The sequence below is a fragment of the Siphateles boraxobius genome, unplaced genomic scaffold (genome assembly GCF_051911475.1).
Source record: "Siphateles boraxobius isolate OS27281-9 unplaced genomic scaffold, OSU_SipBor_1 65, whole genome shotgun sequence".
NCBI classification, from domain to species: Eukaryota; Metazoa; Chordata; class Actinopteri; order Cypriniformes; family Leuciscidae; genus Siphateles; species Siphateles boraxobius.
In genome coordinates, this window is record NW_027509192.1 from 19,024,167 (window position 1) to 19,168,345 (window position 144,179).

The 144,179-nt window shown below is 42.7% G+C and overlaps 1 protein-coding gene and 1 long non-coding RNA gene across 6 annotated transcripts in view; one reads left to right on the forward strand and one right to left on the reverse strand.

Annotated features, from left to right (window-relative positions):
- Positions 1-2,857: 2,857 nt before the first annotated feature.
- LOC143721140 (mixed lineage kinase domain-like protein) lies at positions 2,858-47,396 on the forward strand. Of its 5 annotated transcripts, none has more exons than XM_077211361.1 (12): positions 2,891-2,977; positions 12,778-12,971; positions 22,490-22,970; positions 23,070-23,186; positions 24,114-24,297; positions 25,165-25,265; positions 25,347-25,482; positions 25,584-25,668; positions 26,534-26,673; positions 26,753-26,802; positions 26,909-27,052; positions 46,797-47,396. In XM_077211361.1, exons 3-12 carry the CDS (start codon positions 22,523-22,525, stop codon positions 46,835-46,837), a joined length of 1,446 nt encoding a protein of 481 aa, XP_077067476.1. In that variant the 5' UTR covers positions 2,891-2,977; positions 12,778-12,971; positions 22,490-22,522; the 3' UTR covers positions 46,838-47,396. The 5 variants fall into 5 exon arrangements, with proteins under 5 accessions (XP_077067477.1, XP_077067476.1, XP_077067478.1 ...); XM_077211363.1 differs by having other exon boundaries at positions 22,518-22,970; XM_077211362.1 differs by lacking the exon at positions 12,778-12,971 and having other exon boundaries at positions 2,858-2,977.
- A 22,754-nt stretch (positions 47,397-70,150) lies between these two features.
- Positions 70,151-144,179, reverse strand: part of LOC143721172 (uncharacterized) — a 158,411-nt gene continuing 84,382 nt past the window's right edge. Inside the window, exon 5 of the long non-coding RNA XR_013196683.1 lies at positions 70,151-70,161. This is a non-coding gene — a long non-coding RNA (uncharacterized LOC143721172). The remainder of the gene's footprint in view (positions 70,162-144,179) is intronic.

The following is a 144,179-nucleotide window of genomic DNA, read 5'->3' on the forward strand; positions in this document are numbered from 1 at the left end:
GCCGCCGGACACAGGTGCACCTGTGTCGACAGACCGCTCCAATGGAGGGACACCTCGCAACCCTTCACCGTTCCTCCATCAAGGGTAATGAGGGGGAAAAGCTATTCAGGCAGTTTCTGGCAGAGAAAGATGCTGTTCACCACCTGATAAGCTCTCCATGCATTTCGGGAAAGAAAGGCACTGGGGCGGCGAGCTGAGAACCAGCGCGGCCCGCCCCAAGATACCAAACTCCAGATTCCAACCGAGACTGAACGGGACACGGTGGAGTTTCCACTCGAGCCCGGCAGCCTCGGCGGCCCGTTTCAGCATAGCTGATAATTCTGGATCCGGCTCGGGCAACATTGAACTCCCGGAGGGAGACAATGCAGCCGAGTCATCATCTCTAGAAGTCAGCTCACCCTCCGATGCTGCAATCTGCGTCCTGTCCTCCAGGGGAGCCCCGAGTGAAACCGCTGGCCCACCCATTACAGATGGACCAGCAGACAACACAGGAGGCTCCAGTGGTTGCAGTGGAAGGGAGGAGTGAGGAGCCCACAGGGAATGGTTACCGGGCGGGACATCCAACATTATCCTCCGGTCACCCATCCCACACAGCACCCGAGGGTGGGGCATGGTAATGGGGACTCGCTCTCCGCGAACGAAGGCGAGTCTCGCCCTCAACACTGCGACAGTCATGTTCCCACAGTGAAAACATGAGCTGTCCACAAAAGCTGTCTCAGCGTGCTGTAAGCCAAACACGTGACACAACAGTTGTGACCATCAGAGAGAGACAGGGAACGACCGCACCCAGAAACGCACGGGCGGAATGACATCTTGAAAAAGACGCAAACGCACCCGTGTTGCTCTTTCAGAAAATAGGACCGTCACCAGTGCCGGAGCACACAGGGGAATGACCGCGGCAACACTGAACAGAGAACTGAAACAGTGAAGCACTCACTTTTCCGCCCTCTAACCAGCCATCAACACACACAAACATTTAGAAATTTGTTGCTGTTAAAACAGCAGTTGAGAGCTCAAAGCTCGCGATCACCGCTGCACTCGCGCTGTAGAACACCAGCACTGGGAGAGTCTTCCTGAAGAACACCGACACACTCGCTCGTTGTAGACAACAGCAGTCTCAGAGACATCAAACGATCGTCTCCGAAGCGAAAGGCAACTAGTGCGTGCATCCACTTCCGTATTTATACCCGCGCCGCGGGGGCGGAGTGTGTGATGCGAATCACGCACGCCAATTACATTGGCTCGTTCAATAGTACTCGAAGAAGACAGGCTCTCTAGCGAGATCCCATTTCAGTCGGTGTCGACTACGTCCGACGTTATCGACTGAAAGGGAACGCTGTTAATTAAAGGGTAACTAAACACTAAAACAGTTTTTTTAGTTAATGATATGTAAGAAGAGAGCTTCATGAATGCTGTTCGTTGATTCGAGCAAAGTTTTTGATTTTTGGGTTTAAAGTGTTTTGATTCTACAATATATGGTGTAAAAACGTCTGAGTGCTGCCCTCTTCAGGTTGAACGGTGGCTACTGCAGTTGAATTTTCCTATTGGAAGTTGTGGTACCCTCTGACATCAGGTGTTGCTTTGCAAGCCTTATGCGTTTCAATTAAAATAATGTCTGCTGTTCTTGTACAATGTATAACGTTGTTTATTTAAAGGTGGGGTATGTGATTTGGGAAACGACCGGTAGATTTTGAAAATACACAAGTCAAATGGTCCTACCTTCTTTCCTCCAATGCTCTGGCTCTGACTACACCCATTCGAAGAACATGGACGCGCAATCATGCACGAGCGAAAACTCGGATGCGCGAGAGATTGTAATGACGATTTACTATTAATCATGGAACCGGCTTTACTGACGAGATGCGCATGCGTCACGAGATTTGAGTATGCGCACGAAGGGGGTCACACGTGCTGGGGGGAGGGGGGTATGGTACAACCGTTTGATTGACGAACTTACTGCCCAATGATTCCAGGTGGTCTTGTAAATGTTTGGCTGGAGTTTTTCGAATCCTGCCCGTTCCACAGATGATTGAATTGCTTAATTTTCATTTCAGTGCTTCTAACTAAGTGGCTGCAAGTGGGTTAGGAATAGGATTTCAAGTTATTTTGAAAAAATGGACAAACAAGAGAATCACATACCCCACCTTTAATGAGTAACTCTGCAGCTCATAATTATTTGATGTTCAACTAAATTTAGTATGTTGTATATTGTTGCAGTTAATATGCAGCAAATTAATCTTCGAACAGGGATATAGATATTACTGCATTTTTTAGTTTGTATTTGCTTAATGATAAGTATTTAGTATATCGCTGTATTTAAGTTATACATAACAAAACTATAATTTAATTTCTTGATTGTGTTTGTGTTATTATATACCTGGTAGGCATGTAATAACTATTTGACATTTATATAGAGAGACTAAATTTACTGATCTATGCCTTTATCTCTGTTTTAAGAACCACACGCATTTAAACCTTTATCTCAAACACCTAACTGGAACATCTTGTCTGCATTCTAATCGATGCCCCTTGGAGGCCACAACTTTTAAAGACTATTCAAATTATACAGTCCTTTCCAATCAACAAAACAACTTTAATTGCACAAATAATTTAAGCAATTTCCACTTTCTTTTATAAGTTACACAAGGTTCAACTTGAAATTATTTGTACATGCAATCAATTATACTTAATTTAAAAAAGCAACAGAACTTAAGCTAAGTTGACATAAGTGGAATTTTTTTTACAGTATAGTTTTTATAGGTGTTTTGCTGTTTTGAAACTTTGAACTTTAAACTGTGCTGTTATTTTCCTGGTTATTTGCCATGCAGTTTTCATACTCTATGCTTCCCTGTTTTATGAAGGCCCAGCCCCTTGAAAATATCTGGCCTCGCCCCTGACTGAGACTAGCTGTTTTCACATTCCTGTGTCAGACTGAATAGGGTTTTTGCCAGTTTTGACAAGATAAAGTAACTTAAAAGTAAGTATAAGTTATGTATTTACATTTATAATATATTTTGTAATTGTTTTTATTTTATTTTACAGTCATTATGCCATAATCATAATATGTTTACTTCTGTTTTTCTTTAAAACTTATGATAATTATGTCAGTGCAATAACTATCTGAGGAATCTGTTTTGATTCAATCTAAAAGTATTTTGGAGCGTTTGTAAGAAGAGTTGGCCTATGCTTTAGAAGTACCTGTTATATAAGCTTTTAAATACAGAGACACAAAGTGGACAAAGGCTGGAAAGGATTACCAGGACAAAGTCGACAAAGAAGTCTAGATTATATATCTAGATTATATAAAATGTTTAGGTATGAAGAGAAACATGATTTTTAGCTGATGGTGTGCTCTAAATGCAGTGGCAAGCTCAAAATGAAAGTAGGTTTCTCAATGAACTTCCTGTTTGTGGTTTTCTGCTTCATTCGATTGTGAAAGTAACTTTGGTTTACTATGGTTTCTTTTCGAGAGACGAGGTAGTCTCATTTTAACATGCAGTATTGATGTAGTTTTCAATGAAACTTGACTTTCTTCAATTATTTTATGGTAGTATACCTTTCATTGGAAACATTTATAATCAGGGCTGGACTGGTAATCTGGCATACCGGGCAAATGGGCCGACGTGCTTTTTGGGCCGATAGGCTACATCTCATATTTTTATTATTTTTTTTTTTATTTTTTTTATTTTTACGGCCCATAAAACTCGTACATCGGCAGCCCATTCGTTTTGTTTTGTTTAATTGATGGCGCTGGGTTAGTGCCGATGTAATGCATTGGTCAAAAAAAAATTTCATATTTTTTTCCAATGACAGACCGGCCCATGTAACACGTAGATCAGCGGCCCATTGGTTGTTTTCTTGATTGACACTGGGCTGGCCCAATCACATCTTGAAACACCTCCCCCTTTGTGCTTTGAGTGAGCGTGAGTCTGAGAGATGGAGAAGAAACGATTCGGTTACTAACTTAACCTCGGTTCCCTGAGAGGAGGGAACGAGTATTGCGTAATGCTTACGCTATGGGAAAACTCCTTTTCTCGAGAAATATTGAAGTCTTTATGTAAAACACATTGCAGCTGCACAGCATACAGCAATGAGCGAGGCAGCTCGGTCATTGGCTGTGCTGCGGCAACTTGCACGAACCAATGACGGGGCGACTCTGAACCCGCTTCCAATGAGCGTGCTTCGCGTCCACGCGCGTCAGAGCCCGCCAAGATGGGCGTGGCCAAGGGCTATATATTGGGCGCCCCGTCGTCTGAGTTCTTTAGGTTCAATCGCGTGAAGCAAATTGACCAAGCACAAGCACGGCAGATTACGCAATACTCGTTCCCTCCTCTCAGGGAACCGAGGTTACGTTAGTAACCGAGTCGTTCCCTTTCGAGAGGTCTCTCCTATTGCGTAATGCTTACGCTATGGGAACGCCATGTAAAACGCCGTGCGTGCTGACTTCGCTTCTATTAAGCCGGAGGCCGGTGCCTGAGCTTTTGAGCGAAGTAATTATCCAACGAGCTAGCCGAAGGCGGGCTTTATAAAGGGACAACGTGGAACGGTCCAAAGGGCGTCCAAAGACACACACAAGCACATTTTTATGTACTGTCAAGTATGAAAAATCCTCCACATCAGATGCAAAGATGTGATTCTATGAGGGAGGAGACAATGCTCAGCATGTACACACCCCAGCCTATGCATAGTTAGACCGACAGTATGTTAGAGTGCAATGAGGGGACCTGTAGGTTATAAACCTGATAAATGTGGACGGTGAGGCCCAGCCTGCAGCCGCACAAATATCTTGAATGGGTATCCCACTCGACCACGCCCACGAGGAGGCCATGCCTCTCGTAGAGTGAGCTCTGATGCCCAAGGGGCACTGAAGGCCCTTGGCTTCATAAGCCAGCGCTATAGCATCAACTATCCAGCGCGATATTCTTTGCTTTGACACCGCCAGACCCTTAGTGCGGCCGCCAAAGCATACGAACAACTGCTCTGTCTGTCTGAACAGGGCAGAACGTTCCAAATATACTCTGAGTGCCCTGACCGGGCAGAGTAAATTAGCGTCACTTTCGTCTGCTGGGGACGATAGCGCGGCCAAAGATATCACCTGTGCTCTGAAAGGAGTTGAGAGCACTTTAGGAATATACCTGTGTCTTGGCCTGAGGACAACCCTGTTGTCGTTAGGTCCAAACTCCAGGCAGGTAGCGCTTAATGACAGCGCGTGCAGGTCGCCCACTCTCTTGACCGAGGCGAGAGCCAGCAAGAGAGCAGTTTTGAGCGAGAGCTGTTTAAGGTGCACCGTTCGGAGGGGTTCGAACGGGGCACGCTTAAGTGCGTCCAGGACCGTGGCCAGGTCCCAAATCGGCACCGAGGGGGGGCGTGGGGGATTTATCCTCCTGGCGCCCCTCAGGAAACGAACAACTAGGTAGTTTTTCCCTAGTGTGCGTCCTTCGACCGGTTCATGTGATGCCGCTATGGCAGCCACATATACTTTGAGCGTGGAGGGGGTGCGGCCTGCCTCCAACAGCTCTTGTAAGAAAACGAGCACACTCGGTACTTCGCATGTCTCAGGATTCAGGTTCCTGGACTTGCACCAGTCACTGAACACCTTCCATTTCTGGGCATATAAGCGCCTCGTAGAGGGCGCTCGCGCCTCAGTGATGGTTCTCAACACTCCACTGGGTAGGTTCCCGGGAATCCGTTGAGGGGCCACGCATGGAGGGCCCACAGATCGGGGCGGGGATGGAGGATCGTCCCGTTGGCCTGCCTGAGGAGATCTAGCCTCAGTGGAATCGGCCATGGGGCAGATTGTATCATCTGCATCAGTTCTGGAAACCACGTCTGGTTTTTCCAGAGTGGGGCTACCAGGAGCACTGCACATTTCTCCTCCCTGATCCGACTGATGACCTGAGGTAGCATCGCAACCGGAGGGAAGGCATACAGCGGGCGGCTCGGCCAGACTTGGGCGAGCGCGTCCGTGCTCTTTGAAAAGAAGAGAGGGCAGTGCGTATTTTCCTTGGAGGCAAAGAGGTCGACCTCTGCTCTGCCAAAGGTTTGCCATAACCACTGAATCGTCAGGGGGTGGAGAGACCATTCTCCTGGGAGAACTTTGTCTCTGGACAGCATGTTCGCTCCCTGGTTCAGAACACCTGGCACATGCGCTGCTCTCAGCGAGCGCAGGTTGCGCTGGGACCATAGGAGGAGCTCCCTGGCCATTGAGTGCAGGGAGCTCGATCTGAGTCCACCCTGACGATTTATATGCGAGACTACCGTCATGTTGTCCGTTCGGACTAGGACGTGCTCGTCCTTCAGGTACGGGAGCAGGGCTCTGAGAGCCAAAGCGACCGCTTTCAATTCCAGACAGTTTATATGTAGGCGCTTCTCCGGGTTTGACCACAAGCCGGAGACAGGCCTGCCCTCGTAAAGGGCCCCCCAACCTATTTTGGAGGCATCTGTCGTGATCATTTTTCTCCTTGTGTTTACACCCAAACTCACGCCGGACTGATACCAGTCGACAGCTTTCCAGGGCGTCAGGGCTTTTATGCAGCCGTGATTTGCTCTGATTAAAAAGTGGCCCGAGCGCCACGCGTGGGTGGGGACACGGCTTTTGAGCCAGCGTTGGAGAGGACGCATGTGCACAATCCTAGCTGGAGTACAGCTGATGCTGAGGCCATGAGACCGAGCATCCTCTGAAACCGCTTGACGGGGGCGCGCGTGCCCGCTCTGAACGATGTTGCAAGGCGCCGGATAGTTAGCGCGCGCTCTGATGAGAGGCGCGCCGTCATCTGCACTGAGTCTAGCACTATTCCCAGAAAAGAAATATTCTGGCTGGGGGATTTCTTTGCAAAATTGATTTTTAGACCTAGGCACTCTAGATGACTGATAGTCCAAGACCTGTGTGTCACTAACTGGCTCTCTGATTGTGCTAGTATTAGCCAATCGTCGAGATAATTTAGTATTCGCACTCCCCGCTGTCTCAGGGGGGAAAGTGCTGCATCCATACATTTCGTAAATGTACGGGGTGCCAGTGACAGGCCGAATGGTAGTACTGTGTACTGGTATGACTGTCCCTCGAAAGCGAATCTCAGAAATGGCCTGTGATGAGGCGCTATTGGAATGTGAAAGTAAGCGTCTTTCAGATCCACTGACCGAAACCAATCCCTCGGGCGAACTTGCGCGAGGATATGCTTGGTATTTATCATTCTGAACGAACGAATCATTAAAGCTTTGTTCAGATGTCTGAGATCTAGAATGGGGCGGAGACCGGCATCCTTTTTCGGGACGAGAAAATAGCGGCTGTAAAAACCTGCCTCGCTCATAGAGGGGGGGACTGTTTCTATAGCGCCTTTCTCTATCAGTTTGAGCATCTCGGTGCGTAGAACATGTGAAACATCTTTTCTCACTTTCGTCTCTACCACCGCTGTGAAGCGGGGTGGTCTGCGAGCGAATTGAAGCGAGTAACCGTATTTTATTATGTTCAAAACCCATTTCGGCATGTCGGGGATATTTTCCCAAGCTTTCGCTCGCACAGATATGGGCTGAATGTTGGCCGGGGGCGTGTCGCAGTGACGTATGGCTCCCGCCAGCGAATCGTTCTGTGTTAACACCGAGCTTACAGCTCTCAGCGGCGCGGACGCGCGCTGAGCAGCTCTGCTGAATGCCGAGTGCAGGGGTGCGTGTGAGATTACAGGCACGCTCGCTGTAATGCTCACAGAGTGAGATGGGGAAATGTTTAACACTGTGTGTATAGTGCTTATGGGTGGGGGTGCATAGACTGTGGTAGGCACACGCGCCACTTTCATAAAACTTCCCGCTCGTGGCGGGAGGTTTTTGGCCATATAAACAGTGTTTGTGAGTTGGGGTGTGTGCATAACAGCGGGCACACGCGCTACTCTTATACAACTTCCCGCTTTTACTGGGGAAGTGTTTATAACTGTGGGAACAGTGCTTGTGTGTAGTGGTGCATACGTAACAGTTGGCACACAATCTACATTTATGGGGCGTCCAGCGTGAGCTGGGAAAACATTTGGCACTGCGTTGACAGTTTTGATATGTGGGAATGCGCACTTTGGTGTGGACACGTGACCCTTTAATGACACAGGCAGAAAATAGCTCTTTATGTGATTTCTGTGTGTCGCCGTAAAAACGGCGTTTGTTTGCAGGTGGGCGAGCTGTGTGGCTTGCACATTGGCTGCTGTATAGACATTTCCAGCCGTCTGTAAGGGGACTGGGTAATGCTTTAGACGTTTTGGAGAGAACGGTCCGGCTCTTGCGAGACACGTGCTCTCCCTTTTCCTCCCTGTAGCTAGGAGGACTTACGAGGCTCTGGGTTCAGCACAATCCTGGGCCGAGGTCCCCGTCGCTCGGGCGGTTGCTTCCTGTTGGCAGAGCGCGAGCGGCGTCGAAAATCCGTTTCAGGTTTGGGCTGAGAAACGGGGGGCGCCGTCTTAGCTCGCTGCTGTTGAGGCGGCCGTTGGCGGCTCTGCGATGAGCTAGATCGCTTGGGCAGGAAGTGACGCATAGCCTGTGAGTCCTTACGGGCTTCGGTGAAGCGCTCGGCGAACTCCTTCACCGCTGGTCCAAACAGGCCGTCTTGGGAGATAGGCGCGTTGAGGAAAGACGCCTTATCTGCATCCTTCATATCTGTTAGCGTCAGTCACAGATGGCGCTCAAGGACAGTCAGGTTAGCCATAGCACGGCCGATGGATTGGGCGGTGGCTTTTGTGGCTCGCAGCGCTATGTCAGTGGCGCTACGTAGGTCCTTAAATGCCTCAGGCTCGGGTCCAGACTCGTCCATACTGCGGAGAATTTTGGCTTGAAACACCTGGAGGACAGCCATAGAGTGAAGCGCTGATGCAGCTTGGCCGGCGGTGGCGTATGCGCGACCGGCGAGAGCTGAAGTGGACCGGCAAGGCTTCGAGGGATGAGAAGCTTTAGCTTTCCATCCAGCGTTGGAGGGTGGACACAGATAATTGGCCACAGCCTCCTCGAGGGGTGGAGTCCCCTCATAGCCTCTTTCTTTCGCGCCGTCCACGGAGGAGAGCGACAAAGAAAAAGAAGGCTTCAGGCGAGCGGAGTGCGGGGCTTTCCACGACTTCGTGAGTTCGTCGTGAACTTCCGGGAAGAAGGGGGAGGGTCTTTGTCGAGGGGCCTGTCGGCGCCCCTGCAGGAACGACTCGTCCAGTCGGCTGCGAGCGGGTTCTTCCGGGGAAGACCAATCGAGCCCGTGGTCTTCCACGGCCTTGGAGAGAATGCGGACGATCTCTGAGTCCATGCTGGAGCCCGCTAATGTCGAATGCGCGGGGTCGAAGGACGAGCCCGGCCAGTCGTCGGATGCAGCATCACAGGAAAAACTGTCATCCTTATCTTCGTCATCCCCTGACGCGCCAAACGAGACGAGCCCCATCGCTCCGCTGGAGGGGTGCTGGTCCGCCTGTGTGAACTGGACTGGCGGCGGGGAGTCTTCGGGTGGCGGCTCCGGCAGCCTCTGTGAGCGGCGTTTTTTCTTTCGCGGCTCGACCAGAGGAGATGGCAGCATGGAAGAGGTGGGCTCTTTCGCGGTGAAAACGGCAAAGCGAGCGCGCAGCTCGGTGAGGCCCAGGGCGTCACACTCGGGACATCCGCCTCGAGTAAGGGCAGCCTCTGCGGGGTCCGGTCCCAGGCAGCGGGCGCAAATGATGTGACGATCCCCGTCTTGAAGAGGGCCTCGACACGAAGCGCAGGAAGGCATTTGACGCCTTGAAAAATTGCTCTTTTAGAAAAAGTGTCGCGGGGGCGAACACTGAAAGCTTTGAAAGGATATAGCGATGATGCGCGCCGGATGGCTTAGCAGAAGGGTGATCGAAGGCGGCTGAAGGCGCCGGCGTCCTCGAAGCAGTCCTGCTGTAGGCTTGTCGACGGCGGCGGCGGCGAAAAGACTCCAACAAATCCGGAGGATCAGCGAAGAGAAGGTTCTTTGCTGAAGGAGATTAAATCTAAAGAACTCAGACGACGGGGCGCCCAATATATAGCCCTTGGCCACGCCCATCTTGGCGGGCTCTGACGCGCGTGGACGCGAAGCACGCTCATTGGAAGCGGGTTCAGAGTCGCCCCGTCATTGGTTCGTGCAAGTTGCCGCAGCACAGCCAATGACCGAGCTGCCTCGCTCATGCTGTATGCTGTGCAGCTGCAATGCGTTTTACATAAAGACTTCAATATTTCTCGAGAAAAGGAGTTTTCCCATAGCGTAAGCATTACGCAATAGGAGAGACCTCTCGAAAGGGAACGCAAGGAATGTGCAGAGAAATAGCGTGAAAAATAGATATAGGCCCTTAAAGCAGACGCTGTAAAATGTGTCAAAGTATGTGTTTTCTGCAGCAGCAGGACCTTCATCAGCTCCAGTGGCTGATGAGGAGGATAGTGAGGAGGATCAGGAGAGAGATGAGAAAGTGTAGAGTCTGTGGTAAGCAGAACTACTTTTTAAAACACTTTGGCTATGAGTGTAGGAACCCATTACCTAGTTACGCATTATTTCCACATCTGCATTGTTAACGATTACACCAATTTAGTAGAAGTTTAATGAGACACGTTTGTATCCATGTTTTACGCCAAAATAAAAGCTTGATGCAGTTTCCGTCAAAATAAAAGATCATGTGCTTATCTCTTTCAAGTTTATAAATTAGTACAAAACTAATTATGAAAGTTTTCTTTATTTTTCAGTGCATTTGTTTTACAATATATGGCTATTAGGCTACTATCTTGAGATTAATTATAACTATTATTATGTAGTAGTGTAATATAGTAAATATAGTTTTATACTAAAAGAGTTTTTTTTTCTGTGTTTAATTCGCACACTAAAAATGGGTTGGAGCTTTTAATTTTTAACTCTCAAAGTGCACCAGATTGATGAATTTAACATTAAAATGCACACAATTTCCTTAGGGGGGGGGCATGCCCCCAAACCCCCCTAGAGGGACAGAGGTCCACCCACCACAGTTTTACCAAAGATCCTGTGGGAAACACTGGTATTGCTTTGCCAGTGCAGCTTATAGCTTGTTTTTTGATGCATCAGTGCGGAGTATAGTTCAATTGTATTAATAAATTACAATTTTGTACTTATTTCATCTGTTAACTCTCACTCGTTCCTACTCACTCATTACATGCCATTAGTGGTTTTAATGAATAGGAGTTGAACATATTCAAGGGCGTGCAAAGATGGGTGGTGTTTATGATCATATGTAGTGGGCCAGTCTGGGCCAAAATGCCAGGGCCGATTATCTGTCCCAGTCCAGCCCTGTTTATAATGACAAAAATAGTGGTTCTAGCAGGAACAAGAAAATGGTGCGCATTGATTTGATTTTGTAAGTTTCACTTCTCCTTACATTATAATGAATATGAGGAATAGATGCCATAAAACGTTCTAAGTTTTTGACATGTATTTTCCTCTGAAGTTTGTTTTTCCATGATTGCATTTCTTTCATTTCTTCATTCAGAAGCAACAATGAAAGCCACTAAACATGTATTTAAAATTTAAACTGCTTTGATGCCTGTATAATAAAACTGTAAAACCATTGCACCCTATTAACCTCTGTTAGCTATATAGACTGAAGTTTTCATGTGAAAATATAGCTGTTGAAAACCAAAGGAGAAATAGGTTTAAAGGTAATCTGATAAACATTTGATATCTGAAAAAAAAAAATCTCTAGTTATTTTCACTTAGAGGGGACTAGGTCTAGTTGTCATGGGGAAATTATCATGATGGATTTATTTCCACATATTCAGTTCCCTATCAGTCAGTCACGTTTGACGTTACGTCAGAACTGAACTGAAGAATTGAGAACTCACCTGAGCGCCTAATTACCTTCGAGTGTGAACTAAATGAGCCATCATACTGGCGTGCGAGATTTGCATTATGCACCCTGTGAAGCGGGTATGTAAGGAAGCACTGACAGTCACGATCGCTGCCTTATGTGTCTGGGCTGAAAGCACGCTGAGGTGGATTTTGTGGATGAGTCATGTACCCACTGCGGGAATATAACCATTGCAATGTTGCGGTCAAGACTCGATTACCTCAGACGAGGTGGAGTCCCCTCTGATATGCACTGATATGTAGAGATTCCTCGTTCGGCTGCTGTAGTAGCTGCCCCGATTCTGAAGGAATGGCCGGTATAGAGAGGGGGGGATAGACTGCAGTTTTAATAAATATAGTTAAATGAGTCCTGAGTGAGGCCTTAGAAAGAGGTGCTCCGTTAGGTAAAAGGAATAGCGGTGCGTGATTTGAAGTTCTAGTCGGATTTTAAGATTTTTAAAAATAGATCTGAAGGGACAAAAAATTATAATTGATTTTTGGAGTGTTAGGGTGACGCCGGAGTCCTGAGCGTCATTCTTAGAGTACTAAGAAGATTAAAGAAAATAGATGAGAAGCATAATAGAAAGGAAAAACCATGGACAGGATCGAAATATTAAATTTCTGAGTTGAAATCCCCAGACATATGAAGCCGTAAAAGCAGATAAAACACTGCTTTTAGCAGAATATGTATAAGGAAAAGAGATCATAGTGTATAGAGATTTTTCACTAAGTGACTGACTTCAGATCTTTACGAATCACTTAAAGGCAAGCAGTCGGCCCGCCATATCAGAAGTTTGCTTCTCAACGGACGCTAGTTCGAAAAATCTGTCTGATGCTTGCAGTTTCCGCCTGACCGTAACAGATTTTTCACTGCTGAATTTAAACCTAGAAACTAGAGTTTCTAGAGAAACACAAAAGTAGTGTGTCGAGTTTGTTAATTATGTTTGCCTGGCTTCAGAAAGGTACTAAAGAACACGTGTGCGAGAAGATCTGCCTCACTGATGGCAACCTTGCTTCAGTAGTACAAGCAACATATGTTTAGCAACCACGTCAAACCCCAAAAGACTGCTATAGGAAAAAAAATTTTTTTGGTGAAGGGCAGATGAAACGAAGCTTGAGTGAGCTTGGTAAATTCATCTGGCCTTTACTGATACAGGTATCCATATCTGAGATCGGACATGCACCCTTCGTCTAGCTGGAGGTTTTTTGTTTTTTTTAAACATATGTCATGGAAATTCTTAATACGAATATAACAGACTAAATCTGACTTCTTAATACGATACTTACCTGAAGTAAGGTGACGGCGTCCCATCAAAAAGCTACTATCAATACCTCAATGATACTTGATGATCTGTTGTCTTGAGCATAGAATCTAGTTCTCAGATGTACAGCATATGCCTGACATGGCTCCCAAGTTGCTCTTTGTAGAAATAGTTTAATTCGTGGCTGGGAGATCACTGGCCAAAACAAGTCTCTTGAATACAAAGATACATGAACATTTAAATCATACGTTTGAGTAAAAACAATGTCACTCGAGTCTTATTCACTGTGATTAGTTTCAGTGATTGGTTTGTTATTATCAAACTAATCATATGACTGTTAGTTCTTCTGTTTTAAGCAAATTTATTTATTTATTTATTTTTGTATATATCAAATGAAATATTTATATCAAACATATCAGTAAATTAAATAGTCACCTGGAAAGATTGTGTGTTACAGCGATTGTACGCATTTCTAAAATTGTGGATCTGAATTTTAAAGTGGCACTATGCAGGATTTCTGTTTTTGTCAAACATCGATCCCTAGAGTCGCTGTAGAGTACTTGTATTTAACGTTACTGTCGTAAACACCACTCACGCAGAGCGTATCTGCACCTTTCTTTTACTGTCTATGATCTGCACTCAGGGCCTCTGCACTTCATAATAATAAAGTAGCCTACCGCGTTAGGCTTACCTGAGCCTACATGCCAGATGACACCAATAAAGTGTATCATGTACGTCGCATTATTTCGCAGGGCTCTCAAGTTTTGAAGTAGTGATGGGCGGATCGATCCTGAAGTATCGATACTTCGATACTGACGTGGTATCGAAAAGGATCGATCCTCACACAAAAATATCGATCCAAATGTGTGTTTTTTTTACCAGTAATTTTTTTATTAATTTAGCATGCAATTCAGTGCGTAAAATCAGCTTCTAAGTGGAAAAATAAGCGAATGTTAGTGGGTAATTGTGTAGGATAGAACCTTTTCTCCTAGTCATCTGTATACAAGACGAAACCAATCAATCACAGAGAGCGTTCGATGCTGGTGCTTCGCTGAGCTCACAGGCCCAGTGCGTTTGGGAAACAAAGCCTTGCTTAGATGACAGAGAAACAATCGGGAGTTATTTCGCAATAAACAAACCAAAACTGTACATAATGGTTTAAAATGTTGACGTCAGAAAGATCTTTTTAATGAAATTAATATTTTTATTCAACAAGGATCGATACATTAAATTGATCAAAAGTGACAGTCAAGGGTTTTACACTGTAAAAAACAAATCTACTTCATATAAATGCTGTTCTTTCAACTTTGTTCATCAAATAATTCTGCATAAAATGTATCATGGTTTCCAACAAAATATGAAACTGTTTTCAACATTGATAATAATAAGAAATGTTTCCTGAGCAGCAAATCAGCATATTAAAATGAATTATCATCATGACTGGAGTAATGATGCCGAAAATTTAGCTTTGATCACATGAATAAATTACAGTTTACTATGGCATAGAAAACAGATAGCCTATGTTAAATTGTTAAATTGTAATATTACAGTTTTTACTAAGAGAAATAAAAATCTTACAGACCCCAAACTTTTGAACAGTAGGCTAGTACTATAATTTGGGTAGTTTTGTAAAAGTCACTGACTAATTAAAGGGGAGTTGAGAGCACAGATCACAAAATATTTAGGCCTAGTAGTCATGAAAACGTGTTCAGATTTAGCATATTAATGATGCATTCACCTCATAAATCATGACACACTGCTGTAAGTGCATACAAGTTCAAATGCATGCTTTTAAAATGAAAAAGTATCGGTATCGGTATCGATATCGGCGATACTGGCCCTGTATTTACTTTGTATCGGATCGATACAGAAATTTGCAGTATCGCCCATCACTATTTTGAAGACAGGCAAGAGTGACATCCAGCCGACAGATACATTTTTGTCATTGGTTGTTGCATTAAATCTTACCCAGATACAATAGTGCTATTTTCTGATTGGCTATTGTGTAGCTCGACGAACAACACCAGCGGAGACGCGCTTGATTCCTGCCGGTTCCACAGTGAGAGCGGGGCGACCAGAGTTTTGGGCGCTGCGGCATATTAAATATATTACAAATAGTTTTTCAGCGTGAGAAATACAATGGCCCTCATTTATCATTCTTGCGTAGAAACGGGCGTATATGTAGGCGTAAGATTATGCTTACACTCCTCTCACCGCCTGATTTATGAAGCTGTGCGTACCTTTGAAATCCAGGTGTACGCAATACCTGCCCTTGATAAATGCCGCGGCTGAAAACGATCGTCATTAGAATAACACGCCCCTATATATTCAAGTATCCGCTTCCCCCACACCCTCATTTTACGCCATGGCCACACGGAAGACGGCAAAGAGGAGACACTTCTCTGGAGATCGAGACCATCACCATCATGAAAAATTATTATTAAATCAAACAACAATTTTGTTGATGATAAATTCAAAGTTAATTGTATTTTTTTTTCAAAACGCTATAAATCCATCCATTTTTTGTCTAAAAAAACAACAACAAAAACAACAAGAGAACATGCAACATATAATCAGGGACTCATACTATAAATTAATATAAATTAAATAAGTGCAACTGCATGAAATAAATAAAAGCCAAACAAAATAAATAGTAAAATAAATTAAATAGTAAAAATAAAATAAATATTTCCAATGTCACGTTCCAATATTGTCCACCACACAAATAATTTAAAAATGAAACACAAATACAGTCCTTAAATACAACGATAATAAAAATACATTCACATCATTTAGTAACACATTTAGGCTAATAGTAAAGTAATAACAATATTCAGGCCTACTATTAGGCTACGTGTTGTAGCCATTAACTAAGTGCATTTAGTTTCATATTTGTTAAAAAAATAATAATGTTATTTTTTACCCATCTATGTTTATTATGAAAAGTGAACATAGGCTAAGATAGGATGCGCAATATATCGGGAGACATGCTCAGACATGATTTTGGCCACTTAATTAAGTTTTGTTTTGTAGAAAGGCTTTCTTTAAAGTGAATTTCGTTTTGTATAAATTGTATCTTAATTTTAATATTTTTTTCATCAACCAATAAAATAATAAATAATAAGCAAATAGCAGACAATATAATCATGAGTTATGACATGGAGGCGCGAGCGCGGTCCCTTGCATTGCACGTGAACTGGAGCGCATCTCATCACAAATCAACCGAAACTCAGTATATGCCTCACAGACATGAGAAATATATCTATAAAGAAAGCTTGAAATGTCTTTAAACGAAACAATTATAAACGAAAAGAAATAGGCTACTCTCTCTATAGGCGCGTTCACTACGGAGATGGTGATCATCAATTTCATCTTTGCAGACACACAATAGTTTATTAATAGAAATAAAATACAAATTTATTTTTAAAAATGGCTTTTATCGCGTTTTGGAAAAGAGCTCCTCATATCTTTTAGTTTGTCAGTGCGTTTTGTGGTTTTAGGAATTGTTTTTCTGCGCATTTCCGCACTAACTCAAAACGTGCGTACATGTACACCACCTCCTGACCTGGCGTAGGATTTTAGCGTGCCGTACGCCAACGTCCATATTGATAAATATCAAAGTCACCGTGGTTTTGGGTGTACGCCAGGTGTACGCTGGAAATTTGGTGTACGCACTTTTGATAAATGAGGGCCAATGTGTGGCGGGAGAGCGTGACAAAAGCCCGAAATGAGTGACACTTGAGAGCCCTGATTTCGTAACAATGTCCGTTATGATGTTGTTAGACATGATTATTAAAATTTATCATAATAGTTTGCAAATTGCGCTCATTTACACTATTTACAACATGTAGGCTTATTTATGTCCTGATAATTATGTGAGATATTGACAACTGTTCTGATGATAATTGCAGGAATCAACTTTAACAGTGAAAGACTGAGCGAGTGGGACTCTTGTCCGGTTCCTCGTTTGCCAGATTCTCGTTACCTTTTTCTAGACTCTTCCGACTGGGGTTTCTTTTTTTTTTTTCAGAATTCTGAAAACGCAGGTCCGATGTTTACTCGTGTCTGACTCCTCCCTCGGTCAGTCTGCCATTTCCTCTTTCTCTGTTCCTCCGACAATGCTTTTCTAGCTTTCTGCTTCTTATATGCCAGCTTTGCCATGGGACGATAGTTGTTCTTATAGCTAGCCGTATCCTGGATGGGGGCGTGTACGCGTGCAGTGCCGTAAAGAAATTCGTTACCTCGCGAGACCTGATATCACACGATACTTCCTAACACTGAGGCCGGCGGCCCGCCTGCCCAAAGTTGCAAGGGTGGTTTTGCGGCTCACAGGCACCGAGGGGGGTGCGAGACGTCCACCATTCAACACGAAATCAGTAATATAAACATTACAATGACTCCAAAGCTGTTCGGTTAAGGTAAAAAAGTTACTTAGTTCTGCTTTAAGTATGAAAGGACTTTTTTTTTTTTTAAACATTACCGAACAGTGGTGAGAGCAGACGTTATGAGGAGTGCCACCGGTGAATATGGCATGCGTTTAAAGCCAGTTTAATATAGACCAATTTCGAGCCGACGTCACAGTTACGTCACGGCGCTATCGGCAGGCAAAACAAAGGGAAAACTGCTGGCGGCCAATACAAACCAGCACAGATTCAGCTACATAATAAGGAGCTTAAATTGTTATTATTATTATTAAATGTCATCTTGCTGTGTTGTTGGGTGCAAGAATCAATGAAAAATGAATGTGCTGTATCTGGAATTTTTATTTCTAGAAAATATTCACATCGTTAAAATTGCACCGTAATGTCACTCTTTACATTGTCGTCTTCTTGGCGCTGGCTAGGCAGAACTGCGGATCGTACCACACAAGTCTTGTACTTGACCATTCATCACATAGTTCTAGGCATCTAAAGATTTATATGCCCTCAGTTTCTCTATCGAATAGGTGTAGAAGTCAGGTCACTCAACCGGAGGTAGCCTAGCGTTAACGTCCTGTAAGATCGTCCATCATTGAGTGAGCGTGTAACGGCTATCTGGTTCCGTCCGTTAAAATTAACTTTTGCAAATAACAATCGCGGTCCTGGACAGTGAGTGACCTTGCACATTAAGATAAAATCAGATTTTCTCCAGTCATTGTTAAAAAACAACCTAACAAAACTTGCATACTAACGTTAGGGAAGCGGCCAGAGGGATCGTTCTGCCAGCACCTAAGCTCCGCCCAGAAAAAACGTCACCATGTTTACCAACTGAAAAGGGGTCTACTGAAAAGGGGTCTATTCTGTTACTCTTAAACTTATTTCATTCCTATTCAGTTGTGCAGTTGTTAGTATTTTGCAAACTGCCCATGTGAGCGTGATCGACGATGCTGGTATTATTAGATTACCACTGCAATGTGGAATATCAGTTATGCGAATCTTTGCTTACACTTCTAACAAACATTAAGGCGAGCTATGGCCCTGCTATTTAAAGCGTTGCAGTATGTTGCGTTGAAGTCTGCATATTAGCAGGTATAAGGAACACGCCACGTCACCGTATTTATACAGTGGATATACAGGTAGAATATATTCTATTATACACCGTAAAATATATTCAACCCCAAGATTGGTTTGGAGCGGTCGACCTGAAGGTACTTTCATTTCTCGATTCTCCTTCGACACAGACTGTTCCTAAGCTTTGCATTTGAGGGTCGGGCATATCAGTTTAAAATCTTCCCCTTTGGGGCTTCACATTCCGGCTGAGCTCTTGCAGTCGACGAGCTCTCACGACAGGCCACACTCCCGGGAGAATGCGACCCAGAGACAGTCCAGCTGATTTGGAGATGCTTCTGGGCCTCACAGGTAGACCTGTTTGCCACTCCGGACACGTCCCATTGCTAGTTATTTTACTCCCTGTCTGGGGGAACCCTCTGCACGGATGCGCTGGCACACAGCTGGCCTAGGGGCCTACGCAAATATGCGTTTCCCCCTGTAAGTCTTCTCGCACGTTCTTCTGTGCACGTTTAGGGAGGACGAGGAGCAGGTCTTGCAACCGGACCTGGTTCCCAGAACTAATGATCCGGTAACACCTTACAATATGGTTCATCAGTTAACAACATTAGTTAACATGAACTAAGAAGGAACAATACTTCTTCAGCATGTATTAATCTTACTTAATATTAATTATAACATTTACTAATACATTATTGAAATCAAAGGTTGCATTTGTTAACATTAGTTAATGCACTGTGAACAAACATGAACAAACAATGAACAGGTGTATTTTTAACTAATATTAACAAAGATTAATAAATACTGTAACAAATGTATTGCTCATTGTTAGTTCATGTTAATGAATACAAAGTAACTAATGTTAACTAATGAACCTTATTGTAGTGTTATCAATTTCTATAATTCAATGTTAGGCTGCAGAAACTAGTTCAGCCGGAACCGGGAACACTTCCCCATAACACCTGATGTACTTGTTACATCATAAGAAGGATCGCGTCTACGCTAATATTAGTTTCTCTGTTTAACCCAAGGTTTACCGTAGTCTGCCGGATCCAGGCCGTATCTAGATCTAATGAAGGACCTGCACCTGGACACGATGACAATGCAGCCCTGAAGTGTCAACTAGTCTTCTCCACTATGACGGCCTCCTTCCCTTCCCTTTCCCTCTGTACAGATAAAACATTATCAAAATGATTCCAGTTCGCATGGATACGCGGAAACGACTAAAAATTCTGTATTAATTACAGACAAGTGATTTGGTGAGGTCAGTTTTTAAAGAAAGACTATGTGCCTGCGCACATACTGTATATATTCAAACCCACATACCTATAGACTAAACACAAAATATGCATGTGGAAGCTTTCACCATTTTCATCGATTCACATTTTTGAAGTTTACACTGAGATTATAAAAAATTTCAAAAATTTTCAAAACTTACACCTTGGAACCTATTTCAAAGTTTGTATTCTCGACCCACCAAACACTGTTTTCTGTATTCAGTTAAAACAGTGTTGTGTAAGCGGCCCCTACATTAATAACTATTGATCTTTGCACCATAAGTGAATCAATCAAAAACTAACTTCAGGTTGATAATAACTTTATTCTAGAGCTGCTGTAAAGCCAAAACAATCTCTGTTACTTTAATTTCCTATTATCACTGTAAAGCTGCTTTGAAACAATCTAAATTGTTAAAAGCGCTATATAAATGAAGTTGACTTGACTATGTTACCAATGATCCTTGTGACAGAGCTGTGCTTTCCTTACTGCAAGAAGGGCTGGAGCGAAGGCGTTCTCCCTCAACCCTGAAAGTGTATGTTGCCGCAATCGCCACACATCACGATGCAGTAGATGGTCAGTCTATGGGAAAGCCCAACCTGATCATCCTTTTCCTGAGGGGCCTGAGAAGGTTGAATCCTCCCCGCCCTCACCTTGAACCTTCTTTGGACCTCTCCTTGGTCTTAGCAGCCTAGCAGAGAGCACCCTTCAAACCACTGCAGTCAGTAGAGCTAAATGTGCTGGGATGTGCCCTCTTACTCATGCCTAAAGAGGACTCATAGAGAGTGTCTTGACATCATCGTGTGGTTTGGAAATGTAACACAGGCAGAGAAGAAGTCTCTTAAGAGTTATAAAGACTACAGAGAGAATCATTGGGACTAACCTCCCACCCATTACCACACTTTACATAGAGTGCTGTAAGAAGAAAGCTCAGACCATACTTAGTGACACTCATCACCCAGCTCACTCACTGTTGAAGCCCAGACACAAACCCTACAGCCTGAGACACACAAGAGCGGACAGTATCATCACACATAAAACACTCTTTAACAACAGTGTAGCAATGTTCAGGGAAGAAGGAGGCGGGAACCGGTGAACATTCAAATAAACTTTATTAAAATAAAACAAACCAAACTAAAATACCGCCAGCAGCCCCTCGCGGACGACTGCTGGCTTACCTAAAATAAACATAACGGCCAGCAGCCCCTCGCGGACGACTGCTGGCTAAAATAAAACACAAATACAAAAAACAAAACTCAACTAAAATACAGGCCTGTTCCTCTCTCGATCATCAACGTCGTCGCTCCTCTTTTATGCTTCCGCTCCTCCATGAGAGATGCGAGACCGGTGTGCTTCACAGGTGTTGCTCATTAGCAATCGCACCACCGGCCTCGCGCCGTTCTCTCACGTCCCTCAGCCGTCCTGTTCGCCACATACCCCCATCGCCCCTCACAGGCCGGGGGGTACCCACGAGCCTGTGCCTACTCCCCCCCGGCGGCGGTGATGCCTGGGGGGTATGGACCGACAAGCCGAGGGAAGCGGAGACGGAAGCATGAGGAGCGACAGATCGAGAGAGGGGAGAGAGAAAAAAAAAATTGGTCCGGTTCCCACAACGCGCTGCCATCTGGTCCCCCACCAGCTGGGCTATCTCCTCCGCAGTGCCTGGCGGTGACGCTGGGTAGCCCTCGGTGGACGGTTCGACGCTCCTCCGCCGCCCGGTGGACGGCGACGGCTCCTTGGGCTCTAGGGCAGACGGTAGGAGTCCCCCGCTCCCTGCTCCTCCCCTTTTCCTGGTGGACGGCAGCAGGCTCCGGCCCACGGCGAGCGGCGGCGACTCCCCCGCTCCCTCCTGGACGGCAGCCGCCCCTCCAACTCCCAGGCGGCCGGCAGCGAGCTCGACCATCCCACCGGCAACTCACTCCAGCGCACCGCCTCGAGCGTCCATGGCCGCTCCTCCCCCGCTCCCTGCTCCTCCCCTCGTTCGGCGAATGGCAGCAGGCTCCGGCCCACGGCGAGCGGCGGCGACTTGCGCACCATGCTTGATGGCACCGCGGATTCCCCACAGCGGCGAGGACTCTCTGACAGCGCGTTCCTCCCTCTTCCCGGGTTTCGGCACCAGTGTAGCAATGTTCAGGGAAGAAGGAGGCGGGTACCGGCGAACATTCAAATAAACTTTATTAAAATAAAACAAACCAAACTAAAATACCGCCAGCAGCCTCTCGCGGACGACTGCTGGCTTACCTAAAATAAACATAACGGCCAGCAGCCCCTCGCGGACGACTGCTGGCTAAAATAAAACACAAATACAAAAAACAAAACTCAACTAAAATACCGGCCTGTTCCTCTCTCGATCATCAACGTCGTCACTCCTCCTTTATGCTTCCGCTCCTCCGTGAGAGATGCGAGACGGGTGTGCTTCACAGGTGTTGCTCATTAGCAATCGCACCACCGGCCTCGCGCCGTTCTCTCACGTCCCTCGGCCGTCCTGTTCGCCACAAACAGCTTCTGTTGTAGATCTTATTTTATATTTCAAAATAAAGCATCTTTCACAAATCAGTCAGTAAACAGTCAGTAGATTTACATTATGACAACTTGACATCATGCTTCTGCCATCCAAGACACTTAACCTTAGAAATATTATTTTTTTCCAGCTTTTTCCCCAATTTCTTTGATTTCCAGCTGCGATGGACATCATAGAACCAATTCTGGCCATTGCAGAAAAACTGTACGCCCTGTGTGGGGAGGTCCAAGCCAACAAGAAGCGCTGCAAGCGTTTAGCCCACCGCGTGTGCACTCTGGCTAAGATGGTAGAAGCTGTGAAGGTTCATGGCTTTGGGACTGAGCCTGAACAGGTTATAAATGGACTTAACCAACTTAAACTCACTCTGGAGTCAGCCGAGATGGTAGTAAAGAAATACACTTCCTTCAGCTATTTTAAACGTATCACAAAAGCATATGAACTCGGCGAGGAGTTCAACGGCCTAAATGAAAGGCTGAATGATGCGGCTCAGTTACTTTCTCTAGCGCTTCAGGTCGAGCACAGAGAGAATATAGAGAAAGTGTTTCAAGAAACAACGAGGCGACGGGAAGATGAAGAAGACAGGCAGAGTGACTCTCTGGAACTTCGGAATTGTAAGTTATAGGATACTTAAAGTTATTATTGTATGCATTTGAATTGGATGAAAATGGATATAACTACATATTACATGGTATAAATTTTCCTTCTAATAGTGCTCCAGTCTTTATCCCAGGAGAGCATCAAAACGAACACGACAGTTGATGCTGTGCATAATACAGTTGACATAATGCAAAGAGATGTGCAGGGCATTAAAGACATCCTGGAGTCATGTAAGTACAAACAAGTTGGTCAATAAAACTGTCCACAAAAAAAGAAAGAAATGTGTGTGTGTGTGTGTATATATATATATATATATATATATATATATATATATATATATATATATATATATATATATATATACAGTGGATAGCATAAGTGAACACACCCATGCAAAAGTGGACTAAAAAGAGGAATAAAAAATTAAAATAGCCCCACATCATCACATTCCCTTCACCATATCTAGAGATTGGCATAGTGTTATTTCAGTTAGGCAAATAGCTGGTTTGATTTGCATTGAGAGATGATCTTATGGAAAGTGCCCCATGCCAATCTCTAAAAAAGGTGAAGGGTATGTGATGATGTGGGGCTATTTTAATTCCAAAGGCCAAAGGGAACTTTATCAGTATGCATAGTATCCTGGATCCATGAAACAACTGGCCTTTAAAAATAAAAATCTGCCTGCCTCTATGAGAATTTAACATGGGGTGTCCTTACTTATGCAACCTGTATTTTAAGGAAGAACATTTATTTATTTACGATACATTATATATTCAAAAAGAAAATTGGTGTCCTTAAAGGTTGGATTTTTCCTAATCCAAAAGATGATTTTGTATTCCTATTTTTAGTCAACCTTAGCATGGGTGTGTTCACTTATGCTAGGCACTGTATATATATATATATATATATATATATATATATATATATATATATACACATTGTATATATTGAATTATTAATTCATAAATATCAATTACATGACTACATGACATTTTACATCCTAAACTAAATTTTCTTGTCATAAAATGTTTCAACAGACTTATTGACTCAGACACACAGAATTTCATATTTTGTTACTTTTGTTTGCATGTTGGTTGCACCCTGTGACTTTGATTTGGTTGCTAAACTGAACAGTTTTATTTATCATTTGTTGGCAGTGAAAAAACCCTGCCTTCATCTGCAGGACATTAGAGAGATTAAACCAGAAGAGCTGACCTACAGTTTCCCTGCTAAACCACTTCTGAAGTGCAGCCATTCCGAACTATACAAAGGAATGTACAACAAGTTCACTGTGGCAATCAAGAGATACTCATGCCCGCTGAACACCAACCCCAGCCCCAGGTAGATGGTAATGGCAGACTCTGGTTGTGGGAAATTTTTGCATAATAGTAATAAATATATTTTGTGCTAAAAAATTATCATCTCATTATATTTTTATTATTAGTGTCCAGTCTACCAGTCTATAGGGGCTTTCGCACCGGAGGAACCTTTTTATAGTTCCTAGAACTATTGGCAGATACATTCCTACTGTGCAACCAGAAAATGTTCCTGGGGGAACCGTTAGTTCTCGAGGAACCACTCCAGTGGTTAGTTCCTAGAACTAAGTTCCTAGAACTATCCGGTGTGAAAGCTCCTTATATGGTTGCAATTGTTGTAAACTTCTTCCTTTTTCAGTGTAGAAAAACTCAGAAGCGAAAACCAGGAGACTTATTTAAGCAGGATTCTTTATTTGCTGTAGTCTGCTTCGTACCCAAGTCAAGTCAAGTCTAATCTAGTCTTTACATTGTAGTTTATATACATTTCAAGGGGGAGGGATTACATTGTGATGAACAAAGCATGTAAATGAGCTGAGACATGAGAACAGGAAAGGCATAGACTTCTCGTACTGAGATGAGACAAATGGTCTCAGCAATAAAATAACAGGTGTTCAAACTTGCTCAGCATGACTCTTCACCCGGTAAACAACGAGAACAGGAAAAGCCTAGCCTTCTCGTACTGAGATGGGACAGTCAGGAATATCCCGCTGGGAACCCCTACTGTTTGCAGAGATTTCCTGGTCTCATCATTTCTAAACTTTCTCAGTATAAAATACTATTGTATTGGAAATCTAAATTAAACATTTAAATAAATTTGTAATCCTACATAATCATCATCATCATCTGATTAAAAAAACAAAATTTCTTAGTTGTATTTGTTCATTTTCTCCAGTGAGTTGAGGAGTGTCTTTAACAAGGAGGTGGAGACCATGAAGCGCTTTGAGTCACCCAATATCTTAAGAATGTTTGGTATCTGTGTTCAGGATGAGAATGGTATGCTAATCTAATTTTAAAAAAAATTCAAAGATTGAACTTTTGAGTTAAACACATCTGATTGTCATTGTTTTCTTACAGGACCAAATCCAAGTTACTTGATAGTCATGGAATACTGTGAGAAGGGTAGTCTTCGACAAGTCCTGGACAGTGATTGCAATCTGCCCTGGGAAAGAAAGACTCAAATGTGCCTGGATGCAGCACAGGGGCTCTACAGGTACAAATCGAGTTAATTTATTCTCATTTATGTCTCTTGACTAAAAACAGTAAAGTGGAGGAACTCAATCACATTATGTGGTAATCCTTTGCACAATACAGATTGCATCAGTCAGAAGAAAAATTTAAAGTGCATGGTTCCATCAGAAGCTGCAGTTTTCTAGTGGCTGCTGGCTACAGAGTGAAGGTAATTTATTTTCTCTTTTACAATGTTGCAAAATTTACCCACAACATGGTCAAACACAACTCACATCCCACTTTAACCCCGAATTTAACCTAAGTCTGCTCAGCGGGCATGAGTATCTCTTGATAGCCAGAGTGAACTCCTTTTACGTCCTTTGTATCGTTTGGAATGGCTGCTCTTCAGACGGGGTTTAACAGGGAAACTTTAACTGCTGGATGTACACAATAGCTAGGTAAACAGGTTTTCTGTTACTGAATTCATTGTGTATATCAGCAGGGCTGGAATGTTGTAATGACCAATCAACACCCAGGGAAATAACATTTTAAAATATAAATTGGGGAAATTGGAGAATTCCTAGTCCAGGAATCAGTGGAAAGTTCTTTTTACAAAATTCATTATTTTTTACCATAGCATTATTTAGCAGTTTTTTAAAGGTTCATACATTTAACTGTACTCTAATGGATAGGAAAAAAATATGTTGTCAACATAATACAAAATAAACAGTTTCCATACATTTTAATAATTTGTTAATAATAATTTTAATGTCAATAGTTAAATTATTTGATTTCAGTAAAAAATGTGTCTGTTATATCTTATTAATATTTTTCTTTTTCTTTATACATACGAAAATATTGCTTATGTTATATTTTATAAGGATTCCTCCTAAAAAGGGGGTCTTGGGCATCAAAAATTACAAAAAACTTCTTAGAGAACTTATAGAATTTTTTGACAGATATTTATTCAATCAAACTCTAAATGTGCTGGACACTTAACATAACCTAACCTTAACCTAAAGTGATTATTACTTGTTGGGGTATCATCCAAATTTTTATGTTATGTGTATATGCTCATTTGTATGTTTCTAAAGTTGGGAGGCTTTGAGTTGGCAAGAACAGAAACTTCTCTTCAGAAGAATAAATCCAAAAAGAATAGTGCTCTCCATTACAGCTCTCCACAACAGCTTCAGAATATCAACCATCCTTATGACAAGGCATGTGAGATCTACAGGTACGGCACACTAACTCAAATATCAAATGCGTATCTTATTAAAGTAAAGGATGACTGTTACTTACCATGCTCTTTTTAGTTTTGGCATTGTCTTGTGGGAAATTACAACACGAGATGTTCCTTTTAAAGGTTTGTATCACCAACATAATCAATTAACTCTTCTCTTACATATTTGTATCTTTTACATGTGTGTTTCCCTAAATATCACTTAAATCTTCTGTGCCTGTGTTTTTAGACTGTTCATCCTACAGTCAGATCTATCAAAAAGTGTGTATAGAGAAGGTCATGGAGCCAATTCCTACAGATTGTCCTAAACAGTTAAAAGAGCTCATTGATGCATGCCGTTTATTTGAGCCCTTCCAAAGACCAACGGCAGGAGGTAAGACCCTATCACACAAATAAAGTTACATAAACCAAGTGGGCTATCACCTTATCCTTTTATTCTGTGATTAGTAATGCATAATGTTATATGTAACTTTACATAAACCGACTTTTTGGAAGTAGTCACTTAAGTCACACAGCATCACTTTCTCTATACCAGCAATGGGCAACTCTGCCCATAGAGATCCACTTTCCTGTGATCTTTTTGTCCTGTGACCTAGTTTTCTGTTTCTAGTTGTCTGCTAAATTAGTCATTTAATTCACCTTTGTCTTGTTAGTCAACTTATTAGTGCCCTTTGTTTGTTCATGCTTGTAAGCCTTCAGTTCTCCCTTAGGGCCCTATCGTTGCCAGGTGGCGCAATGCAGCGCCAGGCACGACCCAAGTGCACAATGTGTGTACACTCAGCTTATTACACACACAGGGCAGACTTTTTACGCACAGCAGCACATACATATGGCAAATACAAAAATAAAAGGATTACAATATAAAAGATTATTATTGAGTACATAAAGCTATGGTGGAGTCTGGCTTGTCGCATAGATGGTCTGCTTGGCCGCTTTAACCTCGTCCACGAGCAGATCCGTTTCCTCTCTGGAGAAGCATTCAGTCATTCCACTTCCAAATTCTGCCATATAAATAGCAAATCCACCATGGCGCGAGCACAACTGGCTTTTAAAGGGAATGGGAGATGAGAATCTGATTGACCTTATTATTATGATTATTATCTTATGATTATTTATTGCACGTTTACGCCCAAAAACATACCCATTACTCATTAAAGGGATAGTTCCCCAAAAATGAAAATTCTGTCAGTAATTACTGACCCTCATGTTCATCTTCGGAAACCAAATTAAGATATTTTTGATTAAATCTGAGAGCTGGATCACTCCTCCATAGGCTTCTAAGGGATTGAAACTTGTTCCATGAAAAGTTATTAAAGACATCGTTAAAATAGTCCAAGTGACTGTGGTGGCTCAATCTTAAGTTTATCAAACGACAAGAATACTTTTTATGCGCAAAAAAAACAAAAATAACAACTTTATTTCAACTATTCATTTCCTTCTCTGTGGGCCTCGAGTCAGTTCACTAGTGTAATAGCACAGTGCTTCTGTGCTGTACGTCACACGCATCACACACATGACCAGCGTCGGCCAATAGTGAGCCTACGTGTGACGTAGCAGTACGCAATCACACTATGTTAACTGACTTCATTTCGCCCACAGAGAAGGAAATGAATAGTTGAAATAAAGTTGTTATTTTTGTTTGTTTTTGCACACAAAAAGTATTCTCGTTGCTTGATAAACTTAAGATTGTGCCACTATACTCACTTGGACTATTTTAACGATGTCTTTAATAAGTTTTCGGGCCTGGCAAGTTTCAATCCCTTAGAAGCCTATGGAGGAGAGATCCAGCTCTCAGATTTAATCAAAAATATCTTAATTCGTGTTCCTAAGATGAACAAAGGTCTTAAGGGGTTGGAACAACATGAGGATGAGTAATTACTGACAGAATTTTCATTTTTGGGTGAACTATCCCTTTAAGAGAATAGGGACAAACCTTTTAGACCATGCGTCAGGCACACTGACCATTTTTCCAGTCATTAAACTAGCAAAACTGGATTCGGACCAAATGCACTTGCACCATGCACTTTTGACCATGCACTTAGATCGTTAAAATAGGGCTCTTAGTGTTTGTCGGTTCTCGTTAATGATAGCGTCAGTGAACGTGTATTTCTCCTGAATTTGTTATCAATGCATGTCTCCTTGAAGTATTCCTCGTCGTGCGAGTTTATATACATCGTTACGTGACACCTGATCTCATTGTTAATATCTAGGTATCAATACGTAATATTTTCAGGTGCAAAACATACATTTTTGTATCTTTCAATAGAAGCTAAAACGTATACATTACGTTTAAATGCATTGACATTTAAACGTAAATATTATTCATTTACAGCTAAAAAACAGATAGATAGATCCCTTAACCCTACCCCCAAAACCAAACATAACAATTTTATAGAGAATAAAAAAAGAATATATAAAACATACTGGACATAAATGTGCAGGAATATTACAATTTTAGGAACAAGATAGCTATAATGAATTTTTGTAATGAGGAATGTTGTTCAGGGAAGGAGAAGGCGGGAACTGGTGAACGTTCAAACACTTTAATCCCAAAAATAATATAACACAAAACGGAGGTAAAGCGGCAGCCCCTCATGGACGACTGCCACACACACACACACATAAACAAAACACGTAAAATAGTCCAGGGGCCTGTTTCAGAAAGGAGGTTAAGTGAAAACTCTGACTATGTTAACCCTGAAATGAAGCAAACTCTGGGTTTTCCGTTTCAGAATGTGAGGTATGTCAAACCCGAGAAAGCAGAGTTAGTCAAGCCCGTTTCTGAAAGAGGGGTAACTTGTACTCAGAGTCACTTACTCTGTGAACCTAACCTGGTCAGGAGGTGGCTTTCTTATGTAAACCTGGAGTTTTTATTTTAGTAAATGCATTTTGATTTAATAATCTTTAGATATTTTGACTGGAAACAACAAGACAAAAATGCTAAGTAAGAAAAGCATTTTTGCAGTGTATTCATTGCACATTTTTCTATATAACATTGGAGAGAGCACATTAGTAAAGCTGCTGTATCAGAGCGGCAAGGAATATGTGCCTCGTTCTCACGCTCTAAGAGTTTTGTGTTTCCTGGACACAAACTCATGAGATCCATCAAAGAGAAGTTTCACAGGATTGCAGGACAGTGGTGGAGAAATCGGTTTAAATTAGGCTAATCCGATAAAGGAAATTCATTTGATAACATCTTGCTGTGACCTCTGAAAGTAACCTAATAATTAGATTTTCCTTTTGCATTGATGACATGCATATTCCCATCATCGCACCTTCAGAAAATGAAATTGATATGAATCACAGAGATGAACCCAAGCGCAGACAGGATACTTAACACACACATACGTTATTGTAGGACAAAACAAGGGAAAACAAAACTCACGAGGGGGCAAAATAGACAGGACCAGGAGACACTAAATGTTGACTAAGACTTGACAGATTACTTGACGATAAACAAACAGTAGATACGGGATCAGAACCTTCTCTTAGACAAAATGTCTGTGAGTATCCTCTCAAGGAATGTCTCATACAATGTATGACAACATCAAACAATGAACCGGCACAGGACAGCAAACACAAGGGGATTATATAGGGAACACTAATGACGAGGACAGGTGAAACTGACTAGACAATAATGACTAGACGAGGATAACAAGGGGGCGGGGTTACGTAACGAGACAACACAAGCACATGGCCCAAACAAAAGGCCATGTGCTTGTACACAAAACATGGGTCTGTCATGATCCAGCCTCAAGACTAGGGGAAATCAAGGACAAGGCCGGTTCATGACAGATCCCCCCCACTTAAGCAGCGGCTTCCAGACGCGAGAAAAGACTGACATTGACACAAACCAACAAAACTTGACAAATAACAGTAGTGGCAAACACGAAAACACAACAACAGGCTTAGGATGACAAATCAAAAATAATAAACACAGAAGGGGTGGCGGAGGAAACACAGAGTTCATTGGGGATAGTCCAGGGTGGATAGGTGGGCTGGGGGTCTTGGATTTTCGGGACAAGGGCTGAGGACGAGGAATCCGGGCAGACTATGACGGGGACACACGAGGAGAGGTCTTGGGGGAAACAGTCCGGGGCATAGTGGTGACAGGGGTGACCGGGGCAACAGGGCACGAGACAGGTGGGGTAGCAGGGCGGCTGTAGGGTGGGAACAACAACTCGACTCTCAGAAGCGGCTTCAGAATCAGTACTGCCCGAGGCAGACTCAGGACCAACGCTCCTCAACTCCGATTCGGTGACCGCCGCTGACTCAGGAACAGCGCTCTCTGCAGTAGACTCAGGAACAGCGCTCTGCAGTAGACACGGGAATAGCGCTAACAGGCACAGTGGGCTCGGGACTAGAAGACATGACAGGTTTGACAGGCACTTCAAGGATCTTGACAAGACTAGTAAGATAGCTAGCTAGAGTCTCGGCAGCAACGATAACAGGCATCCTCTTATGAGCAGATAGCGATTGCAGGACTACTTCTGCAGCTTGATCGGCGGGTGACACGGTAACAGATTTAGAATCAGCCCTCTCAGCCGCAGACTCGGGAACAACGCTTCGAGCTGCAGACTCGGGAACAGCGCTCACTGCTGCAGACTCGGGAACAGCGCTCACTGCTGCAGACTCGGGAACAGCGCTCACTGCTGCAGACTCGGGAACAGTGCTCTCTGCAGCGGCGGATTGAGAAACCATCACAGACTCAGGAGAAGATGGCGATGGGGGACAGGAAACTGCCTTCTTCCTAATTGGCCGCGGGGCAGAGGCTGTAGCCGGACTTGTGACTGGTTGGGGAAGGAGAGCAGGAACCGTGACTGGTGCTGGGAGGACAATCTCAGGCAGGGTTGACTCCGTCGCTGAGGACTCTGAAGCAGACTCCCACGAGATCCGTCTCCCTCGTTTTCCACAAAGGCTGAAGGATACGGATGGTGTCTCAGGAGTCGTGGCGGAACCAGCCTGGTCCTCAAGCGTGGCAACGGCTAACAAACGACCCTCCGGAATCACTGGTAGACTGGCAGAAGATGAAGACAAGGTGGAACCCTGTGGCTCCTTCTGAGACAAACTGTCCACCATACTGCGGAACGGATGGAGGACCAATCTCTCACGTTCAGGGAAAGGAGGGGGAATCTTGAGACCCGAAATGAGGTAGCGATTGACCAGGATCCCCAGCAGGAAAAACCTCTTCTCCTCCACGACCTGGGCGTACCTCTTCAAGGTCAACTCACCCTGGGGAGGAAAAGGAAGCTTGCCATTCCCACTGTCGGTGATCGCTGCCTGCCACCATAGTTCCTGGTCAGTCGGCTGCAGTATAGCGGGAAAAGACACACTGTCTGCTGGGTTCTGTTTTGGCCTGTTCATTCTGTTATGAATCACAGAGATGAACCCAAGCGCAGACAGGATGCTTAACACACACACTTTACTGTAGGACAAAACAAGGGAAAACAAAACTCTCAAGGGGGCAAAACATAGACAGGACAAGGAGACACTAAACTTGACAGATTACTTGACGATAAACAAACAGTAGATACGGGATCAGAACCTTCTCTTAGACAAAATACTTGACAGGATACTCACAAGGAATGTCTATTTCAATGTATGACAACATCAAACAATGAACCGGCACAGGACAGCAAACACAAGGGGATTACATAGGGAACACTAATGATGAGGACAGGTGAAACTGACTAGACAATAATGACAAGACAAGGATAACAAGGGGGCGGGGTTACGTAACGAAACAGCACAAGCACATGGCCCAAACAAAAGGCCATGTGCTTGTACACAAAACATGGGTCTGTCATGATCCAGCCTCAAGACTAGGGGAAATCAAGGACAAGAAGAAGGCCGGATCATGACAGAAACAGATTACTGTAACAAATGGAAGGATAGTCAGATATATGCCGTAACCACCACCACAGCTGTTAAATACACACAAATTATTCACAAATTTATTTGGTCATCTTTATTTCCTACAAATACAAAAGCAACAGTTATTCTTTTTCCTGTTGGATTGTAATTCTTCCAATATTGTGTATCTCCTCTTCATCTATCACTGACAGTGCAGGTCTAGCCTATGCCTTCTTGCTTTTGGCCCAGTAGAAGTCAAATGTTAATTTCATTAGCCTAATAAACAAAATGTAATAGGTTGGATTAGAGAACATTTAATTATGTGAAAAGAGCATTATACTATGTGGAAACAGCTGCTGCAAATTGAAATAGACACTGAATTATATTTATTTAATATGTCAAATGTTTGTAAAGTCATGTAGCCTACAGCCATGAACCTTTTATGCTTAAAGATTTAGCAGATTGAATTATGAATTTATTGTTCATTTCTAGTTGCTGCCACCTTTTTTTTTTCTTTTTTTTTTTTTGCCTGTGGGATACCATGAAAATGAGTATTAGTTCAATAACGTACCTTTCTGTCAGTTTTCACCTGATAATATAACAGTGAATAAGAATATACTTGTGTATTGACTCGGAACATGTGGACGTCTTTTTGTCGGGTGCTGTTGCCATGGTGAATTGTAATTTCGGAGCTCCATTGATCATGGCTTTTCATAGTCGTGGGGCACGTGCTTAACTCAGAGACAACCTACTCAGAGTTGATTGAACTAGCTCAATTCAGCTGTTCTGAAGCCGAAAACTCAGAGTTTCCCATCTCAGGGTAAGTCAACTCAGAGTTCAAGTTCTCGCCCGTTCTCACAGCTCTCGGCCCGCCTTGCTTACCACAATAGCATTCAAAATTTATTTTGAGCAGCTAATCCCACTCCTACCCATAACCATTTCTTAATAATATGTAGAGTTATAAAGAAAAACATAACAGACATAAAAACATAATAACATAACATAAAAGTGGAATAACAATAATTTATTTATTGCAAAAATGTCAAAAGTGTTACCAAAAGCATTACCAAAATGATGATGTGTTGCAGTCACAGTACTCTCCAGTGAAATATACTTGTTTTGTCTGAGGTATAGAACAAAATTTAAGTTATTATTTGCTGAAAATCTTATCCCTGTCCACTCTGTGAAGCCGTGCATTTTTTAAAGGGGTCATCAACTGCATTGTTTTATTGTATCATTATGTTTCCTAGTGTGCAATGATAATGTTAGTATGATTTTTACATCAAAATACAAAATTTTGATGTAAAATTTTGAAATAAAAGGCACTTTTCCTAGCCTGATTTTACCCTTCTGATTTGAACACTCTGTTTGAAGGGGCGTGTCTGCTGAGAGATTGCCTAACATCTTTGCATATGAAATAGCTAAGTATTACATTGGAACTCTCTCAAAAACTTTTAGCACGTTGATTATAGTGTTATATTTAGATATATAGCAATATATCAAGATCGTGGCATGAAAGGTTGCATGCCACGATCATTGCATTGCATGCAGTGATGAGCATTGCAGCCCGCATGAATGCAGTGATCGTCTCTTCATTGGGTTCATATATGGGTTATATACAAACATTAAAATCAACAATAAAAAGGCAAAAAAAATAATGTATGATAATTAACATTAATAAATAAAGTATAATTCATGTATAATATATATAAAAACATTAAAATTAACAATAAAAATGTACAAAAAATAATGATGCATGATAATTAACATTAATATGAACATTAATAATATATATATATTATATATTATATATATAATATATATATATATTAACAATAATAATATATATTAATATATAGGCCTACAAACATTAAAAAAAAAAATATATATATATATATATATATATATATATATATATGTGTGTGTTTTTATAAAAAAAATTGGTTTCTGCGTAGACCTGCGTTTTCCTCTCTCATTATTTTACCTAGCCTACTACAAGCGTGAATCAGTGGGCGGGGCTAAACGGGCAGTGATGTTGAAGGCGGTGTCAATAATTACATAATTCTATATATACATATTATATATTACATATTATAATTACATATTAAATAATTCACCTTTTATAATAAAGTAGAACATTCCACAACCTATTGTTCTGGCAGATTGGCTTCAATATAAGCTGTTTTTATTAGGAAAATTGGCAAAAAGGGAATCCAAGAAACAGGCAAAAATCCAAGAGACAATGAAACAAGAGAGAATGCTCATAAATGCGGTGCAACAACATACAAAACTTCACCACCAGTGAATGAGAAAACGTACTCGGTTACATACGTAACCTCGGTTCTCTCTAGAAGAGGGAACGAGTATTGCGTAAGTTGTTATTTCTTTTCTCGAGATATTGAAGCCAAAAATTATTCTTAATTTTCCATTTATTGTCAACGCAGTGCAGCAGCCAGCAGACCTAGAGCAGGCTATCTTGCGTACTCATTGGCTGCCCTTCGGCAACTGCTGCAGCCTACCACTGAGCCTCGCGCCCTCTACACGTCACAGCCCGCCAAAATGGGCGTGGCTTAGCGTATAAAAGTCAAGCTCGGAGGCTGCGTCACTGGTTTAGCCCTGTCTTATTGTGCTTAGCACCCTCTCTGATATCCCTGGAATCGCTTCCCATGTTTTTACATGTATAGCTAGGGGCAGAATGGCCTCTGAGTTCCGATCGCTGCACTTCGTGGGCTCGGGAAACTGAACCGGAGGTCTGGCCGTGGCGCGCGCGCCCTCGGCGCTCGAATACGGCGGCTCACTGACAGTGGTAGCCGGCTGTTTCATATGTGACGTCCGATTGCTTTGAATGGGGAACGTTTTATGATACGCGAGCGGCGCCCGGGGCAAAAAGTTTGTTAGTAATATGAGGCTGAACCGTATAAATATAAATAATGAACCGATATGAGGCTGCTTTGGCCGTGCAACAGAGCGGGCAGATAGTAGATAGGGCACGTAGTTGTGGGCACGTTTCCTACATCTAACATGTAGCGGCATTCGCCAGCTTTAGGAGAGTGGGCTCTGTGAGAGCGAGAGACACGGGTATAGTGCTTGTGTGTAGGGGTGAACACTGAGATGTGGGCACCTTTTCTACACTTATGACACCATCGGCCTGAGCCGGATAACCAGAAATTATACCCTTCTTTGTGATGCGCGAGCAGCGCCGGGCATTAGAAATTTATTTGAAGGATAGCCCCTTGAGATGTATCATCTCGTTTTCGAGAGGGTCCTGGGAACAAACATGAATACAGACAAAGAGTTACATTGTATAACACATAATACTTCACATTCATACCAACATTTAGCTCTCCATTACTATCTCCTCAAATACAAGCCCTCTAAGTACATTGATACAATAAGTATACAGTTATCACACATAACATGCAGGTTCAGTACCATAGAGAATAATGAAGTTCACGTGATAAGTGGAGATGGGTATACTCAAAAGCATGAGCATATATTCTGCAAATGATCATGTAGTAATGGCCTAAAGAAACTAAACAAGGTACTGGATCTAATTACACTTGGTAAATTGTTCTAATCTGAAGGAGCTTTAAATTTGAATGCCCGACGACCTACTTCTTAATTTTAGGAACGTAAAAAAATGATTGATCGGTGTGCCTTAAATTATGTAAAGAGCGAAATGGAATTAGATCTTGTTTTAGATACAGAGGATAATTTAAGTGATAACATTTAAAAATAAACTGAAACCAGTGATAATGCCTTCTTGACTTTAAAGATAGCCAATTTAATAATTCATACATTTGGCAATGGTACGTTTTCTATGTACACCCCAGTACAAATCTACAAAGATTATTATAAACAACATTAAGAGGACGAAGATTTGTATCGGAGGTGTTTTGGTTAATTATATCGGCATAGTCAAGGATTGGAAGTATTAACTGAGTAATAATTATTTTTCTAACCTGACGGGTCGATATGATATTTTCTTAATAACTAAGTCAATATGTGATCTAAATGACAATTGAGAATCAAGCAGAAGACCTAAATATTTAAACTCATCAACTTTTAACACTGGAGTTCCATCTATAAAACTAATTAAGTCGTCAGTTGGTACTGAGATTTGTTTTGTATTAAACAACATATAATAAGACTTATTTTTATTTAGCAAAAGTTTGTTATAAGTAAACCAATTTTTAATTTACGTCAAAATCAGACTGGATTGATCGCTGAATATAAGAAATATCCGAGCAAGAAAAGTAAATAACAGTATCATCCGCATATAACTGAATTTGACAATTAGAACAAACTTGTGGAAGATTATTTATAAAAATAGAAAACAATAGCGGTCCAAGAGATGAGCCTTGGTGTACTCCTCTATCAATAGTTTTAAAATCCGAACAACTTCCCTGATACAAAACACATTGTTGTCCATGGTGTAAGTATGAATTAAACCAAAGTAAAGAAGATCTTGAAAGGCCAATATCATACAGTGTATCTAAAAGAAGATAATGGTCTACTAAATCAAAAGCTTTGGTTAAATCAATAAATAAGGCACCAGTTAATTTATTAGAATCAAAAGAAGATGTAATATCGTTAGTAATTTTTAGAAGAGCACTTGTTGTAGAGAAATTTGGTCGGAAGCCGGACTGAAAAGGAGATATAATATTGGAATCATTAAAATATTTTGATAATTGAAATAAAATAATTTTTTCAAATATTTTCACCACGCTATTAATTATTGAAATTGGTCTATAATAATTAATGTCATGTTGATCACCGTTTTTATACAATGGAGTGACTCTAGTACGTTTCCAAGATAGTGGGGTAGTACATGTTGCCAATGATACATTAAATAAATCAGACAAATGATAAGCCAGGACATGTGAGGCCATTTTCAGGAACTTGATTTCCAACCCATCTGGGCATGCACTGCTATCTGAGTCTAAACTGTCGATAACTTGCTGAACTTCTATAGGACTGATGAATCCAAAGGAGGAGGAGTTTTCACAAATATGATTAGGAGTATTTGAATTAAAGTTGAGAACAGAAAAATCAGAGAATATAGGACTACCTTTGGTAAAGTATTGATTAAATGCGCCAGCAATTTCAAAGGAATCAGTCCTTAAAATAATTTGCTTTTGCATTTTGCGTTTTTGTTGTACATATATTCCTCAATTTCTTATAAGTATCCCATTCTGTAGAATCCCTTGTTGCCCGATATTTTCTCCAAGCGCTATCTCTATCTTTGAAAAGATTTATTAAATCACCATTTATCCAAGGCAGATGTCTTCCCTTAACTTTAATTATTTTCCAAGGTGCATGTTTATCAATAATTTTGGTAACTTCTAAATAAAAATAGTTCCATGCATCTTCAACAAATGCTTAGCTGAAATCTGTCCCATTTAATGTTAGTCATGTCTTGGATAAAGTGTTCAGAATTAATATTTTTTGATTGTCTAACCCTGATTAATTTTGGAGGTAGTCGAGGTATGTTTATTTTCCAGACATAGTAGATCATAGAATGGTCGCTAAATGAGTCAGACAATACTCCAGATGAAATAATCCTATCTGGATGTGAGACTAGAATCCAGACTAACAAGGATGATGATTTGGAATCCGATCTGGTGGGTTCTGTTATAAGTTGTGTTAAATTTGAACTACTAAATAAATTACGATCGTGCCTACATGAGCCAGATAATCAGTTGTTATTAAAATCACCCAGAGTTATCATTTCAGTGTCATCATCAAGGGAATTAATAGTTGATATAATGCATTTAGTCGATTCAACCGGAGCTTTGGGGGGTCTATAAATATTACCTATTATGTTTATTTTTATGGAAAATATTTTAACAAATAGAGATTCAAAATACAAGGGATTCTCCTTTGGTGTAGCAAGTTCTGAGACTAGAGTTGAGGAAATATGTGTAGCCACTCCTCCCCCTCTAGAATCACAATCAGCTCTATATAAACATAATTGTCAAGTTTTATATCATCATCTAATATCGTACTATTGAGCAGGTCTCAGAAAGTGTGATTACATTAGGTTTATTATAGGTGAGCCAGGCTTTTAAAAGGTCAATCTTGGGTAGTAAACTTCTAATATTCAGATGAATGATATACATACCTTTACTGAAGTTCATAGTACAGTTTTGACATGACAGTAAACAAACATTCCGTCAGACAAAGCATAGCAATAATAAGGACTAGCAGTAAAAAGGTATAAAAGAGAGCTTACACACTCATTAACATATACATACACATTTCTACATAAAAACATAATCTAAACAAAAATAAAATAAAAATTAGCCAAGCTTCGTCTGCTTTTTAGCATTTTGTTAGATGGACTAGAGAATGTAAATAATGAACTAAATTCATACAATGTTCAAAACCTCGAACATCCCGCCCCTCCCTCTGGGAAAAAAGAGAAGAAGAAAAAAAAGACAAAGAAAAATATGCATCATTAGTAAATTACTACCATATACAAGTCTAAAATAATAAGCATTTCACAAAGTTTAAGTCCAGGCAGCTTAAGAAACAAAAAAGGTGATAGTTCATAACGACCTACTATCAGCCACTACTAAGGTGGTGTACTTGTTGTGAAATTACGGCAATTTATACGATTTACGGCAGATAGAGGTCACATTGATTCAGCCTCAAGTGGCCTGCTGCCCACATCAGACCATGAGAAAACAGAAAACAGAAAGAAAAAAAATACTATTACTTTAGTGAATTTATATTTTGGGCATATTTTATGGTTCTATTGTCAGTCCTAGCATACGACTGTACTGAGAAAACGCCTGTTGTGTTCCACAGCAAACAAAATAAATATTCATGATGAACAATGGTTAAACAATTACAGAAATCCTATTAATTTTAAGGTTTTAAAGTGCAGACTTTTTTTTAACATGTAATCTTTCAAAACAAGTTATTTTATATAAAATTAAACTGCATTTAATAAATGTGACTGAAAACAATTTCATTTATATACATTTCATTATAAGTAAAAGTACAAATGGTAGAACCACACTTTATGTAGTAAATATAAATGAGTCGAACGATCAGAGGTATAGAGCTAAACAGGAAAGTGGCTCTCGAGGGCCAGAGTTGCTCAGGATGTGTTTTTCTGCAAACAAATTTAAAACTATTTTGTTACTTTATTGAGATTTTTCTTTATTGCTCATTCTATAAGCAACTTAACACAAAGAATCTCTTGTTATATCCCTTTCTCAGTGCTATGGGCCATATAGCAATTAGTTTGAATTACCAGATACAATTAAAATTGGCCCATTGAAAGTAAAATTATTGTTTATTGCAGAGGGAGAATAAATCTGGTGTGACTACAGAACCAACTGAAACAAAACTGGGCAGTGAGCTGTTGAACATTAAATGTTTGGCGCAAGACAGGGCAAACATAATGGCTATAAATATAAATGATTATACTGTATATACAGAAATGCTTGTTAATAAGTAATGATCCATTAAAAAAAAAAAAGAAGGGGAAATGATGACGAGAGACTATTCATGAACAATATGACTCATTAAAGCAAACCAAAGGTCAACATATCTGTTATACCTAGTGCTGGGCGGTTTGACCAAGAATTTATTTCACGTTTGTTTTTTTTCAAAATTATGCCGGTTTTCCGGTTTATGATGTTTTTTTTTTTTTCATGCATAATCAGGTGTTCAAAGCATTTTCTACTGGTTGAGAGAGGAATTACTGCAGTAAATTGATTTATCCTATTTTACTGTCATTAGTGAATATTGTAGAATAGAATAGCGCCCAGTATAACCTAAAAAGTGTTATTTCTTAACGTTCTAATAACGTTCTTATAACCAGGAAATAACGTTAATACAACGTTTATATAACAGGAGAATTGTACGTTCTAATGACGTTTGAATGATGTTCTTATAACCAAGCAAGAACGTTAACAACGTTTATATAACGGGAGAATTGAACGTTCTTATAACGTTTTGAATAAAGTTCTTATAACCAAGAAATAACGTTAATACATCGTCTAAAAAACTGGACATTTTGAATGTCCCTAGAACATTCAGAAATAACGTTAACGTTTTTGTAACTTAATGAGAACGTTATGAAAACGTTCTTATAACCTAAAATTGTTAGCTGGGGAAGAGGAGAGATTCGCGATTGCACTGATCACGTTTTAAGTGCAGGATTCTCTGAGCGAGCCCAGATAAAATAGACCTATTTTAACAAGAGCAGCGTGTATCTGAGAGCGAGGCACATTATATTCCGCGCGCGAGCAGAGAGATTCGCATTCGCGCATTATATTAATGTACTTTCGCGCTACAATAATGCGCTCAGCATCCATCGTCCATGTAACGTAACAGAGCACTGCTGTTTGTTTGGGATTCATAAATTTTGGGGCATCTCGCCCGGGGGGCGGGGTTACGTCCTGCGTCACATCTCTTCATGCGGGTTCTCGTCGACCAGGGTCAGCGCGCACACAGGCAGGCACAGAACTAGCTAGCGAACCTAGGTCTTAAATCGAATCAGTTATGTTTACAACACGTTTTTTGATGGAAAAGTGATGTTTAATTTCCATAGTCTTTGTTTAGTGAACGAAAGCGAAATTAGGAATTGCGGTCTTTCAGTTTGTTTATCGTTACCTAGCTACCATGGGTTTAAGTTGTACAAGATGTGCTGTAGCCTTAATTAAAATGGCCAAGTCGCGTTTCATATTAACAGATGAATAGGCTTCGCTCGGTTTATTAAATACATCCAACCTTAAATGTCTCTTACAAACTATGAAGGGACAATGAATCAATCAATACACTGACATGGTAATGCTAGACAGATAGCCTACTTTGTTTGCACAGCCCTACCGTGGTTTTGTCACTTTTCTCTCCACTCCTAGACCTACGTCTGGTGACAGCGGGGAAACTTTTACCTCGATAAAGTTAGGCCTACTTATTGTATTGCAGAAAAGTAAACTCCAGTTAACCAGTTCATGTTTCTTCTTTAGGTGATTCAAGCAGTAACGACTAATTAGACTCAATACTGCTATTACAGATGGAATTATGAAATAGAAACAGGCCTTAATGCAAGATTTTAATCATGTAAATACACAATACATTTTTTTTGTAATGTGGGAAATATATACAGCATTTGTCAAATTTTCCCTTAACCCCCCCACCTGCACCCCCTTACCAACAACACATGGATCAGCATTAGTCAGCAGAGTACAAATACATGGGTGAAGTAATCATACAAAATAAACACACACACAAAAAGAAAGAAACAAAAAAGAAGACTACAGGTGAAGAGTAAAAAAAAGTTTTACAAAAGTCTTACAATAACGTTAACTATTTTCACCAAAAGAGGACAGGTTTGCACCACGTGATTTGAAGTTGGTCAAGATCTATCTAGCTAATCTATCAACTCTATCTAACAGTCGAAATCTTAACTAAACAGGAAAACAATCTAACATGATTAAAAACTTATCCTCCATCGTGCAAAAAGATGTAACGTTACACAGGCCGGTCACGTTAAAGGGTTAGTTCGCCCATTTAAGACATGAAGTTGTATGCAATCCTTACCAGCACTATAGTGTATACACACTGACCCACTCTGTTGTCACCCCCCTGGTCCGAGTTCTGACCGCTGGAAGTTTTTGAATGAAGTAATCCCGGCTACTTTCCGGGGCCACAAAACTGTGCGTTTTTACGTGAAAAAAAGATTTGCGTTTCAAAGCTTGATTAATTTAACACAAAAAAAACACGCCGGGCAAAATTCATACCTCAGTTTTAATGCGGCACTATTTTCCTTCCGTTTCTATCAATCCGCGCTGCTGTCAATGTCAACAGTGCGCACGTGACGATTAGCTGTTGATAGCGCGACTCGCCGACAACATGTCCGACTACGAAACTTCAGATGATGAAACTAATTTTAGCACAGTGTCAGACGGATCAGATGAAGACAGTAATTTTAACTCAACGACAAAGGGATATCTTTATGAACCGGAGTATACCGATGCCGAACTTGAGCAGATGGACAAAGAACGGGAAGAGAGAGAGCGAGAGGACAGAGAAGTTGTCCAATCTGATGCTGGGCCCACCACAGCTGTAGCAAGAGGCAGGATGAATGACAAATGGTGGTGCACTTGTTCCAATTGTGAAGTTATGCCAACAGAGGTTGAAAGCTATTGCTGCCACGAATGGGAACTCATCATGCCACAGATGCAAAACCTTTCAATTGACGAGGACGCCAACGCACCGTCTGTCTGCATTACATCCAATGACGTGTTCCCTGCGATGCTAAATGCAGGTGTCCTGGAGACGTTCTTCTACAGCCCTAAAATAAATTGGAAAAATCGACCCAAACCAGCTGGACTTGACGGTCAGATGTCGGCAGAGTAAGTGTGATCGCTCATCTTGCTTTGTAGTTTTTTATTTATTAATTTAACGTTGTCTTGACTAGTGTTGGCTATATAATAGTCTATCTGACTGCATTATTATTATACTGAGTGGACAATAATACAATCATTAATAATTATATGGAGTTGACACCACGAAAATCCTTTATTCGAGATAATTTAGCTCCCGCTGAGTAGCCGATGGCAACCAGCCAAGGCTGTCTCATATTCATATTTGATACAGGAAAACGATGAAATTTGAACTTTGATCCCGGCACATCCTTGTTGTCACAGCCTGGGAATTTACAAGTTCGCACCTGTCACGGTGTTGTGCGGGTAGAAGAAGATGGCTGAGTCAAAAGCTCCAAATCAAACAGTTTTACTGATCAAACTCACAGGTACAGACAGGCAGGCAGAATGACGGGCAGAAACACACACTAAACACATCCATATAACTTTAACAACCGACCAGGACACACTGAACAGAAGCAAACTAAATACAAGCATGAATCAAACATAACAAGGTGAAAACAGGTGACACTGATGATGATAACGAGGGACAGGCTGGTAAGTGAGGGAGTGAGTTCAGGTGTGGAGACAAGAAGGATTCTGGGAAGTGTAGTGAAGATGACTAAGACAGACAGGTGCAGACGAAGACTGTGACAGAACGCCCCCCTTCAACAAGGCGCGACCTCGCGCCGTAGAACATCAATGGGGTGTGGGGGGCGGGCGCCCTGAAGGCTGGCCAGGGCGTGGCCAAACTGAGACGGGAAGCCTCCAGGGCGGATCAGGAAGTGCAGGCGGCCAGGGCGGAGCAGGACGTAAAGGCGGCCAGGGCGGAGCAGGACGTGGCCAGGGCGGAGCAGGACATGGGCGTGGCCAGGGCGGAGCAGGACATGGGCGTGGCCAGGACCGTGGGGACCCTTCGGGCGGCCATGGCGGTACGGACCCTTCGGGCGGTGAGGACCCTTCAGGCGGCCATGGCGGTGAGGACCCTTCGGGCGGCCATGGCGGTGAGGACCCTTCGGGCGGCCATGGTGGTGCGGACCCTTCGGGCGGCCATGGCGGTGCGGACCCCTCGGGCGGCCATGGCGGTGCGGACCCCTCGGGCGACCATGGCGGTGCGGACCCTTCGTGCGGCCATGGCGGTGAGGACCCTTCACGCGGCCATGGCGGTGAGGACCCTTCGGGCGGCCATGGCGGTGAGGACCCTTCGGGCGGCCATGGCGGTAAGGACCCTTCGGGCGGCCATGGCGGTAAGGACCCTTCGGGCGGCCATGGCGGAGCCCTATGGCCCCCCCCCCAAAAAATTAATGGGGAGAGTGACAGAGTCACTACTAGTCTCTGGGCTGGACGGAACCAGCGGTGAAGGGGTCTCTGGGCTGGACGGAACCAGCGGTGAAGGGGTCTCTGGGCTGGACGGAACCAGCGGTGAAGGGGTCCGTGGGCTGGACGGAACCAGCGGTGAAGGGGTCTCTGGGCTGGACGGAACCAGCGGTGAAGGGGTCCCTGGGCTGGACGGAACCAGCGGTGAAGGGGTCCCTGGGCTGGACGGCCCCAGCGGTGAAGGGGTCTCTGGGCTGGACGGAACCAGCGGTGAAGGGGTCTCTGGGCTGGACGGAACCAGCGGTGAAGGGGTCTCTGGGCTGGACGGAACCAGCGGGCTGGACGGAACCAGCGGACTGGACGGGACGTGAACAGGCTCTGGCTGGACGGTCTCTGGCTGGACGGTCTCTGGCTGGACGGTCTCTGGCTGGACGGTCTCTGGCTGGACGGTCTCTGGCTGGACGGTCTCTGGCTGGACGGTCTCTGGCTGGACGGTCTCTGGCTGGACGGTCTCTGGCTGGACGGTCTCTGGCTCTGGCGCAGGATCAGCGGGCTCTGGCGCAGGATCAGCGGGCTCTGGAGCAGGATCAGCGGGCTCTGGAGCAGGATCAGCGGGCTCTGGCGCAGGATCAGCGGGCTCTGGCGCAGGATCAGCGGGATCAGCGGGCTCTGTGCAGAAGGTTGAATTAAAACCTGCCACTGAGGACTGGAGAAGGGAAGCTGATTTCAGTGCAGATCGGACGGATTTAAGTGCAGGATCCGCCATTTTAGCCCCCAGGTCCATGCTGTTTGAAACCTTCTTCCGGGCTCGGGGCGACACGGGAGGCTCTGGCTGGATCGTCTCGGCGGGACGAGACTCTGGACGGGTGGTGACGGAGGCTGGTGACAGTGGTTGAGCGGAGATGTTACAATCAGCCTCACCCACAGTGTAGGCTGAGCCGCTCAACAAAAGCACGTAGTCCAGATACCGTTCAAGGGTCAATCCGGGATTTCCTAGTGGCATCCATGAATGGAAGTGTGGGTCTAATCCAATCCAGAATAAATCCATCAACTGCTGATCGGTAATCGTGGTTAGATGGCTGCACTTTATAAATTCCTCTAAGTAGGATTCAATCTTACGGCCATTTTGAGAGATGGAACACAGAATCTGACTCGCTTCGTCCATCTTCTGTTAGGTCGGCTCTTCAGTTATTTTCTAGGTCGGTTGTTCTGTCACGGTGTTGTGCGGGTAGAAGAAGATGGCTGAGTCAAAAGCTCCAAATCAAACAGTTTTACTGATCAAACTCACAGGTACAGACAGGCAGGCAGAATGACGGGCAGAAACACACACTAAACACATCCATATAACTTTAACAACCGACCAGGACACACTGAACAGAAGCAAACTAAATACAAGCATGAATCAAACATAACAAGGTGAAAACAGGTGACACTGATGATGATAACGAGGGACAGGCTGGTAAGTGAGGGAGTGAGTTCAGGTGTGGAGACAAGAAGGATTCTGGGAAGTGTAGTGAAGATGACTAAGACAGACAGGTGCAGACGAAGACTGTGACAGCACCATTGTTAATTTAATATTTTTTACCTTGTTATCGATCGATTGTGTAAACACTATGGAAGAGCTGATCGTCACGTGCGCACTGTTGACATTGACAGCAGCGCGGATTGATAGAAATGGAAGGAAAATAGTGCCGCATTAAAACTGAGGTATGAATTTTGCCCGGCGTGTTTTTTTTTGTGTTAAATTAATCAAGCTTTGAAACGCAAATCTTTTTTTCACGTAAAAACGCACAGTTTTGTGGCCCCGGAAAGTAGCCGGGATTACTTCATTCAAAAACTTCCAGCGGTCAGAACTCGGACCAGGGGGGTGACAACAGAGTGGGTCAGTGTGTATACACTATAGTGCTGGTAAGGATTGCATACAACTTCATGTCTTAAATGGGCGAACTAACCCTTTAACTTCCCACTCAACAGACGAGTCCAGAGAGACGGTTGGATAAACTATAGAATCTTTGACGGGTGCGCGCTGACCCTGGTCGACGAGAACCCGCATGAGAGATGTGACGCAGGACGTAACCCCGCCCCCCGGGCGAGATGCCCCAAAATTTACGAATCCCCTGTTTGTTTACCCTCACTCGTCGCTGCTTAGAAGTGCAACATTGTAAAGGGTCCGTCTGAAACAGTGTCGAGCAGCGTAACGTTTGTTACGAATGTTGTTTAATTAAATACACCGGTATGGCGGTTTATTCAAAATCAATATCATGACGAAAATATAAACCGGTTTTCGGTTTGAACCGGTTTACCGCCCAGCACTAGTTATACCTACAAAAAACTTTTGGTGAGATATTTCAAGAAAGGACAAACAGGCTACAATGGGCCAAAAAAGGTATAACCTTACAGCTAATCTTTACTTTTACTCAAAAAGCACAAAACTGACATCATTATAAATAAGATGATTTAAATGTGAATATGTGAAAAGTAACATAAAAATTTAAATTTTTTATGGTAACAATAGAAAATCTGAATTTTAAGAAAGCGTTATTTATTGTCTCTTTTTTTAAGTGTTGGTGGACATGCTCCTTAAAATGGTGGAAGAGGATTGAAGGAGCACCTCTGCAACTCTAACCAAGCCTGCTGGCAAATTGTCCACATCAGATTCTAACGATACAATCTGTTACCATCTACCTGGGGGGTATTTCCAGAGAGCAGGATCAACTTTACATCTCACAAACCCTTGACTCTTGGGGAATGCCGGTTGCAGAACACCTATGAGTAATTCCATCAACATAAAGACATTGTCTATGGATTGCAGATTTCAGGAGTCAGCATGGAATCGGAAGTTAAGAAACATGCTATAGCCTACTTTAAAGTCGAAATTAAATGAAAATTCACTATTTCTATTTTATAAATGCATATTATTGATCTTATTGTGAACAATTCATTCTTGCATGTTTAATTTTTTAAACCATGAACCCTTTAATCAAAATGTCATAACGGGCTGCTGGACTTCTCCAATCTCGTAGTCCGCTTAAACTCTGCCTCTTTTTCTCACTACTTCCAATTTAACTTGACTTAAGTGATGCAGAACTTGATGTTGTTAATGACTTTAAACAATGATTATTTTGTTTGTTTAATGCTAAATAAATACAATTAAAAAAGAAAGACTGATCAAAAAGTCTATACTTTACAAATATAATATGGGGATAATATGTAGAAGTTTAGTTCCCGTTCAAGGTTAATGTTCAAGGTTAATGGTCAGTGACTGACGAATTGGGATCTCTGAGAGCCTAATCACCTTCTGATAACAGAGCGAGCCAATGCACGTTGGCTATTGAGATTTGCATTGCAAACCACATCCAGGGTATTTAAGGGCGTGCGTGCAATTCTCACATTAAGCATGATTTCCCTATTTCCCTAATGTTAAAATTGAAAAGTGGAAGAGGAATACTTGGTTTATTGAAGAAATGTAAACTATTAAAAGACCCGGATGTATATATTTTTTCCTATCTTTTTTTTCAATGGTAGCAAAGGAGTAGTTCACTTTTTAAAAAACTTTTGCTTGAATGAACGAAAATACTCGAAAAAAGACTCGTTCATTTTGATGAACGAGTTCGAACAGGAGAGTCACGAACGTGCATCACAGAACAGAGCAAGGCGAGCATTTGTGCTTATAAAACTTAAACTGTTTTATTTATTTTTTAAATGACCGATCGTTTCGCAAGATAAGACCCTTATGCATCGTCTGGTGTCGTTTAAAGTCATTTGAAGCAGCACTGAAACTGTCATTTGGACCTTGGACCGTTTGGTACTAAATGAAGTCCATTATATGGAGAAAAATCCTAGAATTTTTTCATCAAAAACCTTAATTTCTTTTCGAAGAAAGAAAGACATGGACATCTTGGATGACATAGGGGTGAGTAAATTATCAGCAAAAGTTTTTTAAAAAGTGAACTACTCCTTTAAGTAGGCAAAAAAATTAGACAAAAATAGTATGTCCGAATTCACAGTAAAAGATTAGGCAAAAAGCACCCGGTTGACCTACTTCTTCCTACGAGATTCTGAAGTGTACTTACGATGGAGGATACTAGATCCTTTACTAGAGGATTTTGAATGCCTGTGAAGCAAGATAGCTGACGCTGTTAGATCACATGATAATGGCGGATGTAGTACGTCCGGATTACAACCATACTCAGATTTTGGAAGGGTTACTTTTAAAATGTTGAAGGGGGTGGATTGGAATCCACTGCTGCTTTAATGTATATGTAATGATTGATTATAATTAAGGTATTAATCAATATTTTTCCTTCTGAATATCAAATGAGTTGAATGCCTTCTCTGGAGATTATACTTTGTTATAGAAGTTACCAGTGTGATTACTGAATTGTTCTTTTCATGTATTCTTTAATGTCTGTATTTGATATCTGAATGCCGTAACAGTGCTTGCTTATTTAGCCCGGCTTCCAGAAATTAAATATGGACTTGTTTTGTGTTTGAGGTCTTCAACGTGTTAAAACATATAGGGGTCAATGAAGCCAATAGTTTAAGGGACCATTTCTTTGTTAAAGCCTTACTTTCCAGTTAGACTAAAGTTTAGCTATCCGTGAGAGAAAGAATGCATTATCTTGAGGTTTTGAGATGCTTATAGTTAGAGCCTGGCCAAATCCAACCTTGGAAAAGCTGTGTGTCGGTGTGTGTGTTAGTCTTCTTGGTTACAGGTTAAGGAACCACTGAAATTTTTGGAGATTGACTGAGTTGTTGTTCTGGACATGCTGGCGCCCAGCAACCCAAATCTGCGACCTGGAAGGTCACGACGTGCCTAACTTCAGGGTCCGAGTGTCAGCTGCATAATCGATGGAGATATGCTTCAGTCTATGTATATGTGTGGAAAATTACTGTTTTTATCTATTTCTTAGCCAATGAGACTCATTCAACCTGTAAGCAATGACGTAGCTTAGACCTTGAAAATGGTATAACTGCTTGTGATCTTTGTAACTGTAAGTGGGGCGGCCTACGAACTCCTGTGTGAGTCTTGAAGCTGACTTTTGCTGATGAAACTGCAAACTATCTTCAGTAAATCTCTTCTTTAATTTATTATAATTCTGACTCCGGTTCTTAATTCTTCATATCTGGTTCTGGGTCTTTGACTGTCAGTGTTGGGAGTAACGCGTTACAAAAGAAGGCTAATGCATTACAGTAACATATTAGTTTTTGCTGTAACGCAGTAGTGTAAGGCATTACTTATCAATTTTCAGTAATATTTTACTCGGTACATGTTCAGTAAGGCTTGCGTTACAACAGACTTTTAGTTTTAATTGTAAAACAAACAACAACAAAAAACAGCAAGACCGCGAGACATTAACGAATGAAAAATGCAAGTAGGCTAAATTACCTGTTCGTGGTCAGTCAATAGCCGCGTGTGGTGTCCAAGTCTGTAAATAAAGACTAAATGGCAGCGTCTGATATATTTGTATAGCGATATTTTTTTTTTACAGGAGTGCCGTGAGGTATGATTTCGGCCTATGTGCTCGCGCTGGCCAGTGGAAAAGCGGCTAATGGTAAAGATGGCATGAAGAAGACTATACATTCGCGAGATGGACGTATGCGCATTAGGCTATTCGTTCTGTGTTTTCTTCCTAAACAGTTAGGCTATGTTTATTTGGTATTTTTCATGTTTTCATCACGCAATCATGTTTTTGATGCGGTGGTGACGCGTTCATGTAAGGGCGGCGGCGCTGCCGATAAACCTTAAAGCTGTCACAAAGAACGGGCAAAAGCAATGATTATGAATATGTCAAATATAACAAGGAGACATTTTAATTGTCTATTAATAAAGTCAAGATGAAGTTGACGATGCTGACTCGCGATCTTCGCAGTAGTGAATGCACCAGAGAGAAATTTCATTTCATAAGCAGAGAGCATGTTTTCTTTCGTTTTGAATTGTTCTGTTTACAAGTAGACATTTCAATATAGATATATTTTTCAAGTCCGTGAATAGGCTATACTTATACGCTGAGTTTCGGTTCATTTATGAGACGCGCTCCAGTTCACGCGCTTAAATCCAGGCAATTGGTTGACGAAACATTGGTTAAAATTAAGATACAATTAATACAAAACGAAATTCACTTTAAAGAAAGGCTTTGTGTGTGTAAGGTCTCTGTGAAAGTTTTAACCCTCTGGGGTCCTTCGTTTCAGAGTCACACTCAGGACCTTCGGGTCCAAATGGGCCGGAGGGGTGGGATTCATATTTATTAAAAGAAAATCATCATTTTTTTTTTTTACTTGTTTTTTATAATATTTTTTCTTTTCTTTTTTGGTGTTTTGAGATAATTTTATGATTTATAATTAATATTTATGCAATAAATATGACCCATTTTCCCCCAATTTCCCCCCCATTGAATATAATAGAAAATTATAAATAAATAAAATATTTTTTTTAATTTTTTTTAAAGCTGTATTTCATTTTAGAGTCAAGCCTAGACCTCATGAAAGCAATTTTTGAAATGAGATGGATGCCATCTGGTGGACAAACTGAGCATTTTAAAAATGCAAAACATATGAAATCACATATACATTTTTTAGTTTGTTTATGTATAAAAGTGTGTTTGTGTGTGTGTGGATGTGTCTGTTTTGCACTCTTGATGTTTTATAGATTCATCCCTTCACTGTTGTGTGCTTTTTTTCTGGATCGTGGCTGATTTGTAGATTGTACGCACAAAAAAACTCGGTATTTTCACATTTTTGCCAATTTCCCATTCATTTCCTATTCCGGGTCCATTTGGGCTGAAGGTCCTGAGTGTGACTATTTTTTTTTTACAACCACTTAGATTATTCAAATCCTGTCCCCAATTTTTTTGGATGTTCATATACCAAGTACTAAAAAAGTCACCAAATTTCAGACCATTCCGATGAAGCTATGATTTAAAAAAAAAAAATGTTTAAATGCGTCTGGACCATTTGGACCGAAGGACCCTAGAGCAGTCTTTTAGTGCCGCTTCAGAGCGGTCACGTCCATAGCTGAGAACTGTCACGTCTGTAACATTGTTTTTTCCTCATAAATGCGAACACGAAAAATAAAATAAAATGAATATTTTATGTTCTGTGGAGAGCCAACCCTTCTTCATCCGATTTGCGCAGTGTAATTCACAGAATTAAAAAAATAAAATAATAATAATAATCGTTGCCTCCTAAAAGTTAAAGATTTTTTTTGTCACGCATGACTGTCTATTTCCCTAATATTAAATATAAAACGCATGTGTAGACTGATATTTTTCTAATGTCTGGACTCCTTTCAGGGAGGAGCCTATGGATAAACAGACATTTCAATATTTTGGTATTAATGCATTTTCTGAGAATTTATATTTCAAGTTTTGACTGCAAATGTCATGTCCATAAGGCTGGAATTCCCAAATTTTAAATAATTTATCCTCAACTAGTTTTGTGGTGTAGGTCTATGTATTTTATCATGTTAAGTTAACTTCAGATAATACTAATAGTAATTTAAAGTTGTGGTAGCATTGGATCTGGACGGTATGGATAACGCTGGGAGTTGGAAGGGGTGTGTCGCGATTCTGCAGGTTCGTGGATCTGAGTGTCGCGATTTCGGTTTCATATGATATGGCATATCCTTAAAGCCTTAGTCATTTTAGAATGTTAAGTTCTACTCCTGTATAGTTATTTTGGTGAAAGTAACTCAAAAGTAATACAGGAGTAATGTAACGCATTATAATTCTGAGACAGTAATATTGTAAGTTAATGAATTACTTTTAAATAACAGTAACAAGTAATATATAATGTATTACAGTTTGGAAGTAACTTGCACAACATTGTTGACTGTATACCCCTTACAATGTATTCTGTTACAGTTACAAATTAATTCATAAAAGAAAGGTATTCCGTAACGTAATCCAAACCCCACATTATGAAAGTAATGTAATCTGATTACTTTTGGATTCCTTCAAGGTCACACACTCACACATGCAAAAAAAGTTAAGTAAAAGCAATATTTAGTCAATAGCCATGACTGGCAACAGAACCAGCTGTCATTTACAGATATGTGGATAAGTTCTAATGTTAACTGATTTGCTGTTAAAATAAATCATCCACTCGCGACACTCTCGAATCTATGATTTTTCTCTGATTTAGATATCCGCACCCGATCGTCACATTACAATTATTCAAATTCTCAGTGTTAAGCATAATAATATGGTAACATATTACACTGAAGTAGGCTGATTTTAAATTAACATTTAGCTTTTTCAAGTTAACATTCTTCTTTTGTAAAATTGCATTTCCTTTCCTTACAGGTTACAACATTTGTTGTAGACTATAGATATGCATACGCAACATGTGACAATTCAAATGCTTAAAGGGGTCATGAACTGGATTATTTTATTATTTTATGATGTTGCCTGGGGTGCCCTTATAATGTTAGTATGATTTTTACATCAAACATTGTCATAATTAAGAAATAAAAGGCATTTTTCTAGCCTGATTTTAGCCTCTGATTTAAACGCTCTGTTTGAAGGGGCGTGTCTGCTGTGAGACTTCAGTGTAAACGCCAACTGCTGTGATTGGCTGACATGTTTGCATATAAAATAGCTAGTATTACATGTGAAACTCTCGGAAACTACTATGTTTCTATTACAGCGTTCGAGAAGAATAACAAATCTTTAATTGTATTGTTTAAAACCATTATATTTAAATCTATTCCATCACATGAAAGGTTGCAGTGATGAGCTGAGCAGATGACATAGCCTACTGTCTGGTGACCGCGTGAATAAAGATCTCATTATTGCAACGCAGTTTTTGCACACTCACGAATGCTTTTTCACCAAATAACAATGCAAACACGACGTAAATACAGGTAGAGCTTCGTTGTGCAGTGTAACAGCGTCTGTAGCCTCGTTTCCATCCACTTTTTGCGCTGTTATGTTATCGACAAAGTGAATATGCGAAAAAAAAACATTACGAAATTTTCCGTCTCCAGACTGTTTCCATTCAATTGGCCTTTTACCGATAAGATTGTGTGCGTGATGACGTCACGAATGCCGAAAGCACTGAAAAAAAGTGCCCTTGAGCCGTTTCCATAGGCCTACATTTTTTTTTATCGCAAATTCTACCTTTTGAGGTTCCAGTCAGCAGCCCCAACACCAAACAAACAAACCAAAAACACACAAACAAAAAAAATGGAGAGAGTATTCAGGCAGTTAATTGAAATTGCCAGCTTACTGTCATTTCAATTTCACAAATAATTGCAAGTGTCCGAAATATCAGAAGACGATGGCAGAATGAAGCAGTTGCTCATCTGATAGGGCTCGAAGTAACTACCCTTTAAATGCAACGAAGCCCGAGGGTCTGGGAGAGACCACACAATAAGGCGTTTTGGGAGGAAGTTGTGGAGACACTTTACAGAACGTTGTTTTTTTTTTTTTTTTTACTTTTTGCCAGGCTCGATATTACACTACACAAAAAAACTGGTTGAGGATAAATTCTTTAAAATTGGGCCATTCCAGCGCTATGGACGTGACATTTGCAGTCAAAACTTGAAATATAAATTCTCAGAAAATGCATTTAATACTGAAACGTCTGTTTATATATCCATACTCCCTTAATAAAGGAGTCCAGACATTAGAAAAATATTAGTCTACACATGCGTTTTATATTTAATATGAGAGAAATACACATGAGACATGTGTAACCTAGGTTACCAATAAGCGTTGGCAGGGACAGAATAAACTTCGAGTTAAATGAAAGATTTTGACAGCACATATGAGTTGTAAAAGGATTTATTAATGATATAAAAATGAAAAAAAAACATAAATATGAATATTATAAAATTGTTCAATAAGTATTACCTTCTTTTGGAAGGCCTCCAATTAGATCGCGCTTTGAGTGACGTCATGTGAGCTTCCGCTATCGCGGGACTTTGGAAAGTAGTGCGTACTAGATTTTTCTTTTCCTCCGTGAATCTGATGAGAGCAGATGGTTGTTGCTGCTCCGGGAGATTTTAAGCTCTAAATCCAGCGAAAACTGATGTAAGAGTTGTTTAATTTGTCTATAAATCAGTCATATGATGATAATATAGAGTTAAGTGACGGTTAAATGTAGTAAGAGATCTGATTATGCTCATAGTGTGTCCGACCTCATGTTAATGACGCAATAATGGTGCGCTAGCTTAATGCTAATATTCCATGTGCCTATATATATTTCTAACAAAGGATTCAAAGAGAAGCCGTGTGTGTGAGATTGACGTTTTGGAACATTGTCATCTGGAATTTTCTTGTTCTCCAGATGCACACTGTATGAGAGTTCCTTGGTGAGTCAATATAGTGCATTTATTTTTCTATACGGTCTATTCAAGGTCATATTAAGTGTGTTACACTAAAGCATTGGTTATTTAATGCAGTATTAGTAAAAGATAGAGTTGAGTGTAAATTGAAAACTGTATCCGTCTGAGTGCGATCCATCCTGTGGTATTCGAGGGAACTGCGAGTCAATCCTGGATTGTGAACCGTCTCAACTCCTCTTTGGATGTCTTACAGTGGAGTTGGACTGGCGAGCCACCCAAGAACGAAATCTTGTTTCCCGGTGAAAAGAGAAACTGAAAGTGAATTGTTCACCTTTGAATGGTAGGACAGAACTGTGCATTTTCTAATCGTTTCATCAGGAAGATGATTCCAGAACTGAACTGAACAGTTCATGAACTGTTGAACTGAATTAATGAACTGATTGGGTTCATTGCAGAGAAATTTGATTCAGGATACTTTGAAGTGTTTTAAGTGAAGTAAGCGCATTGTGTATTGGTTGTTCTGTTTATTTTATTTCAATTGAATCTGGGTGAAATCCGATGGTGAAGATTTACCGTGAAGAAAAGAAAAGTGAATTAGAGGGTTAACGAGAAATTGATTTCACTAATTGTTCTTAGTGGTTTGTGAAACTAGGAATTTGAACAAAGAATTAATTCTAAAAAAAAAAGGAAGGGATAAAATTAATAATTCTGAATTCATTTAAATTTTCATGCATTAAATCTTTTGTTATATTGGTCTACTTAAAATTACAATTTGTTAACTTACCTGTTGGTCTGAGTGTTCACTGCTGCTGCATCATCTCTCTCCTCGAGCGAATCTAAATCTTCTAAGCCACTGGTCCATTAGTGAATTTGATGTAGTGAACTTATCATCGGGTTCAGATTACATAAACTTGGCAAGAGCCAGCCAGGAGAGAAGATTGTTTGCAGCAACAGTGATTCGGTTTTGAGTCCAAACTGAAAAAACCCCGGAAAGAGACAATATAACTATACGTATATATTTCACACTTACACTCTAATAGAACATTGACGACATGGATATTGTAAAGAGAGAGAACGTAGATGTTTCAAACGCCATGATAGTCAGCGGTTTAACATTTACTGAAACAGATCAGGACTTAGAAAAATGGTTGCTGAGATATGGTAGCATTAGTCGCAACCTTCTTATCGATGACCCAAACTCCGAATTCCACCAGCATGCCATTATAGAGTTTACTTATAGCTCTGCTATGAAAGCACTAATGCCCCTGCTGCCTGTAACAATGGTCAGTACGTCAAACCCAGATACCACTTTCATAGTGCGTGCCTTAAGCTGTGTCTACCCTCAGGTTGCTAGTGACAGTGCCACTAAGCTGTATTTGGAAAAACTACAAACTATTGCTAGTGCTAGTGGAAAATCAATTGAAGAAGTGCTCCAGGAGGAGTTAAAGAGGATTAAAGCTGGCTGTTCAGTTGCTGCGCCCATATCTGCTTCAGATGAAAGAGTGGAGCATCCACATGTTGCAGACTCCCAAACTCGTGACAGTAGCACCACCAGTTCACTGGATGGACAGTCGTCCCCAGCGAAATTACAGAAAGTGACAACCGAACAAGTAGCCCCTCCCTCAAATGAATCTGAAACATCACAAAACCTGTCCAAGGAAAGATCCAGCCATAGAACTAGCTATCCTGCTCCTACAGTTTTACCTCCTGCAGTACTTACCATGGACATGATTGATCCGCCCAGCGTGCAAAAGGTGGTAGTTGAACACATTGTCAGAACTAACGACACTGCTACATTGCAACCTGCCTTTTTCCGTCTCAGGTCGTTCTCTGGGAAAGTTCCAAGGCCAGCAAAGAACCAGATTTCGACACGTGGCGGGCAAGTGTTCAATTCCTTTTAGACGATCCCTCCATTTCGGATTTGTCTCGCACGAGGAGGATACTGGATAGTCTGCTTCCTCCTGCAGCTGATGTCATTAAACATGTGAGTCCTCAGTCTTTACCTTCAGTTTACTTGGAGTTGCTAGAGTCTGTTTACGGATCTGTGGAGGATGGCGATGAGCTGTTAGCAAAATTCATGACCATGCTACAGAATCAAGGGGAAAAGCCTTCCAGTTATTTGCATCGGTTGCAGGTTATGTTGAGCACCACTGTAAGGAGAGGCGGCATTGCGGAGAGTGAGCAAAACCGCTGTCTGATAAAACAATTCTGCCGTGGATGCTGGGATAACAAGTTAATCTCCAGTTTACAGCTAGAGAAGAAAAAGATCAACCCACCTTCTTTCGCAGAAATGGTAGTACAAATTTGCACGGAAGAAGACCGGCAAGCCTCAAAGGAAGACCGAATGAGGAACTATTTCGGATTTAACAAACCTGGTAATGGTCCCAAAATGAGAACTGCCACTCATCAAATGTCAACTTACTCCCGTACTCCTCATGCAGTTGGTGAAACAGTCCAAGGAATGGACACTATGCAGTCTCAGATGTCTGGAGCCAATGCTCAGGCTGCTGCTATGCAAACCTCCAATTACCAGAAGTGCCAGCCGGACCATTCCAACAATCCTGAATTGATCCAGCTGAAGAAAGAACTAATAGAACTGCAAGCAGAAGTAGAGGCTATGAGAACATCCATCTCTGGTAAAGTGACGAAAGAAACCCCAGCAGCTAAGGAAATAGCAGGACTGAGGAAGCAAATGGCAGAGTTAAAGGCTCAGTTGTCAACTCCTGAAACACCACAACATCGGTCGGGGATGACAGCAAGGGTTCAGTATAGGCAAACCGGGAGAGGTGAGAATAACCAATTCAGAGGCGGTTCAGTGACAGTGACAGTTACTCGTCCTCATCCTGGATACTGCTTCAGATGTGGGGAGGATGGACACCTCGCCATCAATTGCGAAAAGGACCCGAACCCTTCTAAGGTAGATGAGAAGAGGCGCCAGTTGAGAGAAAAACGAGCCCAGTGGGACCTAAATAACCAAGCCACTACTACTCAGTTAAACACCAGACAGTCTCTGTAGCAGGGCATATGGAGACTGAGACTTTAATGTTTCCCAAAGAGTTCCTAGGAACAGACGGCGAGGTTACCACGCTAGCTCTGGTGGTTCCGGATTTGGTAAACGTACCACAAGTTCTCGTCGGTACAAACACCTTGGATGCACTTTACTCCAGTTATGTGCAGGAAGAGACTGTCAGCCCCAATGTAACTTCCAACGGTTATGCAGCTGTATGGAAGACACTTGATATGAGGCATCAACAGTCATGTGCCGAAACCCTGGGATGTGTCACGTTTAAAGGGACGGTCCCTGAAACTGTGTCAGCAGGAAGCACTGCCGTTCTTGATGGAGCGGTATACCTGAGTTATCTTCCATCAGAGAAACTGACTGTTCTAAGTCCTCCCACAATATCGTCGCTGCCTGGTGGTTTATTAGTCGCTAGTGTGTTGCACACCTTACCTGGTAAACGATTCTTCTCTTTGCCTGTGGTAGTTAAGAATGAAGCCCAGACTGACATAGTAATCCCTCCCAGGTCAGTAATTGCGGAAATGCATGCTGTCCAGCAAGTGGTGAACAAACCGGTAACCAGTGACAATGGTGAAACGAGAGGAAGGCCTGGAAGTTCTCAGATAACTTTCGATTTTGGAAACTCTCTATTGCCCCCCGAATGGAAAGAACGGATATCCGCCTTGCTGAACTCTATGCCTGAAATGTTTGCTTTGACAGACATGGATTATGGGCACACTGATAAAGTGAAGCAACGAATTCAATTGAGTGACGGAACTCCTTTCAAACATAGAGCTCGTCCCCTTCACCCACAAGACATTGAAGCTGTCAGGAAACATCTACAGGAGTTGTTAGCAGCAGGTATTATACGAGAGTCTGAGTCCCCATTTGCATCCCCCATCGTAGTCGTCAGAAAAAAAGACAACTCAGTGCGGCTATGTATTGATTTTAGGAAGTTAAACGCTCAAACCATACGAGATGCATACGCCCTCCCAAACCTGGAGGAAGTGTTCACCATGCTAACCGGTTCCAAGTGGTTCTCTGTTCTCGATCTTAAGTCTGGGTACTACCAGATTGAAATGGATGAAGCAGACAAGCAGAAGACCGCGTTTGTATGTCCTCTTGGGTTCTGGGAGTTCAACCGTATGCCGCAAGGGATCACGAACGCGCCCAGCACATTTCAGCGGCTTATGGAGCATTGTATGGGTGACTTGAACAGAAGAGAAGTCTTAGTCTTTATCGATGATCTTATCATTTTCTCTGAAACCCTTGAGGAGCATGAACGGTCGACTGACACAAGTCTTGAATCGCCTGAAAGAGTACGGATTGAAGCTCTCACCCGAGAAATGCAAATTCTTCCAGACATCCATGCGTTATTTGGGCCACATTGTTTCTCAGAACGGTGTCGAAACTGATCCATCAAAGATTGAGGCTATTAAAACCTGGCCAAGGCCCCAGAACCTTCGAGAACTAAAATCCTTCTTAGGATTTACGGGATATTACCGGAGGTTTGTTAAAGATTTCTCCAAGATTGCAAAGCCGCTTAACAACCTTACAGCTGGCTATCCTCCGGTGCGAAAGGGGAAAAAGAAAGATAAAGATCATACTTACTTCAATCCAAAAGACTCTCTGGGTGACAGATGGACAACTGAATGTCAACAGGCGTTTGAAGGTCTCGTGGACAGGCTAACATCAGCTCCTGTGTTGGGATATGCAAATCCGCCAGCCGTGGATTAACAAGATGTGAGGCCAAATATCCTGCTCACAAATTGGAATTTCTGGCCCTCAAATGGGCAGTAACCACAAAATTCCACGACTATCTGTATGGAGCAGACTTCACCGTGGTAACTGATAGTAATCCCCTCACGTACGTGCTAACATCAGCTAAACTGGATGCTACCAGTTACAGATGGTTATCCAGTCTCTCAACGTACAGCTTTAAGATCCGATACAGAGCTGGAGCACAAAATCAAGATGCTGATGGATTGTCCCGTCGTCCCCATGGTGAACCATCAAACGATTTGGAATCTAAAAAAGAGCAAGAACGAATCAGACAGTTCACTCTACATCATCTTGAAGATCTTGAAGACAACACTGAGACAATCTTACCTGAAGTAGTGGAGGCTATATGTGGGAAACATCACGTCAATCAGTCCCATCATTTTCAGTCTGTCCCGCTGACATTGTTAGAATCCCTGAGCATGAATGTAAAGGCCTTACCTCCAGAAATCCAGAAAGAAGATGGTCTTGGTCTCCCAGAGATACTTTACCTGTCCGAAGAGGATCTGATCAGGAAGCAGCAAGCTGACCCTGAAATTAAAGAGGTAATTGGTTACTTGGAGTCTAACAACAAGCCTTCAAACCTGAAATTGCACTCACCTGAAGTAACCTTGTGGATGAGACAATGGAACAAGCTTGAGCTGAAGAATGGGTTGTTATATCGGAAGAGGATGGATGAAGACAAAGTGCTGAACCAATTGGCTTTACCTGAGGATCTTCGAGACCTTGTACTTACCAGTCTTCATGATGACATGGGCCACCTTGGTTTTGAGCGAACTCTCGATCTTCTACGCTCCAGGTTTTATTGGCCAAAGATGGCAACCGACGTTGACAAAAAGATCAAAGGGTGCGAGCGCTGTGTTCGTCGGAAAACACCTCCACAGAAAGCGGCTCCCTTGAACATCCAGACTCGAAGGCCACTAGAACTAGTTTGTATGGATTTTCTGTCGCTGGAACCAGACAGCAGTAACACTAAGGATATTTTGGTAATTACGGACCATTTTACCAAGTACGCTGTTGCCATTCCTACGCGTAACCAGAAAGCACAGACAGTTGCTAGATGCCTGTGGGATAATTTCTTTGTTCATTACGGGTTTCCTGAGAAGCTGCTCAGTGATCAGGGGCCAGACTTTGAATCCCGTACTATCCAAGAACTGTGTAAAATTGCTGGCATCCGCAAAGTGAGAACCACCCCCTACCATCCTAGAAGGAACCCGGTGGAGCGTTTTAATCGAACTCTCTTGCAGATGTTAGGCACTCTGGAAAACAAAAGCAAAGCTCATTGGAAAGATCATGTCAGACCATTGGTGCATGCATTCAACTGCACCAGGAGCGATGTAACTGGATACTCGCCTTATGAGTTAATGTTTGGGAGGCAGCCTCGATTGCCAATCGACCTTGCTTTTGGGCTTCAAACCAACTCCCATTTACACTCTCATTCGCAATATGTGAAAGCTCTAAGGAGTCGATTAGAGGAAAGCTACAGAATTGCTTCTGACAATGCATCCAAAGTGGCCGATAAGAACAAAAGGCGCTTTGACAGAAATGTAGTTGCCTCTACACTTGAACCAGGTGATCGAGTCCTTGTGCGAAATGTCAAATTGAGAGGGAAACACAAGCTGTCAGACAGATGGGCATCTGAAATCTACGTGGTAGTCCGGAAAGCAGGAGACATGCCAGTTTATACAGTTTGTCCAGAGGGGAAAGATGGACCAACCCGCACGTTACACCGCGATCTATTATTGCCTTGTGGATTCTTACCTGAGAATGAACTTGAAGAAACCAATTTGAACCCTCGTCGCAAGCCTAGAACCAGATCCCACTCTGTAAATGAAGCGGTTCATCAAGAGCATCAGAGTTGTCAGTCAGGATCAGAAGATGATTCTTATTATGTTGGAAATTCAAGGTGTCGATTGGAGTTCAGTACAACCTCCAGAACATCCTAAGCTTGTAGAGAACTTACCTGGAATGGATTCTCATGAGTCACGTTCTCCCGTGGTGGAGCCTGTGAATGGAACTTACCTGGAAAAAGAGACCTTACCTGACATCAGATTAAAAGGAAACACCATAGATACTCAGCCAAATGATGAAATGGAAGATCACTTACCTGAAATCAATCCTGTTGAGGCTGACGCTGTTCAAGAAGAAGACACGGTTGAAGTGGAGACTTGCAGGAAGGAATGTGCTCAGGAAATTGAAGTCCCAGAGGTGTTACCACCCATTAGTGAGAATGTGTTGGAGTCTTCAGATCTATTGGACACTGTAACTGAAGGAACACAGCCCAACGACATGAGTTCATCTGTTGAAGATGTTGCGAGTGACTACCCTGAGCCAGATGAGCTACTGACCATAGACGTTCGAAAAGGAATTGTGGGCCTCCTAACAAGCTGCAGTATCATAAGTTAGGAAATCCCTTGACCCTAGTTATTCAGTCATTATTGCATGGGTTGAGTTCTGCATTTACCACTTCCTTGGAGGAATCCACGTCCATCAGTGATCAGTCCCTGAATATGTCTGAAGATTTCCCCACTGTGGTGACATGTCAACCTCCAGCAGGCCCGAGGACGTGCCTGAATTTGGAGGGGGAAAGTGTAACCTAGGTTACCAATAAGGGTTGGCAGGGACAGAATAAACTTCGAGTTAAATGAAAGATTTTGACAGCACATATGAGTTGTAAAAGGATTTATTAATGATATAAAAATGAAAAAAAAACATAAATATGAATATTATAAAATTGTTCAATAAGTATTACCTTCTTTTGGAAGGCCTCCAATTAGATCGCGCTTTGAGTGACGTCATGTGAGCTTCCGCTATCGCGGGACTTTGGAAAGTAGTGCGTACTAGATTTTTCTTTTCCTCCGTGAATCTGATGAGAGCAGATGGTTGTTGCTGCTCCGGGCGATTTTAAGCTCTAAATACATCGAAAACTGATGTAAGAGTTGTTTAATTTGTCTATAAATCAGTCATATGATGATAATATAGAGTTAAGTGACGGTTAAATGTAGTAAGAGATCTGATTATGCTCATAGTGTGTCCGACCTCGTGTTAATGACGCAATAATGGTGCGCTAGCTTAATGCTAATATTCCATGTGCCTATATATATTTCTAACAAAGGATTCAAAGAGAAGGCGTGTGTGTGAGATTGACGTTTTGGAACATTGTCATCTGGAATTTTCCTGTTCTCCAGATGCACACTGTATGAGAGTTCCTTGGTGAGTCAATATAGTGCATTTATTTTTCTATACCGTGTGGTTTTATACGGTCTATTCAAGGTCATATTAAGTGTGTTACACTAAAGCATTGGTTATTTAATGCAGTATTAGTAAAAGATACAGTTGAGTGTAAATTGAAAACTGTATCCGTCTGAGTGCGATCCATCCTGTGGTATTCGAGGGAACTGCGAGTCAATCCTGGATTGTGAACCGTCTCAACTCCTCTTTGGATGTTTTACAGTGGAGTTGTAACTTAAGTGAATGAAGAGTGATTTTGTGTTAAATAATATATCACAAGCAAGTATGCAAGAAAATGTATTTATTGCAGTTTCATAAATGAACATTGTTGATGTGTTTACAAGAAGTTGTGTAAAACTGAAAGTGATTTTAATGAAACAAGATGCTAATTGATATTTTGGTCTTGTGTTTCACGGCCAGGTTTTTTGTTTTTCTTTGATGTGTTTCATTTCCATGTGAATGCTGGAACATCCGTCTGAATGCGATCCATCCTGTGGTATTCGAGGGAACTGCGAGTCAATCCTGGATTGTGAACCGTCTCAACTCCTCTTTGGATGTCTTACAGTGGAGTTGGACTGGCGAGCCACCCAAGAACGAAATCGTGTTTCCCGGTGAAAAGAGAAACTGAAAGTGAATTGTTCACCTTTGAATTGTAGGACAGAACTGTGCATTTTCTAATCGTTTCATCAGGAAGATGATTCCAGAACTGAACTGAACAGTTCATGGACTGTTTGAACTGTTGAACTGAATTAATGAACTGATTGGGTTCATTGCAGAGAAATTTGATTCAGGATACTTTGAAGTGTTTTAAGTGAAGTAAGCGCATTGTGTATTGGTTGTTCTGTTTATTTTATTAGGGCCCAAGCCTTGAAAAGGCGAAGGCCCTATGGTTTTCCTAAGGATTATTAGGGCCCAAGCCTTGAAAAGGCGAAGGCCCTATTGTTTTCCTAAGGATTATTAGGGCCCAAGCCTTGAAAAGGCGAAGGCCCTATTGTTTTCCTAAGGATTATTATTATTATTAGGGCCCAAGCCTTGAAAAGGCGAAGGCCCTATTGTTTTCCTAAGGATTATTAGGGCCCAAGCCTTGAAAAGGCGAAGGCCCTATTGTTTTCATAAGGATTATTAGGGCCCAAGCCTTGAAAAGGCGAAGGCCCTATTGTTTTCCTAAGGATTATTATTATTATTATTATTATTATTATAACGACTATTCGGGCACTTTTGGGGCCCTTAACATGCTCGAAAACTCTTGAAACTTTGCAAACGGGTCAGAACCCGCGGCCATCAGGGCCGGGCTGAAGATGGTACCCGGGCGTGGCAGGGGGGCTCGACAGCGCCCCCTGGAACGGGGTCCGAAAACTTGGTCCATAAATCAAACACGCTTGCATGTAATAATATGAAACTCGGTACACATATAGATCTCATCGGTTCATATATACTTCATGCTCTTACTTTTTACCCCAGCCCAACAGGAAGTCGGCTATTTAGATTTGTTTGTAAAACGCATGCAATGGAATTTAAAGTACTTCTCTTAGAGAATTCAAAGAAATGCCACGAAACTCGGTCAGCATGAAGTCAAGACATTGAGGATGAAAAATTGCCAGGGGATTTTTGATATCTCGAACGGTTTGGCCGTGGCGAGGAAACGAATTTATGGCGAGAAACGTGAAACAGGAAGTGTGTTATAACTTCAGCATACATTAGCTGATCTTAATGAAACTTCAGCAGTGTGTTCGTTGTAAGAGGCCGATCACATGGATGTGACTATTGTGAGTCAAAGTTATAGCGCCACCAACTGGCAGCAGGAAGTGTCACTTTCAAAATGCTTTGAAATCACCCTCTTATTTTAACCCGATTTGCTTCAAACTTCATCTGTATAATGTAAATACACGGCAGATGTAGACCTGTGAAAGGATTATTGATATCTTTGATACTGTTGCCGTGGCAACGCATCAAACTTTAAAATTCTTTTTGGATGCTTTTGAGACTCTTAGCATGCCTGAAATTGCTTGAAATTGCATGAAACTCGACAGACAGATCACATTTATTAGCCAGTAGACATGTGCAAAGTTTCAGAAACGGGCGTGGTGCAGGGACTCAGTAGTGCCACCTTTTGACAAAAGTGGGGGGGTTAGTTTTATAGTTTTACCTACAATCATAAAACTCGCTACGCATATTGTTCAAATCAAGCCGGACAACTTTCTAATTAACTGTCATTAGCTCAGACCAAGAGGAAGTCAGATATTTTGGTTTGAATATGGTCATTTTCTCTCTCTCTCTCTCTGAGCCAATATGGCAAGCCGTTTTAACATTTAATCATTTTAACCTACTAGTCTCTATTTTCATGCTTCTAGTACTTATTTTTTAGATACTAGTATCTATTCCATTAAGTACTAGTACTTATTCATTAGCGACTAGTGCTTATTCTTTAGTACTAGTGCCTATTCTTTAGATACTAGTGCTTATCCTTTAGATATTCTTTTGAATACGTATTAGTAGCTAATGAATAAGTACTGGTATCTATTTAATAGGTAGTAGTATCTAATGACTTAGTACTAGTATTTATTGAATAAATACTAGTATCTATTAATAGGTACTAGTATCTAAAAGGTCATTTTCTCTCTCTCTCTCTCTGAGCCAATATGGCAAGCCGTTTTAACATTTTATCATTTTAACCTACTAGTCTCTATTTTCATGCTACTAGTACTTATTTTTTAGATACTAGTATCTATTCCATTAAGTACTAGTACTTATTCATTAGCGACTAGTGCTTATTCTGTTTAGAATATTAAAAGTGCTTATTCAATTTTTATGCTTATTTATATTTTCAGAGCAGAAAATCCGAATTTTCTGCTTATTCAATATTGCATCTAAAATGGAAGTGACTTGACGTGTGTGTGTGTGTGTGTGTGTGTGTGTGTGTGTGTGTGTGTGTGTGTGTGTGTGTGTGTGTGTGTGTGTGTGTGAGAGATTGTGTCTGTTACAGTGACAAGAGTTTAACCCTTTAAGGCCTTGATTTTTGGATATATATATTTTTTTATTAAAAAAAAGTGCATACAACCCATATCTTTTAAATGTATTGTTTGCTTTAAATTAAATTAAGATTGTATGTTTGGTAATTGAACCTAAATAAATTTAAAATTAATGTGCTATATTTCAGATCAATATATTTGTTTTCCTTCATTTTAGTCAACACTAACTTTATTCTCATCTGAATTATAATAACTTATTTCTGTATAAAATAAAAAATCCCGAATAATCCAGACCAACCAGAGCGCACTATTTCTACAACATCATCAGTGCTGAAGCGGAACTACCAGAGCCGTTCGGCAGATAGCCAGCAGATATTTTGTCACGTCGTGCACAATAACCCTAAAGGCACCAGGGTGGCGGTGCCACCGGCTTTTTATATATATATATATATATATATATATATATAAATATAGCTGCGAGCAGCGATGAAGGGCCAAAGCCGGCGGTACCGCCACCCCGGTGCCTTTAGGTAACTAAAGGCACCGGGGTTGCGGTGCCACCGGCTTGGGCCCGTAATCGCTGCTCGCAGCTATATTTATTATTATTATTATTATTCTAACGACTATTCGGGCACTTTTGGGGCTCTTAACGTGCACGAAAACTCTTGAAACTTTGCACACAGGTCAGAACCCGCGGCCATCAGGGCCGGGCTGAAGATGGTACCCGGGCGTGGCAGGGGGGCTCGACAGCGCCCCCTGGAACGGGGTCCGAAAACTTGGTCCAAAAATCAAACACGCTTGCATGTAATAATATGAAACTCGGTACACATATAGATCTCATCGGTTTATATATCCTTTGTACTTTTACTTTTTACCCCAGCCCAACAGGAAGTCGGCTATTATGGTTTGTTTGGAAACGCATGCAATGGAATTCGAAACACTTCTCCTAGGAAATTCGTCCAATCACCACCAAACTCGGTGTGCATGAAGTCAAGCAATTGAGGATGAAAAATTGCCAGCGGATTTTTGATATCTCGAACGGTTTGGCCGTGGCGAGGAAACGAAATTATGGCGAATAATGGAAACAGGAAGTGTGTTATAACTTCTTCATACATAAACTGATCTTGATGAAACTTCAGTTGTGTGTTCGTTGTAAGAGGTCGATCACATGGATGTGACTCTTGTGAGTCAAAGTTATAGCGCCACCAACTGGCAGAAGGAAGTGTGTCACTTTCAAAATGCTTTGAAATCACCCTCTTATTTTAACCCGATTTGCTTCAAACTTCACTACTATAATGTAAACACACGGCAGATGTAGACCTGTGAATGGATTCTTGATATCTTAGATACTGTTGTCGTGGCAACGCATCAAACTTTAATATTCTTTTTTTATGCTTTTGAGACTCTTAGCATACTTGAAATTGCATGAAACTCGACAGACACATCACATTTATTAGCCAGTAGACATGTGCAAAGTTTCAGAAACGGGCGTGGTGAGGGGCTCAGTAGCGCCACCTTTTGTCAAAAGTGGGGGGATTAATTTTATCTACAGTAATAAAAATCGGTATGTGTATTGTTCTCCTCCAGCCAGACAACTTTCTAATTTACACTCAATAGCTCCAACCAACAGGAAGTCAGATATTTTGGTTTGAAAATTGTCATTTTATGTCTCTCTCTCTCTGAGCCTACGTCTCTGTGTGTGTGTGTGTCTGTGAGTGTGGGGAGGGGGAGGGGGGCTAGATTAACCATTTCACTGCTGTTTGGTCTGGCCTGCATTAAAAAAGAAAATAAATGTCTTACGCCTTGTATTTTTTAAATAAGTTGTATTAATAAGTAAAGGCATATAACCAGTTGAATTGTAGTGCATTGAAAATAGTTTTATATAATTAGTTTATTAATTAAATTAACTTGGTCCATAAACTTGGTCAGAAAATTTGGTCCATAAATTAAACACACTTGCATGTAATATTATGAAACTCGGTTCACATATAGATCTCATCGGGCCAAACAACTTTAAGCCAGCCCAACAGGAAGTGGGCTATTTTGGTCTTAATGTGGATTTTTGGCAAAATCAGCCTCTGATTTTTTACCCACTCCTCTTAAGTGGTTTATTCAATTCCCACCAAACTTTTTCAACATGATAAAAATACATTAAAGAAGCTAAATTGTGAATGGCTATTGAATATCTCAAATTGTTTTGCTATGGCGAGGGATTAAAGTCATGTCAAAAAAGTAAACACTAAAAGCCTCATATCTTCTAAAAAAATTATTATACACCATTTATTTCTAGATAAAATTACACAAATATCAGAACTAAACCCATTTTATTCTTGTTTTCAATTTAAGAATAATGTACAAGTTTAAAAACAGCCAGAATGAGCTATTCAGTTAAAAAATAAATACATCAAGTAATACAAAGGGCTATACTGCCCTCTTGTGTCCAAAATGATATCAACTCAGTACATAAAACTTTTTTATCAGGTATGGCTATTGTAATTAAATATAAATATATTAGGTATGTGGCTGTGAGGATCGTTTCCCACCGGTTAATCGACGTTAGACACCAGCGAGGCCTTTTAAATCGCTAATATAAAAGTGAAAGTAAAGTATAAGGACGTCCGCACGGACATTTATAGTGGTGGCGCTCGCAGTGCGCTCGAATGAATTTCTATGGAAGTAGAAATGAAAAAACGTTCGCTCTGTTCTGCTCGCTCGTCGCCATGGACGCGCACCGTTATGAATGCCAGTGCAGCCGCATACTTTTTGGTGTCACTTTAAAATTAGCACCATATCGGGGGCCGATTGTTTCCGGTTTTCAGGTAAAAAACAACAACAAATGAGTAAATGACAGATTCGCTTAAATAGGCGCTTTTACACAAAATATTCCGTCATCATTTTTTTCAGTCAGCTCTTCACTCTCGTGATTAATGAATTTTGACTCCTGTTGCTGATCTTTGCTGCAACTTTCGTTCAGCTCACAATTTAGTAAGCAAACACGCTTCAAATGTGTTTTTATTTTATTTTTGTGTATACATGTGTGTGTATATATATATATATATATATATATATATATATATATATATATATATATATATATATATATATATATATATATATAGCTTATGTTTCAAATATGAGTTAATTAACAATCGTTGGAAAGAATGATACTTTTAAACATATCACTAAACCGTCATTAGGTGTCGCCAGGCGACCGTCTTAATGAGCGAGTCATTGATTCATTCGTTCAAACGATTCGTTCGAACGGCTGAGTCATTCATGAATGAGACAGATTATGGATTGGTCGTTGAATCTTTGAGTCAACCGATTCGTACAAAATGCTGAATCATTCAGTAATGAGAACGCGTTGCTGTGAGATCCTCGATGGTTCTGCTGTGATCTTTGTTTAACTATTTTCGCTGCTGAAACAGAAAAAAAGTCAATATTGCATCTAAAATGTAAGTGATTTGACGTGTGTGTGTGTGTGTGTGTGTGTGTGTGTGTGTGTGTGTGTGTGTGTGTGTGTGTGTGTGTGTGTGTGTGTGTGTGTGTGTGTGTGTGTGTGTGTGTGATTGTGTCTGTTACAGTGATTGTTTAACCCTTGTTAAAGTTTAGGCCTTGTCTTTTTGGATATATATCTTTTTATATAAAAAAAATAGCATACAACCCATATATTTTAAATGTATTGTTTGCTTTAAATTACATTGAGATTTGTATGTTTGGTAATTGAACCTGAATGAATTTTAAATGAATGTGCTATATTTCAGATCATATATTTGTTTTCCTTAAAATTTGAACTAACACTAACTTTATTCTCATCTGAATGATAGATTATTTATTTATGTATAAAATAAAAACACATTTGATTTTTCTTTTTTAATCAATGTAGAATGTGTAACTGAAAAAATAAACAGATTAGGGCTCTGTTCGAGGACAAGAAATGAAAACCAAAGCAATATGATGAATGTCCAAAAGATTTTTTTGCTTTTAAACTGTGTGTGTGTGTGTGTGTGTGTGTGTGTGTGTGTGTGTGTGTGTGTGTGTGTGTGTGTGTGTGTGTGTAAGAGATTTTGGTTGGGTGACAGTTGTAGTTTAGCAGTACAGTTTGACAAAAGCACAATGTTGTGTTTTATTGCGATTGTACACAAATATAAGTAAACACTTTGCAGTTTGAATAATGTCCTGTATGAACAAAAGGACAGAGTATGTTTTTATGTCTACATTGTTCAATCACGCCTCACACACACACACACAAACTATTTTTCTAATCAGATCAGGCAAATATTCTGTCTTGGCACACTTCATATAACTTTCAAACTTGTGTACTTATTTCATGTGTCCATTAAGTCCATGAGACCGTAGGGTGTCTCATTTTTCATTTTAGGTTTCAGAAGGTTGCTCACGCATACTTTGTGGTTGATATGTGCCCTCAATGCACACTTTTGCAGAGCCCACACCAATGCAAGCTCTACAGCACACATCTTCTCAAAGGTCAAAGCGGGGTTACGTTATTGCCCGTCATGCACAGTAACCCCAAAGGCACCGGGGTGGCGGTGCCACCGGCTTGTTTATATATATATATTTTTATATATATATATATATATATATAGTTTAGGTAACTAAAGGCACCGGGGTTGCGGTGCCACCGGCTTGGGCCCTTAATCGCTGCTCGCAGCTATATTTTCAATTGAATCTGGGTGAAATCCGATGGTGAAGATTTACCGTGAAGAAAAGAAAAGTGAATTAGAGGGTTAACGAGAAATTGATTTCACTAATTGTTCTTAGTGGTTTGTGAAACTAGGAATTTGAACAAAGAATTAATTCTAAAAAAAAAAGGAAGGGATAAAATTAATAATTCTGAATTCATTTAAATTTTCATGCATTAAATCTTTTGTTATATTGGTCTACTTAAAATTACAATTTGTTAACTTACCTGTTGGTCTGAGTGTTCACTGCTGCTGCATCTATCTCCTCGAGCGAATCTAAATCTTCTGAGCCACTGGTCCATTAGTGAATTTGATGTAGTGAACTTATCATCGGGTTCAGGTTACACATGACACAAAAAATCTTTAACTTTTAGGTGGCAAAATATTTTTTTGTAATTCTATGAATTATACTGCGCAAAACAAAAGTAGCCTAATACTAACCCGATGAAGAATGGTCAGCCTCCATAGAACATAAAATATTATTTTTATGTAATTTTTCGTGTTCGCATTTATGAGGAAAAAAACAATGTTACGGACGTGACAGTTCTCTGTTACGGACATGACCCCTCTGAAAGCGACTTTAAAACTTTCAAAGAGACCTCAAACAGAAAGCACAAAGCCTTTCTTTAAAGTGAATTTCGTTTTTTATTAATTGTATCTTAATTTTAATCAATGTTTCATCAACCAATTGCAATAAATAAGTAAATATAGTAGAAAAGAGATCATCAAGGCCCGTACGGAAATGGGAAAGAAGGCATTTCTGTATTCTTCACCTTCAGCATGAAATAGGCTACTTTGCAAAAGGACTTGAAACTCATTGAGTTAATCTCGCTAAATGCTTTTAAATCCAAAATGAAAGACTTAGAGGCAGATGCCTTAATGTAGGATCAATGCTCTTAGACTGTAAACATTATTTTAAATGCTTATATGAAATGTTAGCTTTAGTCTTCTGTGTTATTTGTATGTACCTATGTGTTTGTACTACTGCTGACTCTACTGGTTAAATAAAGGTTAAATAAAATATCACGGAGGCGCTGGCGCGTGAACTGGACTCTCGTCCCATAAATGAACCGAAACTCAGCGTATAATGTAGGCCTACTTGCACAGACCTGAGAAATATATAGAAAGCTTGAAATTTCTACTTGTAAACAGAACAATTCAAAACGAAAGAGTCCCCAAGTAAAGTCGATTATTAAATAAACAAATAGCAAAACGAGTTGTGCGGTGTCCACCACTTTTCAAAGCAAAGTTACGCCACTGCCACCGACCAACGGTTTCGACACTAAAGCGGATTGCCATTGCCCTGTACAAGCTGGCAACCTGCGCCGAGTATAGAGTGATGGGCGAAACTTTCGGGGTTAGTAAAACAACCGGCCATGGTTTTTGTTGTGACGACTGCATCTTGCACGTGATGAAAATATCATGTGACACCACATTTATTTGCGTTAAAGCCCCTTTTCTCGACAAAAAGTGTTTCCAAACTAGTTTTTCGCGACAATTAAAGTATCGACATAGAATTTATGCGCTAAAGTTAAACGGAAAAGGATTGTGTCGACATTTGCAAAAAAATATCGATAATTGGCATTTCCATCAGCTATATCGGTAAACATTTTGATGCGCTAAACCTTTATTCGCAAAAAACCCTTGGATGGAAACCTGGCTATTGATTTCATAACTAGATTTGCGCGCTGTGTAATTGATTGACTGACAGTTTGGCGATTGGAAAGGGAGCGTTCTTTGGTCGCTTTCTTTCTATAACTCAATCACAGTTTTAATATTATTTCATCTTAAGAGAAACGATGTGAAGTTGATCTTTTAGTCACTGATGCATAAACAGTATTGAATGATTTTGAGAGAAAGATAATACTGAACTTGAATAATTATACATCTGAAATCACTGCTCACAGATCAGGCATTAAATTAAACAGGTACATGTTTGTGGCGTTGCTGGCAGGTCCGTAAAAGTCTGTTTGCAGAGCCTGTGTTCGAAATTGTGATTTTCTGTTGATTTAATAAATTTTAACCACGCATTCCTAATATTGGAATCCGAAGGAAGCTTATGCAGCAACTGTCTTCTTCCACAACCAGGTACTGCACAATATTTTGTAAATGTTTATTGCTTGGTAGCTCGATCCAGTTTAGCAAAATTACCTTGTCGTAGGCCAATAGCATGTAATGCGCAAGTCGGTGGGCGGGGCTAAACAGGCCGTGTTGAAGTAGGCGTTGATCTTCTTTTGCAGAGGAGGGGTTTTATCCTCTTTGACGTCATAGATCCCCACTTTGAAAAACCTGTCGTTCGCTGAGCCTGGTGTCAATAAAAACTTTTATTGGACTAACAAGGAAGTTTTCAGTTCTGAAACTTACAGGATATTTAGTATGAAGACCTCTTGTATGTCAAAAGGAAAATTTGATTTCTCAGTTCATCACCCCTTTAAAAATATAACACATATTCCAAAGATGCTGCTCTTAGATAGCCTACTGATTTACACGTCTTAGGCTAAATCATCATTTGGAATTATAAAAATAATAATAATAACTTTATTTTATATAGCGCTTTTAAAAGTTAATTCTCAGAGCGCTTTACACAAGCAGAATTAAGAAAACACATAAAAGAGGCAATAATACAAACAGAGTATTTGGCAATTAAAATTAAAACCAGAGAATACCATAAGATACTTCTCATTAACAACCACCAATATCACCTTTCTCCAAATGCTTCCGTAAAATAATGAGTTTTAAGGGATGATTTAAACCTTTTCAAAGATGGAGCAAATCTTATTTCAGAAGGCAAGGAGTTCCATAACTTTGGGGCAACTGAAGAGAACGCCCTATCACCCATTGTTTTTTTGTTCGTTACCGGGACAACTTAGAGACCGGCACCAGCCGAGCGAAGATTACGTGTTGGAATGTAGGGCATTAAAAGCTCGGCGAGATATTGAGGAGCGAGTCCATTCAATGCCTTATACGTCAACATAAGAATTTTAAAGTCAACACGGAATTTAACAGGTAACCAATGCAAGGTATCTAAAATAGGTGTTATATGATCCCTTTGTCTTGTCCTGGTCAGAATACGTGTGGCAGAGTTTTGTACCCACTGAAGTTTGTTCAGAATAGATTTTGATGCTCCTGCTAACAAGGCATTGCAATAGTCAATTCTAGAGAAAACCAGAGTGTTAATTAATTTTTCTGCTACAGGAAAAGACAGCATGGGCCGTAATCTGGATATATTTCTAAGATGAAAAAAAGGAAACTTTGACAGTATTACGTACGTGGAGATCGAATGTAAGATTAGGATCGAAAATTACTCCCAAATTTTTTAATTTAGATTGGAACTGAATTACCGAGCCATCCACATGTATCGCTACAGGTTGCACTCTGCGTAAATGGTGAGGCGAACCAATAAGCATCACCTCAGTCCAGTCACTATTTAAACATAAAAAGTTTGCAGACATCCCTTTTTTAATAACTGTAATACAGTTAGAAAGATGTGATACTGCCACATTTACATCAGATTTTGAGTGAACATATGCGGAGTGTCATAAAAATGAAAATCAAGATCGAGACCTCAAAAGCTGGCCAAGAGGAAAAATATAAAGAGTGAAAAGTAAGGGACCCAAAATTGAGCCGTGGGGAACACCAAATTTTACCATGCCAACCTCAGATCTGCAGTCACCTAACACAACGAATTGTTTGCGATCAGAGAAATAAGACTTAAACCAACTCAAAGCAGTGTCAGATACACCAAAGACAGACTCTAACCGCGAGAGTAAGATGCTATGATCAATAGTATCAAAAGCAGCGCTGAGATCAAGCAGAATCAGTATTGATAAGCATCCAACATCGGAAGCCATCAATAAGTCATTTGTGACTTTGACTAAAGCTGTCTCAGTGCTATGCATTTTACGAAAGCCGGATTGAAGAGACTCGAAGAGGTTATTTACAGACAAATGAGAAAGCAATTGTGAAGAAACTATACGTTCTAAGATTTTAGCAATAAAAGGGAGACTAGAGATGGGACGAAAATTTCCCAGATTCTCAAAGTCACAGCTATTTGTTTTTGGAACAGGGGTTACAGCAGCAATTTTAAGTGTAGATGGCATAACACCGTAAAACAGAGAGTCATTAATAATACTCAATACAGCTGGACACAAAAGAGAAAAGCATGACTGAAACAACCCAGCTGGTATGGGATCAACGCTTGTAGTGGTAGCCTTCATTTTTAAAACCACATTACACAGGGATTGAGAATCTAACATGGAGAATTCTGAAAGACAAATACCAGAAAATTCCATGATGCTTAATTTTGGGGTAACAGTTGTATTAGTAATGGTAATCTGATCTCTTATCCCCTCGATCTTATTGCCAAAAAACACAAGAAACTTGTTGCATAATTGAACAGAAGGAGGGACGTTAGAGATGTTATTTCTGTTTAAAAGATTGTTGATAGAATTATTCAGGATTATATCAAACAAAATGTGCTTCATAGCAACAATCTTTATGTCTATGCCCCCATAGCTGCCGTTTTAGCTGGGTGGGAGCTCTGGGCATTCGCGGTCGCAGCTCCGAGTAGCAAACACCAATCTGGTTCGTTTTTTTTTCTATAGTCAGTACTCCCAAAGGTCTAACGATCAAGATTAACTTAAAAATTGCCCGGAGTTCTCCTTTAATATGACGTTCCAACAAATTATTATCTTGTGGCTATGACTAAACTATAAGTAAACCGAACATGAATCATGAACCGGTGAATGAACTATTGCTTAAGCTTACTCATTAAGACAGTGACTTGACGCCATCTACTGGCTATTTTAGTTTCATATTTAAAAGTATTATTTCATCGTTTCCATCATTTCATAGTTCTATATTCAAAATGTTATATTTAAAACATTAATCTCATAACATTATTTATGCAATTGTAATTGCATTGTAAATGCATCCATGGTTCCTCTGTATTAATAGTCTCTGTATGTGCTGGACTTTAAACTTCTGTTTAAACAAGGATTTTTATTTTGATACTTATTTTTGAGCCCTTTGAAATGCAATATCTTTTTACACTTTTCATGATTAAACTTCATAAATTACATCTTCGTGGATTTTACTGTGGAAGTGTTTAGCGGCTGGATAGCTGGATCAATGAAAACAGTGAGCCCAGTGACACTGTAAATAATATCTAATGCCTTCAGAGTCTGCTTCTGCACGTCCCACATCTGCAGTGCGAAGATGGATTTTGTTGAAACGGATTTTATTTTACTGGTAACAGCACTATAGTAGTGCCTTATTATTCTAACTGAATTGATCGATTAAAATTAAGAATTTGACATACATGTTGATTCATCTATTTGATAAGGTTTAAAAAAATGCCCCGTGGAATTCAATTTCTAGCAGAAAATCACCTCTTTATGGAAAAGTTTCTGTTGCTGTCATCCATGTTTTTGGAAGATACATTAAAAATGCAGTTAGCTTCGGTCTGCGTATCTACAATGCATGGCAGGAGATGTGTAATATTATAAATATAATTTCATAATATATATTAATTATATTATATCTTTATAATAGTATTCAAATAATATGCACTTACTGCTTGTACATGATGCACCTTTTGTTTGATATAATCATGAATAATTTCAATTGATGATTTAGCCTAAGACGTGTTAATCAGTAGCCTATCTAAGAGCAGCATCTTTGGAATATGCATTATATTTTGAAGCATTTGAATTGTCATATTTTATGCATGCAAAATTAGGAAACATGAATGTGAACTGAATTTGCAGTCGTATTTCAAACATTGATCAATATGCTTGCATAGACTTCAGTGAAATGTACGCTGGTTTCTCTCCTCGTTCTGAGATGGTGTGCGTCTGAGATGGTTAAGGTAGCATCTGATCCTGTGTTTGGAGATATCCAGGACAAACAGGGCACCGGTAAATTCAAAATCCTAGTGCACAAGACATTTAGAGGGAATAGTTTTGCCACTAATGTTGCTGTTTCAGTTCCATCTAAGAAGACTGACATGCTGTGTCATCACAGCAAGGATACTGCTCGGTATCTAAGTCTACTGGAAACTGTTTGTTCTGTGCAAATCAACATCCATGAGACAAGATTGAATTCCTGAAAGCCAAGGGTATTTGTTTTGGTTGTCTAAAGACAGGACATTTGATTAAGAAATGTGACAATCGTTTGATTTGTGATGTTTGTGAAGAAGCACATCCAACTATCCTGCAAATATATATCGCAAAGAGGTAACTGTGAAAGGGAAAGAGAAAAGGTGTAAAGTAGTGTCTGCTCAAACTTGTGGTCAGGGGCCGGTAAAGAGGGGAGTTTAATGCCAATCATAGCAGTTCAAGTGAAAGCAATTAAAGGTAACAAGGTTTTCTGGACCCTGGAAGCTCGGCGACTTTTTGTTCTGAACATCTAATGAAAGAGCTGAATCTGAGCGGAAAGAGGGTCAACATTCTTCTTCGTACCATGGGTCAGGAAAAATCTGTGTCCTGTAACGTTATTTATGGACTGGAAATCATTGAAATAGATACCAACCGTTCCCTTTCGTAGTCACTCCGAGTTACGTCGGATGACGACGAATGGGGGTTTCGCTTAGAACACCTATCGACTTCGAGTATTACAAAACGAGCCAATGGCGATGAAATGCCATGGGTCTGCGGAATTTGCATAGCGTATCTCCGCCCCACCGCGTGGGTATAAAGGAGGACGCCGGCAACATGCAGGTATGTTTTCGCTTCGGAGCCAAGAATATTTCTTCACTCCACAATCATCTCTGACTTCGCTCTATGAGACGAGCTTCTCTCTCCGGTGTTGGTGTGACGGCGATCTGCAGCGAGCTCACAGTGCCTGCTGATCTGTGCAGTGATCTGCCAGTGTGTGTGTGTCTCCCTGTGCGCTTCAACATCGCGGAGTTTTTTTCTCCTCTCATAAAAGAGCTCGCACGCGGCACGTCTTTTTAAAGACGGCTCGCCCGTGCATTTCTGGTTGCAGCGGACTGGTATCGGACTCTGATGGGCACGAGCGCTGTCTAGTGTGTTTGGGCTTTGATCATGCTTGAACAGCGCTCGTGGATGACTCATGTTCTCTCTGGGAACGTGATCATCGCGTCATATATAGGTCGAGACTCGGTGAACTCGCAAGAGTGAGAGTCCCCTCATCCACTACCCGATCTTCGGCTGGTGGACAGGGTGACCTGAGGGTGTTGGTCTGGAACAAGGCGCCGACTCTGTGTCCACGCCCCAGCCCCCCCTCTTTAATGACGGTGCCCGCTAGCGAACTGATGATTCCACGAGTCTACCCTCGGGTGGCCCGTGTGTTTTCATTTGAAGCTACAGAGGATGATGCTGTGTCTGTAGCAGCATCACTAGGTGGGCTTGATTCTTCTGGAAATGACGACTCTTCACAGCTGCCACCCTTTGGTGTGCATACGGCTGTGCCTGAGTCTGATCCGGGGATGATGGCCATGCTTTCCCGGGACGATTGGTTTTTGGGTGAGGCCGCCGACGCGTCCACGGCAAACCCCAATATCTTTCCTCCCGGACGTGCATGATGAGTTCACGGGTCCTCTCGTTGGTCTCATCCGCCTTTCCTCCCCTCAGGGGCCGCTGCCCATGGGTACACTGGGGTTCCCCCGGTTGAACGCTCTGTTGCCATGCTACTGTGTCCTCAGAGTGCTTCCCGGCGCAATCCTAAGCACCCGTCCAAGCCTGTAGTTCTTTTCGTCACAGTATCTGTGGCGAAATCCTATAGTGCCACAGGACAGGCAGCTGCCTCACTGCATCCCGTGACCGTTCTGCTGGTCTACCTGACCCAGACGCTCATGGACATGCAGGAGGGCGGGACTGACCCGAGGCTCTTCAGTGAGCTGCGCGCCGCCACTGACCTTGCTCTCCGAGCGACGAAAGTGGCCGTACGCTCTCGGAGTCAGGGTGATGTTCACCAGTTTGGGGCTGACCGGTCTGATGTGCAAGATGTCGGGCGGACCCGTCTGCTCGACACCCCCATCTCCCAGGTCGGCCTCTTCGGCGGTGCGGTTGAGTGCTTCTGCCCACAGTTCTCAACCGCCCGTGAGCAGATTGAGGTTATTCTGCCCGACGGCCCCGCCGTCCGCTCAGATCCCTCAGTCTGCCCACCGCCGAAGGCTCCCTCCCACGGTTCCAACCCCGCTCGTTCACCCGGGCCTGGCTCTGGAAGACCGTAGGGGGATGCCACAGCCCTCTCCAGCCCCGCACCCCGCTAAACGCCGGGTTAAGCGGCACTTTTGAGATGGGCTGCTCAGAGATGAGACTCAGTTCTGTCCAGGAGTTGGTAGCAGGGCCACTCCTTTCCCCGGTGGAGGGCTGGGGAAGAATCCTTATTCAGGAAGAACTGACTCTCTCCTCTCTGAGCATACAGAGTTCTCGGACGACACAGAGCGCCGCCCACAAGCCGTGCTCTCCTCTTCCCCCTCTGCCCCAGAGGTGGTTGACACGGCGTGCCGTCCACGGACCGTTTCGCCCCTGTCCCCCTCTGTCGCCAGACCCCTGACAGAGCAGGCCCCCGTGGAACGCTGGTCCTTCCCTGGCCTCCTCTGTCAGGGTGCGGTTATGACCTTGCCCCCACACCGGGCCGCTATGCCGCCCTCGTCTGGGCTGGTCATTTCCGCTTCGCTGCACCACCGGGGGGACGTCTGTGGTTCTTCACTCCGCTGGCACAGTTGGGAGCCTGCACTAGAGCTCCCTATCTGTTCCGCTGGGTCGTGCAAACCATCGGCTCGGCTTTGCGATTCAGTTCGCACGGTCTCCTCCCGGCTTCACGGGAGTCCGCTCCACTTTCGTCGGTGGCTATGCCCCTATCATGAGAGCGGAGGTTGCTCCCTACTGGCGAAGGGTGCGATTGAGACTGTCCCTCCAGCCGAGATGAGGTCCGGGTTAACAGTCCCTACCTCATTGTCCCGGAGAAGTCTGGTGGGTTACGGCCAATCCTGGACCTATGCATCTGAACCGCTCCCTTCTCAGGCTGCCGTTCAAGATGCTCCTGGCCAAACGCATTTCTGGATGTGTGCGGCCACAGGATTGGTTTGCAGCGATCGACCTGAAGGACGCCTACTCTTACGTCTCCGTTCTCCTTCGACTCAGACCGTACCTACGTTCTGATGTCAGGGCGCGCGCATGTCAGTACGCTGTTCTCCCATTCGGGCTAGCCCTGTCTCCTCGCGCCTTCACAAGGTTGTTGAGGCAGCCCTTGTTCCTCAATGGGAACACGGGGTTCGCATCCTGAACTATCTCGGTGACTGGCTGTCTTAAGCTCACTCCTGAGACCAGGTTTGTGAATACAGGGACCCAGTGCTCCGGCACCTAGGTCGTCTGGGCCTTCGGGTCAACTGGGAAAGGAGTAACTTTGCCCCGTGCAGGGGAGCTCTTTTCTCGGCATGGACTTGGTCGCCTTCTCCACTCAGCCATTAAACAAGAGTGCGGTCCCACTGAAATTGTTTCAGAGGCTCCTGGGGCATATGGCATCTGCAGCTGCGGCAACGCCGCTCGGATTGCTTCATATGAGACCGCTTCAGCTGTGGCTTCGCGATCGAGTCCCGAGGTGGGCATGGCATCATGGCACGCTCCGAGTTACAGTAACTCCGACCTGTCGTCAGACCTTCACCCCGTGGTGGAACCTCAGTTTCTACGGGCCGGTGTTCCCCTAGAACGAGTTTCCAGGCATGTTGTTGTCTCCACAGATGCCTCTTCCACGGGCTGAGGCGCCATGTGCAACGGACATGCTGCCGCGGGCTCCTGGACAGGACCCCAGCGCCTTCTGCTTGTCAATTGCCTCGAGTTGCTGGCAGTACGCCTTGCCCTGCACCGTTTCCTCACGTTGCTCAGGGGTCAACACGTACTAGTCCGTTCAGACAATACCGCGACTGTAGCGTACATCAACCGTCAGGGTGGTCTACGCTCCCGCCGTATGTCGCAACTCGCACGCCACCTCCTCTTATGGGGTCAGAAGCACCTGAGGTCCCTTCGTGCTATCTACATTCCGGGAGATCGGAGCTTTGCAGCCGACGAGCTGTCACGGTTTCGGCCCATCTCCGGCGAATGGAGACTCCATCCCCAGTCGGTTCAGCTGATTTGGGACCAGTTCGGGGACGCACAGATCTGTTTGCCTCTCACGACTCGACCCATTGCGCCCTGTTCTATTCCCTGACCGAGGGCTCTCTCGGCACGGATGCACTGGCGCACAGCTGGCCGCGGGGCCTACGCAAATATGCGTTTCCCCCAGTGAGCCTTCTCGCACAGACCTTGTGCAAGATCAAGGAGGACGAGGAGCAGCTCATTCTGGTTGCGCCGTATTGGCCCACCCGGACCTGGTTCTCCGAACTGTTACTCCTCGCGACAGCACCTCCTTGGCCAATTCCTCTGAGGAAGGATCTCCTTTCTCAGAGACGGGGCACCCTTTGGCACCCTCGACCCGATCTCTGGAGGCTCCACGTGTGGCTCCTGGACGGGACGAGGCAGGTTTGAGTACCCTGCCACCAGCGGTGGCGGCTACCATCACTTCCGCTAGAGCATCGTCCACGAGACATGTCTATGCGTTGAAGTGGAACCTCTTCGTCAACTGGTGCTCTTCTCGTCGAGAAGACCCCAGGAGATGCTCGATCTCTGTCGTGCTTTCCTTCCTGCAAGATGGGTTGGAGCGAAGGCTGTCTCCCTCCACCCTGAAGGTGTATGTGGCCGCTATCGCCGCATATCACGAAGCAGTTCAAGGTAAGTCTCTGGGGAAGCACGACCTGATCGTCAGGTTCCTGAGAGGAGCGAGGAGACTGAATCCTCCTCGCCCTCCTCTCGTTCCCTCTTGGGACCCTTCAGTGGTCTTAAATGCCCTGCAGAGGGCTCCCTTTGAGCCTCTGCAACCAGTTGAGCTTAAGTTCCTGTCTATGAAGACAGCGCTCCTGGTTGCATTGGCCTCCATCAAGAGGGTAGGGGACCTGCACGCATTCTCCGTTGACGAAGCGTGCCTGGAATTCGGGCCCGGTCACTCTCACGTGATCCTGAGACCCCGGCCTGGATATGTGCCCAAGGTTCCCACCACTCCCTTCCGGGACCAGGTGGTGGACCTGCAAGCGCTGCCCCAGGAGGAGGCAGACCCAGCCTTGGCACTGCTCTGTCCAGTACGCGCTCTCCGCGCTTACGTAGACAGAACGCAGTGTTTCAGGACCTCAGACCAGCTCTTTGTCTGTTATGGTGGGAGACTGAAGGGAAAGGCTCTCTCAAAGCAGAGGTTGTCTCACTGGATAGTGGACGCCATTGCTTTGGCTTACCAACAGCAAGGCCGACCGTGCCCCCTTGGTGTGACAGCCCACTCCACTCGGAGTGTGGCTTCCTCTTGGGCTCTAGCACATGGCGCCTCGCTGGCAGACATTTGTAGAGCTGCAGGCTGGGCGACACCCAACACATTCGCCAGATTCTATAATCTCCGAGTGGAGCCTGTGTCCTCTCGTGCTGGACCCGCTCAGGTGTCTTCGCTTGCTCGCCATTCCACTCCACGGACTGGATACGTGCGATTATTCCTCAGGTGAGCCTTCCTCTTTGAAGCCCTGAGTTCCTCCTGCACTGTTGACGCTGGCGCCAGTGTCTATTGCCTGGGCGTCGGCTAGGTGCCTCCGTGTGCATGGTTCCTCCCTGAGTAACCCCCACATGTGTATTTCCACTGTAAGCCTCCTTGAGCATGTGTCTTTCCCTTGGCAGCCATCTTGCCCTCCTGGAGTTGAAAGTTGCCACCCCTCGGGCTGGTCACTCCAGTGTTCCTCCATATGTAGCCCTCCGGCCATATGTGTACCTTAAGTCCTCCCTACGGGTAGGCATGCTGCGGCATATCTCCTCTGAGATATGCTTCCCAGTGTACCTTGGTATTCCTGTGTTAAGTAGGACTCCTTCGTCTGTGCCAGTATCACGACAGGGGGATCAGACTTTCGCAGGGCACTGGAAGACAGCTGTGAAGGTGGCGTGATTTCACGGGGACCCCCATTCGTCGTCATCCGACGTAACTCGGAGTGACTACGAAAGGGAACGTCTCGGTTACGTATGTAACCCTCGTTCCCTGAGTAGGGAACGGAGACGTTACGTCTCCCTGCCACTTCCGCTGTACCGCTGGGCAGACGCCTGAGTTCAGTCTCGGCTCCTCAGCGAAGACATACCTGCATGTTGCCGGCGTCCTCCTTTATACCCACGCGGTGGGGCGGAGATACGCTATGCAAATTCCGCAGACCCATGGCATTTCATCGCCATTGGCTCGTTTTGTAATACTCGAAGTCGATAGGTGTTCTAAGCGAAACCCCCATTCGTCGTCATCCGACGTAACGTCTCCGTTCCCTACTCAGGGAACGAGGGTTACATACGTAACCGAGACGTTTCTTCGCATTTCCTGCTGTATATATGCAGCAGAAGATGCCTGTTGACTCTGATAACATCATTACTCAGGAGGAGTTATCCAAAAGGGTCATACTTGAACAAGGAACCATACATCAAGAACATCAAGATACCACACATCAAGTAGGTGTTGATTTATTGATTGGAACTAATGCTGCTAATGTGATTGAACCATTACATTTAAGAGGACAGTTCATCTTTTCGGAGCCGTCTCTTCTCTGAGCTGTGCTTGTTACGCCTTGAAACAGACCGCAAAGGACAATCAAGCAGACTTTCCAGCAGAGGTAATTGAAACCATCAATGATAACTTTTATGTAGATGACTGTCTGAAGAGCATCTCTCTTCTGAGGAAGTGGCCATCTCTATGGTTAAAAATCTCACTATTCTCTGTCAAAAAGGAGGTTTCTGTTTAACAAATGTAACAAAATTATACTAAAGCAAAATCTTGAGTAGTTCTTGTCTGATAAAACATTCAAAACTCTCCGTGGAGGTTGAGTCGTGAAGAGAGCTGCAGCCCATCGTAAAGGAGTGATTGATTTGTCGGAAATACTTTGGAAATAAACAATGACTACATATTAGACTACACCCCCCCCCCAAACCCCCCCCCCCCCCCCCCCCCCCCACAATACGCATAAATTACTACATCGGATTTTATTTACATGTGAACTCGTGAACATTTTTAATGGAGCAAAACAAGTTAAAAAGAAAGACATTAGTTTGCATTTACATCCGTCTGCATGGACTTTATACACGTTCTAAACAGCTTAAACAGCTTACTCCTATTATCAAAGACAACAGCATTGGAAAGCCATTACAGATATCTTAAAACATGCATGCAAATACACCTTTACTAAGCCACACATTAAACATTCTATTAACCATTCCTACCTTGCAAACTGTTGTCATCCACCATTTTTTCTAAGAATTGTATATAAAAGGCTTGAACCTTTGGGTCATTTTAAACAGGCGTAATTCAAATGTTTGAAAATAAAAATGTAGCTGGGGCACATGTAAAAGTGACATAAGGTATGCAAAGAAGACTCAAGAAGGTTTTTGTCCTATTCTATATCTTAACCTGTTAACCTTCAAGGCCACTTTTGAAAAATCCCCAGAAATGGCATACCCAAACTTAAACAGATACAGTTCATGAACCCTTTGCACTAAAAGCACAAGTATGATCTCATTTGAAAGCTGACACCTAGTAGTTTATTGTAAATGTAGAAATAATTATTGTCATAATGAAAAAAAAATGTTTAAATAGCTTCAAAGTTTTGTAAAGTTATTAGAAATTTACTTTCATGAAACATCTTCATAAAAATAAATTTGAAGTTGGCCCTGGAGCAATCTAGAAATGCACTGCAGCTAAAGCCATATGTGTGACCATTTTATATTTAAAATCTGAAAATGATAAGTCTAAAACTCTGTATTTAGTTAAATGTTTTTCAAGATCATGTCAAATTACTTTATTTTGATTAGACTCTAAAATGCAAACTGATGTTTAGTCATCTTCTGAGTCATCTAATCAGTCTATTGTCTCTATTATTTTGTGGTGCAAACGAGCCCCATTCAGAGTCAGTCTCTCCCTGCACACATTTACACCTCTCCAGACTGGTTATGGCTCTAAATATGCATTTCTTTTGTCTGCATTATAGCTACTAACGACTGGCTATTCACAGGCTATTCATAGGGTTTCAAACCCTAATTTCTTTTATCAAAGTTCTCACTAAATATTTGAAACTGGTATCAAATGCACTGAAACATTTCAGTAAGCATTCCTATTTAGAAAAAAATCATAAAACAATAACTGCTGGTGGCAGGTGCACCTGGGCTAGCTAGCATGTTAGCTTAGCACACTATCAATACACGACCATTTATGAGATTAAAACCATGTTTGTGCTCCAAACTTACTTTATAACGCAAGTCGAGTGTTTTAAATAATCTTCTGTGATCTATTTTGGCTTCAGATAAAAAAAAAAATCCGACAGAAAATTTATTATTTATAGTGTTCTGCACGATGATGAAATCTATATCGATTAGCATTGCATTATAAATATAATCTATTATTATGAAATACCTGGCATGGCTTGAAGAACACAGGTAACTCAAATATCATTGCAATCATGTTTATTGTCTTCAAAACATCTTTATCTGCATGTTGCAGCGATCTCTGTCAGCTACTGTCTGTATCAGTGACGTCCTGGCATGTCACATGACTATGGGTCTTCTTCGTGATCCATATATGGACTGTTATTGTGCATATAGCGCCCTCAGGCTATTGGTATGAATTGAAAACACAGCACATCTCAGTAAGAAGCGATCATAATGATTACATCGACGCATTTGGGTATAAATTCAACAAATATTATTCCTGTCTATAGAAATATGATGTGAATCTATGAGAATATATCAATATTTCTCCAAGTCTGCACATTTTTGAGCTAAAGCCCTGAGGGACAATGTTTTGCGAATCGCTGTCATGACGACAGCTTGGAGTGTTTTTTATGAATGGACCAGCTGACGCTCATAATTCATATTAAAGGTATCGACTCATTTTTCCATTTCATAACTCCTGACACAAATTAAGACATAACTGTCACTATAAGTTTCTCAGAATACAATAGTGGTCAAATACTGAATCTTGAGTATTATATCTTTTTAATGATGTATAGTTTGTCAAGGTATAACATTAAATCTGATAGTAAATTTGAACTAAATAAAAAAAAAAACGCTTCAGTGCGCCGACGCTCTGGAAACGGTTAACAGGTTAAAGTCAGATGTGCATGCTGTGGATTAAATGTAGCCTTTATTCCCAATCAGTAAGCATTATATATGGCCTCATGTCTGATGCAACATTTTAAAAATAACTTTTCAATGCACTGGTGCTCACTGCTCATTACTTGTTACGATGCTAGATTGGGAGAGGGAGTGTTGTGAACCTTGTTCTTCTTAAGTGTAGAAAAACTCAGAAGCAAAAACCAGGAGACTTGGGATATCTTTCAATGCAGAAGTTACTCTTTACTGAAGACTTTGCTGTTGCGATGCTGTAGTCACCAAGTCCAAAATCTTTACCCAAGTCTAACTCAAATAAACGTTCCCTTGCAATTTATAAACATTTTAGGGGCAGGGCTTAACATTGTGATGAACAAAGAATGTAAATGAAGTAATACAGGTTTAGGAGCCTGCCCTATACTGAGAGTGTTACCAATTCCAATCCAATCAGCATAACTATTCAAACAGTGAAACTACCAAAGTTTCAGTAATCTGCTTACAATAGAGAGAAACAGGAATATCAGGCTGGAATAGAGCCAGATACAGAAAAACAGGATTCGCTGGACTCTCTTGCTGGAAAACTATTTCACAGCAAATATCATCATCATCATAACCTTAAATGCGAAATTCAGTATACGAAACTGTCTCAGTTTATATACTATTGTATTGGAACCTAAATGAAAACATTTTAATAAATTTGTAACACTACATTTCCCCCTTTGAGAGTTCTAATAACTCTCACATTATGTACAAATTTAAACACTTAAAAGTTCATTCTTGTAACTTGTGATCGTTACAGGCAAATAACGCATGTTCTGTGTTTGCTTTTCTGCAATTGCATGCTGACACAGGAACAATCATGCAATTTTAGGGTCCGTGGCGCCCCTGCGGGTAATAGTCTTTTCTTTTAGGAACTGTGATTTTCTCGTGAGAGGCGTGATTCATTTGTTGTATGAAACGCTTGATACTGTGGACGCATAGATAGTACGCCAGTAGAACAAACAAGAACATAATTGCTATTTCCTTTATCCACAACCAGAGTTTTCCAATCAAGTTTCCGAACCATGAAGAATTATCTTCAGTCATATGGTGTAATTTTGCTGAAAGATCAAGAATGTCTTTTTGGATTTTGTTCAAGTTCTCTGTTGGGTCCATTAAAACCGGTGCAGCATTCAGGTCTGATGATGGTGCAGGATCCTCCTTGCGTTGAATCCAAGGCCACTCTGTTCTGTAAGATCATTATCTTGTGCGAAGGGAGAGTGTCCGTCATGTTACTGGTACGACAATCTTGATCATGTTGATGGATGACTGAAGGTTTCGTATGTGAGTCTCTGCGTTGTCTATTTTTTTTTCTTTCGTGATAGTTGGTTTGGCAGTGGGTCTAGTCGTTTTCTTGAGGTTTTATTGTGTCTTCATACGCAGATGACGAGGTCGTTGTGTATGGGTCCCGGACAGTCATCAAGTGGTGTCTCCACAGAGTAAGAAAGAAAACAAAAGACAGGAGAGCAGTATTTGTTGACACACTAGGATTGTGAACTTTTTCGAGTCTGCTAGACAGTAGAGCAGTATTTGTTCAAACACTATGGTTGTAAACTTTTTCTGAGTCTGCTATTGTTGTTCCCTCTTTCCCTATGTCTTAATTATGACACCTAAAGAATGCAGTGAGGTGAGGATGGACTAATGGATGGGAAGGCCTATGAGGGATTCTTCACCGAAGGGTTGGCCTCCGACACCTGTTGCAATCGGTTCTTCCCTCGGCTCCCCACTGGTTCGTGTCCTATCCTAGGGGAACAACTTTACAGTGTGACACATGAGTCTAGGTTTTCCTTCCCTGACACAATACTGCAGCTGCTGTAATCAACATCACTTGATGTGGTCCATGCCACTTAAGTTCTAATGGCTTTTTCCTGAATGACTTTATCATGACCAATTGACCTGGGATGATTGTGTGTCCACCTTCTGGTGGAGTCTGGCAACATGACTCAACTCTCTCTCTGGCACACTGTACCGCCTTTGTTAGGTTTTCACAGTAAGCAATCAGGGCATCTGAGGCAATGTGTACATCAGCATTTCTAAGATCAATCACACCTGGCATCTGCATGGGGCGTCCAGTAATAATCTCATGAGGGCTCAATCCTGTACTGTTCTGTTAGGTGATGCTCTCATACTACACAGTACTGCTGGCAGTGCCTCGACCCATGGTACCCCTTCCTGATGCATTTTGCTTAGTCTGGTTTTTATTGTTCTGTTCGATCGTTCAACCTGTCCTGATGCTTGTGGCCTGTATGGGCAGTGAAGATTCCACTTAATCTTCAAAATTCTAGACACTTCCTTAACTACCTGTCCTGTGAAGTGTGTACCTTGATCTGAGTCAATGCAATCTGGTAATCCCCATCTGGGAATGAAATCAGTGACAAGACATTTAGCAATATGTGCAGCTGTAGCACGCCCTGTTGGATAAGCTTCTACCCATCTTGAGAACTTATCTATTACTACCAAAACATCAGTTTTTCCCTTACAACGAGGTAATGATATGTAATCAACTTGCAGGTGACGAAATGGTCCTGATGTGGCTGGGGTATGTGCTGCTGGTGTAGTGGCTGCTGGTACATCATTATTTTTCTGACATGTAACACACCTTTTGGCTGTTTCTCTGGCTACATTTCTGAATTTTGGATTCCACCACTGATTTGAGAACCTGTGATTCATCGTTGCTGGATCACTGTGACCCAAATTGTGTATTTGTTGAGCCAAATATGGCAACAGTGATTAAGAAGCGACATACTTCCCCCCTTTGGTCCAGCAACCCAATGAATCCACTGTGGCTCCTTTGTCTAACCATGTCCATGCTTCATACAGAGGAACGTCTTTGTACAGATCAATTATTGATTCAGGAGGCATAATTGTTGCATAGAAACATAGAAACAAGCCTGTTTAGCTGCTATATCAGCAAGAGCATTACCTTTAGCTTCCGTAGTATTAGTTGTGAGATGTGCTTTCACTTTGATCACTGCTAATTTCTTTGGAAGTTTCATTGAAAACATTAGATCTTTCACTAATTCACCATGCTTAATGGGGGATCCAGCAGAAGTTAGAAACTGTCTGGTTTGCCAAATGACACCAAAATCATGAATTACCCCAAAAGCATATCTGGAATCTGTGTAGATTTTAGCAACTGATCCTGAAGCTAGCGTGCTTGCTCTTGTTAGGGCTACTAGTTCTGCAGCTTGAGCTGAAAAATTATCTGGAGGACGTCCTGAAGCTAACACTTCCGTGGTGGACGTTACTGCATAACCTGCTCGTCTGTTACCTTCAATTACTTGAGCTGAACCGTCAACAAACAACTCAAATTCTGAATTCTCTATGGGAGTTTCTTTTACTTCACTCGTAGGTGTATATGTAAGCGTAACACAATCGTGAGTCACTTCTCCTTCATCCTCTAACAAATTCTCAGTCATTGCAGACATCATACATGAGGATGGGTTCGTGACTGGTGCACGCTGTAAAACAATGTTCGGAGCTGTGAGAGTTGCTAACCAATTTCCCCAACGGGAGGAGATTACAGAAGTGACTTTTGTTTTTATTCATCAGTGCGGACACTGCATGAAGGCATTTTACATTTACAGTCTGACCTAACACCATTACTGATGAAGGGCCTATGCTGTAGCATAACATTTAAGGCTGTGAGTTTACTTAACCAGTGTTCCCCAAAGGAAGGGTGAGACCGTCACTTTACTTTTGCTCTATTAAACAAAAAATAAGTCTTTCATCTTTGTTGTAAGTTACTGGGGAAATTAAGCACTCACAGCCCAAATGGTTAACACCTCAACAAGCTGCCCAAAGAGTTTAATGACGAGGGGACGGGCTGCTTCAGAGTAGCAAGCAGACTGAGTAGGAGCTGAGCAACCTTGTTAACTTCTCTAAAATTCTTTTTGTTTTTCCTACACTCTTTTCCCCAATGTCCATGATTACCACAGTAATAACAACTACTGCCCTCTCTCTTAGGACATTTGCGTTTCTGTTGATTCTCTGTGTTGACCTTAAAGGATGCAGCTTCAATTTTTACTCTTGCCTTGACATCAGAGTCTCTTTCCCATGCGGCTAACCTCTCCAGGTTGTTTTGTATGGTTCTAGTGGACCATGTTAAGTCTAAGAAAGGCAATGCTTTTCTATGTTCTGACAACAGACCATCAAACGATGTGCGAACTAGGGGACCATTATCTTCTAGCACCTCCTCTGAAGTGTCAGCCATACCACTGTATGCTGCTGCTGACTGACAAAATCTTTGAGTGTACTCACTAACATTCTCATCTTTTTCTGTACACAACTAATGATCTTTGACCAGTCCATGTTTGGTCCAACAATGTTTTTCAACGCTTTCAGAACTCCCTCTCTCAATTCATCTTTTCTGGCATGTTGTAGTTCAGAAGTAACAGCAGACTCAAAACTCTTGAATTCAGATTCAGTTAGAATTTGTGACATCAGCTGTGTGACTTCTGCCAACGACATGTTGTAAAGACACATTTTACTGATCAATGCCCTCCTAAATTCAGAAAAATCTGTGCGTACTGAAGGTATGCTTTGGGATAGTCTTTCTATGTCTCTAGGTTCGAGTGCTTTGGCAACAGTTTGGTTTTGGACAACAGAAGAGTTGGGAGGAACACTTTCAGTTCCCTCAATTCCCTGAGATCTTCTTGCGACACATACCTTTACTGAATCTACAGGCTTATCAGTTTCTGATGGGATGTCTACATCTGTTTCAAAGAATGCTTGTAAGTCAGGATAAGTTTCATCTGACTGTTGGTCTTCTGAGTCACATTTGGTTGAGGCCTTGTTATGGCCCACCTTAGTGTGCAATTGTTTGTTCTGTTCTTTTAATTTAGCTATACACCTAGATTGTTCTCGTGCAATGGATAAGCTAAATTCCATGTGATAGAAAATAATGCCTTTATGTTTCTCTTCCTGATACATGCACCCAACACCTTCTTGCATTCTTCAATAGACCATACTTTTTCTGGGTGAATACCAAATTTCTTTCTCAAATCCAATCTGACTGACTCAGTCACTATGGAGTCCATATGCTCCCCTAACAATGACCTGAACTCACTGTCTGTCCATAAAGGAGTACCAAGACCATCTTTTTCTTTTGTGGGGATTAGTCTAGCATTCCTTCTAAACATTGTTGTGAGTTTTCTTTGTTGCCAACACAAACAGACACTAAAACTTCTCTGATCCACAGAGGGTACACTCGTTAACACATATTACTGTTGTTAATGCTAACCTTCTCTGCCTAAAGCAAAGGATACACAAATTACTAGCAATTTATGCTAAAATTTTCCCTGCCTGAAAAGAACTTTTGCCACTTCCCTGGCAAAGCAGAGGATAAAACAATTTTAACATGTATGTTAATCTTCCCTGCCTGAAAACAGAGGGTAGAATATATTAGCACTTGATGGTAATCTTCCCTAACTTTATAGAGGATAAAACACTTCCCTGGCAAAGCAGAGGGTAAACCGTATTAACATGTACGTTAATCTTCCCTGCCTGAAAAACAGAGGATACATTTTATCTCTAAAAGCAACTTTAGAGGATAACTTTAGTTAACCAAACCCTACAGCTGTCTGTTAACTTTTCTCTGGCGGCGCAGAGGATAACACATTTGTACTGGTCTTCAGCAGTTCTTTGAATAGAGTGAAACTCACCAAATTGTTTGTTGTATGGAAAAATTCATTCTGGAAACTCAGTCAGATCTTTGTTGAGTTCAATCTGGATTCAAAAGATTCAGTCTGAAACTGGAAAGTCAGATCTTTGTTGAGCTTGAGCTTGAGGTTTGCAAGATTCCGTCTGGAACTCAGTCAGAAAGTTCATTCTTTGTTGAGATCTTTTGTTGCTTCAATCTGGATTCTGGTGAGTAGCTCTATTCGGGTCACGGCACCATCTGTTGTGAACCTTGTTCTTCTTAAGTGTAGAAAAACTCAGAAGCGAAAACCAGGAGACTTGGGATATCTTTCAATGCAGAAGTTACTCTTTATTGAAGACTTTGCTGTTGCGATGCTGTAGTCACCAAGTCTAAAATCTTTACCCAAGTCTAACTCAAAGAAATGTTCCCTTGCAATTTATAAACATTTTAGGGGCAGGGCTTAACATTGTGATGAACAAAGCATGTAAATGAAGTAATACAGGTTTAGGAGCCTGCCCTATACTGAGTGTGTTACCAATTCCAATTCAATCAGCATAACTATTCAAACAGTGAAACTACCAAAGTTTCAGTAATCTGTTTACAATAGAGAGAAACAGGAATATCAGGCTGGAATAGAGCCAGATACAGAAAAACAGGATTTGCTGGACTCTCTTGCTGGAAAACTATTTCACAGCAAATATCATCATCATCATCATATCCTCAAATGCTGAATTCAGTATACGAAACTGTCTCAGTTTATATACTATTGTATTGGAACCTAAATTAAAACATTTTAATAAATTTGTAACACTACATTTCCCCCTTTGAGAGTTCTAATAACTCTCACATTATGTACAAATTTAAACACTTAAAAGTTCATTCTTGTAACTGGGGGAACACGGTGTCATGAACATCATGTCCTCCGGGATGACAGCGGGCTGTTCGGGGACGGCCTCCGGGACGACAGCGGGCTGCTTGGGGATGGCCTCTGGGTCTTTAGGGGTGGTGGTCGCGACCTCCTCCTCCTTCTCCTTCTTTGGTGATGAGATTGGGCCTTCAACCTCTCCCACCAGATGCTTGGCTGCCATGGTCTCCTCAGTCCTGCGAGCAGCCATGGCGAAATAATAAAATAATGTCTTCGGAGGCCCCGTACCGCTGGATCCATTCATGGTCGAGTCCTTCTGTCACGAATGCGCACACACAAAAGGTTTGGATCCAAGTGCAGTGGTATTTATTGGAGTAATCCAAAATCGTAGTCGCCAGACACAGGTTCAAAATCATACAAAGGCAGTCCAGAAACAGGAAACAAAACAAGAACAGATCTCCAAAGTGCAGTAACATTAAACAAGGACTCGAAAACAATCACAGATACAAACAGGGTATATATACACACAGATACTAACAAGGTGACGGGAATCAGCTGTGTGCAATAATCAATGAGTGACAAACAGGATGATGGGAAATGTAGTCTGAGTGGAGGACACCGTGGTGGAAGAGGACCTCTAGTGGAAACCCAGGGAACACAAACCAGACACTGTGACAGTGACAATTAAAATTCGAGATACCTCTAATTAGAATTATGCCTGGTACAAAATCAATTAGAGGTATCTTTAATTACAATTTCTACTAGTCAAAACTCCTTTGAAGATATCCAGAAATATTTTCCAATGGCATTGCAGATGTTTCAAATGTACACTGTGACTAGTCAAATTAACTGTTGATATCTTAAATGCATATTATGACTAGTCATAATCACATTGTAGATATCTTACAGTAATACAAGTCAAAATTGGATTTAAGATATCTGCAATTGGAATTTTAACTAGTCAAAACTAAATTATGACTAGTACAGCCAGAGGTATTTAATGCTAAAACAGCTTGCCATACACTTGTGGAAATTGCATTTCTGATATCAATAATTTAATTGTTGATATTGACAATTCATATCCTACATGTGTTTAAATGTTAAAAGAAGACAAAAAAGCATTTTTAACTAGTTAAAATTTCAAATACATGTATTAGCTTTGTATTTTTTATAACAATAATGACATTGTTAATAGTAAAAATGTGAATTCCTGATGAAGAATTCAATTGTCAGTAGTTGAAATGTTAATTATTGATATAGATTTTTTATAATACAAAAAATATATAATCATTTTTTGTTTGTTTACTTAATAATGCTGTGTTTTGGGAGATTTTAAGTACTTTTGTACCTACTTTACTGCAAAATTCCACCATTAGCATGCATATGAAATATGATGTTTTTACAAAAAAACATTAATTATGATAAAAATTATATGTAAGTTGTTTATGAATATTGATCTGTTTGTAAGATACATAATTCTGCCATCTGCTGGTTAGAATTTTTTTTTAACTGATTATACAGTTTTAGGCAGAAAGTGTAGTTACCATATAATTTCCAGCAGAGGCCCATAGAGATCCATTCATTTCTCTGGTTGTGACTGCTCTTATAACAGCTTTTGTTATAAATATATATTTAAACATTTAAAATACATTAAATCAGTATTTTTGTCAAAGTTTAGATTTTTGTTGTTGTTGTTTTAGGTCTTTTAAAGTGTCTTGTTATTGCAATAATGCCACATAAATTTGCAGTAATGCCAAGGTGCATATTTCTTGCCAAAGAATCCTAGACTTCCTATTAATATTCATAGACTCCTTCTGGTGCTTCATAAGCCCGAAAGATATCTGACCTATTGAACGTATTTCTTTTCAAAGAACAACTTACTCATTCCACATAGACTGTAAAAAAAGATGGACGACGCACCCTCGCTCTCTTCCATTGGCGAGAAGTGATTTGTCCTGATATGGCGCTGACATCTTGGAGTTGGGACTTGAGTCTGCGCAGTTGCGATTTCGGGACCAGACATGCGCAGTAGTGAGCAGGAATTAAAGCCGCGAAATGAACGCCACGCCCTCTCCCTGAATCAATCGAAAGCACACGCCCCACGGTTTTTTTTTTAAGTGGCCTGTCTGCCCCGTTCTGCTCTATGGTTCTGCTCAATATTGATGTCTGCTGATTGCAGTGCCTCGTTAAAATAAGGTAAATACAACTACTAACCACATAGTCATATTTAAAAAGTAACACATTAATATCCTATTGCCTACTGTAAAATACGAGTAGCCTACTCATATTACTACAATTAAACAACTATCACAATTTGGTGGACAGCTAAATCAACTTCATATTTAGCTCATGTAGTCTGTTTTAGCTAGATTAGCATCATAGACTGTGGTTAGCATGCTATAATTTATTCTTAACATGCATTTAATATGTTAGCAACTATTTATTAATGCAACACACCTCTGCTTTCTCATACAGAAGAAATAGCATATATTTGAAAATATTGTTAGTCATTGCCTTATTTTTTTTTAAAAAATATTTTTTTAATAAATGTTCTTACTTTAGACATAAAATGGCATCAAGAGACTCAACATCCTCCTCACGGGTATCATTCATCTCCACAGAGGCCAAGAGTAAGTAAAAATTACGTGGAAATATCTAGAAATAATTGTGTATTGTGATTTCACCATAAGATTTCTAATTTGAGAATAATTTGAGAATGCTCTAAATCTAGATCTAAATACGTTGAAATTTAAATCCAGTTAAAATAATTATATTTGATAAAATATGGAAAAATTAAATATAATTGAAATTACATTTAATATTACACCAGATCCTTTTTTTATAAGTTAATGTTGTTTTGTTTTTGTTTTACAATCAACAGGACCCAAAATATACATTATTGGGGACAGCTACATTCGCCGTGGGGAAAAACATGCGAGGGAGACCATCGGGACCAACCTTGGTCTGAAAGCCCAGGTCCGCTGGTTTGGCTGGGGTGGCATGGTTTGGAGAAATCTCCTCTCCTTCTTCCGTCAGTGCCTTCGAGGAAGAGCTGTGCCAGATGTCTTGTTGGTCCACTGTGGCGGAAATGACCTTGGGACCATCAAAAGCGTGAAGCTTGTTGCAGGGATCAAGCAGGACTTGCAAGACCTCCATCGGCAGTTCCCTCAGATGAAAATCATCTTTTCTGCCATCACCCAGAGATGCCGGTGGAGGTCTTCTCAACCTAAAAAAATTGACAAAGCCCGGCGCTTTGTTTAACAGTGTGATGTCTTCCTTTCTTTCTACTCTTAGTGGAAATATTGTAATTCATCCTCAGATAAAGCATAGAGATCCTGGACAATTTTTGCAAGATGGAGTTCATTTCACCCCTCTGGGAAATGATATTTTTTTTAAATAATATTGCCCGGTGTCTGAAATACCAAATCCAGTAGGGTGATGGTGGATTTGGATTTCTCACAAAAGTTTTGGCATCAAAATTAGTCCACAATTTTTATACTTTATGTGATGATTAATGTGCACTATTTAGTTAATGTACAAAGGGTAGCCATCACACTGTTGTCACAGCTCTTCCTCTCCCTCCCTCTTCCTCCTTCTCTAAACCCCTTGCTTTACCCCAGCCATTCCACCTGATACTTGGCTTCCTCAATTTTTCCCCACGGTGAATGTAGTCAGGAGTTTGTATGTGGTTGCTATGCTATTGTTTGTTGTGCTATTAATAAATACTGTATATATTTTTCTCTTTAAGTCTCTTTATTTTTATTCCAGAGTAAATGTATTGCCTCAACATAAAGGCCTCCACCTTATATTACATGAGGTTTTATTGTCTTATGTCTGTCAAAGAAAGCATACATTACTTTAAAAATATATATTTCTCATACTCCTGGGATGAAGACAGAAGATGTTCTTGTCTCAGATCAACTAGGATAAGGAAACATAGAAGTTGATGACATTTTTATAATTATTTAATCAGTATTGACCTGTCCATCTTGTCTATATGTAACTTATTACTTTCTTACTACACCTATTGCAGGTTTAAATGACAATACATTGCGTGGCCTTTTAGAATCTGATTAATTTCAGTTTTTCATTTACAAACATACTCCGATATTAAGGCAAAGAATCACATAAACGATATGGATGACAACTACACATCTGCACTGTAAATTCTAACAAGTTCAGTTTACTTAAAAAAAAGTTTGGAAACCGATCGCCTAAAATAACCGTAGAGAGTACTTGATAATTTACTGTAAATACAATTTAATTGTTACCATTGTTGTGTTTTGCATGCTGAATGTTGAAGTGTGTGTAACTCAAGCATGCTCAATTACAAGATTGTCACTTCTATATTTAACTTGTATATGGGATTATATAAAACCAATTAAAAGTTTCACAAGGTGTTTAGGACATAAGTGTTAATTTTATTTTTAATAAAGATCATTAATTGACATGAAATATAATTATACATCAATCAATCATATATATATATATATATATATATTCACACATATATATTATTTCTCTGCCTTTGAAATCAAAAATTGATTTCTTTTTGCATCAATGGGAAGAGAATAATAATAATATAAATGAAGTTCCAATTGACCAACCAAAGGGAACATTAATCGCCATAATGGTAAAAATAGTTTAGGAAAATCAACATCAATTTATGAAGTCGGCTTATGTGATCTTCTCTCAAAATTTTCAGTTGTATTGACAAATCAACATTCAAGATGACTTTGGGAAATGAGTGGATGCAAAGAGAGAGAAATAACGGCAGAAGTGGAGGAAATGAGTGAAAAGTCCATTAAAGGGTTAGTTCACCCAAAAATAAAAATTAAGTCATTAATTACTCACACCCATGCTGTACCAACCCCGTAAGACCTTCGTTCATCTTCGGAACACAAATGAAGATATTTTTGATTAAATCTGAGAGGTGGATCACTGCTACATAGGCTGCCAGAGGGAATGAAACTTGACGGCCCAGAAAGTCATTAAAGAACATGTTTAAATATTCCATGTGCCTACAGTGGCTCAACTATAAGTTTATCAAGCGACGAGAATACTTTTTTCCCGAAAAAAAAAACATAATAAAGACTTTATTCGACTATTCCTTTTCATTCCTTGTGGGCCTGAGACGAGAGTTCAAGAGATTTCCACGACTTATGCGCGAGAACTGAACAAGAAGTATTAGAAGAAGAACGTCCTCTTCTCAGTTCTCGCGCATGCGTCGTGGAAATCTCTTGAACTCTCGTCTCAGGCCCACAAGGAAGAAAAGGAATAGTCGAATAAAGTCGTTATTATGTTTTTTTTTTTCGGGAAAAAAGTATTGGCTGCCCTGCGGGCAACTGCTGCAGCCTACCAGTGAGCCCGGCGTGACGTCACGCCCAATGAAGGGCGCCCGCGCCTTTATAGCGTCACAGCCCGCCAGATAGGCGTGGCTTAGCGTATAAAAATAGGGGCTGTAGGCTGAATTCCCTGATTTTTCGACTCTGCGCTCTCTGCCTGGGCCTGGAACACGCAGAGCTCGCCCTCGCGTCCGGGGGCTGCGAGCTCTGTGAGGAGCTTCCGCTGTCGACCCTGCGGGCTCGACTCGAAGCCTTCAACACCACAGCAGTCACTCCGCCCCCTGTGGGACCACGCAGGAAGAAGCGCCGTTCCCTGAGACAGCCGGAACCTGTGGCCACAGCGACGCGCTCGCCGGAGAACCTCCCTCGAGCCTCGCTCTCGCCTTCCCCACCTCTCCTCACTGACGCGCAGCTGCCGCTTGCGAGCCTCACTGACGTCGCTTCGGAGGATGAGGCCGAGGGACACGCCACAAGAGACTGCTGCTCTATCCTGGCATCAGACAGCGAGGATTGGTCGCTTCACTCCGCCACCTCGTCAATCCAGGAATCCACCCGTACCCGCGCTGGAGCTGACGCGGAACTTATGCGCCTGCTGACACAGGCTGTTGACCGTCTCGGGCTCGAGTGGTCGCTGCCGAAGGAACCCGCGCCGAACAGGCTCGACGGCTGTTTCCTTTAAAGTCGCCGCCGCGCAGCTTCAGAATCTAGGCCCGCTCCATTCCTGCCGGAACTTCTTGCGGAGCTGACGAAGTCATGGAATACACCGTTTTCCGCCTTGGTCGGCCGCGCTTATGCCACCTCCGGCCAGGCCGCGTCTGCTCTACACTCGATGGCTGTGCTTCAGATCCTTCAAGCCGACCTCCTCCGTGAATGGGATGAGAAGGGCCGGGACCCAGCTGCGGTTACGGATTTGAGAAGTGCGACGGATCTCTCTCTCCGCGCCACCAAAGCCGCAGCCCAAGCCATCGGACGAGCCATGGCCGTGTTAACCGTGACGGAGAGGCACCTCTGGTTAACGCTTGCGGATATGAGGGAAACTGAGCGAGCCACCTTTCTGAACGCGCCGTTCTCCCCCACTGGTCTGTTCGGCCCAGCGGTGAACGGGATCGTTGACCGCTTCTCTGTGGTGCAAAAGACCACGCAGGCCATGAACCTCTTCCTGCCGCGACGCTCGAGTTCCGCCACAGGCCGCTCTCGCGAGAGACAAAGCCAGCCTCCTGTGCGAACCAGGACCCAGCGCCCAGCACAGCCTCAGCCTCAGCCTTCGCAGCGACGTCAGGGCGGCCGCCCTAGATCGCGCTCAGACAGCCGTCACAGACCGCCGCCCCCCAGAGGGCCTCGGCAAAGAATCACGCTGAAGTCCGAGCACGCGAAGCCCTCCTAACAGCGAGAGAGAAAAGACGCGTGTGTCCCGCTGCGGCCGGACCGCCGTCAAAGTTCATTTCCCTGTCAGTCCCCTTCGAACAGGCTACTACAGTGGTTCAACTAGCAGCCAACGAGCCGGTTTATTCACCCTCTCGCCTGCACACAAACGCCGTTTTCACGGCGACCCAGAGAAATCTCAAAAAGAGTATAATGTCTGGTCCGGCTCACGCCGTCAGTGTTTTAAGTGTAGTGAAAGTGCCCACGCCCCAGTGTTCACCCCTACACATAAGCACTCCAAATCCCGTGTCACTCACAGAGCACACTCTCATAAAGCGCAGAAAAGCCGCTCGAGTGTTGAATGTAAGAAATGTGTCCACAGGTCTGTGCCCACTATCTGCCCGCTCTGTTACACGATCAAAGAAGCAGGTTATGAACGTAAGTCTCGTGCCCGCCAGAGAGCGCTCACGCTTGCTAACACAAACCTCCCCCCGGGCCCCGCCTGCGCGTTTAAGTGTTATCACAAAACGCAGGGCGTTAATAAAACGCTCCCCATCTATTATGATCGCGGCGGCAGATACAGTTGTAAGTCTCGTGCCCGCGTACGCGCACTCACGCTTACAGAGAGCTCTTCCGCCCGGAGCGCTGCTCGCGCGTCAAAGTGTGGTAAAAGTATGTTCCCCATCCCTTATGAGAGGGACATCTCACATAAATCAGCCGGTTTCGGCTGTCAGCGAGCGGCCATTGCACAGAACCGAGAGCGCGCGCGCGCCGCGCTTTCGGCTCCGGTTCAGTTTCACAAGCCCGCAAATGGCGATGGTCTGAACCCGGAGGCCATTCGCCCCCTAGCGGCCCACATAGCTGTGTGGGAAACTATCCCAGGGATTTCAGAATGGGTGTTGAGCACAATAAAGCAGGGCTATACACTTCAATTCATTCGCCGTCCCCCGCGCTTTCAAGCCCGGACCGCGACGATAGTGAATGCGAAAGTAGCACACCTACCTCACGCAGAAATAGCAAAGCTACTGTGCAAAGGGGCTATAGAAAAGGTACCGCCCTCTCTGAGCGAGTTAGGCTTTTACAGCCAATATTTTCTCGTACCCAAGAAGGACGGAGCCTTCAGACCTATCCTAGATCTGAGATATTTGAACAAAGTGCTTGCGAAAAGACCGTTCAAAATGCTTACGACCAGGAAAATCCTCGCGCACGTTCGCCCGAGGGACTGGTTTATTTCTCTAGATCTGAAGGATGCCTATTTTCAGATTCAGATAGTACCCCGTCACAGGCAATTTTTGAGATTCGCCTTCGACAGTCAGGCATATCAATACACCGTCCTGCCGTTCGGCCTGTCCCTGGCACCCCGTACATTTACAAAGTGCATGGACGCGGCGCTCGCCCCCCTGAGATGTCAGGGGCTGCGCATAATGAACTATCTGGACGATAGGCTGATATTGGCACAGTCAGAGACAGAACTACTATCTCAAAGAACAGTGCGTCTCAGTCATCTGGAAAGCTTGGGTCTCACGGTCAACTGGACCAAGAGCTCATTACTGCCCAGCCAGTCAATTTCCTTTTTAGGAATAGAACTGGACTCGGTGACCATGACGGCTCGTTTATCGACACGGCGCACGCGCCGTGTTCGCCACCTAGCCGCATCTTTCCAGAAGGGCAGCTTTCTCCCTTTGAAAACATTTCAAAGGATGTTGGGCTGTATGGCATCAGCTGCAGCGGTTCTCCAGCTGGGCCTACTGCACATGCGCCCGCTCCAACGCTGGTTGAACGCTCGCGTGTCTCGCCGAGCCTGGGTGTCTGGCGGCCAGAAAATCAGAGTGACTCAGACCTGCATAGCAGCTCTGCAGCCCTGGTTAGTGGCCGACTGGTACCAGCAGGGAGTAATGATGGGAACCATCTCTTATTGGAAAGTCATCTCGACAGACGCGTCCAACTCGGGTTGGGGCGCGCTGTTCGAGGGCAGACCGGCCTTTGGCCAGTGGTCAGACCAGGAGAAGGGTTTTCACATAAACTGTCTGGAAATGATAGCGGTCGAGAACGCGCTGAAGTGCTTCCTCCCGCTCATACAGGACCAGCATGTTCTTGTCCGCTCGGACAACACATCTGTGGTATCCTATGTAAACCGTCAGGGCGGTGTCAGATCCAGAAATCTCTGCAATCTGACGGAACGCCTCCTTATTTGGTCGCAGATGAACATGCGCTCGCTGAGGGCGGCGCATGTGCCTGGCCATTTGAACGACGGCCTAGACAAACTGTCCAGGGACAATGTTCCCCCAGGGGAATGGTCCCTGCACCCCCAAACGGTCCAGAAACTGTGGCGCCTATTCGGCAGAGCGGAAGTCGAACTTTTTGCGTCAAAAGACAACGCTCAATGCCCGACGTTCTTCTCGAAAGGACGAGGACGCGCTGGCCCAGGTTTGGCCCAGCCTCCCGCTATATGCTTTCCCTCCGGTCTCTCTGTTGCCACAGGTGATCAAGAGAATCAGGGAAACGCGCCACTCGGTGCTCCTCATAGCCCCGCGTTGGGAGAATCAGATTTGGTTCCCGGAACTAGCACGGCTGTCACATACAGCTCCGTGGCCGATTCCGGTGAGGGCAGATCTCCTCTCTCAGGCTCACGGCACGATCTGGCATCCCCATCCAGAGCGCTGGTCTCTGCATGCATGGTTGATCAACGGGTACTCGTTGCCCTGCCAGAAGGAGTGATGAACACGATCACGCAGTCTAGAGCCCCTTCCACGAGAAGGCTCTACGCGTCTAAATGGTCGGTGTTCTCTGGATGGTGGACCGACAGAGGTCTGGACCCGCGGACATGCGGGGTGGCGCAGCTGCTCACCTTCCTACAAGAGCTGTTGGATAAGGGAAGGTCCCCATCCACGCTCAAAGTATACGTGGCTGCCGTGGCAGCGTTCGCAGAATCGACGCACGGCCAGTCACTGGGAAGACATGAGTTGGTCATCCGCTTCCTTAGAGGAGCTAGAAGGATGAATCCGCCGCGCCCCCCGTCGGTTCCCATGTGGGATCTTTCATTGGTCCTCGAGGCCCTGAAAGCTTTTCCATTTGAACCACTAGACTCCGTGGGGTTGAAATATCTATCACTGAAAACCGTCTTTCTGACTGCACTGTCGTCATTAAAACGTGTAGGGGATCTGCATGCGCTGTCTGTCAGCGCGTCGTGTCTTGAGTTCGGACCAAATGACTCTAAAGTCATCCTCAGACCTAGACATGGTTATGTCCCTAAAGTGATGGGCACTCCATTCAGAGCGCAAGTTATTTCGTTGTCAGCTCTCCCAGCATCTGACAGCGAAAGTGATGTGAATCTGCTCTGCCCTGTCAGAGCGCTGAGGTTTTACATTACGCGCTCCGCCTCCTTCAGGCGTTCGGAACAGCTTTTCGTTTCATTTGGTGGGCGCGCCAAGGGTCTCGCCTCCTCGAAACAGAGCCTGTCCAGATGGATAGTAGACGCTATAGCGGCAGCTTACGCGTCAAAAGGTCTGCAATGCCCTCTGGGAATCAGGGCTCATTCCACGAGAGGCGTGGCCTCTTCGTGGGCATGGTCCAGTGGAATTTCTATCCATGACATATGTGTAGCGGCGGAGTGGAGCTCCCCGTCTACCTTTGTCAGGTTTTATAACCTAGAAGTTCCTGCCTTGCAGGCTAAACTGTTGTCAGTCTGAAAGAGAGGTGTATTCTGCCCAGATCTCCTGCTCAGATCACTCTCACATGACTCAGCTCTCCTGGTTGAGCTGCACTAAGTAGGGTATGTGCCATGTGCCTATACAGACCGGCGCGCTGCTCTGTATTCCCTATGTGTGCTTATGTACAAGTGATGGCCCGCGTGGCTGGCCACCTTATTTTTCCACTTATGGGGTTCCCCTCAAGCTCGGGGTCTCATGTGGATGCTTGGCGCGCACGGCGTTGACAAAGTGTTCCCGTAGCGTAAGCTAAACTTACGCAATACAAGAGAACCTCTCGTAAGAGAACGATACTCGGTTACTAACGTAACCTCGGTTCTCTCTAGAGAGGGAACGAGTATTGCGTAACCGGCCGTGCTCGCGCCACGAGCGACTTCGCTTCAGTCGACGAAAAACCAGGGAATTCAGCCTACAGCCCCTATTTTTATATGCTAAGCCACGCCTATCTGGCGGGCTGTGACGCTATAAAGGCGCGGGCGCCCTTCATTGGGCGTGACGTCACGCCGGGCTCACTGGTAGGCTGCAGCAGTTGCCCGCAGGGCAGCCAATGAGCACGCGAGATGGCCTGCTCTAGGTCTGCTAGCTGCTGCACTGCGTTGACAAGGTATAAAAAATTAAGGATAATTTTTTGGCTTCAGTATCTCGAGAAGATGAATCTTTCCCGTAGCGTAAGCTAAACTTACGCAATACTCGTTCCCTCTCTAGAGAGAACCGAGGTTACGTTAGTAACCGAGTATCGTTTTCTGAGTAAACAAAGCATAGTGTGTGAATAGGAGAGAGTGCTTGATTTTTACAAATAAGTTAAGACATTAAGTAAAGTCTACTAAAAAGTGTTAGTTAGAATCACTGTTGGATTTTACAGTGTGGTGAGTCCTCCATGTTGTCACGGGCTGGCGGGACCAGGTGTGAGGTAACTGATGCTACCTACTGGACAGTTTGCATGGATCTGAGAAGCATAAAACAGAGTGGTTTTACTAAGAGAGCGTTTGGAGATCAGTCAGAGGAAAAATGGAATAAGGATTACTCCACCCAAAGATATTATCTCATAATTTACTCACCTTCATTAAGTATCCTTTCTCTTCAGCATCTCTAATGAACCTGACAGATTAAAAAAAATATATATATATTTTTTTTTTTTACACACCAGATCCAACAAACATTCCAACATACAGTAGGTGGCCTATCTAAGTTGAAAGCCCACTCACCACGACAAGGTGCAGGCCATGGGGACATAGACAAGACATACTTGACAAACAAGACAAATGCAGACAGGACAAAACACAGATAAAGAAATTGAAAGTTAACTATATACAAAAATATAAACAATACAACAAAAATATAACATTTACATAGACATAAAATAAATAACGTGAACATTTTCATTGTATCAAGCTCAAATGAAAGGAATGCTTGTTAAAGTTTTTTGGTATTACTTTTATTTATGAACTCTTTATTTATGAGCTCTGTTCTGTGATGCACGTTCGTGATCCTGTTCGAACTCGTTCATCCAAATGAACAAATCTTTTTCGTTCGAAAAGATTCGTTCATTTGGATGAACGAGTTTGAACAGGAGAGTCACGAACGACGGTACGTGCTCGCGCTGTGCAAGAGAGGGGTGATCAGCGCGTACACGAGCGTGATTGACACTGCTAAGACATTCCTCCTGGCTCTGATTGGTTGTTAAGTATAAACAGTAGGAACTGAGTTACAAAACTCATAATGTACTCTGAACTTGAAACTTGAGTACAAACTGTATTTAGAAAAACACTGTCAAACTATTAACTTAAAGCTGCAGTAGGGAGTTTTGAGAAAATGTTGACTTAGCCTGAAAATTTGAACAAGCACAACTTGTCCAACTCCACAACTCCAACCCCCTTGCTCTCTGCTACGCTACAGCCCTCCCTCCACAGCTCCTCCCCCACAGCGGAGCCTGCCGTGAACGCGCAGGCTAGTAAGCAGGACCACCGATGACGGCGGATTATAAACAGTTATGGAACATTCACTAATAGGGACGAAACATCAACAATATGCTTTACATTGACTATGGCCTGCCCATACTTTGACTTCAAACTTGGTCCTCAAATCATTATGTATTTTGCAATACATGTAACTTTATAAGGTTGCACTCTTTCTATAAGTTATAGCTACTAAGATAACGTTAAAGGATTAGTTCACTTAAAAAAAAAAAACTTTTGCTGATAATTTACCCACCCCCATGTCATCCAAGATGTCCATGTCTTTCTTTCTTCAGTCGAAAAGAAATTAAGTTTTTTGATGAAAACATTCCAGGCTTTTTCTCCATATAATGGACTTCAATAGGACACAAACGTTTCGAGGACCAAATGACAGTTTCAGCGCAGCTTCAAAGGGTTTTAAACGATACCAGACGACGAATAAGGGTCTTATCTAGTGAAACGATCGGTCATTTCAAAAATAAATAAAAAACTTTAAGTTTTATAAGCACAAATGCTCGCCTTGCTCTGTTCTGTGATGCACGTTCGTGATCCTGTTCGAACTCGTTCATCCAAATGAACAAATCTTTTTCGTTCGAAAAGATTCGTTCATTTGGATGAACGAGTTTGAACAGGAGAGTCAAGAACGACGGTACGCGCTCGCGCTGTGCAAGAGAGGGGTTATCAGCGCGTACACGAGCGTGATTGACACTGCTAAGACATTCCTCCTGGCTCTGATTGGTTGATTCTGACCGGGAGCGGTGTATTTCTGCAAATGGCAGTAGGACCACAGAGAGGAGCCAGAGGAGCTTGATTTTTTTCACAGATTATCTGTCTCATATTCTACTTTCAGGACATAATGAGAGTTTTAACAAATATTTGTTTACAAAAGCTACCTACTGGAGCTTTAAAGGACAATTACAATTTTAAACTTTACCATAGTATATAATTACATTAATCTTATTTACATGGAAGTGCAGTAAAACATTAATTTATTCACAACTGCTTCCTGTGATCAAACAGCTTATGAGGTATCTAGTCAATGATTCAGTCCTGTTTATGCAGACTGTAAATCATCACCAGCAGCAGCAACAGAACTTCAGGAGGATCAGTCGAGTCGATGCTTCTTCTGTCAATGATTCAGTCCTGTTTATGCGGACTGTAAATCATCACCAGCAGCAGCAAAAGAAATTCAGGAAGATCAGTCGAGTCGATGCTTCTTCTGTCAATGATTCAGTCCTGTTTATGCGGACTGTAAATCATCACCAGCAGCAGAACAGAACTTCAGGAGGATGCTCATGGTGTGAATGGGGCTGAAATCATCACTAGCAGAGGAGTAATTTGGTAGGTGGTAATAGGTGATGGCAACAAATATACTGAAATTACTCACCATAAAAATGGATCAATTTAGTCAGCTGTCTGCGAACCATCTTGCCAGATTTTGCTATTTCAGTTTTCCTTCTTGCAAAGTGGTTAAATCTGACTTTGCAATACCACAAGGAGGCCATCTTCACCAGAACATGAATGTGGTTCACTTCAACACATGTATCAAACATATGGTTGTGGAGATGTGGGAAAAGATCTTTATCGGCACAATCTGCAAGAACCTGATTGACAATGGTCAATGTGACTCCACGTCCACAGGGAAGCTCACCTCCATTTGTTTTGATCCTCCTCTGAATGCCTTTCTCTGTGGCCAGACACACAGACACCATGCCTGGTGATGGTTTCTGCAGACCACCTCTGTCTTTTAGATGAATGAAATCATGTACAGCACCATCGGTTGTCAATGCCTGTGAGCAAGGCAAGCAGGTGATTTTCTCTTTCATCTTCTTAACCACAAAACCTGTGATGTAGCTGATCGCTGCCTCTTTGTATTCAGAAAGGCTGCATACATCTGGGAGGTCAGGAATGGTGTCATCTTCAGGCACACCCACTTCCACCAACTCCACTTCCATTCTGCGGGCAACATTTACAGCTGCAGGTGTTGAGTTGAGAATGTAAGTGTTGTCTCGAAGCAAACAGTTGCCTGTGCCTGTTTTCACTTGGTGCCTCACAAGCAGGCGTTTGTATGCTCCCCTGAACTGCCTAGCATTGGGGTTGTCATTGTGCCCACCCCTTGCTCTTATGGCAGAAAAGAAGAGCTCCAAGTGGTCTTGACTAAGTTTGTAGGTCAGAAGATATCTGCATGGTGCATTGGCCCTCTCAACAAGATCATGGTAGATGTTGAGTGCACTTCTGCCATTAGCAATAAAGCCATATATGGCAGTCTTCTTTTTTGTTGTGTGAAGTGCCACCATCTTGTTGTACTGCTGAACCTTCAACCCACGGAGCAGAGTGTCTGCCTGCTTCAAAATGGTCTCAACCCAGTGTTTAGTTGTTTGCTTGATTGCGGCTTTGAAACCTTTTCCGAGAGGATTTACGGCTGTTTAGTACATCAAAAGCTGCATCTACAGTGCGCACAAACGGCACAGTTGCAGCACAACCCTTGAATTCCTCTAACTTCAAGCCTTGCTCACAGAACTCCATAGCATCTGCCACACTGCTGCTGAAGAGCTGTGCTGCCAGGTGAACTTTAATTTTGTGCTTCCTCCATTGTATATGAGCCATCTTTAGTCTGTTTCCAAGTCGCAGACCTTCTTTCTCCTGAAGTTCATTGAGGGCTTCAAAGTACTTCCACTTAATCTTCCTTCCATCTTCTGTCTCAAATTCTAGTGAAGATGCAAAGGCATTCCAAAGAAGCTTTAGCATGTGGCATGCATCCAAGAACACATGTACTTTATGTGCAGGGTCCTCAGGATGCAAGAAGTAGGGCTTCATGTTGTTGATATTTAGGTCAGCGCCAAGTTCCCTTATCATGCTCAAGTTGCTTGTGGGGGCATCACACGTAAGTGAGACAACTTATACACCAACCTCATGAAGCCTGCTAAGGCTCTCCCTTATGACATTTGCCTTCTCTTTTCCATCCATACCTGTGATGAGGAAGTATGCTATGGGAATTTTCCATGACTCGTTGACAGCAACAACCATGAGTACCAAGGCCTGGGTGGCCAGTGTGTTGTCAATTTCTCCAGTGCCAATGTCCACATAGCCATGGAACTGGTCCCCTGCAAATTCAGTCATCTTGTGAATGTACATTTCATCCATCATTAAGGCACAGACAGTTTCTTTTCCTATCTCTTTGTTTGCCTGTACATGACTTCTTAGTGCTGTGAAAGACGCCACAGTAAATCCAGGATAAGCTGAGATGCTGCTGTACCAATTACGGATGGTGTGACTGTGTGGCAGAGCCTTTTGAAAATTGTCACGGACATACTCATATGCCTTTGGGGAGTAAAAGTGCAGTGTGGTGGCAAACTGCTTCAGCTCCTCTGAGTACTTTGCTGACTTTTCCCCCTGCTGTATTGTCCGCAAGATGTGTTTTGGCACTTCATTAATTGACTCAAGCAAAGAGGCACATTGATTTGATATTAACCCTCTGAGGTCGACTATCCCGCGGGCGCGATAGTCTCGCTTTTTTTCTTATCAGTGCAAAAGAAACTCAAAATACTCTGTTGATTTTGATCTTACATATTAAGTGTTGTACATCATTAGATCCTGATCAGTGTCTATTTTTTTTGTGGATACACACAATAAAAACAAAGTGTTGTGCTTTTTGCTAAATAAAGAAAAACAAACATGATGCGCGTTCTGCCTTCTCTCTATCAGTCAAGTCCATTCTGAAACGCGTCCGAAAGTTAACTGTAATTCCGCGAATACTTGTCATACAGGCACGAGTGTTTTTCCATAATGAAGCTTGAACTCTCTTCTTTTAAATGAGTTAATTTATATAAAAAACAAATATTCTCAGTTTATGTAATCTGTGTGAAAAGAGAGAGATGTCAGTCTTTTTCTTTCCAGCTCATTATACCTCATTACGCGTTAATGTGTCACGCCCACGGAGAGCACGCCGTATTCAAACGCAAATGATCTAAGGCAAGCCATTCAAACATGTCAACGCCCACCAGCTGGATTATAAAACACATCGTGTTTAGTAAGTATCTTGTACAGCTGTGTACACAGCGTATCCTTTCGGTGTGAGCAATAATACTATCTAATAACCCTGGAAAATGTACCAGAAGTGGTAGTTTCATTTCGAGGAGCAACGGATCCAGCTGATGTAGTAAGTCATTTATTCTTAAGTGCTTTGTTCTAATCGCGATATTGAATAGTGTCTGTAAACCGCAAAAAGACTGTTTAAATATGTGTCTGTGTGTAGGCTAAATGATGAACGAACGGCACAGGCGCGCGCGCTTTGTTTACTACAGTTATAGAGCGCGTGTCTGTGCGGTTCATTCACTCTCGCACCTACATTAGTAAACGTTATGTTTACATGAACACATCCAAACTATATTGCTATAGCCTACTAAGATGAGTAAAAATATACTGAAATATGTTGAAATAAAATGTCTGTATAAGCAACAAACTGCAAATTAACATGTTTATGCTAATATATCATAAACACGATATGTTACAGACTTAATATGAATGTTTAGACAAGATTTTGTGATTAGTTTTGGATAGATTATAAATTTTTGACTGTAAAAAAAGACTACTGTCACATTAAATAGGTAAGCTTTTGTTCACCAATCTCTGCTCATAGTTAAATATACTATAGTATGATGTTTTGTCAAAAATAAAGTAGGTATATTGAATTATCAACTAAGATGTTATTATAGTGTTTGTTCCAATATTCAAACTAATGAATCCTTACCTTTTTTAATACGCATGATAAAATGTATACTTTTTACAAAGCAATACACTTGAAATATTGTTAAAATTGTAATTGTTGTTGTAATTGTAACCTATTTGTAATTGGTTACAATTTCTATTTGTAAAATATGTATATATAGATCATTTCTTTTGTCCTTGCATTCTTTGGGACCCTGTGACACACCATGTGTGAAAGGGCTAATTAATATGCAGCTCATTATGCGGCACATTATCCGGCCTTTGTCTTCTCAGGTGTGAACACGCCTCCACGCATATTGCCTTTCCAAACAAAAGGTGTCTTATAAAATTTAAATCAATGTATTGTTTTGTGTAAATGATTAGGCAGGATGATTTTCAGATCATTTTGAAGCAAAAATTCTAGGCAACAACACTCATTAGTCAAAAGTCTTGTGGACACATATTTAGTATGTCTTTTGTGGCCTTATTTCAGACACTTTAAGTTTTAGTTTTTTCAATATCCATGCATAAGCAATATTCTCTCAAAAATACAAACATGTACATACATGTTGCTCACATATTACGGTAGCCCCGTTTGTGCTATATAGAGTGAATTTACACCTTTGCCATTAACATGTTTATAAATAACTGAAAAAAGCACAAATGTCAGAGCATGTCAGAACACCTCAAGGACCCCAAAAAACCCTTAGACCTGAGAGGGTTAACAGCTTCTTCCTGAGTTCTTTTGTGACCCCCTTTAAGGTGCAGACTTTTCTTTTTAAACGTCTGGACTTTTGGCATTGTCTTCTCAGCCTTTTCCTGTATTTTTGTAGAATTTGCTCTGTGGCCTAATTTTTACGTGTCAGTCCTTGGAGACTCTAGGTCAGGGGTAGGCAAGTTCGGTCCTAGAGAGCCGCTGTCCTGCAGAATTTAGTTCCAACCCCTAAATCAAACACACCTGAACAAGCTAATCAATATCTTCAGAATTACTAAGGCTATAGACAGGTGAGGTTTTTTTCAGTGTTGGAGCCAAACTCTGCAGGAAAGCGGCTCTCTAGGACCGAACTTGCCTACCCCTGCTCTAGGTTGTAGCTGTGATCTTCCTGAAAGTTGTCACGTTTTGCATATTTAGCAGCTGAAGCTGCATAACTGTGATCCTCATTATTTACATCCACTGTTACAGCAGTGTCAGCTTGACAGATGTCATTGCCAAGCAGGATGTTCCCATTGGCATCGTCAGTCAAGGTGGCATTGCTGTAATCGGCAGCAGATTTCACACCAAAGTGGCATTTGTCAACTGGGGAATCCTCGTTTTTGTCCCCTGACATTTTGGACAACAAAGGGGCACTTACCTCTGTATTATTACTGCTAAAAATCTTGCGTCTTATACTCTTACCCTTGGACCTCACTAGATGAGTTGAGAAGATGGTTGGGACTGCTGTGCACTTAAGGCGAAGATTTCCCTAAAGAACCAAAATAAGGAACATAAGAAAATACAGAAATATATATATATAATTAGTTTTGTTAAACCATACTACTCTAGATGCCATTGCAATGTGTTCTCAGTCTTATATGAATGTTAAGTATGTTAATGTCATTTTAAGAAAGAATATGGATCAGTTCATTTCTGTTTATTTTGATTGTTACCAAAATTACATCACATGTCTACTTACTGTAGGATTACAAATTTTATTTAAATGTTTAATTGAGCTTCCAATACTATAGTATTTTAACTGAGAAAGTTGCACACTGTTTTGTCCATTTTGAGGCAATCAGGGTTTCGGACATTAACCTCTTGTCACATCTCAAAGGTCAGCTGGGCCTTTTGTTGATCTAATCAGGCTGATTGGATTAGCATCTCAAGACTCTGAGTTACACTGTTACCTGATGAAATCACGTAACCAGCTGAATCAAGAGTCCCCTCCTCTATGAAATTAATCCCACCCCCTTGAAATGTATATAAACTGCAATCTAAAGTTCCCTTAGTTAGACTTGGGTAAGATTTTGGATGAAGCAGACTACAGCAAATAAACGATCCTGTTTAAAAGATACAATCCCAACGTCTCCTGGTCTTCGCTTCTAAGTCTCCTACACTTAAGAAGAAAAAGTTTACAACAGATGGTGCCGTGACCCTGATAGAGCTACTCACCAGAATCCAGATTGAATCAACAAAAGATCTGAACGAAGAATTAACTTTCTGACTGAGTTCCAGACGGAATCTTGAAAACCTCAAGCTCAACAAAGATCTCAACAAAGAATGAACTTTCTGACTGAGTTCCAGAACTGAATCTCAACTGGACCTCAACAAAGCGGACTGAGTTTTCCAGACTGAATCTTTTCATTCAAACAACGATTCGGTGAGTTTCACTCTATTCAAAGAACCAGACCAGTACGAATTTTGTGCCTCTGTGCCGTCAGAGAAAGAGTTATCAGACAGCTGTAGTGTTTGATTACCTAAAGTTATCCTTTAAAAGTTGTATTTTAAAGATGAAAATATATCCTCTGTTCAGGCAGGGTAGTTTTTAACATCACATGTTAAAAAGATATCCTCTGTGTCAGGCAGGGAAGATTAGTATTATTTTGCTAATTATTTGTTTTGTTGTTTGTTACCTTGTGGTGTTACCCTCTAAAAAAATTCTTTTAGAGAAGAGAGTTTGAACCTCTGTTCAGGCAGGGAAGTTTTTAACATCACGTGTTAAAAAGATATCCTCTGTTTGTCAGGCAGGGAAAATTAGTATCATTTGCTAATTATTTGGGTTTTTTTTTTGTTATTTTGTGTTGTTACCCTCTAAAAAATTATTTTAGAGAAGAAAAGTTTGACCCTCTGTTTCAGGCAGGGAAGATTAGCGTAACCTGCTAATAGTTTGTGATGTGTTGGTAACAAGTCTGTGTTAACGAGTGTAACCTCTTCTGATCAGAGAAGTTTTAGTGTTTGTTTGTGTGGAAACTCACAAAAATGGTTAGAAGTAATGCTAGGTTGATTCCAACAACTAAAAAAGGTGGTCTTGCTACTCCTTTGTGGTCAGATAGTGAATTCAAAACACTGTTAGGAGAACAGATGGATCTAATAGTCACTGAAAAAGTTAGACAAGAACTAACAGAGAAATATGAGATTCATCCATATAAGATTTGGTCTGTAGAAGAGTGTAAAAAAGTACTAGGAGCAAGTATTCGCAAGAACAATGTGAAAGCCATAATTTGTTGTCTTAGAGAATTTCTTTTAGCAAAAGCTACAGAACAGTCTCAGCATAACTCAGAGCTAGAGAAAGAGAGCAAAGAGCTACGTGATAGAGTTTCCGCGTTGACCAAGAAATTGAACCGCAACAAAGATGCAGAAAAAACTGATGTGGAAGAAGTAAGTCAGCCTGATAACATTTACCCTGATTTATGAGCGTTCTTTGAAACAGATGTAGCCGTCCAATCAGTCACTGATAAGCCTGTAAATTCAGTTTATGTGTGTGGAGCTAGAAAAAGATCACAGGGAATTGAGGAAAATGAAAGTGTTTCTACACACCCTTCTGTAGTCCGAATACAAACTGTCGCAAAAGCCCTTGGACCTAAGGATATAGAACGTCTCTCTGAGAGTTTACCCTCACCACGTAAACAGTTTTCTCAATTTAGAAGGGCATTGATCAGCAAAATTCGTATATATGACGTCGTTAACAGAAGTCACACAGTTAATGTCACAAATTTTAACTGATTCTGAATTCAACAGTTTTGAATCTGCAGTGACTTCTGAACTACAACATGTCAGTAGAGGCGGTATGAGAGAAGGTATTTTGAAAATCCTAAAGACTATCTTAGGACCCAAAATAGACTGTTCTAGAGTTACTAGCTGTGTACAAAAGAAAGAAGAAACGGTAAATGAATATACTGAACGGTTTTGTCAGTCAGCCATAAATTACAGTGGAATAGTGGATGATTCTGAAAGTGTGCTCGATGACAAAGGACCACTAATTCGTATCTGTTTAGATGGCCTTGTAGCCGAATACAGAAGAGCTTTGCCATTCCTAGATGTAACTTGGTCTAACAGAACTCTCAGAAGTAACGTTGACAGGTTAGCTGCATGGGAAAGAGATGCTGATGTTAAAACCAAAGTGAGAGTAGCAGCAGCAGCTACATTTAACACAGCAAAACAAGAAAACAGGTGGTCTAAAAAAGAAGGCAGCTGCCACTATTGTGGAAGATTAGGACATTGGGAGAAAGAGTGTAGGAAGAAATTGCAAGATACAAAAAGAAATGCAATGCATAATTCTGCTCCTTCTCAGCCTGTTTACAACCCGGAAGCAGTTCTGAACGTGTCCACTGAAATTTTAGGACAGCTTGTTCAGGCTCTTTTAAGAGCACAAAAAGACCAGGAAAAAAACTAATTGTTGGGGCTGTGAGTAGCTACCTTACCCCTGTAATCCATCATAATGACACAAGAATTTTTGTGAAAGGTAGCATACAAGAGAAAGAAATTGATTTTTTGCTTGATACAGGTGCAGAAATTACCATAATTCCTACAAAATTGGCTAAAGGTTTAGACATTCCGTACAAGAAAACCAAATTTTCTTTAACTGGCGTAATAGGTGAAGATTCTGATTTGTATGAAACCCCGCCCATAGGTGTACAATTTGGCCCGAAAACTCTGACTACAAAATTGTTATGTGCTCCATTAAATACAGGTGCAATTTTAGGCATGGATCTCCTGAGACAAATACATCTAACTTTAGACGTGTCCTCAGAATCTGCTAGCATTAAAATTTCCTCAGCACAAGTTTCTACCAATAATGTGATCCCTCCTGAGTATGCTTTTTTACAGAATCATCCAATTTGGGCGAGGCAAGGACGGCAAGGACGATTGTGGTTTGTTGACAGGTGTAGAACCAATTAAATTGACGGGGATGCCACCCCCCGGTCACCAAACAATATCCAATCAATAAGGAAGCTATACAGGGGATCAAACCTATTGTAGAAAAGTTGCTGATGCAGGGAGTGCTAGTTAAAACCAATAGTCCCTGTAACTCGCCCATATGGCCCATCAAGAAATCCAATGGGACATGGAGACTCACCATAGACTACAGAGTAGCCAATAAACATATTGATAAAATCACCCCCCTAGTGGCAGATCCATCCACAATTTGTAATGGCTTACCATTAGAGTATCAGATTTTTTCAGTAATTGATATGTCTAATGAATTCTTTTCTGTACCATTGCACTCTGACAGCCAGCCATGGTTAGCTTTCACAGTTGACTATGAGCAATATCAGTGGACACGTTTGCCACAGGGATTTCAAAATTCCCCAACCACATACCATCAGGGTGTCAGACGTGATTTGTGTGACCCAGAATGTCTGGTAAAACAGTCCACTATGATCCAATATGTCGATGATATTTTGATTGCCTCAACAGAACACGAGGTACATCAAACTGAATTGGCATTATTGTTGGACTATTTGCATAAGAAAGGACACAAATGCAGCTTTCACAAAGCTCAAATTGCTAAAAAGCAAGTCACATTTCTGGGTCAAACAATTGGTGCAGGAAATAGATCCATTACACAGTATCGAGCGGATTCAGTCAAAGCCATACCCCCGCCTACTACCATTAAAACACTCCGATCATTTTTAGGAACAGCAGGTTACTGTAGACCTTGGATTGAAGACTATGCCTCAATTGCACAGCCACTCTATGACATGTTGAAAGGCCATGGTAAAGATTCTGATACTGTTTGTATGGAAGAATTTCACCTCAAAGCGTTCAATGATTTGAAGAGAGCACTGTGTCAAGCACCAGCATTAGGAATTGCCCAAACTGATAGACCATTTGTGCTTTATGTCCATGAACATTTAAAATTCATGAATGCATGTCTAATGCAAGATCATGGGGGCAGTTTACGCCCAATTCATTACTATTCTGGTAAACTTGACATAGTAGCTCAAGGTATGGGCCCATGTCTTAGAGCAGTGCAGGCAGTTCATCTAGCTCTTCAGGCTTCATCAGTAATGTTGTTAGGTCAGACTGTAAATGTAAAATGCCCTCATGCAGTGTCCGCACTAATGAATCAAGCAAAAGTCGCTTCTATAACCTCCTCCCGTTGGGGAAATTGGTTAGCAACTCTCACAACTCCGAACAGTGTTTTACAACGTGCACCAGTCACGAACCCATCCTCATGTATGATGTCTGCAATGACTGAGAATTTGTTAGAGGATGAAGGAGAAATTACTCATGATTGTGTTACGCTTACATATACCCCTAAGAGTGAAGTAAAAGAAACTCCCATAGAGAATTCAGAATTTGAGTTGTTCGTTGACGGTTCAGCTCAAGTCATTGAAGGTAACAGACGAGCAGGTTATGCAGTAACGTCCACCACTGAAGTGGTTGCCTCAGGTCGTCTTCCAGATCATTTTTCAGCTCAAGCTGCAGAACTAGTAGCATTAACAAGAGGATGCACGCTAGCTTCAGGATCGGTTGGTAATATCTACACAGATTCCAGATATGCTTTTGGGGTAATTCATGATTTTGGTGTCATTTGGCAAACCAGACAGTTTCTAACTTCTGCTGGATCCCCCATTAAGCATGCTGAATTAGTGAAAGATCTAATGTTTTCCATGAAACTTCCAAAGAAATTAGCAGTGATCAAAGTGAAAGCACATCTCTTAACTAATACTACGGAAGCTAAAGGTAAGGCTCTTGCTGATATAGCGGCTAAACAGGCTTGTTTTTATGCAACTGTACAAGTGTGTTCAGGTAGTGCAGCACAGAAGACAATTCTGCCTCCTGAATCTATAATTGATCTATACAAAGACGTTCCTCTGTATGAAGCATGGACATGGTTAGACAAAGGAGCCACAGTGGATTCATCTGGTTGCTGGACCAAAGGGGGAAAATATGAGCTCCCGAATCACTGCTGCCATATTTGGCTCAAACAAATACACAGTTTAGGTCACAGTGGTCCAACAACGATGAATCACAGGTTCTCAAATCAGTGGTAGAATCCAAAATTCAGAAATGTAACCACAGAAACAGCCAAGAGGTGTGTTACATGTCAGAAAAATAATGATATACCAGCAGCCACTACACCAGCAGCACATACCCCAGCAGCACATACCCCAGCTCCACCAGGACCATTTCGTCACCTGCAAGTAGATTACATATCATTGCCTCGTTGTAAGGGAAAAACTGATGTTTTGGTAGTAATAGACAAGTTCTCAAGATGAGTAGAAGCTTATCCAACAGGGCGTGCTACAGCTGCATATACTGCTAAATGTATTGTCACTGATTTCATTCCAGATGGGGATTACCAGATTGCATTGACTCAGATCAAGGTACACACTTCACAGGACAGGTAGTCAAGGAAGTGTCTAGAATGTTGCAGATTAAGTGGAACCTTCACTGCCCCTATAGGCCATAAGCATCAAGACAGGTTGAACGTGCAAACAGAACAATCAAAATCAGGCTAAGCAAAATGCATCAGGAAGGAGTACCATGGGTTGAAGCGTTGCCAGCAGTACTGTGTAGTATGAGAGCCTCACCTAACAGATCAGTAGGAGCCCTCATGAGGTATTACTGGACGCCCAATGCAGATGCCAGGTGTGATTGATCTTAGAAATGCTGATGTACACATTGCCTCAGATGCCCTGATCACTTACTGTGAAAACCTCACATGGGCAGTATAGAGTGCCAGAGAGAGAGTTGAGTCGTGTTGGCAGACTCCACCAGAAGGTGGACACACTATCATCCCAGGTCAATGGGTTATGATAAAGTCATTCAAAAACAAGCCATTAGAGCCTAAGTGGCAAGCACCATATCAAGTGATGTTGATTACAGCTGCTGCAGTATTATGTCAGGGAAAGAAAACCTGGACTCATGTGTCACACTGTAAGGTTGTTCCTGCTCCAACACGGATAGGATAGGACACGAACCAGTGCGGAGCCGAGGGAAGAACCAATTGCAACAGGCGTCGGAGGCCAACCCTTCGGTGAAGAATCCCTCATAGGCCTTCCCATCCATTAATCCATCCTCACCTCACTGCGTTCATTAGGTGTCATAATTAAGAAATAGGGAAAGAAGGAACAACAATAGCAGACTCTGAAAATTTACCACCCTAGTGTTTGAACCAATACTGCTCTACTGTTTAGCAGATTCAGAAAAAGTTTACAACCCTAGTGTTTGAACAAATACTGCTCTCCTGTCTTTTGTTTTCTTTCTTATTCTGTGCAGACACCACTTGATGACTGTTCCGGGACCCATATGCAAGAAAACCTCCAGAAAACAACTAGACCCACTGCCGAACCAACTATCACGAAAGAAAAAAATACACAACGCAGAGACTCACATACGAAACCTTCAGTCATCCATCAACATGATCAAGATTGTCGTTCTACTAAGCATCATGGACATTGCACAAAGTGTGGACTCCAGAAACAACATATTCTTAGAGCTGATGAATATGTCAAGAAATGCTTTGTTTGCTGAAAAGGACGTTTGCATGCCACACGCACCTTCAGTAGGAGCAGGAATCCCCTGGGTGGCACACCCTATCTCCAAATGTGACACGTGAACCTTATTCAATCATCATACCAGTGAATTATACAACAAGGATACATGTCACAATACAACAATTCCTCCAGCTTCTCCGTGTTGCATTCCAGGACTACCATCCTGCAACCTAACTTCAGCTACTCCCATCATGACAGATCTACTCCTGCCAATGATGTTCTATTGGTGCATGGAAAATTATGCTCCAGCATCGACTCCACTGGGTGAAATTCCTTGTGAACATTGCAGATTTGTGATTGAAAGAGGAGCAGAATCCCACGTGTACGTTACTACAACAGATAAGAAAGAGGAAAATGACTTAACAGAGTGTTTCTCCAGAAACTCATCCCTACCAAATTTTTTTGAAATAAATCAGTTGTCTATGATCTCTCCACCAACTGACACTTTTTGGTTATGTGGAACTTCTGTCTACAGCATCCTCCCCAGCCAATTTAACGGAAGGTACACCCTGGTTTATATTCTACCAGCTATCAGAGAGAATACACACTCCACCCCTAGCTCCCCACAGCTACAAAATTCAGCTCCTACCACTAACGAAGCAGATGGCTGCATTCCAGGACTCACTTGTGCACAAACATGATGGTCAAGAACTCTTGGAACATTAATACCATCTTATGGTGTCATGCAAGCTCTTGATCAAGTCAGAAGCTTATAGAATTCTGTACAGAAATTGGCCAATGATACGGCTTTGGCCCCTTGGTAACATCACGGACACTCTCGCTTCGCACAAGATAATGATCTTACAGAACAGAATGGCCTTGGATTACATTCTAGCAACGCAAGGAGGAGCCTGCACCATCATCGGGCCTGAGTGCTGCACCGGGTTAATGGATCCAACAGAGAACGTGAACAAAATCCAACAAGACATTCTTGATCTTTCAGCAAAATTACACCAGATGACTGAAGATAATTGTAAAGACTCAGGGGCGGATCTAATCCGTGGTGGATTTGCATATCATAATTAATAATTGGTAATTAATAATTATTCATACATGTTTGGATTAGATCAGTCTTACATGTTAATAAATCTCCTGATAAGGGATGATATGTCATTTTACCTGCCTGCATGGGTATCCTTGCAATTAACCACAAGTTGATTGTAATTAATTACACGGACCACGTCCTACGAAACAGGCAAAATTAATTAGCTCAATTGTCCGAATAATATTTGTGGGGATCCACAATATCATCCTACTTTATAGGATTTCAGGAAAAGCAATTCTGTGGCCACAAGAATTGGGTTGCCTCCCCTATAAACAAACACTCTTTAAAGTATCTTTAATTTGTAAGCTTGTAGCTAAAGGTCTTTCACTTAAGGGACTTGAAAATGAGCAAAGAGCCAGTAAACAATCAACATGAATATAATGAATTTAATACGACAGAACTACTTATGTATTTACTACGGTTACATGGGATATATGTATTTACAAACATAATAAACAAACAAAACACGATAAGGCATCGAAGAACGAGAAATGCCTAGAGAGTGGACAATGGAGACATGTGTGAGAGGGGGAGAGGGAGAGAGAGAGAGAGAGAGAGTGAGAGAGAGCATTGGCAACATTCACCCTGACAGTCCCCTGTCTGTAACAACACGAAAACATCATCTTAATGCTTCTTAGAAGCTCTATAAAGAGATATACTTAAGTTTCTGGGTCTCTCTGTGTCGCGGCATTCCTGCGCGGCCTTGTCTGGCCGCGTGCGTGAGCGGAGTCCTTTAGGAAGCGTCACAGGGTGCTGCTTGGCGCGCGTGTTGAACGGAGGTTCAAAGTCTTTGGGGTAACATTACCAAAGGAAAATAGTTCGGCTAAGTTCGTGTCACTTTGTGGAAGTGAACAGAGTCGACTACGGAAAACAAAACTTTGACTAACAAAGAAAAGAAATAAAGATCTCTACGGGGAAATCACGCGGAGTTAACGTTACATCTTTGCATGGCTGGTGAAGCGCGTGTGCGTCTCTCGTCACGTGGTCACGTGCGCGTTTCTCCTTCAAAACGAGCGCGCGCTCGTTTAAAGGTCCCTTGTAGATGGATTTGCTGAAGAGATATGTCACGCGGTGTTCTTTTCACACGTCGATTGGAATTAAACACGGAGACTTATCTAAGACTGAAAAGCACAAACTAGACTAGAAACAAATAAAAGAAAGGCGAAGAGCTCGCCCGGAGGCGAGACGTTACATTATGACACGAGGACAAGAGGGTAAGAGAAGGATAAACTGGTATTCAGTCCTTTTGAAGACCTGACGTTTCCACCTTCTTTGGGAAGAGGGTCCAATCAGGAGCTGTCCCTTTGGAGGGAGATTTTATGACCCTTTGTGTTATAACCAGGCATTTAAATCTCTAGTTTCATTGGGTGTTTAAGAGAAGAATCTTCACAATTCTTATAATACTAATGTGTCACAAAGGTTAGCAAAATGTAATGTCAATTAACAAATGGGGAATGAAGATTGGAGTTTATCGAGACCAAACTTGCCACAAATGGATTTGGTTAAACATTAGTTGGCAAAGTTTAAAACATTATCGCATTAGAGTTGTCGAGAAACATAGACCAAACCACAAAAAGGCAACTCATGAAATAGGGAACTTAGATACATTGTTCATACAATTCTCAAGTGGATATATAATAGCATATATATATATATATATATATATATATATATGAATACAGGATTAATTTCTCCTCCTTGGTTAGAATTCAGAGAGAGCCACAGTTCTGTGAACATTCGTTTGGGTCGTAAACGCTGTTATCTAAGAACACCAGTGATGTTAGTTTTGGTCTCTTTTCACTCCAAAGATGGAAAACATAGTAAACTATATTTTACTGGATATTACTGTACGTATTCTGATTGATCACACCGAAAGCATTCTGGAGGTGTCCAGAACTATGTGTACAAGTTATGGGAATAGACAGTTATATTTAAAATGCATAATGAAGGTATTTATAATTCACTTTAAGCTACGATAAAATCATAGTCATTCCAATGTGACATGGGCAAATGGACACACATAAAAACACATTGAATATATCTGGTTAAATGTCTAAAAAGAGAAGTTTCTTTCTCTTTAGAATCACCTTCTTTGGGACATTCCAGTCAGTCATAAAAATGTCTTGTAACTGGACACCACGCTCTGTCCTGAGCGGGCTTCACTTGTGGGGGATGCGTGTGTGGGTGTGTGTGTGTGTGTATGTTAATTTACATCCAGGCTTTTTGGGCCTCAAGGCTTTGGGATTGTAGCTAGGATATTTTAGCTAGTTATTCAGATTCACCCCTCGCCCAGTCCTTACAGTCCCCCCTTTTGTCTGATGAAGTCCCGGTGTGGACATCATCGGACATAAATCATCACAATGGACGGATGACAGGTGAATCATGATGATCGGGTAGCAGGTGGCTGTTAGGGCCGAGGGCTCAGCTTGATGAGGTTCAGCGCGGCCTCTGGCGTGGTACCCTCTTTCTGAGGGTGCCGTGAGCTTGGCTGTGGATGTTCGCATCTCGTTGAGTCTCCTGTATAGGATGAAGGCCAAGCCCAGTGTCAGGGTGTTGCTGAGTACCTTAGAGCTACACAGCGCAGTGTCCACTGTGGTCCAGGCCTGGACAACAGGTGGGGTAGTCAAGTAGGGCAGTTGAGACAAAGCTCGGAGGGCTGTGTTGATAGAAGCAATGTCAATTTGCTGGGACCCTTTGTCAATTTGCTCGCAAACCACAACTCCCGTTCTGGAGTTAGGGTGAAAGTGTGGTTCCCTTTCAGTCGATAACGTCAGACGTAGTCGACGTCGACTGAATTGGGATCTCGCTAGAGAGCCTATCCTCTTCGAGTACTATTGAACGAGCCAATGTAATTGGCGTGCGTGATTCGCATCACACACTCCGCCCCCGCGGCGCGGGTATAAATACGGAAGTGGATGCAGGCACTAGTTGCCTTTCGCTTCGGAGCCGATCGTTTGATGTCTCTGAAAGTGCTGTTGTCTACAACGAGCGAGTGTGTCTGTGTTCTTCAGGAAGACTCTCCCAGTGCTGGTGTTCTACAGCGCGAGTGCAGCGGTGATCGCGAGCTTTGAGCTGCTGTTTTAACAACACGGGTGCGTTTGCGTCTTTTTCAAGATGTCATTCCGCCCGTGCGTTTCTGGGTGCGGTCGTTCCCTGTCTCTCTCTGGTGGTCACAATTGTTGTATCACGTGTTTGGGCTTACAGCACGCTGAGACAGCTTTTGTGGACAGCTCATGTTTTCACTGTGGGAACATGACTGTCGCAGTGTTGAGGGCGAGACTCGCCTTCGTTCGCGGAGAGCGAGTCCCCATTACCACGCCCCACCCTGCACGGGTGCTGTGTGGGATGGGTGACCGGAGGGTAGTGTTGGATGTCCCGCCCGGTGACCATTCCCTGTGGGCTCCTCACCCCTCCCTTCCACTGCTGCCATTGGAGCCTCAGGTGTTGTCCGCTGGTCCATCTGTAATGGGTCGGCCAGCGGTTTCACTCGGGTCTCCCCTGGAGGACAGGACGTCGATTGCAGCATCGGAGGGTGAGCTGACTTCTGGAGATGACGACTCGGCTGCGTTGTCTCCCTCTAGGAGTTCAATGTTGCCCGAGCCGGATCCAGAATTATCAGCTGTGCTGAAACCGGCCGCCGAGGCTGCCGGGCTCGAGTGGAACCTCCACCGTGTCCCGTTCAGTCTCGGTTGGAATCTGGAGTTTGGTATCTTGGGGCGGGCCGCGCTGGTTCTCAGCTCGCCGCCCCAGTGCCTTTCTTTCCCGAAATGCATGGAGAGCTTATCAGGTGGTGAACAGCATCTTTCTCTGCCAGAAACTGCCTGAATAGCTATTCCCCCTCATTACCCTTGATGGAGGAACGGTGAAGGGTTGCGAGGTGTCCCTCCATTGGAGCGGTCTGTCTACACAGGTGCACCTGTGTCCGGTGGCCGCTGCCTTTTGGGGGGATCCTCGTCTCCCCCCGAAGGCCTGTGAGTTTTCGTCCGTTCCGACGGGCGCAGCTTACAAAGCCTGTGGGCAAGCCGCTTCCTCTTGCGGGCCATGGCGTTGCTGCAGGCTAGGGCACCCATGGCATGCACGAGGGTATCCAGACCGTGCGCTCATAGGTGAGCACCGCACTGCATCCGACCTCACCCTCCCGGGCATGAGTATCGTAGCGTGCGTGATCGGTCTGGCGATGTCCACCTAGGTGGTCCAGTAGCGCCTTCGTTGGCTCAGCCTGGTTGGTATGGCGGATGCGGACAAGGTTCGGTTCCTGGTCTCCCCAATTTCCCAGGTTGGGCTGGTCGGCGACGCGGTGGAGAACTGCATCCAAGAGTTCTCTGCCGCTCAAGCGCAGACGGAGGTCATCCGGCACATCCTGCCCCGGTGGCCAGCTGCTGCCTCCACCCGCCGCCGGTGGCAGCTCCTCCGCCTGCTCGTCGCCGTGGGCGTTCCCCGGCCGCCGCTCCTGCTGGCCCTCCGCAGCAGCCTCCACCCAGGCCTCAGCATGGAGCAGGCCGCAGTAGAGACGCCCAGCCCAGGAATGGATGAGATGCTCTTGGAGCGGCAAGATCACTCCCTCCCCCCGGGTGAGGGCCGGGTGGAGCCTTTGTTTGTGTGTGTGTCTGTTCCGCCGCTGGCTCCCTAAAAAAAAAAAAAAAAAAAAGCGGAGCAAGCGGTACCCACACTTCAAAGAGAGAGCAATTTCATCTGTTCCTGGGTCCCAAGAGGGCCAGTCTGGCGGGTGTGACCCTGTATAGCTTTTCACCCCTCAGCTCCCCCTTGGCAGCAGCTTGGTGCGTTCGAGAACCCGGTCATCTGCCTTCTCACGCGCCCCCTGCCGCTTGTGGAGACAGGTAAGTGTTGCACAGCACACTAACACCACTCTCTCTACTTTGCTGCCCCACCTCAGGCTCGGCTACCCCGCTCAAGTCAGTGATAGTCATCACATTAGGTGTTGAGCAGACGGGCTCCTGAAAATTCAGTGATATTCATCACACCGAGTGTTGAGCAGTGCTCCTGACTTGTGCGTGCTTATCTTATCCTGCTGGCGAAGGATTTGATATAGCCGCTCCTCCAGCCGGTACGAAGGCCAGTTGTAAACTCGTTCTTCGTGCTACTAGGTGGTGGGTCGTGACCATCTTGGCCCAGGATTGGTCTGCAGCTCCGACCTGAAAGACATGTGCTTAAAAACAGATCTCTACCTTCCGCACCGCAGGCCATCCTGTGGGTTGCGTGTAAGGGTGGAGTATCACTACAGTGTCCTTCCCTTCGAGTGCTCCAGAGCCCGTTGGGTCTTCAAGTCAACTGGAAGAGAGTAATCTCGCCCACGGGCTGAGTATCTCTTTTTCAGTTTTGGAGATGGACTCGGTCTAACACGTCTCTCCAATGAGAATGTGTTCAGCAGGTGTTTGAAGTGAGAAAGGGTCCCACTGAAAGAACTTTCAGAGGCTCCTGGGGTATATGGTAGTTGCAGCCATTTGCTTCCTCCATATGTGACCGCTTCAGCGCTAGCTTCAGGATCGAGTCCCGAGGTGACCGTGGCAGAGCAGCTCACCCTGTTTGACTATAGTTCATCCCGGTCTGCTGCCAAACCCTCTTCAACAGAGGGGCCATGTACAAAGGGCGTGTTTTAACGAGGGCCTGGGCGACCCTCGACTACACGGGCATTCGTGCCTCGAGTTGTTAGACATTGCGAACCGTTGCGCAAGCTTCCCTTACATGTCACAACTCACCCGTCACCTCCTCCTTGGAGTCAGAAGCTTCTGAGGACGCTTTGTTCCACTCTTCCCGCTCTACTCAATCGTGCCGCCATCTAGCCTCACGGCGGTTATAGCCAGGGCAAGTGGAGACTCCATCCCCTGGGTCCAGCTGGGTCATGACCATTCCGGGGCCGCTCAGTTGCCTCCCCGGTTTCATCTTCCCGCCAGTGTTTGTGTAAACCGAGTGGACTACCCTTGGACAAACACTAGGTCTCAGCTGCCCCAGGGGCCCGCAGAAATGCGTTTAACCCCAGGGAGCCTTCTAAAAGCGACTGCGACTCATGGTTGCCTTGCGCCTGCTCAAGTCAGTGAAATCATCACTTCATGTTGAGCAGAAATGCTCCTGAAAACTCAGTGAAGTTCATCGCACTCAGGTGTCGAGCAGCAATGCTCCTGTAGCTCAGTGAGTTCGTCACACTCAGGTGTTGAGCAGAAATGCTCCTGTAGCTCGGTGGATTCATCACACGCAGTGCTGAGCAGAAATGCTCCTGGTGCTCAGTGAAGTTCTTCGCACTCAAGTGTTGAGCAGAAATACTCCTGAAGCTCAGTGAGTTCATCACACTCAGGTGTTGAGCAGAAATGCTCCTGTAGCTCAGTGAATTCATCACACGCTGTGCTGAGCAGAAATGCTCCTGGTGCTCAGTGAAGTTCTTCGCACTCAAGTGTTGAGCAGAAATGCTCCTGAAGCTCAGTGAGTTTATCACACTCAGCTGTTGAGCAGGAATGCTCCTGAAGCTCAGTGAACTTATCACACTCAAGTGCTGAGCAGAAAATGCTCCTGAAGCCCAGTGATTTTCACATGTTGTGTTGAGCAATGCTCCTGTCTTTTTGCGCCGACGTCGCTTGCACCTACGTGCCAAGTCAGGAGAGGAACAGGTCTTCATAGTTGCCCCTTATTGGCCCAGCTAGACCTGGTTCCCATCGACAGCCTTCCTGACTTCCCCTGAAAACTCTTTCAGGGACGGGGCATGATGGCACCCGCGTTCTTCCCCCGGAGATTCCGGGCGGTCTTACATCTGAACGCGGAGGTTCAGGTGGCTATCACAGGGACATGTGATAGTTACCATCACTTCTGCGAGCACCCCCTAGAAATGGGTAGCGTGCTTACGCCTTTAGAAGTGGAACCTAGTCGTTGAGTGCGTCTTCTCTCCAGAGGAGATCCTGAAAGCTTTCGATCACTTCAGTGCTCTCTTGCCTGCAAAATGGGTTGGAGTAGGCTGTTTTCCTTCACCCTCAAAATGATGTTGCCTCGGTGTCTAAACGACGCTCATCGTGTTGCAGAAGTGTGCAGAAGCACGTTCTGATCGTCAGGTTCCTGAGGAGCAGGGTCTTGTAAATCCTTGCGTCCCTCTTTATCCTCTTGGGCCTTGCCCCTGGTGCGACTGCACTGCAGAGACCGCCCCTGAGCCACTGCAGGCAGTGAGTTAAAAATTCTGTTATATCAGTTCTCCTGCTCGCGTGGTCTCTACTAGAGGGTAGGGACTTGCTCGCTTTCGGTCAACGTATTGTGCCTGGAGTCTGGGCCGGCTAACTCTCACAAGCTGAGACCCCGGCTCGGATTGTGCCCAAGGTTCCTACCTCTCCCGTAACAGGAGCAGGTGGTGAGCCTGCAAGCCCTGCCCTGGAGGAGGCAGATCCAGCCCTGGCTTCTCTGTCCGTTCGCTTGGACGTGTACAGAATGCAAGCCATAGACCTCAGACCAGCTCTACAAATATCTGTTGGAACTCAGCAGAGAGGGAAGGCTGTTTCCATGCAAAGTTGCACTTAGTGCTTGCCTTCATTTCGGTAAAAACCCGAGATGCAACATGTCCACTTAGGTGTTGAGCTCCTCTATGATGAGTGTAAAGGGCTCCGCCTGGGCGTTGACGATATGCTTTGCTAAACAGATTCTAGAGTTGGGGGCTGGACGACACCTAGTTGAACCGCTGCTTCCCGTGGGCTCCCTTCTCATGAAGCCAGTTTCACTGTGAGCCCGGTTCAAGTGTCGGCTTGCTGCGCCATTCCCCTCCCCTCCCCTCCCCTCCCCCTGGATACGTGCGCCTTTCTAGTCCAGTTGAGTTCCCTTAAAATTGAACCCTGTTGAGTTCCTCCACACCCCTCCGACGTCGGACGTGCGGAACGTACGTAAGCAGTGTGGAACCTGTGTTAGGCTGGGTCCATATGTGGCGGTCCCTACGGCGACCCCATATGTGTATTCTTCCACGTTACGGCTCCCTGCGGCGAGCCCGTGTCTTCCCTCGGCAGAGTCTCTCTGCCGTCACTGTCCGATGTGTCTCCCCCCGTCTTAGGCTGGAGCCACCCCAGTGACATTACATATGTTAGACTGCCCGGTTTCCGCAGTTCATATGTGTATTCTCCAGGTTACCTCCCTCTGGGTTGGATGTGGCTTCCGCAGCGTCCCTTCCTTCCAAGGTACGGGGAACGCTTTCCCAGTGGTCCTGTAGGAACAGCAGTGACTTCCCTGGCCTAAGCCCTGTCCTTCCCCGCCTTAAAATTGCGGGGGCATCAGGAGGCTTTTGTTTAGGCACTGGAAGGTGGCAGCGTTAGTGGCGTTTTCAATGGTGATCCCAATTGAGTCGACGTCGACTACGTCTGACGTTATCGACTGAAAGGGAACGTCCTGGTTGCGTATGCAACCCACCGTTCCCTGAAGGAGGGAACGGAGGACGTAGTCCCCTTGCCACTACCGCTGGACCACCGCTGACCCCGGGTTACTCTCGGCTCCTCAGCGAAAAGCAACTAGTGCGTGCATCCACTTCCGTATTTATACCCGCGCCGCGGGGGCGGAGTGTGTGATGCGAATCACGCGAATTAATCAATTACATTGGCTCGTTCAATAGTACTCGAAGAGGATAGGCTCTCTAGCGAGATCCCAATTCAGTCGACGTCGACTACGTCCATACGCAACCAGGACGTTCCTGGAGACGGATGGGATTTCCAGTTCTAATTTGTACTATTTGCTTGGAAGATGGTACCTTGATAGGTAGTCAAGGTGAAGGATGGCGCCTTTCGGTACTTGGATTCACATGCTCTGGTGGAGCGAGGTGACACAGGTGTCAGTGTCATTCTGGTCGTAATTGAGTGCAGCTGTGCGCACAGGAGTGTTAACGAGCCCTGTCACCTACAATCTCTGCTTGGGTCTCGATGACTTGAGTGCGAGGCTTAGCTTCGGCAGGGCAGCGGGTGTCGCTGATCTGAAGCCTGCAGATTCCGTCAGTGTTGTCTCCGAGGAAGGGTTTGTTAGGGCAGAGATAGTGAGTGTCTTTGGTCAATGTGCACACGTACGGGTTCGGAGCTAAGGACAGCTTTGTGTAGCTGTCGTTGAAGTCAACCACGTCCGGCGTGCGGATCTTGATGTGAGTGTTACTTTTCAAAATCTGACATTGACAATGTTCTTGAGCCGGTAGATTCGGCTTGGCTCTATGATGGGTAAGTTCCGGAGCAAAACCCACTTCTCTCTGCTTGGGGTCGACGCAGAGTGGGCCGGCACTACCCAGCGAGTAGGCAAGGTGTATTTGTAGAGAGTCAGCTGGCGTGGTGATGGCGGAAGCCAGCACGGTTTGCACAAGGCTTGAGGGTATCAAGTGCGGTGGAATTCTACCCATGGCTAGGCTGTCAATGGAAGAGTTCACCTCCAGCAGCGTCTCTGTCATCAGGGCTGTTACCAGCTGAGTTTGAGCAAAGTCATTCTGGAAGACAGTAAACAGCTGTTTCATGGAGTTCACTGTCTGGGTCAGCAGAACGCTGTGAGTGTTGAAAATTACCACAATTCCCTTTAGTGTCTTGTCGATGGTCTGCAGGGATGCACTCTGTGTTGTGAGTTGCTCTTTTATCTGTGGAATCTCGGTCTGAATTTCGGCTGCATGCCGCCTCACGGTGGCTAGGTTCACTGTATTCACACTGGACATACAAGTGTTAAACAGAGTGGCGGCGGCTCTGGGCAAAGCTCCCCGGAACTGTTTGGAGCGGTGGTTGTGTCCACCTAACTCCGCTTGTGTCATAGTCATTTTCTCAAGTTCGTTGAGCATGTGCTCGACATCGGCCTCAGCGTGAGTGAGGGCGTCTTCTGTCCATCGGCCCCTACCCAGCTGTATTGTGTTCTGTAGGCGTTGCGAGGATCAGGTGGTGATCAGGACAGTCTTTCCGCTTTTGAGGACGCCGGTATGCCACTTGCTTCGGTGTCTTGCAAGTGTCTCTGGTGCTGCAGTGTGCAGCACATGGTGCGTCATGGGCATACATTGGCATGACCCCCCTTTTGCACTGTGGCACAACAAGCTGTGGCGCAGTGATGGCATCAGGTGCAGAACACTGAATGTTGTCTTGTGCCCGCAGCATGTGCCGGTTGACGTCGGTTGTCTGGGGCATTGGTTGTCGGTGGGTGCAGACGGCGTTCGTGGGTGGTTGGAGGGGTATGAGAGGTGGTTTCTCATAGTGTCCATTGTTTGTCATAGTCTTTGGTAAGCTGGAAGGTTAAAGTCAGGTTAAGCAGAGGCTCTGTGACATTTTGTCGCACTTGTGGTGAAAGACTAATGCATGACCCTAAAAGTTCAGAACCAAGGTTTAATGGGTTCGCTAGGAATGTAGAATAAAGCTGTGCGTTTCACGTGTAGCTAGCTAGTGAAGTGTGTCTTGTATCCTTGTCTTAGCTGTGGATGTTAGGAGGCTAAGACTTATGTTGGTTCCGATAGTATTTCCTGGAAAGGGCCTAGCCGAGATTAAATAAATGACTTAAGATGGTTCTTATGACTAAATTATTTCTCTGGACTTAAGTAGTGGTTCACTACGGCTTGACGAAGTGAATGATAGGGGGGAAAAGGACAGTTTTCCTATTCAAATTATGCTTATTATCAATCCTCAGGACTATAGTTATGCCCTAGTAATCGTTGAAATTACTTGTGTTGCAGGGTCATAAAAATGAGTGTACTTGTTGAAAATAAACAAAATCACAAATAAAGGTGTCTCTGTTTCCTTTCTGGGCCCTATGGGAAATGGAACCACATTCCAACAAGAGAGGAAATGGAATTGAATCATATAGATGACCGAAAAGACAAGGTAATAGCTGACTGCTATTATTATTAAAGTAAAAATAAAAATAAAACGTAGGTGAGTGGTCAAAACAGCGGGAATGATCTGAATGTGAGAATAGTCAGTAGCACTAGTGACTAAACTTTGAATTTGCTTGGACCAACACTCCATGGTGGGTTACAGCGGTTGCGTGTTCACGACCACTCTGTGTGTCCCTTCAAAGGTTTAGTCAACATGCTGATGAAAATTCTCATTACTATACGGATTCTTCTCTAGCTACACATTTTACATGTACTTAAGCTTAAGTTTAATTGGCGATTTAGCCTACAGTGCTCAGCAAGGACTATGCCTAAACTAGTGAAGGTGAACATTAGCTGAGCAGAATTGAAAGTACGGAAAGTGAAGAATTACAAACCCTAACTGGGGTTAAAGAAAGTATTCTAGAATACTTTGGGCTGTATAAACAGCAGCTGTAATTAAGGCTTCAAGTAAATGATGCTAACTGCTAACTGTAGAAGTTATTATTTAGCTTAGCCTAAGCTGGATGGATGTTAGGTTAGGTTAGCCTAGCCTAAGCTGGATGGATGCTAGGTTAGGTTAGCTTAGCCTAAGCTGGATGGATGGATGCTAGGTTAGGTTAGGTTAGCCTAAGCTGGATGACGCTAGGTTAGGTTAGCTTAGCCACCTAGGCTGGTTTGTTTACAAAGTGACATCACGAGTTAGCACTTCCTGTGACAAGTCGTTGTCATGGGAACCAGAGCATGTCAGAACAATTCGACAGTACCTGAAGAATGTCTGCACCTTTTAAATGAGTTATCCATGTTTAAACGGGTTAAAAGGGGGCGCCTATACTTTAAAGTCTTTCGAGAACTTGACGTTACATTAAGTAAAATGCGACTGTGTTTTGGCATTTGCTAATTTTACTCATGTAACTCTTCTCTTTACTTTACAAAACTTATTCTATTTGTTTACCGAGTAAGGAAATAGATTTGCTGTAAGTCAAAGGTTGTCTAAGCATCTATAGTTACGTCCCTCTCATGCACAAATGCTGACTTTTCAGCGAGTAAACAGTTTTGATCGCTAGGTAGCTCTCTGCTTGTAGCTAAAATTTAGGTGAATTACATCAATCTAACAATAATTTGTAAGGCCTTTACATTGTAGAAAGGGGAGCATCACCCAGGTCTACATATATATAACTCTGTCCTGAGCTTTCTATGTCAGGAACAGGTTTAGCAATACTGCAATTTGGATTTCTTTAACCAAAGCAGAATAGATATCGGTACAGTTTACAAGCTGCTGATATGAGATTTCTTTGTCAAACAGACTTACGCTTTACTGCTGAATTTACTGATATTAGTTGGAAATCTAAGACTCTTTCACTTACAGTAGGGATTTCAATTTCAGCTATTATTTTATCTGCATTTAGACAAGCCAGCAACCAGTGATCAAAATGCGTATCGCATTTTGTGTTCCGTTTGGATCGCACTGAGCACATGCACACCTGTAGGTTAAAAGTAGTTTAAAACTCAGGTGGTTTTCCTACACTATGGGGTAAAGGTGAAGTATGCCTTATTGGGAGCTAGTGTTTCCTGTAACCCTTTATTGTCATGGAAACTAATGTTTAGCAGTGTCATTTCAACCAGCATGTAGCAAATGTTTGTTTCGAAAAAGTTGTGCATAGTGTGTTGGCAGGTGAGGCTTACACGTCCATTCAAGATTTTCTTTAAATCAGTTAAATTCTAAATTGTCTAATGCAGAGTCTTGCTTCTCTTCGAGCACACATTTTCATCTACTTTAAAAGTTTTATGTTTTATGCTGACCAGGGACCCTTTTACAGAGTCTTGCATTGTGTTCATTCTGTGTGCCTTCTGGTTTTGCAGTTCGGAATCAATGGGACCTTAGGGACCCTTTCTGAGGAGGCCGTCTGTGTTAGAGGCCTTCTGTATCAGTTCACGCATCGTTGAGCAGCATTTCTTGGTCTTTGGCGAGCTGGAAGGTGCAGGGTAGCGAACTTGAATCTTGACTTGGTGCTGAGGCTGTGTGCCCATGGATGGCTGCTGGAGTTCCTGGGAACTCTGTGACCTTGGAGTCTGGCTGTGTTGTAGTTCTCGTGACCTCTGTGACCGGCCAGTCTGGCTTCGGTGACCTGTGTGACTGGAGGGGGAGGGGTTCTTGAACTTGGGCCCAGACTGTCAGGTGAATGGGAACTACCTGTTCGAGCCGGATGTTGTTCTGGCTGTACGACTACACGTTCAGCTGTCACGTTTGGGGTATAAGAGTTCGATCTTTGCTCTTAGCTTTAGCGCCGAGTCTTTCAAAGGGCTGAGCTGACATTAAAGTGAGGTCTGAGCCGGTGTCTACCAGGGCTTCCAGGCTCACCTCATTTTCCAAAGTGATGGCTAGGTAGAGTTTCCGGGCCACCCCCTTTTCGTTCAGGTTCCCCAGGATTCTTAGCGTAGGGGCTGGTGTGGTGATCGATGGGCGGTTAGGGCCGGTGTTACGTTCCACGTGTTTTGTTTCACTGATCTGTTTCACGTGTTGGCCCTTATGTTCATTGTGTTTCTCTTTCGTCCCTAGTTCACTATCTCTGCTTGCAGGATTGCTGTGATTGGCTGAGCCGGACGTTAGTCATCATTGAGGCGACGTTCCAGAACCAATCAAAGGCCGTTCAGCTGGTTTTAAGAGAGTGGCGCGTTCATTCATTCTCTCTCTCTCCTGTGGCGCGTTCACTCTCTCTCTTCTGTGGCGTGTTGAGCTCTGTGTAGCGAACTGAGTGAAGTGCGATGTTGAGCTCTGTGTAGCGAACTGAGTGATGTGCAATGTATTGGTGTGTTTATTCCATATCATAGAGGCATTACGATAATCTGGGAGGACGAACGGTAGGTCAGTATGCCGCGGTATACACTGCCCGTAGGTCTGTCTCTGTTATACACACTAGGTTAGTGGTGAGCGCCAACCCTTGTAGTTTTGTTATTTAGTTAGGTTAGTCAGCGCCGCGTGCGTGAAGATTGCGGTTTCTTTTTCACATTTTGTTTTGAGTAGGGTAAGGGTTAGCTTAAGGATTGTTTTTGTTTTATTATGTTCTTTCCTTTGGTGCCACTCTTTGTTTGTCTCCCAATCTTTTTTTTTTTATTATTGCATTGTACATAGCGCATACATTGTCCTGTTACTGGAACTAGTGGCTTCGGCTTTTTTTGTGTGTGTAATAAAACCCAGTAATTTTTCTCTTTCAAAGTTTGCCTGACATGTTCTTCCAGTCTACTTCACATCTAGCAGCATATTAATATTTTAATGGTACGACATTCCCTAGGCCTTTTAAAGATCGTAACACCGGTCTCATGTGGTTTGCTGCGGAGGCAGGTAGCCAAAACATGGGAACTTGTGCCGTCTTGCTCAGGCTGGGCAGCTGTCAGCTGTGGTGGCTGGGTGATGCTGTCATTTTGTGATGTGACAGTTAGCTCTGTGCTCTGAGGCTGACGAGCAGTGTTCTGGTTGCCTGGTTCAGGTCTTACGCTTAGACATAGGATGTCTGTCTCGTCCCTCTTGTCTCCTTTGGAAAGTCTTTTGTGAAGAAGCTCTTTCAGCGACTTCAGGGTCTCAGCTGTCTCAGATGTGGCGGCACTATTTTTTTCTGATGTGGGCTCGATGGGGTTCGGCTCTTTCTGGGCCATTGGTCGGTTTCCCATGTGGCTCCACCTTTTGGGTGGTCGGGTGGTTGTTGCAGGTCCCAGAATCTGTCAAAGCGCTCGCTCTGGTGTCTTGGACGAGCACCATCGCAGTAGTGCTGCCCTCTGTTGGCCTGGAACGGTCTTGACTCTCTGTAAACAGGGCTATGGTGTTGTGGGGCGCCCTCTAGAGGCATCTCTGAATAGGGCTCAGAGACAGAGTAGATTGTGGGGTTTTTCAATGTCTTTTCAAACACAGTCTTTTGCTTGGTGTAAGCTTCTTTTAGCTGTTGAGTAGTCATGCTATGTGGTCAGGCTAGGATGTCTAGGTGATGACTCACTGTGGGGTGCAGATTTCGGAGAGACAAAGTTCTGAAGTTGAAATCATCCTCCATGCCGGACTGATTGAGGTCCATGGCTGTGATTAGTCTTTGGTCTGATTCTGGATCAGAGAATTCTTTAGTGAAGGCCTACCGCAGCGGCTGGTAGTCCGACTTGACTGTCTCTGGTTGACGGTCGAGGAAGCTGCGCGCATGATCACTGGACGTGATTCTGAGCAGGTACAATCTGTCCCACGCGGTGACGTTGGTAACAGTTTGTAAGTGAAAGTCAATGTCCTGCGGGTGGCGTGCACGTTGTGGCCTCCTGCAGGGTTCGGAGTGAACGTAGGGATGTTTCTGGCCAGCTTGTTAAGTCTTTTGGGAGCCATGCCGTGGTTAGTGGCAGGGGCTCTCCTGGAAAGGCTCTTCCCCCCCTCGCTGCTGACGGGGGTTCTTGTGGGCTAGCTGGTGATGTTTTGAACAGTGGGCTTTCACCCCCCTGTAGAGCTCTGGGTTCTTGGCTGAAAGGTGCGGACCGGTCAGGGGAAACTTGTGGTGTGCGTTTCCCCTTTTTCCGGTCATGCTGCAGTTTATAAGAGTGTTGCAACTCTGTGTGAACGTTGTCAAGTTAGTGTTTGAGTTCTTGTCTCTGCTGAACGAGCTTGTGGATGGTAGCACGGGCCTCTTGCGAGTTTCTTTCGCAGGTTGTGGCTTTCAAGTCTCTTTAAGTTCAGTCTCTGCTCTTTGCAAGGGGCTTCACTTTTGTCGGAGTTTCTCGTTGAGTTCCTCTCTGGTTCTTTTCTCTGACTGCACTCTTTGGTCTATGTGCAGATGAAGATCAGATAGGGCAGTTTGAAGTCTTTCCACTTCCTTCTGTAGCTCGGGGTCGTTGTCATCCTCGGCTTGCATCCTTAGCGTTGCAACTTCGTGCTCCAGGGCGATGCGGCTCCTTTCGTGGAGACGTGCTTGTGCGATGAGCTGGCAAGTGAGGTTGACGTGTCTGACCGGTCTTTGTCGTGGGAGCTTTGGCTTGGTTTGTGCGCCATCAGCTTGTCCACGTCTGCGATGCTCTTGGCTCGGGGCTCTGAGTCACTGGCGACCTTGGTCAGGAATGGAGGTGTCATGAATCTCAGCCATGTCTCCAGGTTGTCCCAGCCGGTTGTGGGACTGTAGGACCGGAACATACTGGCTTCACTGTGGGCGAGAGGAACACAACACACACAGAGAGACCAATGCAAGTTCGTTCTACGTTTAACAAGCTATAATACGGGCTATGCCGTGTATGAAAATTTTGGTTAACTGATGCTGACAGTTAAATCATTTGGTGGGACAATTTGGGTAGGTCAGCATGGGCCTGAATAAAGATTTTTAACGGGCGGTAGCTTAGGGGTCACCTGTTGATGCTAACGGCTTGGTTGTCAAACTATTATTCAGCGTTCCTTGTTGTCTCAGATAGGTTCTGTCTCTAGGTGAACTGAAAGGAACAGAGCACAACATAAAAGAGCAATGGCAAGATAGCAAAGTTTGAAGTAACATGCAACCATCCAAGATGGAATGTCTGTAATGAAATGGCGTTAATAGTACACAGGAAGTGTTACAGGGGAAGAGGAGGCATAAGCCTGCGGTTTGTGGCTCGGAGAGGAAGAGGGAGCCAAACACTTCAATGACCGGGGGAATGTCTAGATTCTGTGGCCAATACTATGTGATGGATTTAATACCTTTTCTAGTTTCCCTGGGGTGAAGTGAGGTCATTCGGGTTGGAGTCAGCATTGTGGTTGGTCTTTCTGTCGTCCCCAAACACTTGACAGCAGTGTCCCGGGCCCTTCCGCATATCTGTACCGATGTGTGCCCTCACGCAACTCGACCTTGAACACAACCGGCAGTGCCAAATTGGTGATGTCGTGTTGCGGGCCGCACCAACGGAGAAATACAGGAAAGTCCGAGACTCGTGCTCAGTCAGCGCTGGTGACGCAGGTCAGACGAACCAGCTTGCTGGACCCCAAGCAGAGATGACTGTCAAATCACCACGGCACGAGAGAAATTTCTACCTACAAACACAAAACAGGATGAAGGAAAAGTGAACCTCAACGTGAATTAAAGCTCTCTCTATCTAAATCAAATTGAGTGTCTATTTTTTTGTAGAAAAATCATCAAAGGCAACGGCTTTACTAAAATTATGGTACAAACAAAAAGGGAATTATGACAATGTTAATTATCAGAACAACCTAGCCTCCATTCAGAGAAGAGATTAAGTGCAGCAGGAAGAGCACAGGAGGAAGCAAGCTGTAGTGGCGCTTTTGGGCCACTTCCTCTTAGTGGTCTTGGGCCACTTCCTCTTAGTGGTCAACCTGGCTGACAGAAAACTTGATTTAAATTGCATTCAAACTGGTTTAAATACAATTCAAATCAAGTGTATGCATAGATGTTAAGTAACTTCTAGAATAGTAAGGATACAGTTGTCATAACGTATCAAATACATAACGTAACGTATCAAATCAAAATTATTAAAAATAATTTGAAAAAGGAAATATAGAAATAAAGCCATAAAACCATTCCCAACAGGAAAGGAGACTTAATTCAAATTGATCTTGAAATTTGTTTGTTTTAAACCAAATTTGAATAAGTGTAGGAAATTAAAGGTTGGCATTATATTTGATGATGATCACGACTACGGTGAGGTATCAATGATAATAACCAAAATAAAACCAACTGGGAGAAAGCCACTTCAGAAAAGAATGATGTTAGGAACTAAGTGATGAGCTGACGTAGAGGGGGGAGGCCACAAGGGGCGCATTCCTCCTAAGTGGTCATCATAAACTGCTACTACCTACTTTTAAATTTTAAGTTCAACTGTGGTTTGAACCAAATTCAAAATAAGTATACACAGTCAGGAGTGAAATCATGTTAGTAAAACTGGAACTTGCACATGCATTGAAAGTTTGAAACACAATTTCAGAAATTCACTGGAAAAATCTGAAATTGTGTTGAGAGAGATTGTTTAGGAAAGGACGACCTCGTTACTAGTGTCCACGAGATGGCGCTATTTCGCTCATGGAGGGTAAAGTCAGGTGGCGGTGCGTAATTCGAGAACTGTCAAGCACTTAGGCCTAAGGGCTGCCCTCTAGTGTTTGTCAGCGGAATAACAACCAGCCTGCTTCCATGTGTGATTCAAATTTGAGCGTGCAGACGCTTAGTTTTCTGTAAGATCACACTTATCCATAATAAAATCTCAGCGGGTTTTTTTTTTTCACGGCTATATTTCACAAAACAGCGTGGCAGGATTTTTTTTTTTTTACACACGCACATAGGGACAACAGGAATTAGGCATCGGTTTTTCGATTTCCACATACAACAATTAGCGCTATGATTCACACGTGTTCGCTTATGAATTTTAAACCTCGGCGGGTTTTTTCTATTCAACACACGTGTGCACGGAAGGATTTCTTCGCTTCCACACACTAATATGGACAACAGGAATTATACATCTGTCGTTCGGATCCAAATAACATTTATCAAATAGCACTTATGATTAAAAATGTTTTTAGGTTTTGGATTTTTTGGTGCTATATTTTAACAAACACGTCTGGCGGGATTGCTTCGCTGCGTCGTGCAAAATAAAACAGGAAATATTCGTCCGTTTTTTCGACTCCCATGACATATTATCAAATAGCACTTATGATTAAATATGCTTTATGTTTTTTACAATTGAGTAGCTACGTCAATGTTTAACCAGGAGTTTATCGTTAATCTAACGATTATAATATCAGGCCTTTCTTAAGAATAGTGAAAGAGCATCGTTTCACTAAATCTTGTCTTCACCCTGACAGAAGAATCTCGTTCGGACAGGGGAGTTTAACATTAAAATGTCACAATTCAAAAGAGGTTTCTTCGTCTTTTGTAGGACATATTTAATACTATGAAACTGTAGTTTTACTTTTAGTTATTAACAATGGCAAAAGGAATGGTAGACATTATTTTGCAGCTGTTAATGTGCTGAAATGGACTCGGCTTTGTGCCTTTAATCAGTCAGCCAGTGAGTTCGCGTTGCGTTCGCTCACTCGAGGTGCGCGTTTCTGGGTCTCTCTATGTCGCGGCATTCCTGCGCGGCCTTGTCTGCCGCGTGCGTGAGCGGAGTCCTTTAGGAAGCGTCACGGGGTGCTGCTTGGCGCGCGTGTTGAACGGAGGTTCAAAGTCTTTGGGGTAACATTACAAAAGGAAAATAGTTCGGCTAAGTTCGTTTCACTTTGTGGAAGTGAACAGAGTCGACTACGGAAAACAAAACTTTGACTAACAAAGAAAAGAAATAAAGATCTCTACGGGGAAATCACGCGGAGTTAACGTTACATCTTTGCATGGCTGGTGAAGAAGCGCGTGTGCGTCTCTCGTCACGTGGTCACGTGCGCGTTTCTCCTTCAAAACGAGCGCGTGCTCGTTTAAAGGTCCCTTGCAGATGGATTTGCTGAAGAGATATGTCACGCAGTGTTCTTTTCACACGTCGATTGGAATTAAACACGGAGACTTATCTAAGACTGAAAAACACAAACTAGACTAGAAACAAATAAAAGAAAGGCGAAGAGCTCGCCCGGAGGCGAGACGTTACATTATGACACGAGAACAAGAGGGTAAGAGAAGGATAAACTGGTATTCAGTCCTTTTGAAGACCTGACGTTTCCGCCTTCTTTTGGAAGAGGGTCCAATCAGGAGCTGTCCCTTTGGAGGGAGATTTTATGACCCTTTGTGTTTCTGTCACCAGGCATTTAAATCTCTAGTTTCATTGGGTGTTTAAGAGAAGAATCTTCACAATTCTTATAATACTAATGTGTCACAAAGGTTAGCAAAATGTAATGTCAATTAACAAATGGGGAATGAAGATTGGAGTTTATCGAGACCAAACTTGCCACAAATGGATTTGGTTAAACATTAGTTGGCAAAGTTTAAAACATTATCGCATTAGAGTTGTCGAGAAACATAGACCAAACCACAAAAAGGCAACTCATGAAATAGCGAACTTAGATACATTGTTCATAAAAATTCTCAAGTGGATATATAATAGCATATATATATATATATATATATATATATATATATATATATATATATATATATGAATACAGGATTAATTTCTCCTCCTTGGTTAGAATTCAGAGAGAGCCACAGTTCTGTGAACATTCGTTTGGGTCGTAAACGCTGTTATCTAAGAACACCAGTGATGTTAGTTTTGGTCTCTTTTCACTCCAAAGATGGAAAACATAGTAAACTATATTTTACTGGATATTACTGTACGTATTCTGATTGATCACACCGAAAGCATTCTGGAGGTGTCCAGAACTATGTGTACAAGTTATGGGAATAGACAGTTATATTTAAAATGCATAATGAAGGTATTTATAATTCACTTTAAGCTACGATAAAGTCATAGTCATTCCAATGTGACATGGGCAAATGGACACACATAAAAACACATCGAATATATCTGGTTAAATGACTAAAAAGAGAAGTTTCTTTCTCTTTAGAATCACCTTCTTTGGGACATTCCAGTCAGTCATAAAAATGTCTTGTAACTAGACACCACGCTCTGTCCTGAGCGGGCTTCACTTGTGGGGGATGCGTGTCGGGTTGTGTGTGTGTGTGTGTGTGTGTGTGTGTGTGTGTGTGTGTGTGTGTGTGTGTGTGTGTGTGTGTGTGTGTGTGTGTGTGTGTGTGTGTGTGTGTGTGTGTGTGTGTGTGTTGTGTGTGTGTGTGTGTGTGTGTGTGTGTATGTTAATTTACGTCCAGGCTTTTTGGGCCTGAAGGCTTTGGGATTTTAGCTAGGATGTATTTAGTTATTCAGATTCACCCCTCGCCCAGTCCTTACATAATTCTTCATGGTTCAGAAACTTGATTGGTAAACCCTGGCTGTGGATAAAGGAAATAGCAATTATGTTGTTGTTTGTTCTACTGGCGTACTATCTATGCGTCCACAGTATCAAGTGTTTCATTCAACAAATGAGTCACGCCACTCACAAGAAAATCACAGTTCCTACCAGAAAAGACTATTACCCGTAAGAACGTCACGGACCCTAAAATTGCATGTTTGTTTCTGTGTCAGCATGCAATTACAGAAAAGCAAACACAGAACATGCGTTATGTGCCTGTAACGATCACAAGTTACAAGAATGAACTTTTAAGTGTCTAAATTTGTATTTTGTGAGAGTTATTTAGAACTCTCAAAGGGGGAAATGTAGGATTACAAATTTTATTTAAATGTTTAATTGAGCTTCCAATACTATAGTATTTTAACTGAGAAAGTTGCACACTGTTTTGTCCATTTTGAGGCAATCAGGGTTTCGGACATTAACCTCTTGTCACATCTCAAAGGTCAGCTGGGCCTTTTGTTGATCTAATCAGGCTGATTGGATTACATAACAATGGTGACAAAATGATGTCTACTATCAAATGAGGATGTCAAATAAATGTTTTCATTTTGAATATTTTTCGAATGTACTATAAAAAAGCTCAGTCAAATGCTTAACTGTGTATTCAGATTTTGCCACCATAATAAAGCTTGAGTCTGTGAGACTATTGAGTCTGTAGGAGTGTACACCATACACTACAATACACTGAATATTGTAGCATTTAATATCTCCTTTTCCTTTCTAAACTTAAAGCTCCAGTAGGTAGCTTTTGTAAACAAATATTTGTTAAAACTCTCATTATGTCCTGAAAGTAGAATATGAGACAGATAATCTGTGAAAAAAATCAAGCTCCTCTGGCTCCTCCCTGTGGTCCTACTGCCATTTGCAGAAATACACCACTCCCGGTCAGAAACAACCAATCAGAGCCAGGAGGAATGTCTTAGCAGTGTCAATCACGCTCGTGTACGCGCTGATCACCCCTCTCTTGCACAGCGCGAGCGTGTACCGTCGTTCGTGACTCTCCTGTTCAAACTCGTTCATCCAAATGAACGAATCTTTTTTCGAGTCATTTCGTTCGTTGAATGAACGAAATGACTCGAAAAAAGATTTGTTCATTTTGAACGAGTCTTTTTCGGAGTCATTTCGTTCATTCAACGAACGAATGACTCGAAAAAAGATTTGTTCATTTGGATGAACGAGTTCGAACAGGATCACGAACGTGCATCACAGAACAGAGCAAGGCGAGCATTTGTGCTTATAAAACTTAAAGTTTTTTATTTATTTTTGAAATGACCGATCGTTTCACTAGATAAGACCCTTATTCATGGTATCATGGTATCTGGTATCGTTTAAAACCCTTTGAAGCTGCGCTGAAACTGTCATTTGGTCCTCGAAACGTTTGTGTCCTATTGAAGTCCATTATATGGAGAAAAAGCCTGGAATGTTTTCATCAAAAAACTTAATTTCTTTTCGACTGAAGAAAGAAAGACCTGGACATCTTGGATGACATGGGGGTGAGTAAATTATCAGCAAAAGTTTTTTTTTAAAGTGAACTAATCCTTTAACGTTATCTTAGTAGCTATAACTTATAGAAAGAGTGCAACCTTATAAATTTACATGTATTGCAAAATACATAATGATTTGAGGACCAAGTTTGTAGTCAAAGTATGGGCAGGCCATAGTCAATGTAAAGCATATTGTTGATGTTTCGTCCCTATTAGTGAATGTTCCATAACTGTTTATAAACCGCCGTCATCCGTGGTCCTGCTTACTAGCCTGCGCGTTCACGGCAGGCTCCGCTGTGGGGGAGGAGCTGTGGAGGGAGGGCTGTAGCGTAGCAGAGAGCAAGGGGGTTGGACCTGTAAGTTGTGCTTGTTCAAATTTTCAGGCTAAGTCAACATTTTCTCAAAACTCCCTACTGCAGCTTTAACTATATGTTTTCACTTTATTATTGTACACACATTTGTTAACAGCAAGCTTCCAGCAAGTGTATGTTCTTTAGTACAAAGCTTAAGCCGGTCTCAAAAAGAAAGCAAAAACCAAAACAAAAAAAAACAGATTTAGGTAGGCAGATTTTTACATTTGAGTCCTTGGTGAAGTCATTCTCTTCAAAATGAGCACTGCAAAGACGAGATGATGTAGTTGGTTTCCAGTCCTTCCGTCTCATGTTGACCAACCATTGTTTAAGTATTACTGCTTCATGTTTACCTAAAGGAAAACTGCAAAATATATGTAAAAAACAAATTTATGTAATTAGCTGCCTTGAGAAATGGACTATCCAAGATTTGATCATTTGTAAATAGAAGAATGATTTTTAAGGTTGAGGTTTATTCAAGTAAAGTACAAACATAAATACATAAGTACACAGCAGTAAGCTGAAAAAAAACACGTTTAAAGGTATTTACGTGCACATGCTATAAAAAAAAGATTTTATCACCTTACATATAATCATTAAAAGCAATTCCATCTGAAAAAAGGACTGATAATAAAAGTTTATTGCTAATTGTTCTGCTAATTCGTTTGTATTTAAATTTATTTTAATGTTTGTGATTTTATGGTTTATCAATACTGTTATTTCTACTCGTATGTTTATTCTGTTAGTCCAGAATATTATTATTATTATTATGTTAAATATACATAAATGTTTTCTGGAGCGGCAACAATAATGTTTATAACAGCAAAATCAGTAACCGGCTTATATGAACTCTATAATGTCCTGGAAACTAATCTAAAATGTCAGTAACGCTAAAGTACTGAATTTTTAAACCAAGTTCAAACAAGTCCAAGTACAGTACAATTTTTGCTTTTAGACGATAGGTTATACGATCACCTGCTTTTAACGAGGCTTGTTGTCTTTTAGCTAACTAACATTTATTTACTAATTAGCTTATTAATTTTACTTACCGAAAAAAACTCAAAGATTGACCGGACATGCCAGATTGGTTAGCATATTCTTCTGCAGAACAACCCTGTCGGTGTGAAATAATTAATTATAGAAATTTAGATATTAAATTTAAAGCTCCAATCTCGTCAGTCCTCCGAAGATCCCGAAAAAAAGTCAGTTGGTGCTTCAGTGACTACTTCAGTGACTTTTTATCAATCACAGCTGTCAATCATGACGTCACAGCATCGTTTTTATAGCATCAAATAACTAACTAAAAACAAACTTATTTTAAAAACAAACTCTTGAAATTACATCAGCGTGATAAAAACTACAGTAAATGACAGAAACTATCTTTGGAAAAAAGATATGTGAAGCGTTATTTAATTGTTTAGTTGGTCTCACGTCCCGTTGAATAAAATTGGGAGGCGGGGTTTATAACCTATACTAGGACCAGTCACCGGGGGGCGATCGAGACGTTTTGGCTTCACTTTTCAGGTCTTGTGCGGCACGCTTGATTCCACTGTGCAATGAAGAGATAGAATTCTGCTGTTGCATTGCATTGCACACAAGATCAGACGTTGTGTAATGAACAATATCATATAAGCTATGTACTTATTGCATTACATTACAAGGACGGACTCATTCGGTTGTGCAACGAAGAGGGTCAGTGTACTTTTTGATCATTTCATTTTCTGTTTGGAATGGAATAACGAGAAATGAAAACCTGCTCGTTTATTCGTTTTTTTTGTTTGTTTGTTTGTTTGTTTTTGTTTTTTCGTTTAAAAAACGAAAAATTAGATTTTGGCTCGATTTTTCATTTTTGGTTTGTGGTTTACAAATCGGTTTATGGGTTCGATATTTCATTTGCACACGTGGACGGCGCTGAAACTCCCCTTTAATCTGATTGGTCAACTCGCTCCGCCTTCAGTACGAGCTTTTCTTTCTGTCAGGCAGAATAAGAGTTAGTACGAGTGCGGCACTGACAAATGCACTTAATAATGCCTGAAACCGCACTCACTGTTAACTACGCTCAATATTTGAAGCAGAAATATGTTGCTGGTCACGTAATTCGTGCTGCTGCGACTTGCAAGCGACCCACACGGACCTATATGAAAGATTATTTTAGCATGATGTATTTCCCATTGATAAATACAGTGCAAATAGTTCTGTCTCTTTGGATAAAAGGGAAGAGGAAATAAAAATCAATAATAGGCTGAACTGTACCATCATAATATGTCTGTAACATTTACCACTCTCTTATTGTATTTACATCACAAGGCAAAAATTGAATAGAAATAAAGATTATTTTTATGAATGTAATCATGTGTAGCCTACTCAGTTCACATGAAAAGAAAGACAGAAAAGAGATTAGCAAGAATCATTGAACGTACACTAATAGACCCCTTTTGCGCCGACGTCACAATTACGTCACAGCGTTAGCTGGAGGCAAAACAAAGGGTGCTTCTCAATATCCTTCCTCGTCTCCTCGCTCCTCTGTCCTCCATCCTATGACCCGGAAACCAATCAAGCACAGCCATCTTGAAGGACATCTCAATTCTCTAATTGCACCGTGAGGAGTCGAGGATCGAGGAGTGAGGATGCTTTTAGAGGAGTCATGAGCGAGGATACACAGCTGTATCCTATGCGGAAGTGTTTTATTGACTAAACGTGACGCACGTATACTCCTCCCCCTTCACATCTGTGACAATAATTTGAATTTGTACTTTACCCTTGCTGTTTTTATAAACCACACATCTCACATTCAACAGGGTATCTTGCTTTATTATTATTCATTATGAATTTCTTAAATAAACAAACTTCAACAACATAAGGGCAGATCCTTTGAGCGCTGCTGATGACGCTATGAAGTGACGCTCAAGTGATCAAGTATACCAATGTATAAAAAAGCTTTCATTCGATTCCTCCGTCCTCATTTTCTCTCCTTGCGTCCTTCCCTCACAACCTATAGGGGGAGGAGCTGAGGCGCTAGGAAAGGAAGCGAGGAAAGGAAGCGAGGATGCACAAATAAGAAATGAGAAGCACCCCAAGTGAAAACTGGAGGCGGCCAATACAAACCAGCACAGATTCGGCTACATAATAAGGATATTAAATTATTATTATTATTTGT

Excerpts from the sequence above, each read along its gene's own strand:
- LOC143721140 (XM_077211362.1), top strand. The coding sequence starts at position 22,523 with ATGGACATCATAGAACCAATTCTGGCCATTGCAGAAAAACTGTACGCC. Across the intron at positions 22,971-23,069 it reads CTCTCTGGAACTTCGGAATT|TGCTCCAGTCTTTATCCCAG; the intron begins GTAAGTTATAGG and ends TCCTTCTAATAG. Across the intron at positions 25,483-25,583 it reads GCAGCACAGGGGCTCTACAG|ATTGCATCAGTCAGAAGAAA; the intron begins GTACAAATCGAG and ends TGCACAATACAG.